Here is a 137486-nt window from a genome sequence, read left to right on the forward strand (position 1 = left end):
ATGTGTTTATTTCCATGCCCTTCTGTGCCCTTTAGTTCCATGAGTGTATCCTACCACATCCATCATTTGGTTTGCACTGATTTGTGCTGATTGTAGTTCTATATTGCCTTCATCACACAAATACATGAGAAATAAACTGCTAGTCTTGTCACATTTACCTCGAAAGCTTCATGTAAGAATGGTCACATTTGTTCAATTTGTACTGAATTTAATGAGCTACGAAATGTTGCCTTTGTCTAAACGCTCTGGCATGATTTAATGCATTTTTAGGTAGGTAGCCAGTTACTCATTTAGAAGATTTCATTTGGAGATCTTTCTGTATAGCCCACCAGCCTCCATGAAGTGGGTCCTCTCTATCTGCAGATAATCTGGAGTCTAATCTTCCCTCATCAGTTGGCTCAGCTAACCGAATATCATTCTCTCTAAAAGACAGCACACACACGTGCACAGATGCGCGTGGGATGCAGTGCCACGCACACATGCACACACATACACACACAAGCACACACAAAACCACACTTTGTCGCTGTAAACAACCCAAAGTACTGCAGCAAGCTGATCTTAGACAATGAGTGCAAGAGAATGTTATGGTGATATGCATGTTGTTTCATTTTAAATCACAAAGACTGCCCGTGGTGTGTAAACTTATTGATAGCAACAGGCCTCTCTGTGGCACAATGCCATGTTGATAGAATATACTGAGGAGTGAATTCCAATCTGAAGTTAACCATCATGTTGAATGCCTTCTTATAAACTCTTGCCTTGCTTTCCCACAGGACAAGCAGTTTCATTATGAAGTGCCGTGGTCTCCTTTTCTTCTTGTGGAGATAACCCCTGCGGGGAGTATCAACAGTTTGAGCTGTGTCTGATGCTTTCTTGTCCCTGTTTAAACACTGAAATAGTGTTGCGCCATATTGTTGTGCTGCTGTTTTCATCTGGTCTGGTTCACAATGTGGCTGCTTGGAAACTGCCACAGGATTGAAAGACCTCAGTGGAGAAAGGGGAAGATCAATTTCTGAGGGACACCCCCCCCCCCCGCCCCAACACACACAAACACACACACACACACACAGACGCACACACACCTCCAACCCTATCCCCCGCAGCTCCCTGACCCCTCCACCCCCTCCTCCCCCTCACTTCAACTAGCCATAATTATTTTGCAAAAGAGCTCCAGAAAAAGAACACGCAGAGTAATTTCTCTTGCCCAGTTATGAAAAGCTCATTAAAATAGGCCTGGAACAAACAAAGCTTTTCCTGTGAGGCCCCTTTTCAAATTCATTTCATAATTTCCCTCTGTTTTAATCATTTATATCAATTAATCATTCCTTGGTGGAAAAGACATTCTTTGCCATCTTCTGTGTTTTTTGTTCTACTGAGTGAGAGGCTTGATGAGAATGTCAAGAGAGTGTAGCTCAAATCAAGGTGGAGTTGCACCGGCTTTGCCAAAGGGAAATCAGCTTGATGCAGCACAATCTCTTTGGAGCTGCAGGAATAATTAAACAATTAAAGTCAAGAAAAAGATTATCTTTATACATCTGATGTCTTTCTAATGAAGCTAGGGGCAGCTCATAATAAAGCTGTTTTGTCATGTAAAACCACTCCACCCGCTGAATCTCAAACAAGTTTCCTCTGAGGCAACTTTTCTCCAATAGCAAGTTGTACTTGGCGACATCGCTGGACTTGTTCACCACTGACCAGTCTCAAGGTGCCACACTGCAGCACGGAGCCTTTAGGTCTTCCTGTGCTTTGCAAACTTCTGTGAGCGCACTTTACATCAAAACAGTCGAATAGAGGAGGGAGTCACTTCTCCAAGATATTTTTTTCTTTAATGCTTCAAAATCATATTACAATACATGTCAGCTCCAATTTATTTATTTATTCAATCAAACATGGTGTAATTTTAGAGGCACAATTGCTTGCCATTTATCTTATCCTTGATGTTTTACATTATGGTGAAAAAAACTAAAACTGCAGGATTAAATGACTTAAAGGATCCCAGCCAAATCAAGGTCTTACAGATTAGCCTTAATAGGTGTTGAAACCAATGACCTAAAGCTTAATGGGCTTGTAAAGGAGAGCCGCTGTCTTGCGATTTTTTTCAGTGACAGACGATGGCGCCACTACGCAGCCATTAGATGTTTCCCTGAGGTTGGACTGACCATCAGTAAACCAAGTAGTTACTGGATGTCAACTAATTAAACTCCCATCCGATGGGAGAGGAACGCAGTGGATGCTTGGATGCAGGCAAAGCTTCAGCTGGCGTGCAGAAACGCAATTTCCAAAAGCTGCTTTGATGTAGGAGAAATAAGAAATGTCCCATGTTATTATAGGGCATTCAGACGGGAGCTGGATTACACAGCAACCACTTATCGGAAATAAATAGTTTATATATAGACTTTTAAGGGACGTCAGAAAAGTTTCACAGCAAAACAGCCTCTTTTTGAGTATTGTAGAGGTATCAATCACAGGGGAAAATACATAAAAAATATGATAAGGTTGCACTATTCGTCATTGTGGATTTTTTTCTTATGACTTGGAATTTTCCGGTTGTTTAAAATCAACAATATCTTACAGCAAGCGACATTTGACACTCATTTCAAGTCCTCTCCGTTCCTCTTGGAGGTCTATGGTCCATCCCTGACCACTCAGCACCATTTCCATCCTTTTTCCTCGGCGTGTCCAAGTCAATTTCACTCCCCTCTGATTGGCTGGATTTGTTATTCCTCTTAAATGGTCCGCGCGGTGATTGGCTGCGGGGAGACTTACGTCAGGCACCTAAAAGGGGTTTTTACTGGAGGTTTCTTCCTGTCAGCGACACATGTAGAACAAGCAACTAACGGGACCAGAGACCAGACCAGAGGACAGTCAATTATAGTCTTATGCGTCGCTGGCAGCCTCGTTTTTTTTCCGCCACAACAGGCCGACTCAGTTCTCGGTTTGAGGAAATTACAGCATGCGTAGACTTGTAATTACGTCTTGCAATGGACTCCTTTTGTTCCAGCGAGAAAAGAGCACCAAAGCAACAGTAAAACGGGACCGATCCAGTGGAAATACTATCTGATAACTCCATTTGCCTGCACTTCGCTTATTGCCAGTGAATATCCGAGCTGAAGTCCCTCGCTGAGGCTCGCTGTTGCAGGGAGCTGGAGGCCGACTGTGCGCGCTAGTCTTTGCCTACCTGTAGTTTTTGGGACTGTTACAGCCTACCTGTGTGCCCAGTCTGCTCACATTCAAGTCACAACTTCCCAATCATTACACTCAAAAGGGACAAACGAGGTGGGTGCTCATTGTTTTTTTTGTTTTGTTTTGTTTTGTTTTTTCCCCAGCTATGTTGCATGGTGACTCATTAAAATGTATTCTAATTATAGATCGATTACACTGGAGGCGAGCGATTCACTGCCTACTTGATTCACCCAATTAGGCTTTTTAAAATTTTCTCTTGTTTTTAAAGAATGATATTTGATAGCCTGTGTTAATCGACATTATCCATCCGCTTTTTTTTTTTTTTTTTTTTTTTACACCAGTGTTCATGCATTTAGCCCACGATAAGACCGACGTGATACCACAGCGGCTCACTGGAAGTAATCTCCTATACTCCTGCTTTTATTTCCCATTAAAAAAAAAAAAAAAAAAAAAAGCAGCAGCAGCGGCTCCCCGACAGGATCTCTCAGCACTTGGCTGCCTGATATGTTTTTCTATTTCCACGACTTCATCTCTGTGCCCAAATTGCCTGCCCGTGTAATTACTTGAGTTAGCCCATTTAAGTTAAAAGCCACCCCCCCCCCTCCTTCCCCTCCTCTCCTCCCCCATCCTCCCCCTCCATACGCAAAAAAAAAAAAAAAAAAAAAAAAAAAACTCCTTTTCCCCGAATGAAACTTGACGATGGTCCGTCTTATTTATCTGGGGAGTCACTTTCAGGTCGGCTTTTTGATTCATCTCCTTTTAGATTTAATCAGCACTAAGGTACGCTGCAGCTTGTCCCTAAGAGCCATTAATGGGGTTACTGAATGCTTTTCTCTGTGCTGCCCCCCTCCACTCCTCCCCCTCCTCCTCCCTCACCCAACCTCACCCCCCTCCCTCCCCCAATTAGCCTACCTGCCTTTCAACAAAGATTTGGCTTAGCAAGGCATGTACCCTGCCTGACCAAATTGGAGAGGATTACATTTGAAAGAGCCCACATTAATTTTGTGGGTGAAACAAATGCCTGCATTGCATTAATAGATTATAACACTTAGCCTAAGACTGGGAGGCCTACAGCATTACAGCAGGCCTATAGTGTATCAAGGCTATCAGTCCTGTTAAGCCACATGAGGTAGGATGTTGTTAAATACTGAATATTGGTCTCTAGTTGCAAGACAGATTGTATTCGTGTGTTAAGTAAAGTCATTAATAGGCACGGTAAAGGCCTGCTAAGCAGCAAGTGGTGGTTAACACTGAACTGTTATGTCTTTTTAAGTGCTACAGTCATGCACAATTTCTTTTGTGTTTGCAATAACCATCACCTCACAGCTATCCAAAGTGCAACAGAGTGATGAACTGTGCGGTGAAGTATTGTGCTATTTAGAAATTCTTATAGGACAGCTCAACAAAAGCCTGCACTGCATAATTGTTCCTCCGGCCCCTCAGTGTTATCAGTTAACAGACATTCATCATGAGAGGTCCAGTGAAGCAACAGCGTGGGGATGAGACAGAGATCAAGGGCAGATTAGTCCATGCAATGACTCGCCGCTCTCTTGTAGCTGAACAGGACTCAGAACTGCTCCCTTAATGAGATCCGCTATTGTGCTGTTGAACAATTTGCCGTCTGAAGCCGCTCAAAGTCCTCGGTGATGCAACAAGGCGTTGGAGGGCATATCAAGAGGCCTGATATTTTCATTTTGTTAATTGATTAGTTTGCTGTTATCACCCTTGTTGTGTCGAGAGCCAACAGACAGCACTGTGACCCATTTAAGTCCTGACTCATCTGTGAAAAAGTGCTTTATGCAACTGATAAAAGTATGATCTCACATCTTCCAGAAGTGACATGCATCAAAATGATCGCCTCTGTGCATGTGTGTGTTTTTAGGGACAATGGTGAATCCCGGAGGCAGCACCCAGCCACCACCGGTGGGCGCAGGTTCTCTGTCCTGGAAGCGGTGTGCAGGGTGCGGGGGCAAAATCGCAGACCGTTTCCTCCTTTACACCATGGACAGCTACTGGCACAGCCGATGCCTCAAGTGCTCATGCTGCCAGGCCCAGCTGGGCGAAATAGGCACATCCTGCTACACAAAAAGCGGCATGATCCTCTGTAGAAATGACTATATCAGGTGAGAAAATGACCTTTTAATGCGTGCATGCATTATTTAGATGAGCTCTAATTTTCAGATGATTATCTCTGATTGTCTTTAATTATCTAAAGATTATCATTCCTCTTGCACTGCTACAACAGATTACTCATGTAGCATCTCATGAATTTTCCAGCAAAAAATGCATTTGTTAAAAATAACATTTGTTTTAAAAATCCTTGGAATTTTGTAAGACAAGGATATCAGATAAAGGAAGAATGAAACTCAAAACAGGACTTGATTACCAGAGATTTTTTACTGGTCATGCAATGATCTACAAGGTTGGATGTATTTCGAGGAAACATGTGTCTCAGATTGTACGAACATCATCAGGGCTCATTAAAATATCCTGGTTGAAGTCTCCCTGGACTATCCTGAAAGAGGTCAAACACGCTGGCATGTTGACAGAGCGCAAGGCAAAAGAGTCGCTCTGCAGACCATCTGCACGTCTGTTTGTCGTTCATGGTCAAGTGAAGGAGAGAAAAAGGGTCTTGCAGGATTTATGATTGCTCTATGAGATGATTCACAAAGCGTTTGGGTTACGTACGGATGTCCTTTTGTCACATGGGATTTTTTTTTTTTAATCACGTTTGGTAATTTTTCAATAACAAAAAGAGGCCATTTAATTAGCAAAAAGAGCCTTTTTAATATTCAACTAGATGTGCCAGACACCTAACTAGAGCTTATTGATGACACTCTCATTCTGGTAATGTAGAACAGTCCGATGAGGCAGCCTGGTCATTCAACAATTTGACCCTTGGAAGGACAAGGCACATCTTTTACTGAATATGACGTGCAAGCGAAGTTCAGCATACTTTCTTGTGATGCGTTAAGGAGGAGGTGCGGCGTTCATTTGAACCCTATTCGCCATTTCGTTTTTTGACAAAACTTAAGTTTACTGGCATATTTATTCAAAACATTTTGGCCTTCAGCTTTTATGTTTTAGTCTTTATAACTTTGCGTATTGTTTAACACACATTTGGGTTTGAGTACAGAAACAGGATACATTTTTTTACATGAAAAATCAGTAACTTAAAAGGTGCAGTTGTACTACAGTCACCTTACTAGGTGAACATGTACATGCAACACTGCTATTAAATCTGCACGGATAATTTGAAATCTAAAGTGTGCCTGTGCGCTCTCCACCCACCTCATAAAAAGGATGAGGAAGTCAATGGGGTACTTCATTCATAATGGGACTATAACCTAATTAAAATTGGAAGGGGGAATATGTGGGTACACCTTTCCACTTGTAATGAGAGCATGCTTGGTGGAAGAGCTAAAACGCATATTATAGAACCAGGAGATCTCTGTAGAGATAAGGATAGGAGGGGGAAAAACATCTGACAGTGAGTCTACACAATTAAATGCTTTAATTATAGTCCCCCTCCATTTCCTTTAGTCCTGATGGGTTTTATCTAATGAGATCTGGTCCCTGGCTTGTATCCGCTCCCAATGACGTGTCCGAAATGAATGAGAGCCACATTGCAAACAAAACATTTAATTAACCAAATTGGCTTTTGAGAGAGAGCAAGAGAGAAAGACAGATAGAGAAGAGGGATTATTGTGAAGGCCAGTTGCTGCTGTTTTTTTCCCCTTCATCTTAAAGAGGCAGGCTCATTTTTGTGCTAGGTTGCTAAACTGCCCGCACGACATAAATTTTGAGCTGCAGCTCCAAACTTGAATTAATACAAGTGATATGAAAATGCTCATCTGATTGATCAGGATGCCTGACTTGAAATGCATCACATCAACCCTAATGGGATGTATGCCTGGCCTGGGATGATACCCATCTCTCATCAATCAAGCAGGGATATTCACATGCCACAAACATCACAGGACAAACAGCGTCTCTGTTTTCATCCACTGCAGCCAGTGAAGCTTTCACCGGCTTTAACGTCAAAGTTAATGTCAGAGTTGCGCTCGCTGTTTAGGATCATGATGTTTTTAAGCTGGGGGTGGTATTATTTGTGTGGGCTGCTCGTGGAGGGAGAATTAATTTACATGTGGCTGCTGGATTCAGGGAAAATGCTGTCCCCTTAATTGAATAAGCCTAGGTAATTAAATGGCACTTTTCCAATAGAACGTGTGAGGTAAATCTAATAGTTGGTTATTTAATATCACTTTGAAGTCTGCCCACTCAAGCACTATGACAGCACAAGAGAATGTGAACTATTAGGCCAGGAAAAACCGGGATCTCAGAAATTAATTAAATCGCATGCAATTTAGGGGAAACGTTTATCTTGATTTGTCATAACAGAATTAATTCAAGGCCTTCAATTCACTTGGGGCCAGATCTGTTACTCTGAATTAACCAAGTGTAATTTGGCTGATCCCCCCCCACCCCCCACCCCCCACCCCCCCACACACACACACCTCCCCATCCCCCTCCACCCAAAACACACACACAAACACCCACACGCACAGACACACACACACACACACACATACACACAAACCCATACACCCTCCCTCATCCTCACAATCTCACTACCCCACCCCGGCCCCTCCACCTTTTCTCTAATGCAGCTCTTGCCATTATGCAAAGCCTCGCTTCAGTATCAATATGGCCTAGTGCTTTTAAGGTGCTTTGGCTGCTGATGTAGAGAGCCATTTTTAATGGACTGTGTTGCAGAAATCATTGTTGTGGGGTAATTTTACCCTGCTCAAAGGCCTTGGTGAATGAGGTCTGCATTTACCAGACAGCCTAACAGCAAGCCATGCTATATTTCACCTGGCAGTCAGTGCTGAAATTAAATCCAATAGTCATTGCCTATAGACAGCAGACAGCTCCACATTTTGTTGTTGTAGTTGCTGTTGTTATTGTTTTTAATCTAATGAAAGACATTGGTCGTTGTGTTTCAAAGTCAGATCCCCGATGCAGACAGGTAAAAACAAATAAATCAAGGCGGCATTCACCACGTTACTTGACAAAGCCATCCTCCAGTGTCTGATCGTACATGCAAAGGCTGGGAAACAATGTAAGGAGCGCTGATTTGGGGGAAGGAAAGGCTGAAACCAGATGTGTCATTGCAATTAAAGAGTCCCCTGGCCTTAATTATACTGACCCGGGTCTCTTCTTCACCCCAGCACAGCAGTTCAATGGAAAAAAAAAGGCCATTAAAGTCCAAGTTCAAACTGATAGCAACTTAATTGAGCACCTAAAGGCTTTGGCTCTTTAAATCAAATGCTGGTAGGAGTTATCCTCTGGTAAAATAATTAACCTGGTATGAGCACTGCACGGTGGTGAAAGGGAAGAGCTATGGTGGAAATCTCCTGTAGTCACTCTTTGTTTTCAACAGCTCTCAAAAACATTCACACTGGGGAAATGAGTGGGGGAATAAATTACATTGCACTCAGCTTTCCACACGTGCATCTGGAACATATTTTGAATGTGAGCAATCTTTGAATTTTGGGAAGTCCAAAACAGGCGGGGGAGGGTGGGTGGCAGGGGCGTGGCCTTTGATATCCACAAATGGCTTTGAGGGAGACGACATGCAATTGTTTGTGTTTTCTACGCAAATAGCATAAACACAATGGTCTTAAAACAAAAGGCTGTGTATTCATTTCCGCTATCATGTTTGTCCCAGCTAAAGCACAAAATTGGCAATGTTGTGACAACAGTCTCCAGTTAATTAGTTTCCGAAATTGAGTTTTGATGGAGCCCTTCCAATTGATGCCAAGACAAAATTTGCTTCTTCTTAGGCTTCCCTATTGAAAGCCATTTTCGTGTGCCTTTGCAGAGAGCGCTCCCTTGTTGTTCTGTCAATATATTTAACAACCGCATGCACTGTGTTTGGGATGGGAGAAACATTTATTCCCTCTCACTGTCTCACAGTTGTTTCACTTATTTTCAGTTTCGTGGCTCTGAATGAAATTGTCAAAACATTTTCATAAAATCAGAATATCAAAACATAAGAAAATGTTATTCTTACCCTCCCCCATTAATTCTTTTAGCCAAACAACTTTATCTGATTCACAGACACCAGTGTTAACCACTCCCCCTATCCCTTTCTTTCTCCATCCTTCTCTCCCTCTCTCCTCCTCTCTCCCGAGCATGTCAGATGCCGTGGTCTTATTTGATTGCTTAGGAAAAGTGCAGTGATAGAGCAAACACCCGGTGAGATATGATGACAAATGGGTCCAGATCCCAGTAAATTACTTTCTGCTCAAATCGAAATTTCATTCAGTTTGCTGCTCACCGAGATGAAGTAATCTAAATTGTGGACTCAGAAGGAAGATAGAAGGGAAGCTGGAGCAAGCATTTCATTATCAAGAGGCAGAGGGAAAGAGAGAGAGAGAAGGTTAGGGACGAAAGAGATGAGCAGAAGCAAATCTAAAGTGTTGACACCATGATTGAAAAGGTTAACCCATGCACATTATATATCAACCCGAGTAGCTACGGGTTTCTAATGGAAACACGGCACTGACAGAGCATTCACAGGAGTCCTAATGGCAAAAGCACTATGTCTCCGCCTAGATGTACAATCAAATCCTCTTAGGTCCTGATTGCTTATGTTCCAGGTTATTATTAGGTTGCAAAAAAATGTGCACCAAAAGTAATATGCAGTTTTGCTGCTGGATGCTCGGGGAGAGCAGAGTGCTGGATGTTTCATTTTGTTTCCCGGCATTGCTATGATTTTGTATTTCCTCATGAAGTTGGATTTTCTGTCTTTTCTTTTCTCATCGTTTTTCCTCCCCCCTCTCTCTGTGTCTTTTGTATTCCCTAAAGGTTAGGAATGAACCCGTTTTAGACAGGAGCTTGAGAATATTGAACTTGCCACTGAATATCAATTTTCATTCAGACACAAACTCAACAGCCAAACGTGTACATGAAAAACTCTATTTTACATGGTGATCCAATGCAGATGAATACAGCGGCTGTCCCCTCTCTCTCTCAGATTATTCGGGAACAGTGGAGCTTGCAGTGCTTGTGGTCAGTCCATTCCAGCCAGCGAATTGGTGATGAGGGCACAGGGCAACGTGTACCATCTTAAGGTAAACTCACCGACAACTTCCTATGAAACTCTTGAAAGCCAGACTGTTGCTCACATATCACACAGTACTGTCATTTACTGCACTTGTGCATCCAGGATCATCATGCCCTCCATGGCCAATAACGTAAATGTCAGAGCTAATTTGAAAGCCTTGCTGTTGAAGCAACGTGAACTGGAGGCTGTGTTATTTGCTGATGAAAGAAAAACCAAAGAAAGTAGTCGTGCTGAAAATGAGAACTACCAAGAAATGAGAAAAGAGAAAAACTTGTTTAACATCTCAGGGACATTTTAATTAACAGCCAAAATGAGTCTTATAATAATTAGTTTTAATTTTAATTGGGTGCACCTGTGTTTTCCACCTTAAACCACCATTCACACCTACGCACACACACTTATGCCAAATTCTGCTTCTGCATATGTGTGTATTTGCTCTGAGGTGTCATTACATAATGGGACTGAGTGCTGCCTTGTGGTCCAAGGCAGTGTGTGTGATCGGTTCTCCCTCCTCTCCCCCCCACAGTGTTTCACATGTTCCACCTGCCGGAACCGGCTCGTCCCCGGGGACCGGTTCCACTACATCAACGGCAGCCTGTTCTGCGAACACGACAGACCCACAGCACTCATCAACGGCCATTTGAGTTCACTGCAGACAAACCCACTACTGCCCGACCAGAAGGTAAGAGCCACTCGTCAGTGTGGAAAACCCTCCCTCCCTCCATCAGTGAAAAATGACTGGAGCTCTTTTCCCCGCCACTGGTGGAGAGCGCTCAGAAGTTCTTTGTGGTCTCATTTCAAAGTATTAAAAGGGTCAGATCATAACTTCAGAGAAAGGGACAGTCACGGAAAGCTTGTCATCAGTCAACGGGAGTTGTTAGCGGGAAAAAAACCCTGTAATTTCCACGCCAACATTTTTCATTCTGTTTATATTGATGTCATTGATTCATCTTTACTGCAAGGCATGCAATAGATATTAAATCTTACAGACCAGAGATGCATTTTAATTTTAGACAAGCGATAGATTTTTCCATCATTCTTGTTGGAGTATGTACACTCAGAAAATCTGTATTAAATGTCAACACAAAGCATTTGAAAATGACTTTTTTTGTACCGCCGTCCTCACTCAGTCTGTTACGAGCAGATAGATATTTGACGCATTCTGAATTTATTTGACACCCCAAACTAGATTTACAGTTGCACCGAGAATGACAATGTGCCTTGCTATTAATACAGATTTTTTTGAACATAGCTTTGACTACTCTATCAGCATGAATAGGATCACCTACTCGAAATTATTACTACAAAAATATGTATACATGGCCTGAGGTTGAACACAAACGCCAAGCTGCTGCTAGTATATCATGAAACCTGTCATCATGGCTTTCCCTGATTTGATCTTGATGCCTCCAGTGAAAGCAAAACAGAAGGCCTAATCATATACGAGGGATAACTTCATTCTTCAGGACAGCTTCATTCTGCCAGCAGGAGATATAATCATTTTGCCTCACAACAAGGAGCTTTATTGATACCTTGTGTGCACCCACAGCACAGAGAGATATAGAAGGTGTTTTTGAGTGTGTCAGAGTCTGACTGAAAGAGGAATTATATTGTTGGGAGCATGCATTTCACCTTGAGTGGTTTTGTGAGTGGAGGAGAGGTAGAACTCCATTAAGGCCACCCCACCCTCTCCCCACCACCACCACCCCTCACGTCACAGTCCTTTTAAGGGCTTGTCACTTTTACAAATCAGCTCTAAGAGCTCTAAGAGCACCTCACATTTAAATTGAAAGCCGTTGCATTATCTAGCTTAATTTTAAATGTCTGTTTAAGTCCTTACTCGCACCCCCATGTCTCTTGTACCATGGCTGGCGCAGTAAATATGAGGCCTCATTGTTTATTTATGCGCTAACATCAATTGTAGTGAAAACTGCTGAATTATTGATGCTAAAATGCAATCTGAATATTGGCCCTGGTGCTTTAATTATAGTGGAGAGAGAATTATTAAATAAACACAGACACCTCCCTCGGTGGAAACCGTCTCGGGATGCTTTTGTTATCTCTGCTGGTGAAATAAGTTGAATTATCTTGCTGGTGGAGCACTTTATTAGATAAAGATTTTCATTTCTGTTAGTTGTTTCAAAAAATTGTACATGGGCGCCCTCAAATAACATAGACTTACAGTAGGATAACTACTTGCGGTGAGAGGTTTCTCAAAATCAATATAGGCTGTGTATCTTCAGCTGCATAACATAAATTGAGCGTAAGAAACACAGACTGGTGTGGACCGGCGGCGTGCGAAGGAGATGGAGCGCTGGAGCTCAGTGGCAAATGAAAAGCAGCGTGGATAGAAAATGAAGCAGTCACCGCTCGTATGGAAACGCAGAGTTGTCTTTTGACCATTGTTTTGATTATGTGCGATTTCACAGTGACATAATTGGTGTTGTCTGCGTTCATGGCATAGGACATTTGATGCTCATTTATTAAGCTTTCTTCCCAGCTTCTTCCTAATCTCTTTGTTCAGGACAGACAAATTACCTTTCTCATATGGAGCTGCTTTGACCCAGGGGAATGAGACCCTCCCAGCGTCAGTCACTTTAATTAGCCCCCAAGTAGGAGTTTGCAATTACTAATAGACTGAAGCCCTCCTAGTGATTTGAGGGATGAAGGGAAAAGTAAATTGCCCCTTAGAATCATGAAAAAGGCAAAGAGAAAGGATGAAAAAGTTGGTCTGAGCGCTGGTGGAACCAAGACAGATAATTGTCTTTACTCCCTCTGCATGTTTCGGTTTCACAGGAACTTAACACCTCCTGCAGTTATGTTGGAGCATTGTTATAATTATACAAAAGAGAATCACTTTATGAATGTGCTTTTAAGTTAATGCAAAGTAAATGGGGCACCAGATGGTTTCAAAAGCCTTGCTGATCAATAAATTAAATGAGGGCTTTACTGGGGCTGGCAAAAAGTTGATGGAAATCTGAATCACACGCGGGAGGCATTTGAAACATTTTGAGGCGTTTTGCGAGGCAATGCTTTTTGAATGAGGGCTCTTTTGTTGTCAGTGTCATCTAACCTTTTGTTACTGCCCCCCCCCCAAAATTGCATCTTTTGATGTTCTACTTTTATCTTCCACTATTCAGGTGTGTTAGGCGGGAGCTGTGCAGGAAGCAGGATGTGTGCCTTCATTTTAGCCCTTACTCATTGTCACCCAAGACAACATGGATCAGCACCCCAGCCTTTTAGCTGTGCTCCCAGGCCCTCGCTCATCACCCAAGTTCCCAGGAAAACCTCTGCCATCTACCAATATCCTGATATTATTTCTGCAACCCATATCCAACGCTCAGCCTTCAATCTTTGGCTTTCCCCAAATATGGGTGGATACTTGCACTTAAAGCACCTGAACTGGGATACTGAGGACTCCATGACCTTGGAATGAAAGGAGACTGATCAGAATCCAGGGGACTCTTCAGGAAGACAAAAATTAAATAACACACGGAGGATGCTCTGGGTGAAGTGAGGGGAAAGAGAAAAAAAAAAGACAAATGAGGTTAAAGCGAGTGCAGGCTTTTTCAAAACCTGCATTCGTACATTTGTTTAAAGACATTTTGGGGAAAGCGGGACCTTTTAATTTTTCCTCTGTTCCTTTTCTATCCTCATTTCCCAACAACATAGTGTTTTCACTTTCTATATTTTAAGTGTTGTAAGGGGGAATGTTTTTTTTTTTTTTTTCCTGGTGGTATATATTGAAAACATGGGGTTTTAAAAAAAAAATCTGTGGCTTTTTGTGGAAAACAAATCATGAACACTCTTGATGTATTTGTAAAACTACCATGTATGTACAGTATGCATGTAAATGTCGTTGTCCAGGCGTGGCTACAGTACATTCTACCCTCTCCACATGGCCCAATCCTTCATTCCTCCTCCCCTGGAAACCTGAACCCATGGCAAACTAAAGAAAGATGCTCATAGTCAGTAATGTAGAGATCTTCACCAACATATAAATGCTGAATGAAAGAGAAATTTATTTGTGATATTTTCCGAGACATTTGCTCCAGTATGGTGTATTTAATTAATAAAAAAATATTGAAGATTTAAAAGCCTCCTTTTAAATTCCTGGTGTTCACCGTCACAGTTACACATCGAATCCCGACAGGCAGGACGCCAGCAAATGGGGTTTAAAATGTGTTAAATCTGGGTTTTTATGCAGTATTTAGTTATTACGAAAGCTCTGAAGCTCACACAACAAGAACTTTACATCCCCACAGCAAAGTAAGTGTTATGCTGTGGCCTCTTCCTTCTCTCCACCAATGAAACATTTCCAAAGTGTCTTTATGTACATCTTAATGCAACTTCCCATTTGCCTCTCAACTTCCTCTTTCATGCGCTAGTTTGATATCAGTATGTGACTTGTATCTGCACTAATATTCAAAATACTGAGGCGCTGCCATTCAATTTCCAGCCTGGCAATCATCAGTGCTCATGATGAGCGTCTAACTGAAAATGGATAAACATATATCCTCTCTTTCTGTTCAAATGACCGTTTGCTATTCATCACCCTAATGCCTGACAGAAATAGAAGAAAATGTCCCTTTGAAGATTCAATTACTGCACAGAGTGAGAGAGGTGTCTCTCTTTGGCAGGCACAAATTGAATGGGCTATTTGCAGAACAAATTGGTGTTTGAAGTCATTGCAAGACCTAATAGGTCTGAAGGAGGAACCCAGTAACGCTTGATGCCCTTATCTGCGGAGCCTGGGCCCCTCACAAGCCCGTTGGTGTCATTGAAATGATGTTGGTCTGTAGGATATGATTTTAACGCAAAAATCAACCCAAATAGAGGAGTAAATAGACCCACACAGTAAATAGACTTTTCATGTTTGAAAATTTAATTTCAACACCACAAAAGTCTTGCAAATCTGGAGAACCTGACCTGATTGGAAAACATTCATCAACAAGCTTTTTTTTTTTTTTAATTCCTCCCAGTCTCCCAAATAAAACCTTCAACACGGTGCTCCCCTAAACTTTTAGAAATGAGCTTTACAAGTATTTTCAAGCTGTAAACACTTTGTTGTTATTTAGATACAAAATGAAGTCATGTTTCCTTTAGATCTTACCCTCCACATCTATGTTCATACAAAAGATCACACATATTGTTATTGATAAATTATGAATATTGATAAGCTGATAACTGATAGAGGATGAACGCTGTAATATAGGAGGTTAGATACTCATTTTTCATTGACGTAAAAATATATTTAAGGCTAACCTCAGAGTGATTGAAGTAAATGCTCCTGTAACGGCAAACTAAAGCAAAATAAAGAAAAGGGATATTTCAGTTTTTGTAATGATTATATGCTAGTTGAATGCCAGTTCTTAAACATAATAAGTGCTAAAAAAAAAAAAAAAAATGTTTTTCTTCCTCAGCCAGTCCCTGCCTCCCGTACATGTGCCACAGAGTGGGAGCTGTCAAAGTGGACAGACCCCACTCCTACAGCACAGATGCGTTTTTTTTAAACTTCTAAAATACATCCTTTTTAGATGTTAGCAGAATGTTCTCGCTGTAAATGCACCAGAATGATATTGTCAGACTAATGTCTCAAGAGATAATTCCACTTTTTATTCAAATGGCGCTTTGGCTGGAGCATCCAGGAACCACTCACAAATGGAATTTACTTTCTTTGCTTTTAGCTTTGTAAACATCAACGAGATGTAGCCAGCACTAATACTGGCATAAATATCTGCAAAATGTTTCAGAACCATCATCCTCGTTAAGCTGAAGTGTTTTTGTTTGTTGAAGTTTCTTTTTTTTTTTTTTAGGATTATTTGACCATAAATTATGAAACATGTTTTGGTTCTTATTCAGGGAGTGAATATTGTTGGTGCTTGTCAGGCGATAAGTAGGAAAGCAGACCTCGCACTGCGGCTTCACCTGGTTCTTAGGCCCGGCTGACTCTCAGGCCAAAGATCCCTCTGAATATCACATTAAAAAAGGGAATTATCCTTTAAGTTGATTTTGGGTTTGATTTCCCTTTAAAGTGTCCTCGGTAATCCGCATCATAACAACACTATGCTGCGCTACAGTATGGTGGCCTTTTCCATTATGAAATCCGCTTGGTTCCATTAAGCTGTTTACACACACAGCACACACACACACACGCACACAGACACGTGCACACACATAAATATACATAAGCTGTACACATGCGCACACACTCTTGCGCAGACACACACTCCCAGACATCTGCCTTTTCAAACTCAAATTATTGAACAGCCTGAATTGCTCAGTTTCAGACTCACTTAAATTAGTTTTTTTTTCTTTTCTTTTTTTTTTTTTTCAAATACCATTTACACATAATCCATATGTGAGAATTTGCTTTGATGTGCCATACCAGAGTGAGGGCTAATGGATCTTACCCACAACAATGGAGCATACTTAAATGGCATGTCTGCCTGAGGGAAATCACTTTGCTTCAACTTGAGCTCCTTCTCTCCCTCACTGGGGACTCGGGTGATGCATCACAACTAGATTACTTATGAACAGTCACCTTATATTTATTTGTAATTAATTTATGTCCTCACTCTGCGGCAACTTTTTGATCATTATTTATCTCAGCGTGATAAAAAATAATTTGCTTGATTTTTGACAGAATAGATGCATCTTGTGTTATGCATGACAACCTCTGTAACCGAGCTAATGACTTTTTATTTGGAAATATCACTTTCTGCTCAACTCATTTCTTCTCTTTGTGGTTATTATGTCAAAAATAATACACACACACAATACCAGGCCCTTTCTGATAGTGACACCATGAGTCCACGCGCTTTTTACAGGTTTATTCATTTTACAACAAAGAGCAGAAGAAGCAGTCGTTTCTCCTCAAATGCTTCTTTTCCTCCGTTGTGACACAAGGCTCAGTGATTCCACAGGCGACATGAATTTACCATTACAGCAAGTACAGTGGAACTAAACTCTGCATTGTCATTAATAAGCTGCGAGCCAGCTGGCTTGGATCTTCAGGAAAAAAGGGGGAACTCTGGAAACTATTAGTCTCTCCATGTCAGCTTGAGCATGTACGACACACATACTGTGCACTGTTAAAGCCCAAAAGCAAGATCTGAAAATACATAAATACATATACATAGCAATAATGGGTCTACAAATATTACTGAATGATGATGAAAAATATCTCATTTCTCAGATTACACTGAAATGTTGTTAACAACTCATTTTCATTTGCAGCATATATTTAAAACTCACTTTAAGTCTCAACTATCAGTATTTGTACACAAGTGCAATTTTGAGGTAATGAAATATTGTACTTTTAACTGAGGTACATTTATCTGCTGGCTTCAGTTTCTAGTTAAAAGTTTTACAGCTGCAAATAGACCCAAGTGCCTGGATCACCCACAATAACAATTTTTACAGGCTAATCAATAATTGATCCTTTGAAGACAACCATTGCATGCATTTTTACTTAAGCAGAGAACTGCTGATACATTTACTTGGAACTTATAAATATAAAAAATAATTAGTTACTATTAATTGTTCAGTCTAATGCCAAACTAATTCACACAACGATGATTAAGCCTATCTTCCACCAAGAAACGCACTATTGCAGACATTGCACAGCTGGCGTCTGTGGCGACATTCCCTCTCTGGTGCACGGCTGAACTTCAGTGATGTGTTTTCCGTCAATCACACTTCACAGTATGGAACTGCATACTGACATTCTAGCATGGCTAATTTCCTTGACTCACTCTCTCTCTTTTTGTTCTCCTGTTTTCTTTGTTTGTAAAGACTGAAAAGCATTTCCCTTAGTGACCTGTAAGTATAATTTTCAGGCAGCATTTAACATACCACCACAAGAGGGCGACAAATCATGCAGAACTGATAAATTAAGTAAAATTTTGAATGCAGGGCTTCAAATGAAGTATGCTTCAATGTAGCTACTTTCACTTAAGGAAAGGGTATATTTTCCACCTGGGTATAAAAACGTCATGCTGCAAATTGAATAATGGAAATGGAATAAAGTCGAAAGGTGCTTGACACTCGCTCCTATACACTTCGCACCTGCAGTTGCTGATCTGTGCATGTCAAAAGAGGTGGCATTTATTTAAGTCTGCCATGACAAAACGTTGTCTCACCTAATAATTAGCGATTCTCACAGTCTCATAATTTCTCTTTGCAAAGGCAGTGTATAATCAATGCATAACAAATATATTTTAGTTACAACTAGACTGAGTTTGCGAAGCAGTATTGTGCAATGGGTGCAGAATTACGAATATTTGCCCAATCGCAACAAAACATGATCTCTCACCTCTTGTAATTCTTAGGTTGCTCTTGCCACACAGAAATACATTTTTTTAGTAACTTTGCTCCAGAATGGATTAAACATAAAACATTACGTGCTCAATGTGTAGTAGTTAAAACTACGTCCCTGATGCATGTAACAATCGCAGTTATGCATCATCTGCATATGATACATTGTACTGTGTCAGATGCAGACAGTATGAAACAAAAAAATGAACGTAACACCGCCACCTTTAGACACTCAGACGAATCACAGATTCGGTGTTCATGTGCTATTTTTTAAATAAAATAAAATAAAATAAAATAAAACAAAACAAACCACTATTAATAAATGAGCTTTTCAAGTTGAAGAATGGATTGCTAAGTGGAGGTTGGTGCTCCAGACAAAGGCTTTGAAGCTGACAAAAAAGGTTTGAGCCCACAGTGATGTCCTTTGTCTTTTGTGCATCAAAAACTGAGACCTGAGTATACGTAAGTAGGTAAGGGCTAATCCACCCAGACGCGACTTTCTATTAAAAAATAATGACCGATCATCCCGTTTACACGGCTTATAGAGCTGTGTCCATACAAACATCGTTAGTAAAAGCTATAAAATAAAATAAATAAAAAATAAAATTGGAGGAAGGCTGGTGCCGGCCTGTTTATTTTTCTAAGTTGCCAACTAGCCAAGGCATGCAGCTAGCTAGGAGAGGCACTCCACTTTTCTCCATCGGCAGTGTTTGGAGCCCCGTAATACTCAGAAGTTAACGGTGATAAAACCGGTTGAACCCGGTTCGGTGCTCAGGTTGTAGCTGGACAACAGCCCCTGAGAATTTTACACGACCCCGCTCCATTCGATGCCCTTCAAATGGAATTTGTTAAATATTTCACCAAAGGTTCAGACTGCTTGTACAATGAAAATGAAATATGATTAAGACAAGTGTGGAAAGAAAGCTACGTTATCCTAGTTGTCTATTCTTTGTTGTTTCCTCTGCAGTCACGAGTGTCGAATCTGCTTGGTTTATGTTAGTCCAGGGGATTTACTACAACTACAAAGACAGCTTAATAAATCCAGACTCTTTGTGTTAGCTGGCTGGACAAAATTAGATAAACTCAATCAGGTGTAATTGGTATCACAACGGAGGATATCAACTCGCGCGGCCGGCCTTGTATATCAGGCACTCCTCTGAAAGGGGCATTTTCTGAAAAGATGAGACTATAATGGTACCTTGGAAAATGAAGAGCCTTCCTCCACTTTTCACGTCACAGGGACAGAAAATAATCTTTGAAGGAGATGAGGAATTCAAACATATTTGCGGCTAAAAGCAACACTATCACTGCAGCCAAGGCCAGAGAAGAAAGCTAGCAGAGTACTGCAAATTGTGTGAATACTGAGTTAATATATTTCACTCTAACACTCAGTCCGCTCTCACTAATGCCCAGCGGTTTATTTATAATGTGACAACTGCATATTCTTGAGCGGCGGAAATGTAAACTTGATAGCTTACCGTGTTTTTTAAATACCGACAGCCTAACCAATCAAATCAAACTTTACACTCAGTCAAGTCACTGTTCTACAATTAAAGGCATGAGTGTGTTATGATTTATCAGATTATCATCATATCATGGGGGAATTGATATAATCAGTTGGTCAATCACAGTAAAAAGTCCACTTGGCTGTGTGTGTGTGTGTGTGTGTGTGTGTGTGTGTGTGTGTGTGTCTGTCTGTCTGTCTGTCTGTGTGTGTGTGTGTGTGTGTGTGTGTGTGTGTGTGTGTGAATGTGGTGTGTGGTTTCTCCTCCCTTGTCCTATTTTGTTACTGACAGTGCGCAGTGAATTGACAAAATCATGTGAAATTTACTTTACCTCAGCCTTGATTTGAAGTGGTTTTCAGGGAAATTATATTAAGCATTTATAATAAATACCCTGTAAGGATTATTCTAACATTATTGATGTTGCAGTCGCAGCGGTGTCAAGCCCACATGGAGGCGAGTTCAAAATTAAACATAAAAATATCATCTAAAGCGAGTAGTTTCTGTGCTTTCATCAGTCTTTTAATGTATGGCTTGTGGGCTGTGTAAAATTAAACCGCTCATATTGCCTGCAGTGAACAGAAAAAAAAAAATGAGAGGAGGAAATCTGGTGCGGACAAACCTCCACCAGTCCCTCAGATCACGTAAGTATTGTATTCCCCCTGCTGAGAATCCATATCTCTCAAAAATAACATGATCAGGAAAAGCCGGTGGTTCTTGCTGGTTTCTGAATGACCTTGTTTATGAGGAGACACCCTATCCATGCACCTGCTGCACGTTGACACATTTTACAGGACAGAAGGTGGTGTTCTTGTATTTTAAGCTGTAAACCTTATGCCTGATGAAGATTTAGCACTGAAACATTGCAAATAAATATATTAATGCAAGTTAGACAGTTTGCAGGAGTCTGTTTGGAACTTTTGATCCGATCGACCCGATGCACCTGAACATAACCTGCCTTCTAGCATGCTAACTATGCAGCATAAATTACCATGACAACCAAGCCAGTTTATATACAAGCCATCTTTGTGACACTCAACTCAGACTTAGAGCTGCAGTAAGTGAATTTTGACCAGTAGAGGATGATGAGAACTCAACCTCCATTTGTAAATAAAATGGGATCAGTCCTGCTTCTGCATTCATGGTAGCTTGGTTGAACAAAAACAAAAAGTTAAGGTGAAAAAATGCATTTTGCAATGGAAATGAGGGATACATTTCACTTTCCACTTATTGGATTACTTGGATTATTATTGTTTCAGACCTCCAAAAATGGTGTGAAGCTGCAGACTTTCAGTGACAAGGTAAACAACTACTCTGAATGAACTTTTTTTTCTCATGACTGATCTGAAATTTGGAAACGTTTATCTGCAGAATGTGCAGTTTCAGAGACACTTTGAATGAAATTGAGGAAGCGAGGAGGTGAAGTGGGCAGAGATCCATTCCAGGCTGGACTTTGACAACAAAAGAGGTGAAAACAGCAAAATGGCTGCGCCTAGTCACTTGGTATTGGTTGATATAATTAGGGGTACAGAAGCCTCCATAATGCACATATTTTCAGGATTGTTTATATGTTCTGAAATTGTTTAGTGCAGGTTTAAGTATAAAGTTAGCTGGCTGACCCTCTCCTCTGTTTAGTAGTTTTTAAAAAAGACACTTTTATGTCTCAGTCTTCTCTGCTGTCGAGTCTAATATCATATACACATTACATCTCATCGATCACACACCTGTCCAAGGACAGCAACTACGTAAGGATTTACAGCCTTATGTCACTAGCCAAATCAATTTCTCTATCAAAAATAGACTATTATTACTATTTAATCTAATGTATTTATGTCAAACACAATTAATTATATGAATGATATTATATTAATTAATTATAGTGGAGTGGGGGCTCGGGACCTGGAGAGGTTGAGCAGAGCGAGCGAACATGACTGAAATGTTGATGAGTGGAGACTCTGCTGCCATGCTCTGGCAAGGCTTGGCATAATGTTAGTGCCGTCACTGCTCCTCTGGGTTAGCATTAAAGGTGCACTACGTAAATTTACTATGGATTAATTTAAGCGAGGAGGTTTCCAAAAAAGTAGAATAAGCACATAATTTGATGGTTGAATCTATATAGCTGCCATTATGGGCCCAACTCCCTGATAATTACATGGTGATGCGACCTTGCACTGTTTCTGTGTTTCCAGGCTGTCCCCCTGCCTTTGTCAGGATCCCCATGCCTCCCTTTCACTTTCCAGTTGGACAAAGACAGGACAGAGACAAATCCCTATAGAAATTTCACATTTCTGTTTGGCCTAAAAGTGCATTCTATTCAGCTAATTGTTGCACCCCTCAGTAAAATCAAGGAGGACCTGAGAAAATAAGGCATCTCACCAATGCATTCCCACATTACTAAACCTATACTGATTAGCCCAAAGCTTGGTTTGTTTGTTTGCACAAAATTCACATGCAGTATCTCAGAAACCACTCATTTATTATTATTATTATTATTTACTTAGGTATTTTTATTAGATTTTGATCAAACTAGGAGAAAGTTTGCATCTCATCACTGCATTCCAGCTTTTTTGCTGATTGGCTCAATGATATGTCGAGTGATTTAAATGGTTGACTCTTCTGTCCTCCTAACACCTCATTTAGGAAAAAGCCATGATATGTGAGCACTCTCGGTGGTGATGCATGGTGGTATGTGGTCTGGAGGCCGGGGTGCAAGTTTCCTGTGACACCCAAAGGCCCTTACGATGGCCACAACGGTGTAAAATCTGGTTTGTAATTGTCTTGTTTCAGCCTACCAAGGAATCTGCAAACAACTTAAAATAGTGCCTCTGCTAGGGTGCTCAGTTACTCAGCTGGGTGTTCAATAACACGGAGAGGGACATGCAAATATTGGTGAGGCAATTAAGTGCAGCCCTGTTTGCCCTAAAGTAGTAGGTAACACTATCCTCTCCATTATGTATGCTGTGAACTCCAGTGCAAGGGGCACTGTTAAGGCATTGCTTTTTACTGTTAAAAGGGTTACCTTCCGACGACAAGAGGCTCACTTTACGTACAGATGTCCTTCATTGTCAAAATGCACTTGTAATGCAATGAGGGAAAAACAACAACCCCCCCCCCCCCCCAAAAACCCCCTCCGGACTCTCTTACACTTCTCTTCCTAAGCCCATTTTTAGTAAAAGTCGGAAACATTTATGGGATGCAGCATAGTTTCATCAAATAAACACATAAATGAATAAATAATCAGCTTTATTTCACATTTCCAAAATTAATTCTAACAAACCATATTGAGGATTTTGGTTAAATAGTGGTCCAGCATATCATCAAAATATTAGGAGCAGCTACTGCAAGTCTGAGATCTTGGTTCATTTTATCGGCAACAAATTGCAATCATTATTTAATTGAAAAAATTAGCGCAAAATGGATGGGAGCCACACACGGCATTAAAAGACATACTTATTTCCCGAGAGAATATTGAAAACAGCCATGAAGGCCTTTATCAGATGTAATTGAAAAAATAAGCGTAAATAGAGAAGGAATGAAACAGTCAACATTCATGTTATATTTAGCCCACACGTTTTACTGGTTGGACCCTTGAAAAGAATTCCTTGTTCCATTTTCCCCATTCTCCTCAAGAATGTAGTAACAATAATAATGCATTAAGAGGGCTGAGTACTCTAAACACTCAGCGCTTCCTCTCACAGTAAGTGCAGAACCAGTTTGCCTGCTGTTGAAAGCATCTTACACAGAGTCCTGTGGAGAGTGGAGAGCAACCCCCCCCCTCCTCCCCTCCTCACACACGCCCCCACACACTCAAACTGTCTCTGATTCTGGATAAGGAAATAAAAACACCCTCTTTGTTAGACTGTGAGTCTTATACTGCTTTCACTCGGTATCGTTATGACTGTAAATATGACTTTCCTGCTGGTGAGCACCGTTCAGCTCCTCTCCCTGGTCCTGTTTACTGCTCGGAAACTCAGGGTTTCCTACTACTGCATGATTTATTCCACTGCCACACAACGTCATCAACATGGAAGATTTTGACAATACTACTGGCTAGTTAGCTTTAGTGCCAGGGTTAGCTGGGACAGTTCTGCAACGATTTGAGCCAAAAGGTGAGCAGTGTTGCAAAGTCGCAAAGATGACTTGCCAAGCTGGACTTCTGATCTCTCCAGTACAGCGTGTTGAAAAACATATGTTCAGTTTTATGACAAACAATTGATTTGTGGTTTAAAGAAGCATGCATGATTAAAGTAGCATTGAATTGGGGTTTATGTAAAAGATAATCCACGACAAGGCAGTCTTATATAAAAAAAAAATAAAATAAATAATAATAATAATAATAATCCACACGGAGGCAAAGAACTTCTCAACATGAAGTGAAGGCTCTGCAGAGGTTATTATTTTTCAATAACCTCTGAATGCTTAAATTGACCAATCAGAATCAAGTATTCAACATAGCTTTGTAAGGGTGAGGTCTGACTGAATATATAGATGCTATTTTCCAGATGCTTCTGCACTATTTACTGCTTATTCGGATATACTGAAGGTATTAGAAAAATATGACACTGCAGTTGTATTTCCAGTTGGACGTCGACGTGAAAATGGTACTTAATTAAATACCATATGGCGTGAATGCAGCATGACTCTGTGTGCAGGCATTGTCCAGTGAGTCAGACGACCTCAAACCATGACATCATCATTTTCGCAGGACGTCAGCAGACAGTCCCATCTGAGTTCCACTTGTCTGCTGGAGCCATCAGCATGGTGCGGCTCTGCGCAGGGGGTTAAATCCCCCATAAGAACACCAAAAGGTCACCAAATGCTGTTGTTTATCAGCCTTTCTAAAATGAAATGTTGAGCAGGTATCCTGTACTTTGATTTCAGCTACCACATGCCTGCAGTACTTCTGACAGACAGCAAATATAATCCCAATGCTCATTTTGACAAATACTGTACAGAAAAAGTGGAAGTGTTGGAAGATCTGCTCCTTGCACATTACGTTTGCTTCAGTCTGGCTTCTTGACTAAATAAAAGAATGAAACACATGATGGATATCTCACTATTTTTCAGTAATGTTAGACTAGATAAGGCACTAAGCACAATAAGTAGGGAGAAACTTGAGGAATTTCACAATCTTCAAAGTTGGAACCATTAAAAAGCACTAAATCAAGTTGCCAGTCGTCTTAGTGAAGGTCTGTATGATTTGGCATTATCTCTGCAATTACAAGGAAGGGAGTAGGATCTGCTTAAGATCTCTCTGTCTACGCCCTCTCCTCCACAGACAAACACACACACACACACACACACACACAAAGACACACACACAAAGCCAGAGAGAGGGAAAAGACAGAAACAGAGAGAAAATACACCTGAGGGATCGTCTCTCTTTTTGATTTCATAACTGTACACTGCTTAATCCTACATTCTTTACTGCTGCCTCCCTGTAAAGTTTTACATCAACATTGCTTCAGTGCCACATAATAAAAAGGGTGTGGTGTGTGTGTGTGTGTGTGTGTATGTGTGACCAATAGTTCTGACTTTTTGCAGTCTTCTGTCGATTATTTTTGCCTAAGTGCTATGTTTTTCCTCAGTTGTCAGATTATTTAGATTCACCATTACCATAAGAAGAATATATATATATATATATATATATATTTGAAAAAAAAAAAAAAAAAAAAAAAAAAAACTGACAGTAATATTTCATTTCATCCTGCAGTCCATGACCTATACATGTAATTATAGGACCAGTTCAAACAGCCTCCAAAAGATCCGAAAGAATGTCCTACACCATCACTTCATCCCCTCAGAAATGATTTTTTTTTTAAAGCGTTACAGCTCACTGTTTCTTCATATGTCACAAAGATTCAGAATCTGTGACCTGAAACAGCCCGAGGAGAGCGACTTCACAGGCAGTTTCCTCGGGGACTAATGTGTTTTCGGAGCGGCGACCATCTTTTTCCCTGTTTAATGAGCTCAGTCATAAATAAATGCATGGCCTTAATTAGCCTGCGTGTGGTGGGGGCAATGGAATTAGTATGGAGCCGGGATGGAGGCTCCATGCCCGAGTTCTTCTGGAGATGGTGATCCGGGCGTGGGGAGGTGGCCTTTGAGCAGATGCTCTCCTTGCTCTTTGCTGGTGGAGGCTTCTCTGTCTCCCTCCTGTCACCTAAATCTATTAAGCTGCTTCTCACTGAGCTCTCCCAGCCTGGTTTAGGGCTTTAGATTGGACAATGAGCCAAACAAGAATTAGTTTGCAAAGATGGTTATGTGAGAATGATAAAATTCAGCTTTGACTTAAAGGCACTCAATGTAGTCCTCCTTGTAACACACTTGGTTTTGTTCTCACCGACCATAATAAATATGTCAAATGCACTTCTTAACTCAAAAGACTTTTTAAAGCCATATTTTGAATTCATAGTTTACATCGGTGTGTGTAATATGTCACCCACGTGCTCAGGGTGTGCCGTTTTGTGCCGAGTTTTCCACCACTAGTGCGCACAAGCTACATTTAACACCTAAGGTTCGATTCAAGATAACAGTTTTGACACATTAAGAGCTGTTTCTTTTATAAATATAGTCAAGTCTGAGCTTATTTTGCACGGCATAGTCCATTCACAGGCAAACTCAATGGGCTTCCAGTAACAGCAAAACTGTACAGAAGTGATTCAGTATTGCCATGGCTTTTAGCATTCTTCATTGGAGGAAAAAAAAGAAAAAAGGATGATGCCAATGTTAGCCGCAAGCTAACATCTTGGCTCTATCACACACACAATCAGCCAATTATACTTTCAGATTTTGCGTAGCTTGCAGAGCATTGATATTTACGACAGATGCAACAGACAACAACGCTGCTTGACACCTTTGTGCAACAATCTCTATAGACTGGCTACATGCTTGATGCGGACTGATGCAGTTGCCATGGCAATGACGCGGGCTTTTGCAAGCCACAAGATCGCAAACTTGCCGTAGCATGCGCACGAGGCCAGTGTTGTGCATGAACCCATTAAACGAACGCCGCTGAACGAGCTCATTTTTTTTTTCTACCAACGGTGAACTGAACGGCTCTTTTTGCGGCTAATGAATGTGAACACGAGCGCGTTAACTCTCACGAGAGTTAACGATGCTCACACACTGCTTCACGGCCCCCGAGGCCAAGGCAAACAAGCGGCATTCTGTTCTGAGTTAGCCACGGATCTTAACACCAATGCGGTGCTACCATTCCTCATTTCCAACAACACGAATCAAGCCACCCACATCTCACTATTCTCCATAGAATTGACAAAACCGTTCCCATCAGCGGCGCCAAACAAACTTTCAGCCGTCTGAGGCTCATTAGGAGGTATTTGCGCTCATGCGTGGATGAGGCCGGACTAGCATCCAGCCTCACTTTGCTGTACGTTTGACAAAACACTGACAAAGACAAAGCGATTGGCAGATTTGCCACCATGATGGAAAGGAGCATGACACTTTAAAAAACAGCTGTGATATTTACAAAGTTCGTCAACCTGTTTGGGTAGTTTAGTCGTATGGAGGATGGCGGCGTACAGGAAGCCTATGGCCTGCACTGAACTCCAGCAGGATGAGCAGGGACAACAACTGGAGAGGGAAACATCCATAATTAGTCTTTATTAACTTAATAATTTTGGTTATGAGATAATCAGTCAGAATGTTGAATTAATCTGTTTTTACTCCATGCTTATCGCATCGCAACACCGGTCTGCCTGTGGTGTTGCTGTCAACTTTATCCTGCTGTATGAAACACTGTTTAAGTGGTAAAACAAAGACTCACATTGTTTTTCTTTTATAGTAGTATACAGTAATTAATTTAGTTTGGGAAGTGGGCAGTGGCAATGAGTAGGGGCTGGGGATGGATGGAGGAGGTTCTGAAAAAGAATAGCTCATATCGGCTCATATAAAACAGAAAAACAACAACAACAACAACAACAACAACAACAACAAAAAACATCCACACACAAACAAAACGAACATGAACTAGTTAATTTTTAGGACTGTGATCTTCTAAAATTCCAAATTGCTAATTCATTTTAATCTGTGTGAACTGAACTTTGAGCGAGTTGTGGTGCAGGGTGAATATTGCTCTTCTGTGGCACTAAAGTCATTCATGAAAAAAAATATTTTATGTTGTGTTATATATAATTTGACAGTGTCTCTAAACATGGGAAATAAATGATAATACATATACCAGAACGCTGGATATAGGCAGCTCTGCATTCACAGAGATAGGGGTCTGGCCTTGTTGGTCGTGATCCTACTGCCCAGGGGCATTTCAAAGATAGTGCCAAGCATGCTGTCTCCTTTCATAATCCTAAGTGTCTCTTCCTCTGTGCTGTCATGCTTGTGGTTGGCAGTGCCTATTACTTTCAACAAGGAATGCTAACTAACAGTACTAGACATTTTTTAGGCTACCTGAAGGACAAACATTGCAGCGATCTCCCTTTGATGTGACAAAATATCTACTCAAGAGAAACAAGAATGTGGGACTAAATTTCAAAATGGTGAAGCATTTGTTCAAAAGGCTGTGTGCCAGCTTCGTCATGAGCTCACCACGCTTGCCTTTTAGGAAACACAAACACCAACTGCCAGCCCGATGCCTGGGTATCAGGTTGCGGTCACATCATGGCTCCTCCTGTCTGCAGGACAGTTTAAAGGTGAATCTAAAATCCATCTGAGACGCTGTCCGGAGTCTGCAGGTTGTGTGCCTTGCAATTCCACCACAGCAAAACGGTTTGTCATCAGTTGTTTACAGTAGGATGAGCTGTGTTTGTTTTTAGTATACACTGCACATGGCAACCCTGACCACATACCAGCATTTTTTAGAGTGTTCGATAGATAGGTACCTCATACGGATTTACCATTAAATCTCAGGACTGTGCTTTAAATACATTTTTGGATGCAGTGGGAATTATCAGGTAAGTCAGATTCATTTCAGCATTTCTGCTGAGGCAAATGGTTGTACTTATGTTGCCCGGGGCAGATTAGAAAGTTATTGCAATCCTTTGGAGATGGGCAAAAAAAATCATTATTGCCTGTACTACCCATTTAGACTCTGGGTTTTGGACATAAAAGAGGAACAATTTTATGCACAGTGGTCAGCCTCCTGTACTGTTTCATGCGGCCATCCATTTGTTCTTCTTTATAAAAATGTCTATGGTTTAGGGTTGAGAAATGCATTCTTGCATGTGAAATATATTTATATTTTTAACAAGTATTTTGTCAGCTACCACAGGCCCATCAGTGAGGTGAGTATCTCTTAGCCAAAAGATCAAGTGGGCTGCTGTTGTGAGAGACAGGCCCATTTACAGTGCTCAGGTGGTGACAGAAACATTACTGAAGTGGGTGAATGCCTGGTAGGGAGGTGGTGATTAATTCCGATCTCAGATTGCAGTCTAAGTTACAGTGCAACTATGAGAAGACTGGGGGCTCCTCCCCTCTGGCACTGGCCGTGACCCAAGCACAGACACTCTGATGACTAACCAGGCTCAATTTGATGAAAGCACAGAGGGGCCTATCAGCTCTCTTGACCAGCGCATCTGTTGTCCTGGACGTATCTGCTCTTGACCGTGTAAACAATTCTAGCTTACTACACTTTGCCGTCTCACAACAAATCAACATTTGTCCGAAACAATTTGTGGAGAGTGGTCCTAGATGAGGATTGTAAAACTACATTAGGAGCAGACATTAGTAATATTGCTGCTGCCGTTGGAGCCATATGTGTGGCAGACCACTGAGGTCACCTGACACTGAAGGTCACCTTTTTCAGTTCAAATTATTAAGTGCTTCCCCTCTAATCAGATGAGACGTCCCACATACTGCCCATGCACATAGCAACCAGTTTATTTATAGGCTCCAAACTGAAATGACCAGTTGGTTTAATTTAATAGTGAGCAATAGGATTATACATGGAAACAAATTACCTAAGTGGGGGTACTCGGTACCAAAATCTTTTAACAATGATGGAAACCACGGACATGATGTCTCCCAGTATTATTTCATTATTGGGTTTAGCCACTGCATCTGTCAGCTAGGCCTGGCTTCTGGATGGGCCCAGCTTGTGTCCAGACTGACGCACAGCTGCTAGCAGCTCACATAGACCCACACCCTGGCCATCCCACACTCTGGGGTCAAGAAGGGGAAGGGCAGCATCCTCATCCCACCAGCAACTACACATTCAGGCCCATTACCCAATTACAATTCAATTTCATAGCCTGTCCTGGTCAAAAGAAACAAGCCAGATGTAAAAGTATCAGATGTTGTGCTGTATACATGTCAGTAGGTATTAAATCCACAGCCTGTTTGTCCTACCAAGAGTTACTTTATCTACAAACAGTGTTGTCCGTTATTGCATCTGCCACATCCTCCAGATAGGGAGAACAACACAGATTCTGACGTTCAACCTCTTTAAACTTGAGTAAGCAAAGACATCATTTAATCTGATGGAGCACACAGGGCCCACATCAGCATATGAGCTAGAACTAGTCGAATGCTTAAAGATGTTGTAGTAAACCATTTCTCCTCTAAAAGAGTTGTGCTGGTGACAAGATTTTTTTTTATTATCAAGGAATGCAATTAGACTTCAGCCTTAATATCTCAGAGGCTGTCACATTCCCAAACTACTCTGCTATGCTTGCCAACTGCAATCAGAAATAACTCTGTCCCTTCAACTTAATGAAAAACAAGTACTTGGCTATAAACTTGTAGTCATCCTCTATCCAATCACATTGTCTTGAGTAATTAAAATGATTAGCTTAATTAGCTTAATTAACTAAATTTGACTACAGGACATGGCCATATGGTGAAGAAAAACAAAGATGGGAGCTAATTAAAGTTAAAATAATGCAGGTTTTAATTAACTCAACCCTTAGGCATCAACATTTTCAAATTTATCCAAGCTGATAATTAAAAAGTCCTCTTGCCCAAGCAACATTTCTTCTCTGAGCTAATTAAATCTGGAAATAAATTAGCAACATGACGCTCCAAATATTAATTCCTGCTAGAAGATGACTTCACTTTCTAATGAAATTAATTAGCTGCACTGGACCCTCAATCAGATGCCAGGCGCTGTCCGTGAGCATAGACCTCATGTAATCTAGCGCTGGGCTAAGGCCCTAGGGCAGAAATTTACAATTGTAATGAACACTCTTTAACTGTGTGCCTCTCTTAATATACCAAATGAACATGTAGATCTATTTATGCCAAGGGCTCCCTCATTTATAAAGGAGTGGTAAGACCAGCTAGTTAAAACTTTCTTTTTTCTGAAAGAATGTGTAGTGCAAGAGCACATAACCACATAGCTGCCAAAAGCAATGCCAAGACCAGCTTCACCAGTGTGTAAGGTTCCACAGGCTGTGCCTGTGTACGTGCCAGCCTATTACAGAAGACCCTCATGAATTCACCCCCCTACACTCTCTTGGCAGCTTCAGGGGATGACACTGTGGCAGGGGAAAATGCAGTAAAATGTATCTGCATGCATTTTCTAAGTACATCCTTATTGTCCCTATTGCCTGTGCATTTAATTTATATACTGGGGCAGTGCTGTAAAACAAACTTCATTATCGACCATTATGGGTCTGTTTAAATAGCGGTCTGCATTGGTCTGAGATATCTTACAAGTTTGCAGTAACATGACTGTACCACAGTTTAAGTGCTTTTACATATGTTTTACACAACCTTAATGTGTCGCATTGGACACAATAAATAATGGAAAAACAGCTCACATCTCTTATTTTCTATACCAACTGATTTCAGGATTATGGCTAGGAAAATAATATTAGAAAGAAATTTTAATTACCCTCCATGGGGAAACTGGCAAAAAATAAAGTTAAATCCTAGTGTGCAATGCCATTTCAACCAGACAGGCGGTGTTTATGATACTTTTGGGGGTAAAATGTATTACTGCAGTGAACTCCCTTTGTTTAGGCCAGAGTGAAAATGTAGCTGTGTTTTAATTTTGCATAGATAACATTCAGACACTTATCTCTTAATCTAGATATTACAATGCAAAACTGAAGAGGATGTATCGTGCGTCTCATCACAAAAGAGGGCGAACATCATTCAAGGCTGTCTTGAATACATTTATCTTAACAGATACTGTTGTTAATAACATCATGTAGAGCTGTCTACCAGTGAAAAAAATGCACTACCTGGGATGAATGCGTAGAATAATAGCCCTTGATCTGTGAATTTCTTTGTCAGCACACTGCTTTATTTTCAGTAATTAACTCAGTTCACTGTACAGGTCTCAGCTCAATGATAGCTGTTCAAACTTTCTATTGTAGGAGAGAATTTGTTCACTGAGAGTCAGACTGCCAGCTACATCAGCGGTCTGACACACAAACAGGGCTCGGAAATGTTTACTGTAGGTAGTAATGCTCTCCAGACGCTGCAGCACTTCCTGTCTCAGAGGCTTGTTACAGCCTGTTGGGGATGTTCAACATAAAGGGCAAATGTTCATTTTGCCATTGTGACAGAGGATGCTCTTGCCTTTGTGTAAGACCATGTTCTCCTAAAAAAAAAAAAAAAGAAAAAAAGAAAAAAAAAGTCTGCAATGTCTTTAAAATTGAGATAATTATGTTTACTGGGCATAAAGTGGCTTTCAGTCTGTGCAGACAACAAACTATGAAGTGGAAAAAGCTGGTCTTTTGATTTTGTCAGTTTTTCAATAATTAATGCTCTCCTCTGGCAATTTTGATCCGATATGTAAATAGTTTCTCATTCCATTATGCGGGGCACTGATGAATATGACAGCATTCCAAAAGATGACAGTCCAGCTCACAGAGTTGTGGGCAAACACTACAATACACTAATGATACTGGCCTTTAATGTTATCCCGTGTGAGACATTAGAGAATTTCAAATTAAAGGTACAGTTGGCTCAAGCGACAAAGTGGCCCTCATCTAAATGGAATACTCACATCAGTCAGGGCGCAGCGATGATGCACTAGAGCTGAGCTTAAAGCTAGTTATGGCTCACATCAAAGGAACATCATCATACCCAACAGCAACCCTTGCCATTTGGATAGCACAGAATCTGATCCCTTAGTTGCATTTTTCAAGCGATCTCTCCTCTAGCCTCCACATTTAAACACCATTAAAAAAGGAAAATATGTTTTCCACGCAAGCCCAGCCTTTGTTATGTTAGACTTGGCCTTGTTATCGTGATCAAAGTAAACAAGCGGCATACAGTATACGGTGGTGAATTCTTCGTTCTACTGCCGAGTTGTCAGACGAAATGGTCAAGAATGAGCGCGCAATTAGTGCTACAAAGAAAATGCCCAGACATCAACAAGGTGCTGCGATGACCTTTAAGACAAAGGATTATAAACACGGGGATCACTGAAAACGCTCTGAGGGTGTTCCTCATTTATTTCATGTTCAAGTGTTATTAATACGTTATGGTCTGAGGAATAATAAATCTCAATGTCCTTGTCTAATCATGACGCTGTGAGGCTGATTCTTCCCTTAGATGCCAATATCACAGAAAATTGGTCAAATCCATGTTCAGGTTTGAGAAAAAGGTTTCCTAATTTATGGTGATAAATAAAAAACATAAACGCCTCTGGTTTTAGTTTTTCTTCATTGATCTTTCAGTAGAGAAACTCATGCTAATGGCAGTAATGTCATTACGCTCCTAATTATCTTGCCATTGATTATTATACAAGGTTTTTTTTTTGCCCAGGCTTTGAGGAATCGTGATGAAACCTGGTTGAACGTTTATAAATGATGTAGTCGGCGATGAAGAAACCACACCAGTCTTGCTTGCTGACCCTATAAATATACTTTATGCTTTAATAACCACTGACAGCGCACGGAAGACATTTCTAGACCTTTTTGCAAATGTACCTGCAGAAAAACAAGCTGGTTTCTGAACAATAGTACATCAAGAGTCCCTTAAATGAGTCTTAACCTGTCTCCCGGCTGCACCTTTGTGACCTGCCTTAGACATGAAAGGTTAATCCATGACAGGGTTAAAATCCTATCTGGCCTTTCTGGTCACATATCGTCCCAATTACTTTAACAATCTCACGGTGAATGGGGAGAGAGAACGAAAGAGATGGGAGAGAAGGAAAATACAATAGATAAAAGTCTGTCTCAAAGTAAAAGATAAGTTCTTATCTTAATCTAATGACTCCACAGCCGTAATTTGTCAGACCTAGCTTGCCTGGGAGGAAAAAAAAAGAGAGTTTCTTGTACACAGTGTTAATAAGGGACATCTCTCAAGTCTTGGTGTCTGGAAGTAGTGCAGAAAGGATCATCCTTGGAACATTGGGTGGCAACAGCAAGATGTGTTTCATTCTGTGGATGTAGTTTGTTATTTCTGCTAACAGTTGCTAATTAGCACCTTATCACCCTCCAATAGCTCCATACTGTAGAGATGCCAAGTGCAGGGTATTTATAACGCAACTTCACCGACTGAGGAGATAAACAGCTCAAGGAGGCCAGTGGCCAGATCAAAAATTTTCGCCGGTCTTACAAGACTATTTAACGACACAATATTATACTGAACTGCATTTGGGTATAGGGGAAAACGTTCCCTTTTTGAATTAGATTTGTATGTAAAATCAATTCAAGTGTGAGCACAGAAGCATTGCTGTGAGTTATGAAACAGAATCACATTCAGTGAATTACACTTACACAACAGTTAGCATAATGTCAATGTGTTTTTATACGGTACATGTATGAGGTCTCCTGGTGAATATCCAAGGCCGTCATACACATAATGCTGCTTGCTTGATGTTTTTATCCAAAGCACCCCTGTCTTAGCACACTGTTGGTAATATGACTATATTCATTTTTAGCATGAATGGCCCCAGCTGGAATCAAACCACTAACTCTGGCTGTGCTGATGCCATGCTCTACCAACTGAGCTACACAGGCCCAGATTGACATAAATGACATAAAACATGCCTCTCTAGCCGCAATTTCTTTGATTAGACAAAGAAAATAGAACGTGAGCATTGTGCGAGAGCAAATCTCAGTAGATTAATTTGAAGTGTTCACTGAATTGTGATTCCTTTTAATTAATGATAGAATTAACTGCTTTGTTAATGCATTCCTAAAGGAAATGAGCTCCTGGCAAATTCGGCAGCGAACAAAAGGAGGACACATCTCTCCTGACATTTATACAACTCCAACTTTGCCAGTGTCAGGATGCAATGGATCATGCTGAATGAAATTGGTCCTCAAAGAACATTTTGTTGGACAGTTGGAAGACGTTTGAAACACTTGTTTGAAAAAACAAGAGGTAGTGCTCAAAACTCTTGCATGGGATCTGAAGGTGAACTGTATTACCACGGTGTTGTTAATGAAGTGTACCAGTTTTTTTTTTTTTTTTTTTTTTTTTTTGCATGTTTGGCATATCTGCATAATGTATAGACTTCACATTTCTCCTAGTCTGGCGTCGACGTTGTTAGCCACAGAATTAGAACATTATAAGGTGGGTGTTTCAACCCAGAATTCAGATTTGAAAACCGATGGATTTTTATTACACCCGCATGATTTGCAAATTTGCAAGTTTGTTACAGTGTAAAAGGTAGGGAAATTGTAGTAATTAGGCCATTCAAACTGCTGACTTTCCAGCTGGTTCGTTTCAGTTGAAAACCCTTGGAAGCCTGTGATTGGTCAGCGCACAAAAAAGCTGCTCATGTCATGAGTACTGTTCACAACTTTACTAGGAAGTTTTGTGAGATGGCATAAGGCACCTCTTCCAGAGCAGCTGTCCTCTGTATGTTTCCCACTGACTGGTGTGAATGCAGCCTAATAATGCTCTTGCTGATCTTGTATGGGCTGCACAAACAAATGGTGTTTTGGCTGTACATAAATTGTGTATGTTTAATACAGTATATGTAATATTAAATAATGCATCTAACCTTAATACATCTGATCGTCCCCACTTCTGTATCTGTGTTTTCAGGGTTTGGCCTCAGGTTGAAAGGCTTTGCGTTCATAACCAAGCCAAGTGCCTCTCCGTGCCAAACCTCTGCTCAACAAAACTCCGCCCTGGTGGCAAACGTCTTCAGCTGCTTTACTTCTGGGGATGTACTTTGACATCTGAATCAGTCTCCACTTAGTGGCTGTCCAGGGGGGAAAGACAAATTAATAAATAAAAAAATAATAATAATAAATCCATGGCAACACTATACACTACATAGACATTTAAATAGATGTGTTTCTGGTTTTAAGAATTCTGAATTTGTGAAAGGTGTTTCAGAGCACTCGCGCTGTTTGTGTAAGAAAACAGCACACATATTTCAAAACACTGTTAAACGCTTTATTTTTTTTTTCTTCAAAAGTGACCAATACCTTCCCTTTTACTACAGAAAAAAACTAAAATTGCACTGAGAAGTCATTGGAATAAACACTGTACATACTTTTACGTCTATTAAAAGACACTTGACAACAAGCAAACCATTACAGCAATATGCTTCATTTCCTTTTACTGCAAATAAACAGAGATCATTACAAATTGTCTTTCAGAGAAGCCCCCTAAGATATACAGGATTTTTCACAAAACTCATCAAAAATCTGTACAGATTCAATACTGCGTCACTGTAACATGGAGCGACAGGAGCATCAGTGCACTGTGCTCACTGTCAATGCCAATAACGAACGTGTTTTGACTGGACTTTGTATATCTGAGCATTTTCCTGTGACAGAGTACTTAGAGATGTTTATGTGTTCAGGCAAGACATCTGGACAGAAAATCATTACGATTTCAGGAATAGTCACACTGGAAGTGGAATTAAATGAGTATTACAAGCTACAACCCTGCAGCAGCTTTGGGCACATAACTTACTCTCTGTCCACTCCCATACTCAACGTAAATCCATCAAAGGCATGAGGAAAATAAGTCTAAGTCTGTGTGTACCTGAAAAGAACAATGTACCATATCTTTACATCCAGTCATCCCTGCCAGTCAGTGAATCCCTTTGGAATGCATCTTAAAGTGTCACTCACATTTTCAGTCTTGTATTGGTGAGAAAAAACATTTTGCAGAGGAGTTGATTCAGAGAGCAGTGGCGTGTTCATCGTTCCTATGCCATTGAGTATAATAAGATAGCACATGGGGAGCACACATTGACTATCTCCTGTGCTTTCTTAAAAGGGCAGGTACGCCCTGATGCCCAAAATTAAAATGACATTTAACAACAATCCTTCAGATGACTTGATACGTTCATATCGCCCACACTGAGATTTAGCCTCAGGTGCTTAAGTGAGGAAAACCCTTAAGCCTTCTCCCCAGCTGTTGGGCCAAGATTTCAGGGTTTCACAAAATCAAAGGTGGTTCACATTCACCTATCAGGCGCGGAGGTGCACGCAGGATATCACGTGATTAGGCAAATGTCACCTTGTGTGGAAAGTGCTACCCCCACCAACCCGCCAAAAAAACAAACAACAGCTGCATATTCTATTCGAGAATAGGGCAATGGGGCACCCGTACGAGCATAATATCACAGAGAAGGCGATTCCTTGCGCAGGCCTGTCGAGCATGATGTACGTAGTGGACCGGTATCTTCCCCACCAGAGCTCAGATTGTTTTGATATTTTTATTAACATGTCCTCAATCATAAATCACCCCAGCAACTGAGGCAGATCCCTCCTTTCTGTGCAGTATCAGATTACAGGTAGAAGACAAAGTTATCGGACACCTTGCCACGTGTCTTGTGTTTAAGCTACAGCACTTGTCCCCGTCTCCAGGCGTTAAAAAAAAAAAAAAGAAACACAAATTCAGTTTACATTCGTAACATAACAAAGGAGCGGAATACAATATACATACTATTATGTAAATGTTTCTCTCCCATATAGTCTCTGTGGTTCAAAAGTGACATTCTAACCCTCATCTGCCTTTTTTTTTTCAAAGCAGGAGACAAAACCAGTTGGACAGGCAGTAAGCACTTCTTGCAATGTCAGGATTTGATGTCATAACGCTTTAAATAACCTCCGAGGACATCATTTTCTGTTATTGTCCATCTTGTGATGTTATCTTCTCAAAGGGGACATATTAATACATTGTTTAAGCACAATACTGTGTCTATTTACATCACAATAACACTATATTCATATTTGATTTCTTTTTCTTGTCTTTTTTTCTTTTCTTTCTTTCTTTCTTTTTTTTTTTTTTTACTTTCAAGCAATTCAGTTTCCAAACTCAGGCAGAGCAGCTGAGCCGTTCTGCAGCCGCACACATTTTCATGTCACACTAACTTGCCAGTGTGCGCAAAACTGTCACACTCTCTTAAAGGCTGTGGATGCTATGTGTAATTCCTTTAACACAAGGCCATGCAGATATCCTTATCATTGTTGTAATGGCCTGCGCATGCCACCCTGCATCCTGGGAGCATACACAAGGCAGCTGGTAATTCATTTAATTTATTCAGCTCAAACAGTAGGGTATCAGACAGTACAGCTACTTTTGTGCCCATGTCTACGGCTAGAGTACGTCGCGGGGCACACAGCAGCCTTCGTCCTTCAGAAGTGATCTCATGGTCATGTGTGATTCTATCACCGGTCAGGAAAAAAAATCATTCATGACTTCCTATCTGTAGCGAGTGACTCTGCTTTCATGTAGATAAGAACAAATATCTGGCCACATGGAGAAAAGGAAACTCTTGATTAGTACCCTAGAGGTTTACAAGTCACTACAAGATTTCAGCTCCTGATCTTTTACATACTGTGGAATATGCTATAGTATTGACATATGGCACTCAATCCACATCGTCAGAGATTGCCATGTTTAATCGGCTAATATTTTTTCCTACTTTTAAATATGACCTCGATTGGGAGGCATTGTTTTTGCTCCCACCAGAGCAGAGGCTGCCTTTCTTGATTTAATATGTAAACACCATCTGTATTTTGTTTAATCCTCCTCAACAGGTAGCCAACTCTAAAGCAGATCCCATGTCACTCACAACCTAGGACATTTGGCACTCTGGCTCACTGATTCAAATCTGTGTTGGTGCTTCAAAGCAAATATCTTGTTCACGTGTGGTTTGAGCGCTGCGGGTGTGTTCACCTGGATCACAGTCAGCAGAGAGAATGAGCTTTATCTCTCCTGATGGATCTGGCCATTCATAATGGGGTGGACTCATCTAATGAGCTCTGATTAAACACAGATCTTGGCTCTAATTCAAGCTTTCATGAGTTCATAGCATGAATAACTTTGCATTTTTTTCAGTATTGTGATCATTTTCAAAACAAAATACACACCATCTTAATTTGGAGATGATATGTTTTTTTTTTTTTTTTTTTTAATATCCATCAATATGGTTCAATTTATAAATTCATATTGGAGATACAATATCTGTAATTATTGCTTTCACTGACAATTTCTAAAGCCAGTGCACTTGACTGTAACTTAAAATCAGTGTCATATCGTGGTGACGTGCTTGTCACTAATCCCACAATAAATTTATGTAATATATGGTAATTTAAATGAAACTGTCATCCATAGATTTTATTTTAGTGGCTGAAAGGACATCTTCTCTTGCTTTTCATATCTTCAGAAAGAATGAAAAATAACCGAGTGGGCTGGTTGCATAGATACACATAATCTTTGGTTTTTTTCTAAGCTTGACTGCAGACCACATGTCTTTAAAAAGGCCTTTATTTAGCCTGATCTGAATTTAACCAAATAAACCTTGAACCAAACCTCCGTAGAGGTAGGTCTGACTCAGATTAATACTGTTGCTTACTGTAACAGAATGGGCTATGGCAATGATAACAGTTTTTCTGATTTGGTCTAATTGTCTAATTTAATTTGATAATTTCGTCCACTTGGCCAGCACCTATTGCGCTCCTGCCTGGCCTTGGAGCATGCAAGATTTCTTCCTTTTTCCACTATTATGGCTGGGTTATTAGTGAGTTTTTTCTCGCCCATTGTGAGGGTTCAAGTCACAAGGTGCTCTCTAAAAAAACTATAAAAAAATTGAAAAAAAGATAATTACTTTACGAACATGATCAGAAGCCAGAGTTTATATATTTGTAAGTACAAAGATTAGATGTTTAGTGTGACTGAGGAAGAGGAGGATCAAGAAAACTGCTTATGTGACATACAGTCATACCTTACACTATCTGCTAGCGACGATGTCTTATTTAGCATCGTCTTGTCAGACCCACTGGTGAACACTGACTGAAAACATACCTCCCTCTCCAAATTAAAAAAGAAGACTTCTTGGAGAATTGTGTTGTTGCTGTCGCACAGAAAGTATGAGACAGGAGAAGGCAGGCTGTTCATTTGATTCCAGAGAGGCGTTTGTCTTGCAGGATAGCCTTGTAACCTTTTGGTCTGCCATTTGCACTGATGCCCCGTTGATGGGTATAGATGCAAGCGTACCCACAGGAGGGGTGCCCTCCCCATGTGCCCACCTGCCTCTCTTACCACAGTCTGCTGTACCATGTGGAGCCCCAGATGTAGCCCGCAGAATAATCCACACTCATACACTCATGAAAGTGTCCATCTGGCCCCGCACGCAAGTATTAAGCCCTGGAACCATACAGGCATGGGGACAATGGGCAGCCTCTCTGCAGTCCTGTTGTTGTGGCATTTACCAGATTCAGCAGTGTGAGACACCGCGGACGGCTGTACCTCTCCTCCACTGTCCCCTCCTCTCAGCCTGTGGAAAGGCCCGTGCTAAGGTGGCGCACAGCTGAGAATCACTTGGCTGTGACCGAGAGGTGAAACAGAGAGGGACTGAGCAGGATAAGCTGATTCCTAGCAAAGCAGAGCGGAGTGAGCAGGATCTTTTTACATTAGCTGCGCCTCGGGCACATGCAGATAACAATGAGGCTCTTGCTGGGTAGGAGAGGCACCAACATTACAGCCCTGTATCACAGCTGACAGTGTTTTTGCAGTCAAAATAAAAGACTATTATTATTGCACGGTTTTCCGGCGCACATCTGAATAATATCTCATTTATTTTACTTTACCTGCACGCAGTTAGATCAGCTTAGGCTCACTCGGTGTGATAAACAGATGGTGGCCTGTCTTTTTATTTGTTTTCACTTCCAACTATTTTGACAAGCTAACTGTTCATTGGAAAAGTGGTTTAATATAACATCATTCAACAGTCTGACATAATACTGATATAACACTTACGACACTTTCTTCTATTTGTACAATCATTTTTGACAAAAAATAACTATGATTATTATATCTAATATTTTTAATAGTTGTGCCTCACTTTGAAGCTTCAGAGCTATTTCTGAAGCAGCAGTGGGACAGACATTGCTCTCGCCCCCGTCGTCGTCACCACTTCACAGGCTATTCAATTAGCAGGAGAAGCATGGGAGATGGAGCCATAATGGAGCTGATGAGATGCACAAGGACAGGTGACACTAATCAGAGCGGCGCCCCATTGTCTCTGTGTGGGCATCATTAAGGAAAGAGCACAATTTCTGTTTTGTTTTGTTTTTTTTTCCTTTCTTTTTTTTTCTCCTTCTCGGCCTAAACACAGTCATGCAAACTGTGTGTATCCGCTCCCTCATCATCAGCTTGCATTATGTGAGAGTACATCCACTGAATAAAGCAAGAGTGCAAAAACTGGGCATAGTGGAAAACAAGAATATATGACACCTTGACAAAAAAAGGTTTTAAAGTGTAAGACTTCAAAAAATATCACATCAGCTTCTTCAGTGAATCCACTGATAAACTGATACATCTTGAATGGCTGTTAAACACATCTTAAACCCGGAGGATTTACTTTTCGCGCTGTATTCCATACACTCCTTTCAGAGGTTTGGAAAAAAGCTTAGACATCCACTCTTGACCACATCCACTTTCCTTTCCTCCACTTGACTGGGTGAGGCCACTGATGAAGCGTGACCTGCCACCGCTGAAGCAGCTTCAGACTGGTCCCAGTGGCCCAGGCTCATCCTGTCCTCTTCAAAGCCCCTGGCCTGCACTGTGAAGGAGCTCTGCTCAGCTTGTCGGTAACGAGTGCTGAGGTAGTGTGAGAGACACCTGAGAAAACACCAGGAAAGCAAGAACAGAGAGGGAAAGAAATACAGAGACTAAATGCTTCATCTCAGATATTTCTCTCAAGCAAGACCAATTATAGCGGAACACTGTGGCTCAACCCAAATAACTTTATTGGTATAATTCCATAAGCTCATTATTGAGTCATCCTCTTCCAATTAAATGAGTGTTTAGTGTATGTGGGAAACCGCTCTGGGATCCGGGGTACTGTTAGGTGTTCTTGGCCTTCAGATAAGATGTGACCATGTGCCCGTTTTCAGGACGGATCCAGCTAGGCCTCAGAATAATATCTAAGTGAGAAGTGTTTTGCAGTATTTACAAAATGTTCACAGTCTTAAAATGCAGATAAAATTCTTTCAATCTATCTAAGTGTTTGACCAGCTGACAACAATGTCGCAAAATTGAATGAATGAATTCATGGTTTCGTTACAGGCCAAAAGTTTACAATTATTTCTTATAACTTTCATCTAGTCATACTGTATATCTGGATAAAAAAACAATATAAATTAAAAAAATATCGAGCCAGTCTGCATTAGGGATGATAATGACTAATCAGTAAATTAGTCATTATCATCAAGAATTCAATATATTAATATTAATGACAACTGATAATTGATAGTCAATGTATTAAATAAATTAAAGCTATTTCCTGTACTTTTCATCTCATTTTCATCGATTTTTTTGGGGTCATCTCTATTGTTGCATTGATTCATACAGGCTAAGTTACAGCAGACAAGTATAATTTTGCATGCTCTTTTATTACTAAATATTTAAGTAAATTGTTTTTGTTTCCACATGTTTACTATATCAAATTTAAATAAAACACATTTTGTCTTTACATTCATAAGCAAAAATAGATATATCTATATATATTTTTTTATAACTGTTTAATTTTAATTCCTTATTATTATCATTATTTTTTTAAATTGGTGGTTAATGATACTGACTACTCCATTTGTGAAATTTTAAAATGAAATAGAAATATTTGTTGGATTTTAAAGTTTTGTATATCCATTAAGCTATAATATTAAATTAAACTGAAGGATTGGTTTGAGGAATCATATGTTTTTGTCTTGGAGAGCACATAGAGATCCTCTGATACTCCATGTTGGTGCATTCATTTATGGAAATGCAATGTTAGCTGTCCCCAGGTTTAAGTGACTGATTTAAGAACTCATCAAGACAATTTAACACAGATGTGGTTGGACAGCCAAATGTCGTCTTCATATCATTCTCTACAATCAAAAGGCACTTAATATCAAGACATACAGCATTCAGAGCTGCCTGGCAACCTGAGGGAGGAGCTGGGGAATCAAGACAGATGGTATTTTTTTTTTTTTCCACCTGTCATGCAAATACTTTAACTGATTGTATGCAGCTGGGCTATCAACGCCATTTATGATAAAATTGAATTCAATAGTTAATTGTGCATTTGACACTTCAACATTGTTAGATATTGTTTGTTGCAAGGTGTATAATACTGGACAGAAACCAAAAATCACTAGCCCAGCAGATTGATTGAATGCATAACCTTGGTCTGTGTAGTAATTGGCTGCTGAGGCAAATCAATGTTTCAGATCACAATTGAAGCATTTTCCTTGTTTACTACATCTATCATTTGTTCTTATCAAGTGTGATCAGAGCAATTTTCCTTCCCTTAATATAGGTTTGATGGGACAAAGAAAAGCTCAATTCTCTGAGAATTGGAAAACACATTTCTTGTGCTTCATGGTAACTAAACTGTCAACAGATAAGAGAGTCCATAGTATCAACTCCTGGGTAATTCATCTTACAATTGTCCCCTTGTATTTTCCTTTGTAACAGCTGGGAAATATGGTTTGAGGCCTTTGCTCAAATGTCAAGGCAAATGCTTCCCAAAAAAATGCTCACACAAGGAAAGATTTTAAGTAGCATGCAGAAACTAGAGTGTGCTCTTGGCACTCACTGCAAAGCCAATCCTGTGCTCTCCCCGTCCCAAATCTCTTTTAAGTAATTTGTATAGTGCTATGGAGCAGCTAAGATATGTTACTTCATAAAAGGACATTTATACCCTTGTGTACACTTATATCTGGCAAAAGGGCGATGAGCTACTCATCCTCAGGCAGCTCTGCAAACTGCTGTAGACAGTAGCGTGAGGTGAGAGAGCAGCGTAGGCCACTTTGTATCATGTCAGTGCTAGCAGTTAGACGCGATCTCCACAGTGTCCCTTGTCACCAATCACATCCTTTTAAACCACCCAGGGAGCTCGACACCCCCCTACACACACACACACACACACACACTCTCGCACACACTCCCTTATCTGTCAATGCTGCTTAAATAATGTAATTAATGACTTAATTAACATTTCCATAATCTATTTTAATAAATCTAACACGGCATAATGAGAGTTTCTAACCTCCAGGCAATGGCATATAAAAATTCACAGTGCAGAGCTGCATGGTCAGGGCACTGTCTCAGTGCTGCAACTCTTGCCATGACAGCAGAGGAAGGAGAGGGCGCATATTGTGTGACAGCATTCTGAAAGGGAGTTCAAGCCTAACAAATGTCATGTGACTTTATGAATGTGCCCAATAACAGAGCTGCAGCAGTAGGAGGAGGGCGCTGCGGAGAGGAAGATTATTTTGGAAGCTCCTGATCAAAATGCCCTTTTCCCCAACATTGAACTAAAGCCAGTGCACCATCGGCTGGAATGGAAAACGAGAGCGGGTGTAATTTAGAGAAGTTTGTCAGTAGGCTCTGACGAAGAACAAATCATACAGTGTTGAGCCCTGATCTAAGACTCTCCAGCATGGCTCCTTTTACATTAGATTTGGGCATTTGAGCTGCTTCTCTTATTCAGAGCAACTTACAAATTGCCAATTCTTTTTCCTCCTTCCGCTGTCATTCTGTTCTGCAGTTGGCTGCTGATTATTTAGATCAATGTTGGCTCATTCTCTGTGAAGTCGTATGACATGCATGTGATTATCAGCTATATAAATAAATGTACTTGAGAATCTAATGACACAATGTCTATTTAACAAGACGGTGGATCACTTTTCTTTTTAACTGAATAGGAAGACAAGGCACAGGATGAACAATGCTAGTTATGAGACAAAAGAGAATATGTTTGAGTCATACCATATATAAGACCAGCACTGCCTTGTGTAACAAGCAGATTAAATTCTCTTTATGGTTGGAAGATACTTTTAAAACGACATAAAAACATCAAATTTATCCAGAGCTTTAAAAGGGACTCTTGTATTGACCACTTTTCATGAACTAAACATGACTAATTCAAAGCAAACTAAACTCGTCTCAGAAGTGTTCAAGCCATGGCAACTGACAATAGCGTGAAGAAAAAAGTGATGACAGAGACAAAGACTGTCTTACTGCTTACAACACTGGACATCTGCCTTGCCCAATCACTGGCAGGGTAACAACATGCTTTAGCTACCCTGGCATTAGACTGGCGTTTCCACTTGTTCCCATTTCTTTAAGAGTCAGCGTAAAATAACAAATAAGCACACAATGTGACGCAAACACAATAACAGTAAAAAGGTCACTCTGTTTGCTTTTTTGTAAATCTCTGTCTCAAAGCACTATTGTGAAGATTACAGTGCCATGCATTCTGGAAAGCCAGTGAGAGACAACGGGTTGCTCCTTATGAGGGCTTGCACCCCTAGGGGCCAAGACTGACTGAGATGCACCCTGACATTGGGCAGCATGAGGCTGGCACATTCCAGGCAGTACAAGCACCATGGGGCATGGGTCAGTGAGGCCCACCAATCCCAATAACGGTACCCACCAACCTACTTATTGTACTAGGCGGCGGTAATATAAACATGAGATACAGCAAAACTGCTTAGTCGAGTTCGGTAACTCCAGTGTAACTAGTTAGATTTATGTCATTTTAATTAGTGTTTCATATAACCTTCTTAACATGAAGGATGGCTCCATTGTATCTATCAAAACTGGGGCTTTGAGGCTTCAAATGAACAGAGATACTGGAGAAAAAAAGGACACACCAACCGAAACTTGACTATTTCAACAGTATGCTACCTTTTCTAAAACTATATTATCACAGAAACATATTTGAACCTCTTTCAGCTCAAACAATGAGCAAATACCTGAAGCAAAGTATTGCCATAATGTACTTTTTCTCTAAAACTGTTGAATGCGTTGTAAACAAACCAATTTCCTGTCATAAAATTAAAGCTCATTACTAGCGTGCATAAGGGCTTAAACAACATAATGATGCAGAAGCACATTACCAGTGCAACCATATTATTAATTACCAGTTCACTAGCCACATTCCTTGCAAAAGCAGTTAATGGGAAAAGTTACGAGTCTTGTTGAGTTGATTACAAACAGCCCTCTCATTTCAGTTAAAACGAGTAAGAAAAGATAGATGTAGGGCACCTACTCTCGATTCTGCTGCTGGCACTGGCAGCAGTTTGGGATAATTGGAGGATTGCATCACTTTTGCCACTAACATCATGCTTTCCAATGAATTTGTTTGAATTACTTGGAAGGCAGCTTGTTTTAATAGCAGCATACAGTTGATTACAGTCAGTAAGGTGACTTTCAAAATGTAATCCATCACAGTGATTCTGTTCTTAAAATTATAATCAGTAATATAATCCACAATCCACTGGATTGCTCAAACTGAGTGGCATCATCTGATGTTATGAATGAATTTTCACTTTTTAAAAATGCTATTACCATTTTAAGTTTAAAATGTTATTTTCCATAATTTCACAAGCAAAAAATGCTTCAAAACAGAATTCTAAGTAATCCAATTTTACTAAAACATATCTGCAATCCAAGGGAGTTAGTGTGTTTTAGGTAATTGCAACGGATTACAATAACCTATTTTTTATAATCTTATTACTGTATTCACTCTGCATACCATATGTCACTCCCCGACCATAGAATTGATAATGTTTATGCCAGGAATCTAATGCATTATTTACAAGTTAGATGTTAATAAAAACAGGCTGTTCATTTACTAATGGTTTACTGTACCGTAGGCATTATTCCAATTAGAGATATCGAAATGGGAAAGAACACTGAGAGCGAACAAGAGAGGGGGCGGGGGCAATAACACGTTTTCAGAGATGATTATTTGCATGAGTTGAATACTCACATTTATAGTTTTAGATCTCATGCAAATACATCCAAGTACTATTTGTATTTTGCACACATGGGTGAAAACACATATAAGACATGAATGGAACCAGTAAAAAGTCTCTTCAAGTGCCCAAACAGGACAAATACACGGGTTCATGAATGTTATGGGGAGAAATACTCACTTAATCAGAAGAATCTCTGTGAGAAGGCCGAAACCAGCAGCTGCCACTTTAAAGGTGCTGGGAGGAGGAGGGTTGTTGAAGGCGGTCATCATGCAGTGAACAACATAAGGCACCAATCCCAGTAAAACAGCCACAGTGATCAGAACAAGCCATGTCTGCCACTGGTAGCTCACCGACCGCCATGGAGAGTTCTTCTGGAGCTGGTACTGGGTGAGAGAAACAAAACAAGCAACCCTCATATGACTTCTCCTCAAAGCCTGAATAGACATGATCACACTGCTAACATGTCTAACCTCAAGCAGCTCAATTCAGACATTACACAGACAAGATGGGTATAACAGTGCCATGAGATCTGGAACTGTCATTATACACTATTACTGGGGAGGAAAAGTAGAGCAGGACATGATTTCTATACATGGATATCCAAGTAATTGTAGTCTCATACTTCGTTGGGGAGTAAACAATGCCCCTATTGTTAGAACAAACAGAGTAATGCAGCCTCACACCTGTCCTGTATGCACTCCCATTTTTACCTCAAGCACGGCATTTCGCAAACTTTCACAAACATTTCACACCTCACCAGAGCGTATATAGACAGAAGACACTCACATATACAACACCCACACCACACGCACTGATCGAAGTAGGCAGACATGCATTTATTCGAATGGAAGAACAAGCCTACATAAAAACGACTGCCTAAAAACCCGGCCAAATATCGTCTAGTTCTGAAGACAAACCAAGGCATTTGAACAGCGTTTGATTAGCGTCTGGAATTCATCTGCAAATGCACACTTGCCTTGTCCTCTTTCATGGCTGCTATTCATTAATTAGATTCTTTGTGCAACTGAGCTATCCGCAATGTTTAAGGTTACATCAGGCCCCAGTAAGTGGCTGCCTGATAACAAAATGCATCCATCTTCATTACTCAGCCCTTTCTGTCTCGGCTTGCTCCTCCACAAGTAAGCTATGTCAGTAGGTTGTGGGCAAGTGATACAATTCATTGCATTCAGATCTTGAACTTTTGCCTCCTTTTATTTTAGTCGCTCTGATTAATTTAGAGGGAAACCTTTGGCTATTTGGTTGTAATTATTTTTTGTGCTGATTTTTTTTTTCCTTCTTGAGGTGGAACAGTGGTGAAGCCAAATGAAAATTAGTTTTTGAATGACAAACAAATTTAATGAAAGCACAGTACGGTGTCTAACCTGATCTAACCTGATCAAACATTACAGGCAGTTAAATATAAATACCAGTCTTGACTACTTATTAGGGGAGGCATGCAATGAATCATCATACTGGTACCACGCAAGTCAACTGGTTCCTTTTAAAAAAAGAGTCTGGCCTATTAAATGATATTGTGGGATGCATGCCAATCTTTACCATTAACCTAAACTAGTCATAGCTAAATAAATCTATTCAATTTATAATCTAGAAATTCAATCCCATCAAATAAAACCAATGTATTATATTCTAAATATATGCAATTGCATTTGCTTTGGTACTGCAAAACATCAATTTTCTTCTATGTTTGGACCAGTACAAAGTGCAGGAAAAAATTAATCGATGAACTTATTAGAACCTTTTTACTATAGAAAAGCACACATTCAGACAAATATTGTGGCAAACCAAAACACATGTTTTCAATCTTAGAGGAAATATGAATAGACCCAACTCCCAAGGTAACGACAGCCTTTGAGAGCTAACCTGTTGCCATTCAGTGAAGGATTTCTTTTGTTATTTTGGAATGGAAACTGATAACCCAGGCTATTAGACAGGAATTTGATGTGGTGGTCAGTCCTTGAGGTGTAGGTAACTGAAAGCAATTGCAAACATTTTGGTGACAATCCTGAAAAGACACATTTAATTGAAGCTGCTGGCGTAACATCCACCATTAGGCCCTCAGCTTTTAGTCATATCAAGGCCAAGCCTTTTTGATTCAGGTTAAAGGCTGCTAAAAACACTCATTGTATCCCCTCAGCCAAATTAATTATCGTTTAAAAGCTGAGTAAAGTAACCATAAGGAGACAAATCATTACATCTGTCCTGTCTGCACATGACTCCAAATGGGATCTAAGTTGTATAGTGTGTTGGACACATGGAAAAGGACCAGAGCATTTCAAAGGAAAAAAGAGACACAATGGTCCATTTATTCCCTGATTTAACAGACATTATATGAGGATCGCAGACTGTGGCTATGGTCTGGCAGACTGGCGAAGGGCTCTGTCCCATCAGAAATACTAACATTTGTTCTATAGTTACATAATCTAATCTTAAAAACTCAAACCTCAACATAAGATTTTACAAATCTAACCAATATACTGAGAAGCCAGCTACAACTTAGCAATTCAACATACACTACATTAACTACTGGTTAAAAATCACAGACAGCAGTGTGTTAATTACATCCTCATGTTTTATGACTATGACCTTTAAGCACTATACCAATCAATCAATACATGAGGGAAGCAGCCTATTGGGAATATTTAGAGCCACAGATTCTGAAAGTAGGGCACTATTTATCCAAACACAATCATTATTAATGAGTGGACAGTCAACCCAAATACATTTTCCACATATTTTCCACATTACGCCCTCCATCTCCCCTTTCCACAACTATATCTACTAACACATACCCATTGTCCAGTGATGAAATTATCAGTTATCCTTGTCCTCATAAAGCATATGGTCAGAAAATTTGAACAGCCCTTACATGACAGCATCCTTCCTTTTGGTCCAATGGTGAACACATATGGTCTACACATTGCTGAAGACAAACTGCAGACAGAATATTTTCAGAATCAGCGTAATCATAGGGGAGTTTTGCTTCCATCACAATATTTGAAAAGATACAGTATTATCAGTAAGATACAAGGACATTATTCTCTTGTGAATGAGAACCCCTGCTTTCTTAATACTGCATTCCTGTCCTCATCAGATGATTTGGAAGTTCCCACTTACAGGTTTGTGAAGCTAGACATGAAAGTCTAGCTTCACAAACCTGTGAACCTGTGACCATGTGAATTGCATTCATGTGTCAGAGGCAGAAACATTGTTAGCTTGGGCTAGCTATAGCAAACAAGTGTGGGTTTCTCACTGATTTATAATAAAAGCATAGCAAACACAAAGCGTCTGGAGATTGTATATTTCAAAAATGTCTTTACATTTAAATTTTTGTGACTTATTGAGGTATTGTCAGATTAAACTTTTTATCATTCACAGAAAACTGTGAATGATGCCAAGGGGTCCTCAGCAAAACGAGGAAAAGCACTAGACATTTTAACATTATGTTTTAATCTCAACACATTGAATGTATTTGACAATGTCCAAGTATGACACCTAGATATGTTTATTATTAGCACAAACCAGAGGCAAAATAACTTCAAGTAGGGTTCAGCACTTATTGAGAGTCAACCTGGGGGTCCAGAACATGAAAAAGTTTGAAAATCCCTAATCTAGGCTGTCACATGTTTTTAGGAATTATACTTTATATACCTGCTGTGGTGGAAAGCTCGGATGGTGTTAAAATAACTTAATAATTACTAACACGGGAGTGCCCCAGTAGCTCACGGGATAAGAGTGCATACCACTGGTTAAGGCTGAGTCCTGCTCGCAACGTCCTAAATTCAAATCCGACCTCAAGCCATTTGCTGCACGTCATCCCCTCTCTCTCCCCTACCCTTCCTGTCTCTTTCAATGGTGACTGTCAAATAAATTAGAGATTAAAAAAAAAAAAAGATCATTTTTAACATTATGAACCCTTATTTATGTGTTAGCTTTCCTAATTTCAGGTACAACACAAGTTAGCTGTGTGATGCGGTGATACCAAAGGGTTCCTGAGACAGGCTGCCGAGTGCATATTGCTTGTTTGCGAACAACAGGCATGAAGTTCTACTCAGAAAGGCCAGAGCAGAAAGTCTATTAACTTATTGAGATTAAAAGCCTGATGCCTGCACTCCCACCCAGCCCTCCATAGTCCCTTCCCCCAGCCTGTATCAAACCTCCAAAGGAGAAAGGTGATTGATGAGAGCCATCAGGCTGCTTGGAATCTCTTCTCTCATTAGACTCCTTATACATCCAAGCTGTTTCCACACTAAGAAGGGGATGGGAGGGTATAGGGGAAGGGAGTGAGGGGGTGTCCATCCTCAGACTTTCAAGGAGATAAGTACTTGCACTAAAATATTTACCTTGTACATTAATCTCTGGGAAATTAATTTGCCCCATTATACTTTCCCTGGAAGGAGAGAAAACAACTTTGTTTGATAGAGGTGTGCAGCTCCCACTCCCTAATCTTCATGCTCAGTTCTCTCTCTCTTCTCTCTCTCTCTCGTCTCTCTCCTCTCTCTCCTCTCTCTCTCTCGTGCTCTCTCTCTCTCTCTCTCTCTCTCTCCTCTCCTCTCCTCTCTCCCTCTCTCTCTCGTCTCTCCATCTCTCTCTTCTCTCCTCTCTCTCCTCTCTCTCTCTCTCCCTCTCTCTCTCTCTCTCTCTCTCTCTCTCTCTCTCTCTCTCTCTCTCTCCCCTCTTTCCCTCCTTTTTAGCCACTCATAAGACTGCTTGGGAATTAATGTCCCTGAGGGACCAGTATTTGGACAGCCATGGTGAGTCCTATCATCGACCACTGAAGCTCTCTTGAGGAGGGGTTAGCTGGAGTGGCAAAAGGAATGAAAAGAACATTTCATATGCATAACTCTAACACAGACGTGCTCAATCACACAATATGCAAGTGCGGCACATTATTATACACTAATTGCCAGCGGTTAGTATAATGTGTTTATAGGATCATTATAAACCAAGTGGTGTCTATTCCATTTAGATATATAACCTTCTTGTACCTGTCAGACAATAACTCTGATAACTTGCAGCAAGGTCCCAGATAAATAGCTTCCAAATCAATGCCTTTTTCAGAAAACCATTTGGTTTGTGCTACAACTGATTGCTCTAATCTTTTAGTTTGTACATTTTCAGTGTCAACTGATAATCATGTGTTTTTGAAAGTGACTTGAAGGGACCTAGATCTAATTTAGGCCAACAGAGTTATGCAATGTAAATTAAGAAAAAATTAGATGTGATGAGGAAAAAATGGAAACCATATTGGTGCATTTTTTGAAACTGTCAGTGAGGTTGTGTGTGTGTGTGTGTGTGTGTGTGATGGAGAGGGGGAGAGAGAGAGAGAGAGAGAGAGAGAGAGCATATTGTGTAGAAGAGTTTGTGTGTCAGAGGGGGAGAGGGGGAGAGAGATAAAAGGAGAGAAGGAAAGAGGGAGGTGAGAGAGTTTGTCTGTGAAGGGTGGGGTTTTGGTCATCTGCCATGGGATAAGATATCCTGACAAGGCAATCAGAGAGAAACAAATTCTACAGCCATACGGGTTCAACACTCTCGTTCTTCACCCTGATGAGCTTTTGAAAAATGGAGTGTAGTTGAAATTGGTTTTGTATGAGAGGCTTCAGATCTGTCTCTTATCAGGATTATTGCCACCTGTCTTCATTGGCTGCAAAGGTCTGTTAATTAATCTGCCTCTTCTTTTTAGTGGCCTGAGAGGACGGTCTCCAGGGTGAGAGCTGCCTCCCCTGCAAAGCACTGACGCGTCAACTGTAAAGGTTGACTGTACTATTTGCAAACATATACGCTCATTGCAGGTGCACCACATGTCAAATTTAGGATAAGGCTGCTGTGATGTGGAGCAATGGGCCTAATCATAAAGCATGATTAAAATGCCTCATCTGGTCCCTCCTTCCAAATTAAATCCACATAGTGTTCTGCAACTGAGTAAACCTCTTTAATTGGATAACTAATTCAATTCAGTTAATGAAAGTCCTGGGAACCTTTTTTGGGGGTGGGGTGGGGGTTGGAGGGGTGCAATATCTCTAGTGATCAATCAAGCTACAAACAGAGTCTTTCCTGAGTGATCACAAACGTCTGCAACAGTGAAATGGTTTAGCATACTGAATGTAAATCAATACACTTGCAAAATAGAAATATGTAAAGGAGTAATGCAAGCTTGTTATTAGTGATGGTAGCAAGCTCTATATAAATTTGGTGCCTAATAAAACATGTCAGTTGATATCAGTAAATGTATGTGGAAGCCTGACTACTGAAGAGTACCAGCCTGAGACAGAGCATTGATTAATCAGACATATATAGATGAATATGCCACTGGACATCCATGCCAAGCTTATCAGAGTAAAAGTGTTATTACACAACCATCTGTTGTGCTGCTGTAGATGAGCAGGAGGAACACACAGAGAGTAGATGGATATACCAGGCCAGGCTACGACAAGATCGGCGGCAGAAAACAACCTGAGCTTTTTTTTTTTTTTTTTTGCAAGACCTATGACAATCCCACAGGTACTTGCCATTGGCTTCAGCCCTGCAACGTGTCAAATTGATCAAGTGTCAGCAAGGATTGTCTGTTCCTGAGTGTCTGCACCTGTGCATTCCAGTAAGTGTTGAGATCACAGCAATTCTCCGAGTGAAGTTTGAACTTGGCCTGCCGTATGCAGCTTAGGCATACCCAGACTTGCCTGGCAGAAGGCAGCTTGTATTGTACACAGACTCCTGTCACTCTCTGGTGTTCCTGTGGAATGTAAACCAACTATGTCGCACCAGTGTGATGCTCTGCTGCTCCACTTTTTTGTGTTGCAGTGCAGGTGCAGTCTGAACACAATACAGTAGTCATGTGCCATGTTACAACCTGCAAACCATTCATGCACGGGACAATTACTACAATTTGCTGCATAGCGCATAAGCAATATAAGGGCTTTTTCTTTTTTTTTTCTTTTTTAATCACAAATCTCAAAACAAAGAAAATTCATAAACAGCAAAGCAGATAATATATGATACAAATCCGTCCAATGAATAGCAGGCCACAGTGCCCTTAATCAGCAGCAGTTTTACATATGTTTGATTAAAGTAAAAATGAGTTGTTTCTCCAAGGACATCTTTTCATGTGAAGAATACTTTTTCATTTAGCAGACGCTTATATTCATAACAGTGTTGTTGCCGCCCACAGGTATAATCAACCAGAAAATTAATAATCATTCTGCAGGACCACAATAAATCATTATGCTTTGGACAATTAATAATGGAGGCGAAGAGAGGAGCTGTTATTACAATAGTTGTGATGCATATCATCAAGATTTAAATTTAACATTTAACAATGAATTTCACATACCAGCGCCCATTAAATTTGGTATTAAAATATATACTGTAGACTTAGAGTAAATTTGGTAGAGACAGGATTTAATCCTGTCGCAGCCCAGACTGATGATCACTGGCACAGAAAGCATATTATTTAGCATAGGTTGGATATATTATGCTTACTGGTAGGGAGGGCACATTAACAACCCACAGACTGATCTTTTGTTTCAAAGTATCTTAAATAAATTAATCATTGATTGCAAGGCCTCTACAGATATAGGTTCAACTTATGAAAAAATCAGAAATCTAGAAATTCTGTCTGTGTAAGTATTTTTATTTTCTGTCACATAGTTTTGTCACAACTTCACTGAGGTAAGTGAGCAGTTTTCAAAAAAAGTTGTGCAATTTAGCATTTAGCGCTGTTTCATTAGCATGGGGAATGTGCCTGATGTTCATGAAACATTTTAGCAAACAGGCACCTGAATACAACTTGAATACAACTAACCTGGTCGAGCACAGCAATATGTTTCAGTGAATCTATTCTAAGTCAGTCCTGTGCAATTTTCAGGAATATGATATCCAAGGAGAAGCAACACAAAGACTGAACCTATTTTCACTTATGATGTCCTCCTTCTTCAGCCATTTTGCAGTCAAAATTTCTTTGAGAATGATATATTAAGGCAAATATTCTATATGTAGAGGCTTTAATGGTACACTCGCAGATTTCATGGAGCTGTTGTCAAAATGCAGAGACTTCGGGAGAGGTGGGATGTCTGTAAACCGACTTTGCGCAAGTCACTGACTCACATCGTGTCTCGCGTTTAGGCCGGTGTGTGCTAGCCATTTAAAGTTAACATACACTTTTCTTCTCCAATAAAGTTTAGCTAAACTATGATGTTTTGTAGCATTTACAGTGATATGACAGAGTTATATCAAATAAAATGTTTTTTTTCCACTATGCTGAAGTGCTCATGCAACACACCAGGATGCACAGATACCAATGTTCACAATTTTTTCAGTAATTTCTGCTTTCAGGCTACAGCCCCAACAGGTCTGCACAGTGAGGTGCACTTTACAGCCTCGCTGACTTATCACTACAGCAAACAACTGTAATTGCGATTTAATTCTGTCGCAGCCTAATGGACACAGCAAACAGTAAATGTCCGTTCTACTCCATTCAAGTTCTGTGGTCATACCAGTATCATCTAGCATATTGTTATACTTGGAGAAAGAAGGAAAGAAAAGTTTTGGTTATGAAATCACTCTGACTCAGCTTGGTGATATGTGGGGGTCTTGTCTCTGCTGAGGTACTGAATCCCTGACAAATACACACAGTAACTTTTGAAAAAGGCGCTATCTTCTTTTCTAAACAAACCTTACACAGACCAAAGCTTGAGTTAAGAATACTCAAAAACTCAAAACCTCTCAAAAGCTGCACCACGGCAGACTAAACTACCCTGGTAACCCAGCTGTAAAGATGCCTAACACACTGCAAGGCTAACTAGCTACTCTCAGCTTTGTTGTCAAGCCTTGGTGCACAACAGTCAAAAAGCAGGACAGTTAACTCAGTGAGTGGACATGAACTTTCTTCAGCACAGCTGTAAGTGACATAGTCAGAAAGAAGAGGAAGGAGAGGCTGGAGAAAAGGGATCACTTCAACATACCAGTCCCTGGCTGACTCACAGTTTGGTGAATCACAAAGCAATCTCTGGCTATGAACGCATTCACTTAGGAGGCAGCTTGATGATCCCAAGCCGGTGATTTATTCATCTAACGCACGTTGCAAGGCAGTAAGAATTTGTCAAGTTAGAATCCTAATTAAAACTGTTAATCACAGATTCCTGTTTGTTCAGCACTCGAGTGAAATGAAAAATGTGATCAAATTATTCATTGCTCCCTTTCAGACAGGTAAGTCAGCAGCGCCTATGGCATCAATGTGCAGAACAACTATAGCAAGTTTCAGGAGGGGTTTTTGAAAATTTTAAGCCCTGACCTTTTCATTTATGTTGTACAGATACAAAATTTAATTTGACATGAACAATTTTAACAACCTGATGAATTTGGGTTCATCCATTTATTCATATCGGCATAACTTGATGTATCTAGAAAATGGGCTGCAGGCAGTGAAAGGTATGCAGTGGATCCCATCCAAGTGCACGCTCAGAACCTACAGGCAATTTGCTGATCCTACTAGACAAGAGTGAACCTTGTAGCAAGACTACACTCATCCACCATCTTTCTTACTCCTGACCATGCTGTCTGATTCTGGGCAGTGTAAACAGCAGTTTGATCTACTGAAATGCTGAAATTTAAAATGTCTGACAGCCATGCTTTTGTATTCTTTAATAATAATAATAATAATAATATATATATATACATATATATATATATATATATATATATATATATATATTTTTTTTTTTTTTTATCATAACCATTGGATTTCAACTGTAGCAGAACCCTCCTTTTAAGTGTGTTTACATGCAGGCTGCAGTCAGAATCAAAAAATAATGCTGTGAGAATAGATAAACGTCATGCTCTAAATACAATATCATACCGTTTGTTTTGCTTGGCTCTGACCGAGACATGCACAGTACTCCAGATCAAACCAAGACACATCCCTCAAGGGTCAAGGAAACACCCTTTTCTTCCTTCAGTATTAGTAGAGGAAAGAGAGACCAGGGTGCCTCAGGGGGTCACAAATGGTTGTACCACTTCCCGCTGGGAGCACCCTATTAAAAACAATGTGGAAACCAGCAGGCAGTCGATCTAAAGACCACTTGTGGACCCCTTTGATGTAGCTGTCTGGTAGAACTTGGACAAAATGGAAGACATATTGTGTTAGACATTTTTATCAAGATATTCTCCACAATATGGATACAGCATATGGATTAATGCTGAGGGAAAAATAATCTGCAACTTTCAGCTCTCACCATAACTCAGAATACAGCTTAATTTCTTGCACTTAAATAAATACTACCAATGCAAACAAAACATATACAGCTTCATATATGAACACTCATGCTTAGCTGTCATGTAGTGCCAGTCTCTAGACCAAGAGCTCAGTCAATCAATAAGAGATTGGATGTCCTGTTAAGTCCACTGGGAAGAAAAAAACACATCCACCACTGGAGCAACAATGGCACCGCAGGGGGTCCGATGCTTCGACTCAGCGCTGGCCGTAAAGGACAAGGTGGTAAAAGGGTAAGGAAATGAAATGCTTTCGCTGCAGTCAAATGCTGTTCTACATTGGAAACGATGTAGACACTGCTCTTGGAGGTATTTGGCAAATTATTCTGTTTGTGGCAAAAACTGTTCTGAATCTGGACACAAAAAAGATATTACATATTTTAAATCTTTTTCCGTAAGACATTGAATATACATTGGTAATGCCCTTTCAATAATGCAATCAAATACTGACTTAAATTTAATCATATTACTCACAACAGCTCACCTTTTTTTTCCCCAAAGTCATACATTAGGCGGGCTTTAAACAGCTGAAACCTATGACTTACACCAGACAGAAGGCAGAGAATTAAATCCTACCAGCTCCCTGATAAATTACACAGTTGGCTCCAAGACACCATACAATAATACAAATCTCAGAGTATCACAATAGAAGAAAGTTCTAATGCTCTACTCTGTTGTCAGGCCTTTTCTGTAACCAAAATGTGACTTGTTTTCAGGATTATGTGCTCTGACTCTATAATCAGCAGAGGATGAGCTACTCATTGTCTGGAATTGAGCAACATAGCTAAGGGGATGGAAATACAGTAAAAGTCTGCTTTTATGTCTGAGCAGGTGTAAGCAGGCCCAATCATGATTCATTATCTGCCTAATGGGCAAAAAGATGAGCCTCAATCACAGCTAATGAGAAAATGTTACATGATCTGCAAAACAAATCCATTCATTTGTATCCTCGTGTCATCAGGGCTCTGGACATGGGAGTGAGCTTAGATTTTTCTGGAAGCATGGACGTGAGTGTGGGTGCTCATCTCTCCATAATGATCTATTTTTTTTTATTATCTATTTTCTGAGCTTAATCATCTAACGACCAATAAAATACATCCCAAATTTAAATTGCAGATACGCTGGGACATTTGTGCAACATGATTTCTCTCTTCAGCATTCTGCATACGTTTTATATTTGTTTCACATCAATCACAGGATGTTGAAGCGAGTGAGTCGCTGGGCTGATGATGTGTTATTCCACTGCAAGTGATCTATAACAAGATAACACACTTTACCATATCCAGTTATGGTCATCCACGGTATGAATTGTGAAAACCTGACAGCAAGTAGCTACAAGTTGGGTTTGTTGTCAGCTTGCCAGGTGCAGCTATGATTGCAAGCTTTTGTATCACATAAATCCACCGTTAGTCAAAAATGTGCAGTTTGTGCCAGGCTTGATGACTAATGGTTATAATGATCTTCCTACCTGCCAGATAATTAGTAACATAAGATATACCAAAGAAGGCATATCGGACAACTGACTAATAAACTGGCTACAGTGTGTCCCACAGTTTCTCCCCACACGTTGCAAAACTGGTGAACAATCCAGGCTGTTAAAAAATATCAACCTGTTTAAACATGTTTATGTCTCACTGTGTCACCTTATTTTAAAGAACTGGCTTTGGCTTGGCCATTTCTGTTGTGCAGAGATCTTCCTGAACCTGGATACTGTATTCAGTACAGGACAAATAATGTGTTATAAATAAATATAGGGTATTAAGGTGTTTTAATAGAATGCTCACAATTGTGGAGAAAACGTCTGTTAGTGTCTGTCATACACACACAGACACACAAACACACACACAGACCCCCAAAGGTGCAACAGACAAAGAAAGATTTGTTTGTTTGTGTGCCTTTACTACTCAAGGTCTTATTATCATTGTATTACTAGTATTTTTTTATTCTGAATTCATTTTTTTTTATTTTACTCTTTATTTATTCATTCATTTTTAAAATTTGTACAGATTTTTTTCATTTTATTTAGCTCTTTTATGATTTGTGTTATTTTCATTTTGTATTGGGTTACCTCACCTTGAATCTAACTCTGTGTATGAAATCTGCTTTATGAATTAAACTACCTTGCCTTGACTTGCTGACATGCAATTGTTTCGATAATGAGTATTTATAATAGTAACAACACTAATATTAAATATTGTGGCAACTAGCCACGCATTAGTGGGGTCCATGGAGCACAACAAAACTTTACAAATGCCTTAACATACAATTATGAGTATTAAAAAACTGTGAGAGAGACTCAATCAGGCTATAAATGATGATGTGTACAATTTGATGGCTATGGAGAAATTAAAGGAAAAAAAAAGAAGAAGTTACTACTGTGAGGTTGACCTGAAAGGAGTGACCAAATGTGGTCAGTCACATTCTGAGACGCATCATAAATACATAAGTTTGGTTGCTAACATCAACATTTACGAAGAATACCTCACCTCCTGTTTACATACGTCTGACATCAACAGCATTTATGCACCATGTCCACACGGTTTGTATTTTGGAAAGACCACAAAACTCAAAGTGTTGAGATTGGATCAACTGTGGGGAAAATAGAAAAAAAACTGGTCTTGCATAAAACCTAAAATTGCAGAACAACTGCCATGGTGGGAGTGAAAACTTATATATGCAACAAATTCAGCTTGTGCCAAAGAATCTGAGGAGAAAAAAGTTTTTGATTCTAGACATTACAGTAGCCACTAAGTGGCCAAAATGTAAAGTCGCTGATTCTAACACTACCATCTAGTGTTGCAGGGCTTCTGTTAAAAAAATGTGGGAGGAAAAAAAAAAAACAAATCACATTGCTCACTTACTTTATATGTGCTTCCTTGTTCTCTCAGGGCTGCCTCACATTTTCTCTCCCCTATCTGTTGTGTTGGCTGTTGTCTGCAATGTCTTCTGCACTCTCATATATGTAATAATAACAGTAGAATAAATACCATAGAAATATGAATACTGCAAACGTTTAGTGCCTGCTTGAGCACAAAAGGTGCAGTGCATTCTCCCCTTGTCATAATGTAACCAGGGAAACTCCTGTAGCTAAGCTGATTTAAACGGCCTTGCAGGCGGGGGAGCTGCGGGCACAGGACACCTGCTGGGATGACCGTACCCGGGAACTTCAGCTGATCAGTATCAGTATGATCAGCATCTGATATAAGGTAGGCAGGGTTATGGATTATGGCAGGAAGTGAGAAAAAATTGGGTATTTTTTATGTTTGACTTGACATTAGCTAGCTAAGCAGTTACCTGACTATAAACATTCTACTCTAGAAAAACTGATTTCAGGGAGGAGGACAAAGGTCAGATTACAGACAAACGAATGGTGAATCAGGATGGGAATTGATATTTTTTGGGATAACTTTTTCTCAGCATTCCAGCAAAAACATTGCCGTGATTTGCTGATTTTGAGCATACTGAACACCATTTGTAGGTATCAGGGAGCTGTTGTCAAAATGTGTGAGATTCCCTAAAGAGGTGGTATGTCTGTAACTTCCATAATGAAATGTAAAAACATAATGAGTTTAAAAAACAAAACAAAAACTTAACACTCTTCAAATTATGCTAAATAAGACATTATGTTAATCTGTTCCTTCCTTCGCAGTTCACTTGTTGCTGCTGTGTATCCCTGTGCACTTCAGTCACTGGTCAGGACAGCACAAGAGGGCATGCCATCACGCCATACTGTTTGCTAAAACGCTAAGCGTTTTAGATTTTGAAACTACAGCCTGTGCTGTATGAAGTCAGTAGGCTAAGAAAAGTCTATAAGTAGTGTAGCCTTCCTGCAATTAAATTGAAATAGTTCAAGTATTTAATCCTTGGAATGATTCTAAGTGGAAGATGTAGCTGGACATGGGATACATTCATAAATTATTCTAAGCAGCTGTCACTCAAGTCCTCTTCATCTGTGGTAAATATCTGCCTAGTCTTTAGACAGCCTCGGGCATGTATTCTTCCATGTGACAGCTCCTGTAGGTGAGTGGGCCCCGCTCTAAAAGCCCATCCAGGCATGGATGCTTAGCATTGGTGACCTTTAATTTCATTCAGACTGTGTACAAATGACTTCAGCATAGCCCTCTTAGAAAAAAGCCTGTGAAAGAAAGTCTTTGCTAGATTGTAGCCACTCTGGGTTTCGGCACACTGGCATTATCTACTCCCTAGCTTTAATGACTTCCCGCCGAGAAGAGCCACGGTGAGAGCCTTGGCAGTCAGACTAAGAATAGCATTAGACACAAGGTTATCTGGGCATTACACTCACTGTAACATGCAATTAACTCTACTCCTCCATTTTCATTACACAATTATTCATTAATGTCAATTTAATTTTATGCATTGTTCTACATGACCAAAGCCTGATTACGGGGCCCTTGCACTCCAATATCCCAAGTTAACTGGTGCCAGCCTCACTTGCAGGCCGACTAATTGCAATTTAGCCCTAGACAGCACCTCCCTCTTTAGGCCCTCCTTAATGGAGCAACTGATTCACAGACAGGTAACGATTGGAAAGACAAAGTGCTTCTCTCTCTGAATGGAAAACAAATGCACTGCTGCTAAGCTGTTTTCTTTGTGATAGCGCTAGGGGCAGCCCTTTGTATTCAGAGAGGGACAAGAGGTAATATGTTTCCTTAAATCCTATTTGTCTTCCAATTCTATCTTCATACAGAAATAAGAAGGCCCTATTAAGTTACACAGGAATGTCTTCACAGTGGGGACAATGGAAACCAGACAAATATTTGTATGTGCCATGTCAAGACTAAAGGTAATGTATGTAAGATCAAATGTTAAATCTAGATCTCATGCAAACTTAAATCTTGCCTACGATCTTTTCAGTAATTCAAAGATATGGGAGAAGGATGAACTGTATTTATTAAGATGGTTTGTTGATGTCCCCTGTATTCAGTTCAATGCATTTTCTATCACAAAACATTTCCCCAATAGCTGGAGCCCCTCCTTTATAATCATTCAGACTCAGTCAATTCTAGGTGAGGACAGGCATGTGTTGCAAAAGGAGTGTATGGTTCTGCTAATATACTTCTGAAACTGCAATGCATAGTGTGCATTCACAAAGTGCACACCTGGCTGGGAGCAGAGTTCAGCCAAATTCCACACAGCTACAAAGTGCAAACTTTGGCTGTGAACTAGTACCTCTGTCAATGACTGAGACCCGGTCCACACTGAGCCGGCTACATCTGAAAATGCAATGCATTATTTTCCTTCAGCCTTGAGCCGTCTTTTTTTTAACGTTCCAAGGTGTGCAAATCTGAAAATACCAGCCTGGTGTTTTTGCATGGATGGGGAAAACTGAGCTTTCTGAGAACTGAGAAGGATGACATAAGATTGTCTCATGATCTAGCAAATGCTTCCCCACTGTAGAGTGGAATTTGAACGATGCCCATATGCTCAAATGGGAATACTTCAATAATTCAAATATGGGAATTTGTGCATTTTCAGGTGTTTCAGTGTGGATAGCAAGCTTTTAGAAAAAGGTCTGACAAAATTAGTGCTGTGTAGTGTGGATGGAACGCCAAACGGCTTTCTGAGATTTACCTGGCTTAGCATGGGCATGGCCTGAATTAAAGCATGAACCTGGTATCCAGCTGTGACTAACTTTAATGCTGTTTCTGTGTCACAGGAGGCCTCAGAGCTGTAAAGACGAGTTCTGTCTGTGTTTTGATGTACATTTTGGGGGAGGGGTCTTATAGCTTTAAAATGTTGCAAGCTTTCACTGGCAAACCATAGCTCTTTCTGTTAGAAAAATAAATAACAAGCAATGTAATGCACTTTTCAGACCAACTCCATCTGGTACTCAGTCCTCAGCCTCAAGTATGTAAGATGGCAGAATAACCTTTTCCCTACCTTGTGTACACTGATTCAGAAAAGTCAACTCTGATTACATTTTAAGTGAGTGCTTTACTGTAGTTGAAAAGTGAATTGTACTGAATCCACTGTAACAAATTTATATATATATATATATATATATATATATATATATATATATATATATATATATATATATATAAATTCACATATATCAGACACATTCATAATCATTTTTGGTGAATGCACACACCCTCTCCCTGCACTGACCTTTCAGTTTCACCCATCTGATGGTAATCAGGTGCTGCAATCCCAGTTTTTATGAAGGTATTAAAACAACAACAGTTTTTGGCTTTTCCTGTCATCATACCTCAATACTGTGCTCAGCATCATCTTCAGTAGTAGCATCTTTTTGTGCTAATGCCATATTTTAGGGCAGAAACTCTTCACACTCCTCTGTCACAGGAACTTAAGGACATTTTGCCTCATGCAATAATGGTAAAAAATTACAAACCATGAAGGACTACACTTTTTATACACCTGGCATGGAGTACATGATTAAAGAGTGCAAATTTGAGTGTCACCCCAGGCCAGTTGGACCTGTCTTTCATGCACTGATTCACATCAAAGATTCTCAGGCAAGAATCCTTAAGGCATAAGTGTTCAAAGCACTCCTCTCTTTGTAAATTCTATTTTATGCTTGTTGTCTATATTATGCTCCAGAATAACCATACAAATTCCATGCATAATTGGCAGGGTAAAGACATTTTAATTCCTAAGAATTATATTTCATGCACAAAACAAGAAAATGTAATGATAAAATAATGATTAATCTACTTTATTGTTGATTGACCATTGAAAAAGGCTGCTCTTTTATTCTTCTATTCCACAGTCTTAGTAAGCAGGAGGGCAGTAATTATTGTTCATTTTCAGACTGGGAATAATCATGGCCTTCAAAAGAAAATTAGATAATAAGCATCAAATATGAAAGGAAGGAAACAGAGAGCCAACTAGAGTCTTCATTTAGAATAAAAGATGTGATTAGCATGGCTAAAGGTTACACACATTTTTTTTTTTTTTAAACATTTTTAACCCTCATATCAGTGTATGTTGACAATTGAGCATTAGTGGGGAAACATAAGTATCAGTAAACAAGGCCCCAGATGTTAATGTGAGACTGAACTCAGCACTGCACTCAATTCTTCAGTTTGAGGGTTGAGATGGGTGCGCTGATTGTCCACTGAGAGTTGTTTACATTTCTTCAAAAGCCCCATTTAGTTTCCACTGACAAGGTGGAATAAGTGACTTGGCCAAGATGGATGGAGGCACCTGTCCTAATGGTGGCTCAAACTGTGCCCACTAGTGCACGATACATTGATAAATTGACAACAGTTGGGACATGCTCTGCTAGCAGGGAGAATGAGGCTACTAGGACATCCAACTGCTCACCATGTTTCCATGTCAACGCAACGGAACCTCACAATGTGAAAGTCCCCAAACAGCTGCAACAGCGAAATAAGCATTCAGAGGGGTATTTGACGATTAATGTTTGATCTTCATCACTGCCAAAGAGTAAAGATAAGATATTTGTCTCAGCATTGGCAAATACAAAGGTTTTGCAAGTCATCTTTTTAAGGATTTGTGAAGCATCTGTGGGAAAGGACCCTAAGGTTCCAATTTCATGATAAATGAGAGTAGAAGCCCTCATTATTCTGTGTGATGAAAGGAAAGGTCAAAGGGCAAGGTACAGCTGAAACCTACTAGGTGTAGATTCATGGTTAAACCACACTTTATCCAATAGCTCCACATGAATACGTTTAGCTGTGAGGCAGTGCCCTGACAACATCATCAGCAACAAAACAAAAAAGGCAACAGAGTAATGCAGAAGTTTAATATTTCATGGTTAAAACAACTCTGGATACAGTAATCCTCATGGCCTAAGACTTCATCATGAATGAAATGAGATGTTACCACAATAAGACTCTATTCAACCAGTAATGATGTCACAAATTGGGCAAAACGAACCATCACAATATTTCTGAAAGAATACCTTGATATCAATTTAGTGATGATATTGTAGGGATGACTATTGGTGTTTTCAAAAAATACAATGGCACAGTGAGATTTTTTGTAAACAGTCATTAGCAATGTAGATATGATGAGCGAGAGGCAAATAACAGAGAAGCTAGAAAAGTCTATTAAGTTCAGATAATTGCAAGCCTGTAATGCAAACTTTAAAACCAGAAAAAAGTAAACACCTATATCACAATATTACAATATCCTTGTTTCAGAAGTTCCAGGAAGCTACAAAATATGGATTGCTGACTGTCTCTTTAACTCATACAATATGTAATCAGCGTCAGTTCAGTTTACCTCAACTGAGACTCATAAAGCTTCCCTTGGCATGTTTCCTGCTGTCTGTTTTGCCTTAGTGTGTTTTGGGGTCCATAACAATCAGCAACATTCTAATTAGTTTTGGCACTCAAAACTTGCTCTGAAGGAGAAAAGACCAATTTGAGGCTTTTAAAATGCCTTAACCTTCTTTTTAAAGAGCCAATTAGGCAGGATATCTACCCATGAAGCCTAGCATTATACCATATCTGTCACTTCACCACGGAGAAACCAATTTTATACAATTACTGTGGGTGCATTGTATCTTATATTTGAAAGTCAAAACTCTATTATTGTCTTTGAGAGTTTCTCTATCTGAATCTCCAATAAGTGTGAATACATTTGTGCATACATCGGCTCCCATGACCTATCAACAATGCAAATTAAATGTTAAAGCGTGTTAAATGAAAAACATAGACGCAGAGCCTTGCATCGCTCTTTGATATGTTTCCAATAGGATATCCCTTAGCAGATTGTGGCAGGTCATGTTGCACTGAGAAAAAGCAGGAAAACTTAGCAGGTCACTTGCCCTTCAGCCTCAGAATGGACACAGCAACTTCAGCAACTCCTAGATGAAGTTATTTTGAGAGCCGGTCCCTGCAATTATCTCACATCTGCAATAGTTTACCTGGGTTACTCTGACGATTACTCAGACTCCTCAGGCCTTATTGAGATCAAATCCAGATGTCTCTGTTTGTTCACAGCTAAAAGAGCTCAATAGGGAGAAGCATATGACTTTCATCACCACTCACTCAGTTATCCACATAGGCTTTATTAGGTGTAATCTGCACTGTCTGAAGACCTTGGATGAAACAAAACTGTGCTCTACACAAAATCTATGCATATTTCTTTAAGTGCAAAGTGTTATTGCAAAGTGCCAAGTGTTAATGCCTACCTCTATCACATGCTCAACATCAGGGGCTCTCAGTTCACAGGGTTGTAAGATTCAGATGGCGGTAGGGGTAACAATATGATTTATTACCGTGATGAAATATATTACTGATATACACATATTTTACAAAGCTTATACTGATTGTGGTTTTTATCTTGTGAAAAGTAACATCTCATTTTTAATCCATATATCCATTCGATCCATGTAATATGTCAATATTATATCAATATTGAGATGAGACTAGATATCATCTGGGATTTTAGATAAAGGCCTAGGTGGGCCTTTATCTATTCTATGCATGCACTTCACTATTGTACAGCCATATGCCATATACTGTTATCATATTCTGATGTGGCACTGTGTTACTGAACCTGATCAGCCACCTAAGTTTTTGGCAATAAAGAAATATGACTGAAAAGATCTGCATGCCAGGAGAAAAACACATTATATGCATGAGTAAGGTATCTCAACTTGGTAGAACAGCACCGAATCAATCAAATGCCCAAACTAGATTAAAGGCGATTGCCTCAATTGCCTGTCTAAGTGATAGCTGCTGGGGCAAAAGGTGGGAAGCTCAGGGCCAGACGAAAACATCTAAAATCTGATCTATTTTCTTGTTTGGAAGTGATCTGCGTTCCTACATACCTACTTGTGATTTAAATCAGGGTCATTAGCTGTGATGTGTTGGAGGATGTAGAAATTGGGGCATTAATCCTGAGGAAAAAGTTACCTGCCGTTGAGGAGGTGTGATCAGAATGGAATAAAATAGGACTGAATGAAAAATGTGACGAGTCCATGTTACTAGTCATTATCTTACACAGCTTTTGCACATCATTCCTAAACCATTCAGGCTGAAAAATCTGTCCTGGCAAGACTTATTTCTTAAACCAAAGATATATTTTGTAAATTCTCTTTATATTCTAAGCCTAGACTTTTTCAAGAGGCAAAATGGCAATGACAAATATGAAAATGCTAAAAGTACAAGTATTTGTTTTAATAGAGATGAACTCAATTTTTGAAAAGCACGACCTGAAGGTCAGGCGCACTTTGCCTCTCATGTGCACTGTTCATACAGTAATACCACGTCGCCCTCGGCCTCTCTGTAGTAGATGTGGGGTCGTAGAAGTGGGTGCACTGAGGCAGACATGCTGTTGGAATACAACAGTGAGCATGTTATTGGACAACGGAGGCTAATCTTCCTCTGACAAGCCTGACCCTGATTCATTTAAATCAATGTTGTAAGAATGCTCCCAGGCACAATTCCTTTTAATTTACTGTATTATTTAAAGACAAGGGGAAAACTACATCAGGCATCTCAGTAACCAGTTCCTGACAACTAAACGATTAGTCTAATTAGATTATGTGTTTTCATTCTCTTACTTCTTACCTTGTATACCGCCTGCGACTACAACTTTTATCTCACACTATTTCTAGTGCTGAACAACATAAAGCCTTTGCCGTTTTCACTCTAGCTGCTACAAAGGGGATTTAGATATTTTGACTGGAGAACCAGCAGCTGGTGGCAAAGGTATTTTTAAGACAGCTTTCTTAAATGCCTTTGTTGGGAATTGGCATGTATAATAAAAATGCCTGAGAGGTTTAAAGCACCTTGTACATGTATACTGCATAGCTGTTACTTGCATAGTAACATCTTACTTCTACAAGCTACATTTTATAGGCTATTTCTACCAATGATTCAGTACTGTAGACTGGCAAAAGTAAACTCACTGAAGGTAGATTTCTATGTGCATAAAAAGGGATTTCTCACACCAAACATAGACTGTCCCCCCACCCAAAAAAAAAAAAAAAAAAAGAGAGATTACTTAAGCTAAGCCCAATGTTATTTCAGCTTTGCTCTGCCATTTGCATATTCCATGGCTATAAGATAGGAGGATTCACCTTTTACACATTCACAGATGGGATCATCAGGGATCAACTGATGCATCAATGTATTTTGATTTTCCTTTTTTCCGGCATTAAGTAGCTTTTGATAAAGTCTTAATTTCCTTACTACATCATTATTAGCTTTTGATACCAATGTGCCATCTGGCAAATGTTAAAGCACAAGGAGATAAGAATTCATAATGAATATGGTTGACTCTATGACAGATTGTAATAAAAGAGAGGGGCTGTGACAATTATCGCAGAGACAGAGCGTGAGGGCATTTGACAATGTGGCAGGCCTGCACTTGCTAATTGCAAATCTGCAAGTACATTTTCACTATCTCACCGACCATCAGAATTCCTTTGTGTGCCATCTCATTTTGTTATTTTTTTTCTTTTCTGAAACTACACTCTCCTGAAGGATAGTCAGATTGTGTTTAATTTATGTATGCATTTTATATAGCAGCAGTAACATTGAGCACAGTGATATGTAACAGAAGACCTAAACCAGTTGAGAACACTTTCCCACCTACACATGGTGAGAATGAATCCAAATCATTCTATTTCACAGCAGTGTCAACTCCTCCCCAGCACCACCTGTCATCAGGATATTTTGCAGCAATATCAGAGGAAACACTTTGAGATTGTGAGAGCTGTGTGCTTTCATCAGTGTCCCTTAATTAAATCTACCTTTCCCCAGGCTCTATCATGATCTTTGCAAATAAAATAGAAAGTAAGCACACCTAATTAAAGAAGCTGCTGGTAAAACACAGCCATACCAGGTTCTGTCTCTGTGTCAGAGGCTGGCATATCTGCAGTGGCTCTGCAATGCATTGCAATTCCTCTCCACCTCACAGTCAGTACAGGCTAAAATCATGTGTCATTAGTAAATTACACAGGTGCCAGAAAGTGTTTATCATCTTAAGTATGAAAAGCTTCATAATAACCTAAGGAGGTGCTTCTAAAACTGTCCTATCTTTTAAGCTAAATGAACACGCCACACTGATATGAGATTATCCAGCTTTAGAGTAGACACTGTTGCCCCGAGGCCTGGAGCCAGTTTATGATGCACAATTTTCCCTAATCTTTTTGCAACCCCAACAAGCACAAGCACAGGAGCAAAAATAAGAAGAGGGAGAAAAACTTATAAAGGTGGTTTGTTTTTGTTGTTAAACCTTTTTTTAGGCAGGCAGATTGACTGACAACACATTCTTGTTTACAGCAATGGCTTCTTATTTACAGAGAAGGTAACTGCAGGCAGGAGGAGGGTTCACACCTGTGACAACCACAGACTTGCACTAGTTCCTTCCCTCTAGCCTTTCTGGAAGGGCTAGGGGTTTAGTGCCTCACCCAAAGGCAGTTTAAAGGTAGTTGCTAAGCGAGAAAAGAGCTTCTCATCCACATTTCAGATTTCACTTTCAGATGTTCATGGCCAGATTAAGTTGGGATTCAGATCTTTTGGTCCTGACCATGCCTCTCTTGCCATTAGGCTACACTGCCAGCTGTTAAAAACAACAACAAAAAGTGCATTGATTCTGCCAGGACACCAATACTTTTCAGGACCTGCTGAAAAAATAAGCCAATTCACAAATGGGAATCTGAATAACTCTTTGCCCTTTGAAAATTTTCATTTGCTATCTCATTGAGTCAGAAATGAATATTGAGCTAATATTCTCTCTAGCCTTTCTGTCTAATGTTACAACAATGAACTCTACTGAAAATCAATGGAACACATGATTAAAATAGTTTGACATTATGTCTCTTAGTTTTTCATCATTACTCATGCCACAATGCAGATGTCAGCATCTATTATTGCCAGTTTGAAAACACTGGAGCCTGGATCTCCAAAATGCTCACGCAAGTGCTAATGTGTTTGTACTTGTCAAAAAGGAAGATTTGGGCTTTCTAACCGGATGCACATGCATTTTCTATTTCTAAAATATAGAAGGAACTAGGGCAAAGACGTTTACGCTTTTAACCTAATTAGTATGTATTCTGGTGGGTGTCAGATGTGAGGTGCAAAAATGTAAGAGTAGATTAACTAAATGACTCCATCCATCTAAGATCATGTCTTTAGAAAACTTGTTGGCTTAGCAGTCTATAATTTATTCTTTAGTCATAAAGGGTTGGGTGCACATTTCACTGAGGGACAGTAAGGAGCACAAACACTGTCAGACTAGGAGGCTGCCATATTTAGTCAAGATTAAAGGGGAAAAAAGAAGGAAAGGGTGAGTGTGAGAGTACTCAGGATGACTTTTTCAGGTCCCCTATCTGATTCATAGCTCATGATACCACTGCAAAATACATCTCTTGAGGTGTAAATGTTCAAACAAAAATATATGTCCACAAACTTGGTGTCATATTTATCAGTGGATCTCTATTCAATATATTCAAGCAAAACCATACGATTCAAGACAAAAGCAGGACTGTCAGCTGGGTGGAACAACAGTATCTGAGGTGACCTTAAATGTGCTTGTCACTCTGTTTATTTCTGTTTAAGTTAAAATGCAAGTATGTGTCTGCAACATGCACCAGACTTCCCCGATATTGCCATAAATGTTAAACTGCTGTATTACTTTGATTCATGAGGTGTTTCATTAACATATAGTAGATACAGCTGGCATTTAGGAACATCTAAACTAAGCAGGAGGATGGCTGAAACAGTGACGTCACATTTGGTGCAAACTTGATTAATACATTAAAAGTGATTCATAACTGATAAATGGACAGTATGTTCTAGGTGAAATACAATCATGTGCAAAAAAGAGGGGATACTTGATGAAAAGTACTATGGTTAACTGTTTGAACAGTAATGGCTCAAGTGACTAAATGACTAGTCTCAGACTGAAAAAAAAAAAAAATAAATAAATAAACAATTATAACAAAATATTTTCTTGTGGGGAAACTGCACCTACAGTTTGACTCTGTGTTGCCTGTAAGTGTTTGTCAGTCTAGTGCACCACTACTTGCAAGAACTACAGTGTGTGACTGTCTGACTTGTGTCTCTCCAGGAGTTATAGGAGTTAATGAGAGCAGCTTGACAATGTGAGACTACCTGGAGCCTTAGGGCCTGTCGGGGAGTAAGTAAACCATTAGCCTTAGCCCCAGGGCAAACAGCTCCCAAAAAGTGAAGAGTTCTCCACCATCATTTTATTACTAAGTCTCTATGCAAAGGGTGAGATTTTGGTGTTATTTACTGAAGACAGGGAGAAGCCGCTTTGTCGTGCCACTGTCATCTTAGACAGTGTGCTTCTAATGCTCTGTACTGCTGGAAACCTGAAGCCCAGGTTGGACAAAACAAGTCAGACACATAATGCGAAATTCGGCGCTGACATACAGTAATCCCTGCAATGAACACATGCACGGGCTTTTTCGAAAGGCAATGCTGCAGTGAGAGTTGATATAGACAAGAGTAATGGGTCCCACACCTGTAACATGACTCTGTCTTTAGAGCGAGGCCTGAGGAGCAGTGGGTGCGCCCATCCTCACTTCTCCCAGTTGGACACCAATATTGTCTGCAGCTCATTGTCTTTCTGTGATGGGTCAAAATGATAAATCCTCTTACCTCTCAAGTTTTGCAAATAGCCACAGAAAAAGGATAGCCCTGGGAGCATATTTTTGGCATCACATAAATAAAAAATGGGAAAAAAGAAAGAAATGATGCTCGTGAAAAAATTATTTAGTTTGCAGGCCTGCTGTCTTTTGGGGATGTTCGAGTGTAGGCACGTGACCCACTTTGGAGACTGTTAAAGTTAAGAAATTCCAAAACAGTAATATTTCACTTAACATTCTCTTCTAATGAGACTTGAAAAAGTGCAATTTGCTCAATCAAGCAGGAGTTTATGTAGGTTAAGGTTGTATTAAACTCACCAAATCCTAAATCTATACAGGTTAAGAACAAAAGTGGAGCACCACACTTAAATCTTTTTACTAACTTCCAATTATTCTAAACCATGTGGAGCAACTCAAAACATTTAGGTGATTTATTACATTAGTGGCTAGCAGTAGACACAAGTACAAAGGAAGATTGTCTGAAGATTACAGTGATGAAATGGTAAAATTTATTATCTTGACAGCTGGATATTCCAATTTCTTTGCCGCTGAGCCATGTAGATTTTCCAGAGTGCAAACATGCTTAAGTACTTCTTCAGAGTCAATTAAATCAGATACTGGTTAAATTACCATTTTTATTAACCTACAGGTTAGCATTTTTGTAATTTTAAATCACTATTGGAAAGACTATTAGAACAGCTTTCCTATGAAGACAGAACCAAGGGTCATTTAGAGAGCAGCAGAATTAATCACACAATGTCACTTCAAATCTACCTTTCAATTCACTTTAAACCCCACTCTGTGATTTACATGTGCATAGAGACTTATCTATACTCGGTAGTTGGTTAAAGGAGAGATTAAGAGTAGTGATGGGCTACACCTACCCAAAGCCCTAGAAAACTTGAGCACCACACCTTGGCAAAAAAAAAAAAAGATTATCAAATGAAAGTTGTGTAGTATTACAGTCGGCTTATAGTGGGCCAATTAAATGTCCAGAGTTCAAACACTCTCAATATTACTCTGGAAATCACTTTCCATTTCCCTGTACCTGTAGAATCTCCTGTTCCTCCTACACTCTGTGTGAGTCAGCCTATGGACTGTGGACAGTAAATAATACGCCAAGAGAACATTAACCTTTAGTTGTGGTATAAGGATGGCACCTCAATTAACAAGAGTAAATAATCCTTGTGATTACTTCTGGCCAGCCTTTATCTCGTACATAACCTAATTAAATGGACCATCCAAACATAAAACCATAGCTAATCGAAAGCTTTGATGAAGCATTGCAATGTGGCTGTGGGATTTTAAAACATACACACCCCCGCATGGATGCATGTGCATGTGTGCACACGCATACATATACAGTGTCATGCGCACCCACACCACACCCACACTAACTTGTACCCAGCTTGAACGGTTTTAATGAGCAGTTCTTGTATTGGGAAGATGTATCTGCACAGTTTAGTTAATTAAATGTACAGCGGTTTATTTATTTTTCTATTGTGAATGTAAAATTAAAAACACAATCATGAAAGCATGTTTTTACAGTGAATTAATAGTTCGATGCACTGATCAAGAAAATGTTGACTGTTTGAGGTTTTTTTTGTTTTGTTTTGTTTTGTTTTTAATTAGCAGAAATTCAGTAGGTAGTCGGCATTTCTGATTTTTAGTTGAATTACTTAAACAAGACCCTAACATAACTGACTCCATGCAGATGGGATAAGTTATATGACTGTGAAGGATGCCTCACTCCCTGCGTAACTACTTACATGTGACCGAGGGTGATCACTGTGTGCAATTGATTTGCTCTTAGCAGACCCGATTAATTAGGCTTGCAGACAGTACCATAATAAGTAATAAGTCCTTGTCATTTATTAAAGGTAGTCATAATTAAAAGAGATCACGTTGTGTGGATTATGAAAAAACGAGATAAAAAAACAAAAAACAAAATAACAACATTATTCACATGTAATATAAAGCTCTATTCTGGGCACCTGCATAGCATTAATTAAAGGTGAAATGTGTAGAATTTATAAACATCAATATATCAGCATCAAATTGGTGCAAATACAAATACTGTAAACAAATGAGACCATGGTCAAGACCACTGGTAGCCTCAGCCTCACTTTTGTTGCATAAGTGCTCCCACAAATTCTGATCACATTTCCCATAAATCCCATTGATTCCTGTAACAAAGAAGTTGCAGTAGGAGTTCCGGGCATTACACCATATTTATCTCCTTTTCCATTTTACTTTAAGGGAAAACATATCGAAGGCAAGTTTTCCATTGGTTTATCACTTGTTCCACCATCTGAAATTGCGTGAAACTGAAAGTTGTAGCTCCATTTGTGCAGGAAGAACAGCGGCCTCTTCCTGTTCTCAGCTGTAAAACAATGCAGCACAAATCCCGCAATATCCAACCCAGGGGCGCACACTGTAAAGTGCAGTGTAGAGGTTGTTCACAGCTTGTCTTCTCAGTAATGATCTGGTTTGTTTACTTCAATTACAGCAATGCCTCAAAATTGATGATTTATTGACGATAAAATGCTGTGCCTGGCATCTTGAAGCTGACGGACGGGTTAATTTTCAGGCTTGCCAGAGCCCACATGATGTTTGCAGCGCAGACATACGTAACTGCCTGCATAAAGCAATTGTCAAAACTATGGAGTAAAAAAACACTGTCAGAGAAAATTAGCTGGAATTAGTGGGAATTAACTGAATTTTGTGTTTTTGCTTTGTTTGACCAACAGTAACCTTTCACCTATGTAGTTTTCCATTAATCAACATTTTCCTTATAGTGAACCTTGCTAATGCGGATCAGTATTTTCATTATAAGACACCCCACAGCCATTACACACTGTATCTTTGGGTTCCAAATTGAGCTGTGAATTTTGAGAGAATCTGACACCCCTGCCCGGGGGTTACAACAGAATGCTAACGAGGCCACAGCGACATTTCCATCACCATACAGTCAGTTGCACCATATATCAGCCCTACTCCGAACATCTTCCTGCAAAGCAGGGAGTCAGTGACAATTCCAGACATAACACTTTTTTAGTATCTCTCACATACCCATGGTATAATGAATGAGGCCATTTAAACAGGATTTACGATACCTTTAAAACGTGATTGCTTAGAATTTGAGAATTATTCATAAGACTAAAGCATAATTTGTCATACAGCAAGTGCTGTTTTCGTGTGAATAAATGGTTTCTTTGTAGTTTTTCAAATGAACTCCTTTTCATCCACTCTTAAAATAAGCCATTTCTATGCATATATGTCCATGCAAAGGCTTTAATTAAAGGAAATGTGGCTCAGGTGACAACTCACAATCAAGTTTTCCTCATAATGCATTGTGCTACCACAGAGCTGAAGAAATGGAAATGGATGCAGATGATTAACAATACATACACGTATTGTATTACACTGCAACTTTGTTGAAACAAAGAGTTTGCTGTTTACAGCACTGGAAAGGCCATGGTTTCATAATATCAAGGAATGTATGTTTTTTTAGAAGCTGCTAAAAAGGTAACAATTGTCTGACTTTTTCTCTGAACTCAACAGTAAATCAGCCAGAATTTCAACCACTGTCTTGTTAAGGAATCAAGTTACATTCCCACCATGAGAGAGGAAAATGCATCCCATCCTTGTTACAAAGATTATTTGTGTTCACTTCCTGAGGCAGCGTGACCATGCTTTGTGTGCGATGCCCAGATCATCTCTCAATTACACAAGGATCCTGAGGCAGAGGGTGGGGACCCAAGTGAAGGACCAGTTATGTCCCTGTGACACACACACACACACACACACACACACACTCCTATAGCTCTGAGGCATGGCTTACCATAACCACAGCCAAGAATGAGGCCTCTCAGGATAGATTTACACACAAATAAAACCAGTCTTATCTTGGCCCACATGTGAACGAGAACTGATTACACGGTCTACATTTCAATGCTCAGATTAAACAGAGTCCATTTCCTATGCCCTATTTAAACCAATTCCAAACTGCAAACACAATGAAAACAAAACTGATATTATTACCGTGAGTCCTCAAGCAAGTTGAAGTGTCCATTAAGAAACTGCTGTGAAAGACCTGGTGCACATTTTACAGTGTTGAATGCTACAAGAGATTTTTCTTAAACAAAGATTTCAATGTTTTAAAATTAGAAGCATTCGCAGTTAATGTTACCCTTTTGAAAATGCAAGCAAATGAAATAAAATATTGCATATTTTCTTGTTATGGCTTTTGTACTTTATGGAATGTGCTAAAATGAGGGTACAGTGATAAATTTATCTAGATAAGCCTCAAAGCAAAACACAAAACAAAACAAAAATAGAAAAAATACTGCCATGCTTTGAATTCCCCATTTCACTTGCCTTTGTGATAATTACCATTATCCCACAAATTGTATAATAATATTATGCCACTTCACTTACATCATTATTACCTCATTTGCCACACACCATGGACTTCCCAGTGTTTATGTGCTTGATGTATTTACATTTAATGTTACTCATTTAACTGGCGTTTGCATCTAAAGTGACTTCCAGTGAGTATAAAAGGAGAATAAGCTTCAGTTCCTAAATCACAAAATTACAACCAAGTAACGGTAAAGACGGCAAGCGTCAGCTGCTCAGACAGAATTGCTAAGAAAAGGATAAACTGAGGGCTAAGAAATGTAGAATAATTTTCTGAGTGCATCTTAAATTAGGAGGAGAGAAGACATGATTCACTGAGGAGAAGGTGGTGCACAGTATTTCCTGAATGTATTTAGTGTGTGTTAAGATGTGTTTTCTGTCCTCTACAGAAAATGACAAGTGACTGTTGTGCTTTGTGTATCCTCAGAAAAGATGTATGTAGTTTTTCCATGAAAATTTGAAAATAACAAAAAAAAATCCCCATATTCAAAGATAAGTAACTTGCCATTAATGATTTGTTATCAGTAAAAGAAAATAAATCCAAATCCATCAAAGAAAAATTCCACCCAGCGAACCAACAAGAATTCATAAACTGAATAAATCTTGCCCTGAGACTGTAGGCAGGTCAACCGAACCAGACAGATGAGCCTTAATTTAGAAAGTTATTTTCATTAAAAATGTTCTAGATAAATCTGCATAGCTTGATGCCATCTTTCCTCTATATATAACCAACATATGTTGATAATCATTTTTAAACACAGACAGGCACAGGCTGTATTTTTCTTCCACTTGTTCACTGAAATATTCTCTGACACACCGGCCAGTGATACATTTTCCTACTGAAAACAAGATTATATTTTCATTTCAGACTAGTGTACTTACAACTGCCCGGCTTTAGAGTGGTCATAAAAGCATGCTGAGATATGGTTTGATGATAGCACGCAGAGCTAGAAATGTTGTATACATATCGTTTTATGGTGCTTCTGCTTGCTATGGGTTGACCTATATCTTAAGATGTTTGATATCTGTTTAAGAATTTAAAGATATCAGCAAGGGAGGAAAAACAAAAATGATTATAGCATGATTTTTCATTTGCTTGGCCTGTTTCCAAGTAAATTCTAAATGTTACATATGTTTCATGTGTTTGAGATGGTATTCAAATGAACACCGTCTTTCAAAATTTCCCTGCATGCAGTGCTCTCCCTTCTTGTTTTTGATGGCTCATTCCTTGAGCACTCTGCTAAGAAGGGTAGAAAATGTGAATTCCAACTAAGCTACTTAACCACAATGAATTAAGGCCTAACATTTGAAAATTTGATACTGAAATTACTGTCATTATGGTGCATTATGTCTCTGCATAATGACTGCTTTGGCACTATTTGAAGACAATGGCAGATTTTGCAGTAAAAAGCGTAGTTAGAGGTAAAGTTGATTTTTATAGCCGTTGATAATATTAGAACTTCAAACCTTTATCTCCATGGCCATGACCTTGTTCATATCCTCTTCCATCTAAATACTAATGCCTCCACAATTTTTTCTCTTTTTCTGGACTCTGAGTGAGCCATACACACAGTAATGAACTTCTCAATCAGAAAAAATGCTCTTTAGGATTACTGTTACTTGCATTCTACTTGTGTTTTAATCAACAAAATTAAATGCTAAAATGACCTTATATGGGGTGTTTCAATCTTGATTTAACACTAATTGTTGATTTGTGATCTTTAAGAAGAAAGCAGAGCATTAGACAGCTTATGCCATGTTCAACAAATTGGGGAATACATATGTTTCCACCATAGTGTGTACACAGATTTTTTTGTGTTTTTAGAGTTTTGTAGATCTGGCCCCTGGTATGTTTTTGTTGATTTTACCAAGTTTGCACCAAAAGGGATGTTGATAAAGAGATGAACTGCAGGTTAAGAGGGAGGAGCACAGAGCAACTGTGACCACATTTTAGGAGCATCTGTATTGTCAAACTACCAAAACAGACAGGGAGGTAAGGAGGACTGTCCCGGGTCTTTTTAAAATGTTTCCAAGGTTGCAAACATTATGGTGACCAACTGGAGCTGTTATTAATTCTCCATCAGTTTCAGTTTGGATGCCTGAAAGTCAATTAAATGAGAATTTAATTGAATCAGCCTCAGGAACCTCCCAAACAGGAACTCAAATGAATTCTGCTTGGGGACGGATGGCAGGAAAAGGGGGGAGGGCATCGAGGTTAAATAAAAGGAGTGAAATTACCAGAGTCTAAGTCTTGGCTGGGAATAATGGCTGTAGACTGACCCCGCTATTGATGTAAATTAAATCTTGTTTGCGACCTTATCCAACCAAACCAGCTGCCATGGTTTTTGTTATTTGTCTGGTAACCTTGCGACTCTCCATTCTTAAACTGACAGAAGCCTCAGCCCAAAAGTTTTGCACAGAATTTGCACCCAACACAAACCCTGCTTTTATATCTGTGGAAGCCCATAAGCATTTTGTAGCAAGGAGAAACATATAGGTCTATTTTAATAAAACGCTCTGCATTTTAGGAAATAAATTATCATGCTACATTCATCACGGGGATTAAAATAAATAAATATATAAACGGTCATACACTGGCATGTCTGTCTTGAAGGGATATGCGGAGCAACCAAATTGCTAACTAAAGCGTGTTCAGTGTTGCAGTGAAGTGGTCCAAAATTTTCTAAATTCTACAACCAAGCAGTGCACACTAACACACACACACACACACACACACACACACACACACTTGTTTCACCTCAAGGCCAAGTTCCATTGTCCTGGGAAAGCCATGAGGAGGCATTCCTTTCATGTGTCATCTCCTGTCATAGCACTGTCCTGACAGAGGCTTAGTGACATATGAGAGGCCTAGGCAGAATGTCCTGCTTTTAGTCAAATGAAGAGTCTGGCAGCTGCTGCATTCATCAAAATCAAAGGATAAGCTGCTTTCCATGTAAAATCAAGTGATGATTAACATTTTTTATTTCAAAGAGGGGGATGGGAATGTAAACGTTAGCACCTTTAAGGAGACACTTGAGAGACACGGGGCGGGGAAGGTTCAGAAATGGTGCAGAATTGTGTCAGAAGATTTTAAGTGGGATGAACGTGCTGTATAAACTAAGCTCTCAAGTTGGAGTCTTTCCTCTGTCTGGACTGACTTTTCGTATTGTGGCTACAATTGTCCACTTCTTTTCTATAAAACAAAAAACAACAACAACAACAAAACAGTTCATTCTAGTTAAAATCTCTTACAAGTACATTAAAAGACTTTTTTTCCCCCCAAACAAAGAAATGTAGCAGAGATGTGGGCACACTAACTGTAATTAAAGCCTGGCTTGGTAAAGGGCAATTTTGTTGTTTGCAATGGAGTTTCTTTGAAAACGAATTTGAGCTTTTGGATTGACCTTGGAAGACATGAAAACAGAAACAAAAAGAGCTGGTTTGCTGTCATTCATACAATCAAAAAATATAAACATGCAAAACATATATTCTATGTGTGCATCTATGTAACCTGCTGTGTGTATTTGATAATCAGAGTATGCATCCACATCCAAATTTATAGTCTTCACTCCAAAATCATGACGCAGTTCCTAGATTTGACTGGACTAGTGCTTTTGTCTATGAAAGTGGGTCTGATTCTGACTTATGTTATGCTGTCACCCATCTCTCGTCTCTCTTTTCTGTTTCAGAAAAGTTGTTTGAATTGTGAAAAACATTACATCAGATCTCAAACATGTCACAGCACCAATTCTGAGTCTCAAAATACTTGGCAAGGGATGTTTTGCACATGTTCTATTTTGTGTACACGCCAACAGTGATACTACTTTGACTCGGTGCCACGACCATGCTGCCTCGAAATCAGCAAGATCCGGATTCATATAAATAGTCTGAAATTGACATTGTTCGCCCCTGATGTTACAATGCAAACATAAAAGTGTAAACCCTCCACTCTCGTATCAATACACATCAGCAGACATGTCATTTTGCTCCTGGTGGTTGCTGCATTTGTGCATATGGCAGCTGAATTTCTATCTGTGCTACCATTTTTAGCTGGCATGCAAACTAAACAAATTGACACACTGGCAGCTGTGATATTTCTGGTCTTGTGAATTTACAAGAGGTGTAGCATTTCATCTTGCTATACTTTTTACAAATAGACCAAATAAATAAATAAAAAATAGTGCGCCTCCTACTTCATAATTTATTATTGCATGGGCAATGTAGTGTCAAAAAAAGAAGAAGAAAAAATCAGGCTTTTCCTTGACAGCTACAGTAACAGAGAGCACAACTGTGGCATTCACTAACACATCTAAATGCATAGTGGGACTTTACAGCAAACCATACACTAGCACAGAATGATGCCTTGCGCTTTCCTGTCTTGCAGTGAAATTAAAATTCCTGACAGGGAACTAAAAGCAACACGTCTTAACTATGTGGTCCTGCTTAAAACAGTCTATCTAGTCTAGTCTAAAAACACTATCTATAATAGACAGATAGATAGATTTCATATGTTCTTTTTTGGTTATTTTTCTTTTTTATGCACATAGTGTGTAATGTCTCTGTTATAAGGGTTCTTCTATAGGTATCAGGTGAAGAACCTCTTCAGATATGAAGTATTACTCTTTTCTTTTCTTTTTTATTATTAAGAATGTACCATTAAACACGCAGTCTGTCCTCCCAACTTCTGTTCTATGGTCAGACAAGGGCTAATCAGGGCCAAAGAAGGGAGTTGTGAATCTCTTCCTCTTTCACCACTCCCCACCAGTGCCCACTCCACTGGACTCCAATCAATGGGAGCAGAGGCCATTAAGGCAGCTCTGGCCCTCCTTTTCTTTATAATTACACCCTCCTGGATTGACCGAACACCAGCTAGCCCTCTGCTATTTGCAGTAATTAGTCCAGAATGTGAGCTGTCAACATGCAAAAATCGTGCCAGTAGGCCTACAATACCACAACCACCCCCACTGAGTACAACAACAAGCACCTAGCCTTGGCCACTGGAATGCATTAACTTTCTCCTCTCTTTTTTCCCTCGGCGACTCATGTCAAATCCAGGTCCCTCAGAACAAAATCTTAATAATTAACTGGCAAATTTTAACATGATTGCTTGTGACACACCTACTCTGGTAATTATTGCTTTGAGGCCATGTGCTAATGAAATTAATGCATTCATTGCCCCAACAAATTAGCATAACTCATACAAATGGCCCACATTTGAGACCCCATTGCAAAAGGGGAAAACAACCAACAAAAAAAGCAGCATCAACAAAAATGTTACAAAATTAAATGGCTGGCACATTGAATCAGAGAGTGCATGATGAACATTGCTAGGAGTTTTTCGAAGTCTTAATGGCTAAAGCCTCTTAATTTTAACCAAGGGTTATTGCTGTAATGCATTACAACATGATAGCAGTGCAGGACCAAATGATTATCACTATCATCATTACAGTCATTGCTGATCTACATATACATCTCTCAGTGGACAAATATTAAATGGCTATGCCATTGCAGACATTAAAATGTTATTATACTGATGCATTAACTTAACAGAGTTCATATCAATATACAGTAGAAGCTTCCCAACAATCATTCTCTAAATGGCACAGCTGCCACTTGCAGCATTCACCAGCCCTGCCACTAACCCCTGTTCATGGCTGTTTGGTCTCTCAGTGGGATGTCTCTCAGACATTTACTGCTCTACATTAATAATTAATGACAATGCCAGTGGTACAATGGACAAAGACAAGTGAACAGTAAATTGGAGGTGCAGCAAAAGTGCAAGAAATGTCCCCTTATAGGTAAAAGGAGAGCACAGATAGTTGCAACACCCTAAAAAATGTGTTTGCCTCTAGCCAAATACGGTCAGAAAAACTGGAGTAAAAAATGAAAATGACTTGCATTTAAACAATAGTGAGCTGCATTATTATAGTCAGGTGAAAGTCTGCAGGCTTGGATGGCAGCTCACAGAGGAATTTTCAAGTTGACATTTAACAAAACAACTTATCATGAAATATTATTTAGGGACATGACTTGGCGCAATAAATCGGTAGACCGGAGCTCACAAACATAATTGATCTTATTAACCCTGGTCCAGAAAATCTGTTATTGATACCATAAGATCTTTTGATCTGAAAATATGGGTCCTCTAAAGTATCCCTATCTCCCTATTAGCATTGTACTCTTAGCTGTGTATATGACCTCTAAAAAAATAATAATAATCCCTCTCAGAGCTGATTTTACATCTTAAAATGCTGAATTGCCAAATAGGCTGTCACAAGACTTACATTTTTTTCATAGAATGGGTCCCTCCCATACATACAGATAGGAACAGAAAACAACAAGGACCAAATTTTCAATAAAGCTCTGTAGAGCAAACTATGAATAAAACACTCTGTCGCCAGCTTGTGATGCTTTGACCTACTGTGCAAGCATGAATACATACAGCACATCAACAGCACACTTCCTAATCTGAGACGGTTAGTAATGTGCCCACCTTATCTAGCATGCGACCCCATCTGCGATGACACATCAGCTCCACCATTTCATACGAATAAACTCACAAACAGAAGACACAATGTGTTGACAGAAAATTTGCATTGGGGATGTACCACAGGAAAGCGTGATTAATTTCTGCTCATGAAATGAATACAGATTTTGTCATTACATGGCTTGTATCCTTTGCCAAATATTATAATGTTTCTCTTTTTCCACAGTGTGAGTGTTCTGGTACAATAATAAGGAATAAAAGACAGCTTAGAGCTCATAACCAACAAGACTGCTGGCAAATCAGCTAAATCAAAGGGAGAAACAAAGAGCTGATTGCTCATTAGTATTATGGATCTGCTCTGTTTAAATCTGTTTTGTGAGCTGCAGCCTCTGTTTAATGACTTAAATGGTATTTGTTTAAATGCTGCGTACCTACAACTCACAAAGTCGGATTAAAAGAATGAGACATCATCAAATATTTCATTGAATTCTCACATTGCAACCCCCACGACACATACACACACACACACACACACACACACACACACACACAGATAACAAATGCACTTACCTTGGCTTTGCACACAATGCACCGCAGCCTGTTTTCACTTCCATGTCCCTGTTTAAAAGACAGACACTGTCAGGCTTGTTCTCTAATTTAATAATGAGTTATCAAAATAACATTTCCAGCACTGAAAGTATTAAAATGACACATGTGCATGGCAAATCACTTGTTTGCTTGTTTGTGTTTTGATTGATACAGTAATTATATTTGTTTGGAAAATATTATTGTTGCAAAGACAGCATTTTTAACCCAAAGGCACAAGAAGTACACGTATGCTAATTAAGTGCAGACATTTTCTTATTGTAATTAGTATTTAGGCATATGTCAATAGACATTATTTTGTTACTCCCACTAAATGTAACACTTTGCAAAATGTAATATTCCTCTAAATGTAACTTGATAGCATTGCAGATGAAATGAAATAACGTGTTGGCAATAATCTTCAAACTGGTGTTAACTAACTGAAGATGCAAATGGAAAGAAAAGCATTTGTACAAACACAATTGCCAAATCCACTACTAATATGCATGGCATGTAGGAGCACATTTTGATAGATGTTAATGGCATATAATTATAGAACACTGCTATTAGGCAATGTGATTTTATAAAGAGGACCATTGCCCCTGGCACTGTGGCCTGATTGCTGTGAGTGTTTGGCTAATGAATGTAAAGCAAGTCTGTTTGCAATGATGAGAATTATCAACCCATGAGAGAGAGGGCGGGGGAGCTTAACTCACTATTTAAACCACTCGCAATTAAAGGGAGATATACGCATGCACACTCAGTCAAGGGCACACTCACTGACATGAACACACACACACCACAGACTGTGCAACCTCACACACATATTACACAGAAACCTTTTGTATTGTATAACAACATATTAAATCATCCACTGCATTGTACCTGACTGATTTTCAATTTATGCTTTCGTCTTTTCCTACTTTGGTCAATGCGACATTCTTAAGTTTGTTGTTGAAAGAATACTATATTTAGCTAGGTAGCTGTTAGCATATTCAAAGCTTGTCTGCATCTGTCTTACCACTGTCCTCCATCTTTTCTTTTCTTTTTTTTTCTTTTTTGTGCTCTGACTACTTTGAGGTTTATTTCAAATGGATGGGATTACATATTCTGGAGAGCAATTTTTTACAGAATATCATTTCCATTAACTTCAATAGAGTGAAACCAGATGGAGTCTGTATAGAAATGAAAAACATATTTATCTGTTGGGATAGTGGAGGGAGAGTGATTGCAATGGCTTAACGTAGGCTTTTGGAAAGTAATGGTATACACTGCTGTCCTTGCTCTGTATTTTCTCAAGCCCGTGATTTAAAAAGCCGTCGGTGGGCAGGGTAGTGAGACACACCAGGCCTGGACTGGTATGGTACAAGCCATACAGTCCTCCCATGCCCTTGTACTTTGTGCTGTGAGGGGTTTCACCCCTCTAGGAATGCACTCCCTATAATGAGGGTCAGAGGTCAAAGTGCTGCTGCGCCTGGAGGCCGGGATCTCCTAGGCACACTCAGTCACTGACTCTGTCCCTATATTTAAATCCTGCCTCAGGACATGTTTTTCAAAGGGCATCTCTTAACTAGTTCCTGGTTACTAATTAGTTTTGTGCCTTGCTATTTGTCTTTGGGAACCTGAATGGGGAGGGGACACAAATGAGGCGGGCTAAAAAAAGATAGCGTATGGTTTGCCTCAGTGCAGATGATAATCATTATTCGGATAGTCCTCTCCTGCATACAGCTGCTGAAGTATGTATCAACAGTTGTGGGAATGAGTGCCAGTGCTGTTTTGTGTGTTTGAATTCAGCCTGCCTGCTGTTTAGTCACAACATCTGTGTGATACTGTTGTGGGTGAAATTAAATAAGGACATGGAATTTGCCCCCCCTCCCTTTTTTCTTTCTTTCTTTTCTTTTCTTTTTTTTGGTTCAAGCTGCTTTTAGGAGTGGTAACGGCGCATGCTATCACTCCCAGCTGGCTGGCTCTCACAAGTCACATCGTTATTGGATTACATTTTCTGGCTTCATAAAATGCGGTTAAGAGGCACTTTAGACATACGTGCATGACCTGCTTTCTAGAGATGGCTATCAGAGCAAAAGTGACAGGTCAATTGCTGATTTCTGTTCCGTAAAAAGGGAAAGGGGCTCCCTACCCTCAGCACTCTGAAAGGTCGTGCACTCACACACACACACACACACACACACAAACACAACTTAAGTAGTGTTGTAGCATACATCAGCACAAACTCTCAGTAGAGAGGGGCATTTCTGTGTGTGTGTGCATGTGTGTGTGCTCACTTATGCATGTGTGTCTGTATATAATTGTATAGTGGGAAGACACACACTTAATGGAAGTGGCTCTTCACTCTGTCAGCTGGGTGGTGCAGATGAAAGGTCTCCTGTAGCATGCTGTCTACCACTTGTGGAATATTCAAAGAGATCAAGAGTGGATGTCGCTAGAGGAAACATTTAAATAGTAGACAAACATTTTAACTTCAAGCGACTGCCTATCCTTATGTGTGAAAGATACATAGAAAATACACAGTGATGCAGGTTGCAACACATCATAGATCTAAGCATTATTATTGAGAGACAGAAAAAAAAAAAGAAATGAATGCTTGTGATGGCTCTGGATTCTTGGCGCGGCTGATGTAATTAGTTGACTGTTCATACCTCAGATGGAGGTAAGCAGTCTAAAAGGTAATAAGTACAAATTCTGTATAGTCCCATGGCACATACATGCTGATGACATAGAGATCAAATTAATTTTCAGTTTATTTGAATACGAAATCAGCTCTCTGGCTCCCAAGTTAATCAGCTACTTGGCTTACTCTTTAACGATAGCAACTGAAGCGCAAACTTGGCTTATAGCGTATTGCACGGTATAATACAAGCACTGCTTATACAACAATGTGATTTATTATAAAATTCCAGAGAATGTGCTTTTCGAAATGAGAGGAACGTTCATTTTTTCCATAATGTGAGGGTTACAATGCCCTTTGAGACTGTAACTGTGATTATGGGCTACGCAATTAAACTTGATTTGACTTATTTAGCAATGAATCACTATACTAAAACAGGCCATGCAAGCTAATGAGCTGAAGAAACCATAAATATGTTTTCCTCACATGTGATATTATGGTAAATCATGTGCATCGGTGAAGATGTTTTTTTTTTTTTTTTTTTTGAGAAATATGTGAACAATTTGAAATTTTTTCAGTAACATTCATTTTTCCTCAAAACAAACTCTCACTTCCTGTAATTTTTCTACATACTGCTCAGTGAAGAAGGGACATCATATGTAGAAAATTAGCTGGATCACAATTAGTAATAGAAAGCCGCCGTGTCTCCACTGGACTACACAGAGTTCTTTTATTTCCCATCGATTATGCTGTTTTTTTTTTATTGTCAACAGATTCTAACACAGTAGTGGTTCAACCCATACCCAGTTCATGAGAGCTTTTTGATGTTCTCAATAGCGTGTGTCATGTATGCGGCTTTGCAAGGGAAAATTCTCTGCCACACAGGAAGTGATGCATTTACAACTCTTGCAGCGATAACAGCAGTTTATTTGGAAGAAAGAGAAGAAGAACTGCAGAGTTAGTTAGTTATGAGCAGAGATGACCAAATTGGCTGAGCAGACGAAGTATAAAAACTAATGCCAACCTGAAACTCAAACTTAATTCATAGAAAATCAAAGGAAAAAGATGTTAGAGTGCTGGAGTATATTGTTTGACGGTAAAGTGATTTCTGGGAAGAGCAGAGCAGAAACACCTCTGCAGTAAACACAATGAGCACCAAATTGTTTAAAAATACATATTTTTACTATTCTGAAAAAAAGTACCTTGTGGCCTGTCCCTGTCCCTGATGGCTATAAGGCAAACCATATAAGAAAAACTTGCATCAGTTACTCTGATTACCTGATTTTCTGTCCTGTGACTCAAGCGTTTTCACTATCACTGTGTGTTAAAAGGACATTTTAAAGGAATTCCCTGACACTACTGAATTTTGGTCTTCTGTTTCTCTCCCCGAGACACTTACACTCACATCATGGAAAATTAAAGGCCAAAACTTTCCCTCAGCTGATCTAACTTCAGCTGTATCAGCATTGTTCGCCTCTCTCAGTCAAATCAGCGGGTACTGCTAGCCACAAGCTAGGTTGTTAGCTAATATCAAACACAAGTGAATGGCAAAACACAAGCTAACAACTACCAGTGTTAATAGGCTATTTTCTACAGTACAGTAAACCAGAGGTGATAGCTTGCTTTTCACATTGTGGAAAACTGTTTTAGCATCGTTATTTAGAGTATCCTAACATGTGATATGTGTAGGTGCCAGACTGAAGTTTAAAATATCAGAGTGTCCCACAGAGATGCAGGTCCTCACCCTCTGGATCCACGTGGACAGACACAGCTGATGGGCTAGCAGAGTCTTGCAGTCACAGAAATTCCTCAGTGGCTCACTAGGTACAAGCTCGACGTCTCTGCAAATAAAGCACTCTGGGACATCTGTGGAGGATACAGGACAGAGGTTATAAACTTCCAGCTGTCGTCCAGTTCCTGACTGCCATTACATCGATGGAAAAATCAATTACAGATCATTTTACCTCTGGTGAGCTCATTGTTAACTGAGTATGTATTTATCATCGCTGTTATGACCATGAAGAACACACTGCTGTATTTTGTTTAGGGACGTTTTAGAAATACCCTGGTCACTTGGACGATATAAAGTTCTCCAAGAGCATGAGAATTTCTTCATTTTTGTTCACGGCAAAGTGAAATTTCGGATTTTTTTTTTTTTTTGGATTATTTTTTCGGCATTTTCTGCTTTATTTGACAATCACAGTGAAGATAGACAGGAAATGCAGGGAGAGAAAGGGGATGACATGCAGCAAAGGACCTGAGGTCGGATTCAAACCTCGGTCGCTGCGATTGAGAATAAGCCCTGGTACATGGTACGCGCTCTTTACCGGTGAGCCACCGGTGTGTCCGAAATTTCAGATATACAGAAACTGGCAGATTGACAGGTGGTGAAAATAATACATATGGTAAAAAAATAAAAAATATAATATTGTAGAGGTAAAAGTGACAAGGAAATCCTTAATACAGCTATCTTTCTGAGACTGTCTTTGACTGTAAGCTTATTCTTTATTAGGTTTAATTTCTCTTTTATTAGGTCATTCATTAACCATGTACTAAAAAATTATTTGATTAATGTATAAAATGAATGGCGAGGACTTGACCCTTGCTCGAATTAATGATTACCATGTCAGTTTCTCATTTTGTCACTTCAAACTGATAGGATCAATTTTCATTCAAACATGTATAAATCCACTTACAGATGCTGCTGCAAAAGATTAAAAATATTTCCCACAGATACCATAAACAGGTAAAACTATTTCACCTTCCTTCCCAAAACTTTCCGCCAGCCAAGATCTGCTTTGTTGTGAATATTAGTAAAACTGCACAGGGTCAATGGGCACACTGGCGCCCCCAAATGGCAGTGAGTGGTATCTGTCTGAATGTTGACTTTTGGTGCTCAGATATCATGTCATTTTTAAACTGCACCACTCCGCACGAAGGTGAAGGTGACCAAGAAAACCTTTTCCGCAGAAAATAGCATGGCACTACACATTCCTCACTGTTGCACTGCAAATTCATGATCTTGGCTGAAAAGATGTTTATTTTTATATAAAAATCTTACCTAGTGCACCTTTTAAAAACCTTGAGTCCTTAACCTTAACCATAAAACTTGTTGTTTTTTAAGGCTAAGAGCTAACATTTTTCAGTTACGCTAAGACTCATATTTTGTGTAACACAGTAGTTTTGTATTTTTTTTTTAAGTGCACCAAAGACTGCGCCAATAGGTCTATAATGAAAAGGCCCTGCGACCTAAAATTTTATGTTAATTTTTCTTCATGGGTCAAGGCAATGTAGAAGACATATCCAACTAAACTGAATAAACAAACAGCACTCAAAATAATTTAGTACATGCCATCACACCATCCATTAGATGGAAGGCAAGGAAACCACACTGTGATCGCAAATGGGCAAATGTGACAAATCTGTTTTAAAAAGACTAAAGTGTAGGCTTCACGACTGCTTCATGTCATCCAAGTTCTTAAAATCAAAGGCAAGTACATCCTTAAAGACGACCCGTAAAATCCCCACAGAAAAGCCCATTCCGCTTTCTGATCACTCGTTAAGCACCTGATCTGCCCAAGTCTGAATGCAGAGAGCTTTCTGTGAGTATCTCCGGTCTTAGCTCAGGAACTTGTGTGCATGACTTAAGTCAGCCGGTTCTGAACTGCAACAAAATCAGCAATTCCATAATTTATAAGACATGTCATTTAAGGCTGTGCTGATGTATGATATCACTGCACACTGATGAAAAGCTGTCAGTGCTTACGTGACTTTTTCCACCTGGCAGTGTTAAGGAGCATGCCACACACTGCCTCCATTTCCCCCACATCATATCACTGAATAGGAGGATGAGAGCAATGCTCAGTTCAGTCAACACAGAAGAGGAAACAAGGCACAAGTGACACACAGACAACCCTGCAGCTGTCGCACAGATCCCAAGCGGCAGTGAACAAAATTTTGGAATTTTGACACATCTTAAGTCACTAAAAAGTGTGATTGGCTCATTTAGCCTACATTTTTCATTTTAGTCCTGGCAAAAAAAAAAAAAATGTTTATCTAAAAACAAAGCGTTCTAGGTCAAGGACACAAACCATTGTAGGTGTTTCATTGGGCAATGTGTCTGTGTGTAAATGTTGGTTACACATTAGTTCTTTCACCGTCCAGGAAATAGGACATTGACAGAAAAAAAAAATCTTAAAAACAAACAAACAAAAAGAAAATGTTGGACATCAAACAGCTCTAATGACATTCTTTCCTGACAAAGCAGTTACCATAAACAACAAGCCATTAAAAGCATATTCTCTATGTACCCCCTCCATAGCATTCAATCATAGATGCTTATGATCCAGAATATAACACATTTTTCTTTGGTGGAAATTTCCATTCTAGGTTTTTTACTCAATATAAGCTCAATAGGATATACAGAATAGGTTTTATATATGTGATTGACTGGTGATAAGAGCCGGGAGTTAAAAAATAAACGGTGATAATAACACATTGATTGCTTGGTACCTTCACAACTCACTATTACTGCTTCAAACCAAATGTTGAACTGATGCCTAACATCTTGTAGTATAATGATCCATTCTAATTCAATTATGAGGGGACATAAAAGGTGAACAATAGAAAACATCATGTGCTAGCTGCCAGACATCTGGTCTTGGCCCAAGGCTGATGTTACCTACAAGACCCATTCACAGTTTATGCTTCTTTGTGCTGCAACCAGCATTTTTGATTTAGCAGCAAATTTAACCCGCATCCTCCTCAGCGATGATTCTCAAACAGGGGCTTTGAAGCAAAATGTTGGACAGTAGCTGGAAGCCAGCTTGGCTGGTTTCATACCAGAAAAACAGTGGAAGACAGCAGTGAAGGCTAGCTGTCATCTGTATGCTTGTCTGAATTGGGGATAAACTGCTGCTTCAGAAACTCCTGTCTCTGTTGGGCCTCTCATTGAACTGGATTGCTGCAGGTGGATATCTATCTTCAGATGAAAAATCCTTTAATCAAAGGGTGGGCTTTTAATGTAACCCGTCAGAATCTGTGTAAGCAGATTTTATTACTGACCAGGCATATACCTCAACTTGCATTAATATCTCTAAGACAAGCTGTGAAATGGGGAAACTAGAGCAACTTTTTTTTTTCTGGCACTCATCTTGGTTAAGTCAGTAGTCTGGCATTTTCAGATAAAAGTGTCATGTCTGGCTGGTGCATGCCTTACCTCCCTGTTACTGACACCAGCCACCTGGCCATGTGCAAAGTCTGTGTTAATGGAAATCATTCTGGTGAGACACTTTCCAAATCCCACTGTGTGTCTAAATTCATAGATTTCCTCTGTCTCTGTGTATCTTCCTCTTCGTCTGCCTGTCTGACAATATATCTGGTTTAGCTGGTTTTCAGTCATCGTCAAAATAACTTTTCAATCTATCTGTAAGAAGGAGTTTTCAGAAAATAATGGAGCCATGCAGACATACCTATAGAATTTGACAGCATGGTTCACACACAGTTTGCGTGTGTCTTCAGTCTGACCAAAAATATTTCCAAAGTTACTATGATGGCAAGTTCACCAATTATACCCACAAGTCCTTTTTAACATTTCATTCCTCAGAATCTGTGCTGCATTTACGATCGTTATGGCAAGCCCCGAGGCACTTCTGTGACTAAATAGCAGATACACTGCTGCTGAGAAAATAACAAGAAAACAACAACATAGAGACGTAAACATGCAGCCTGTCAGTTGTAGCCAAGCTAAGACGTCTACGTGATCTGTGATTCCTGTGATTAACTGTCAGCAGTGTCAGTGTTCAACAACACTGCACATGAAGAAGGTGAGCACTAGACTAACTGGCTGGCTGAAGTCACTCTCTCCACATTTTACAGCAAGCAAAACTTGCCCTGCATATCAGCTCCAAGACTGCCTCATCCTCAGAGGGTCATGATTTACAAAAAACAAAGTTTGCCATCTGTAGGCACTGATTTGCTATCATGGAGGACAACGTACCAATATGAACTCTGTCAAGGCCTTTGTTTATACGACTTGACCGTCTGAAAATAGCTTTACTATTATAGTCACTGATGTTTTTAATTCACCGCTACACAGTATAATGGAGACAAATAATATGAAAAATTCAGACAGATGGATGCAGGCACAGATAGCCTTAATCTCATTTGAAAAACAATTGAACAGTGTCTCAACTGCAGCAAACATTTACCCATTACAACATATGAACTGCTGAATTACTGCCTATCTGTGTCTGTCAGAGCACAATAGCAGCTAAACTGAGGAGAATGTCATCTGAACAGTATGCTGATGACTGTGAAATACTATACAGTGCGCTGTACAGTAAACGAATATTGAAAATGCCAGATTGAGATAATTTAATTGTCCGTTACATTGCTAACGACCTCATTAACAAAAGAATGATGGGAAATCAGCATGGTCTGGGAGAGGAATTGCCTGTGTGACAGCCATCTGGCTACAATGGGGGGTGGGGTTGAGTGGGGGTTGGGGGACTGGTAAGCTAACACCATGGCCATCACAACTTTCAAGCACAGGCCTAGAGCACCTCTAGATGGAAGCATGCATCATTGTGTGCTACTGACCAAGACAAAGTCACACTATCCCTGATTTATAGATAGACAGACAGATAGATAGATATATAGGTAGATATATACAGATATGTGTATATGTATCTCTCTCTGTATAGATAGATAGATATAGAGACATAGAGATATGGAGATAGATATACACTCAGTGGCCACTTTATTAGGTAGACCTGCCATCAAGTTTACTTTCATGATGGAGGTGATCATTCAGTTCTATGTTTGGCATTGAGCATTGAGTGGTGCTGTTGTACTGGACTGCATTTTAATGAGAGGTATTTCCACTATTCTGTCCCTCATGTATTTAATAGGGAAGAAAAAAATCAGAAACCTCTAAATATAATGTGGTCTAGTACAAGACCTCTGCAAACTACAACCTCAATGATAAATATATAATTAAATTTTGTTTGTTGTTTTGCTGTAATGTGGACAAAATCACTGAATGTATGAAATATTAGGGACATCCTCCTGATAGCAGGTTGCCCATCTCAAAGCTTGAAGTCCCTCTCTAAATCATCTGCTGCTGTTTGTCTACAGCGACTCCTTTGTGTTTGGTATAGAATTAGGGGACTCCATAAGGTATAATCACTTTTACCTGGTTTACACTCCATGGTCATCATGAAAAAGAGTAAATGTCTTAAATTTTGTTTATAGTCAGTGTAGTTACACATTCCTGTTGTCACACTTGTTTATGAGAGTGGAGCTAGTCTCGAGCACTGTGATACAACAGTGTTGGTGCTTCTGTTTATGTATGAACAGACCCATTTAACCAAGTCTAAGGTGTAATCTGTGCTCCCCATGAAATGGCAAGTAACAACTTGTAACACATCAAGGCGTAATACATACCTGCTAATATAATTTCGCATGATTCTGCTGAGATGTTACTGGACAGTGCATGATACTTATTGTCCATAATTTCACTGTTTTTGCTGTGGTTCCGTGACGATTTCTTCCATCTACGTCTGAGCTGTTCCAGATGCCAGAGGTTTCCTGAACTTCCCCCTTTACATTCCTCTGTTTTCTTGTCGGAGTTATATGAACATTTAGAGACAAATGAACATGTCAAAACCTACATTTACAAGGTCTGCACTTCCTGCAACTCCACTCACTCGTCAGATGATCTGTCTGTGTTTTTATTTTTGAGGAAGTAGTAAAAGCAGGCAGCCAATCACAGCAGCACTCTTTGGCATGTCAGAACAGGAAGACAAATGAAGAAAAGAAGTTACCAGTACTCGCTGTGCACTGTGTATCAGCACTGCCAAGCTTAAAATAGACATGGAGTAGGCAAATGATAATAGTAAATTGTCAGGAACATTGACTCTATTCAGTGTTAAGTTTGTTCAATACCAAACAAGGAAATGTGCTTATGTTGAAGGGGAAAGTTTAGCAGGAGGCTGGCAGAGCTTTCAGAGTGAAGGAGGAGCACAGACTGGAGGAGGGCTCTGCTTGGTAAGACATCACTGCTACAACAACATTGTGTTGCAACAAACCATCATGCACAGTCTGTTTGGAAATGACTCTGGCAGATCTGGGAATTTCCCCGCACACATTTGCAGTTAAGGTTCTCACAGAGAAAACAGCAATGGCTTGACGTAGTTATTTGTTCCGTTTGGTATCCTACGCTTATGAATCACCTAGAGCTGTTTCCTGCCTTAGCACTCCAGGAAAACTGTCTCACTGAAAATGAAAAACATTCTAAAACCACCAGATTTCACGGTTTCAATCACTAGCACACTGGTGTTGTTGTTTTGTTTTTACAGATATAAGCTGGAAGAGCTCCATACCTCCACACCTTCTCAAACAATGTACTCATCTAAGGGGAAAAAAATGAAAGAGAGAAAAAAAATCCCTACCCTAGTGAAAGATGTGCTGAGGGGATGGGATGGGTCTTCACTCTGCCTAATTAAATGGCAAGTCTCATACTATTCATGAAGAGCACTTATTAAAACAAGCATCCACATCCATTCCACTAGATAAATGACTTTACACCAAGTGCCATGAAGCCCATTAAATTGCTTCTTTAGAGATGGATCAGGTCCAAACACACAATCAAAGGATTTGACTGGGATTATCTCAGATTAGAAACACTCAGGGACAAATGAGGAGATGACAGGATATCATACATTGAAAGGATGAATTAGCAGTCACATACCAGACCAAATTTGTGATGGTTGTTAGCGAATAAAGAGAGGGGAAAAGATGGAGTGCTAAAAAGCAAGGAACAGCTCTTTAGTTTTTAGTAACCCCAAATGATACATGGCCAATGTAAACCACAGTAAAAGCTTTTCCCTCTCCCTCTAAAATCTTCTGCCATGTAAATAATGTCCACATCAGTAAGAGAATCAAGAACCACAGAGAAAGAAATGGACACACAAGCGCCTTGCAAGAGATTAAGATGTTAGTTTATGAACTCATGGTGTTACTTTGAAAAACATGTGTTTAATAACTTTTCTCTCTGTTTCATTTTACAACACACTGTAAAATGCCCTTTTTTTTTTTTTTTTTAAAAAAAGCAAGTTCACTATCACATCTTGCATAAATATTGTTAAAGTTGGATGGTTGCACTTTAATAATTGTCTTAGGGAAGTCATTTTAGTTGTGGATAAATGCACATGATATGAAAGACTGTACAACAATACTGAAAGTGTGTGCGGGTCTTGCTGTCACTCAACAACTCCATCCCACTAAAGTGGAACCATAAGAATAGCACATCATCTTGGAATGCACATATTACTATTGAAATCACTCTGCTGGCTATGGTGTTATTTGTTTTGATGCAAAAAATGAACACTAAAGGGGTTTTATTTTGACACTCAGTGTATCAGTCAAACTCACAACTGAACATGGGAAACTGAAAAGTACTTTCTGGATGAATGCAATCCACACAGATGGGTGACGCAATAATGGATGGGAACAAAATTATTAATTATTGTGAGTAGCTAGGCCTTCGGCAATTCCCTTGGAAAGTGATGCTCTGCAGAATTTGCAATATGCTCTTATTTTTAGCCAAAGATATCAGAATTGTGAACTTACTTTCAAAATCAAAAGTAAAAGAGGCCTTGCTTTCTTACACACTACTGTTAGATATTTCAGTTCCGCTGTAATTTGAATATTTAAAAGTAAAGCAGGCCTAGTGCTGATAAAACACTTTTCAGGAGGATAAATAATGTAGGCAGTGGTTAATGTTAGCATGTGCTTCTTTGCATATTTTAAAACGAATGAGGACCTTCATTCTATCGCATTAAAGTCAGGCTTTCGCTTTCTCCCAGACAGCAATAAAAGGTATTCTAGAGGGTTTGCACGCTTAAAAAATGTGACCTGTGAACTCAGTATAATCGTCTGTGTCTTATGCTCACTTGTCAGGCTCTGTTCACTTTGTACTTACCACTGGGCACAGGAAAGCAATACCATACCTGTGTTTCCTGCTGAAAATGGAGATATTCAAATAATCTATCCTCTCATCTCACACACTGAACCACGTGACTCACTGGTTGTCTTTGTGTTAGATTTGATCTGCACATCTCCACTGAAGCTGTCACAGGTTCACTCAACTTATTCTCTCAATTTAGACAGTGTAATTTATCATAAATAATGATTACAGACTCCAGCACGATTGGTTGTGGTAACCCAGCATCAAGTGTTTTCAAAAACACCAGATTATCTCCCACACTTCACACTTTACAGTCAGGGCTCAGCACATATTAGGAAGCATGCAATTAATTGACAAATAAATATCTTACATAAAGCTGCCTTCAGGATAAAACAAACCTCCTGGCAGAGAAGCAGACTTCATCATGACCCCCACCAACCACCACCATCACCATAACTGAATGCCTTTGATCACGGCACTTGACAAAGCTTTAAGACATCAGCTGCATTTGAGTCAGGGAGTATTCGTCATTGGCTGCAATAACTTTTTCTCTGTCATCCAGTTTTACTGCCTTAACAGATAAATCTGACAATCTGAGTGTGAATGAGGGTGTTTCACAGGCATAACACACATGATCCCACTCCATATCTAACACCCTCTCATAAACAATAAGCTTCTGAATTTATTTTGGTCTCATCTCCCTCTATTAGCAAGATACATTCTCACATTTCCTATTGATGATAACATGGGTGGCACCAAAAAAAGCACTGAAGTGAATAAATTTTGAGTTTTCTCATACAATGCAACGCTGCTCGCTACCAAAAAAAAAAAAAAAAGAAGAAAAGAAAAAAGAAAAAAAGAAAACGGAAACATTTTTTTGTCACTTTTTGCAAAGTTCCAAAGGCAAGGTCAGATGTTCAAGGTTGAAACACAGTTTAGATGTTAGGAATTGACCATGTAAAAGCTTCAGGAGGTAGAACGTTTTCACTCCATTAGAGAAGGGACAAGCGTAATTATGAAAATGAGATAAGGGAGAATCAAAATGACCTGATTGAAAAAAGAGAAAAAGTCCTCCAGTGCAGAACTTGGTTTGATTGATTTTGAGCAGATGAGCCCAGGGCTCCACTGTTGGCAGCCCAGGGTTCATGCTGTAATGATAGCTTTATAATTAAGATTAAAGACCACAGAGCACAGACAAGACACTCAAGTGGTGTTGGGGGCTACTGCGATGACACTGGGAATAATTGGAGAGAAGTATCTACAATCCCTAACTCCCCAAAGAGTGGTAGAATATGGGTATCACTATATGCAAATGGAGAATGTGACTGACAATTGGGATGAGATTGAAGTATCAACACTAAAAAAATTCTTTCAGACTTCCTTGATAAATCGAAATTTCAATGTCACTTCAATGACTAAAAAAAGGAATAGCTTGATTTATGTATTACTGTAGTGTATAATTTAAAAAGTGAAGCAAAAGGCATGTGTTAAACAGCAGATTATATGTGATTATGATGATTCACTCTTTACATGGTGCAGATTGGAGAGCCATCTGGGCATCAGTTATGACTGAGACAGACTGACTTCTGTTACTAATGAGTTGGACAGCATGAAAAGAACAACCACATTCTCGATGATTTTCTTCTTTTATGGTGTTGGAGAAAAAAAAAAAAACAGCAAGCGCTCCTTGTCAATGAAATGGACTACTGTCGACATTTTGCAAGGAAATCATGCAAACATGGCAAAGCAAGAAAATCACCCCACGTGTAACATCTTTTGTTCAGCAGCACTGTAAAGACAGTCAGATGTCGTTTTTTTAGTGTTTTACTGCAGTCTGTCAAGGTCCATGTTCAAAGTGGCCATCATCTCTCACCTCCACTGACATCTCCTATCTGATGATGGTGAAGTCAAGTCGCTTAGATGACTAATAATCATATCAAAGGTGCCGTGTCATGCAGCAGATTTAAATAAGAGGGTTTGGGGGAGCATTTGCATGCATCTGTATGCCTGGGCTAAGAGGCTAATGTCATAAAGTACGGTGCAGACATGATTTAATGTAATCTGTCATGTCATATGCTAATCTTCAGTCCTCTCGGTAATGTACAACATGTTAGCGGGGAAAGATTTCAAGGGGCACCAAGTCAAAGGTGTTACACTGAGCAGTCCATTTTCTCAGAGACGCAGCTTATGAATTTTGTTTGATCAAATGAAAGTGATATTTGGCAATAGAAAAAAAAAATATAAACGTGTTAATATGGTCATGCCTATTCATGGACATTCAACTGCATCAGTTCCTCCTTCAAGCAATCTTTCTCTAATTCTTAACCCTCTCCCTTTTTCTCTCGCTCTCTCCCTTAGCTGTATACCACATCACCATACAGAGCCAGCGGCAAGTAAATGCATGAGTAGTGATGTCTATTTTGCCTGTTTTTTTTTTTTTTTTAATCTTGTTTATGTAGTTACTATAATTATTGTCACTCTAATATTGAGGTTAGAGATGAGGCAGTCATAATATTTATGTACAAAATAGATAACACGCCAAAAAAGCAGTATGAAGAAAAATTATTTTTGACAAACTTCAGCAGTTAGTCTGACTTAGACTTTTAAAGCAGTATACATAGTATATTCCTATAAAAGATAAAAGCAACTTGGTGGGCAACAATTTATGATTATTAAAAAAAAAAGCTTTTTGCAATTGGCTAAACTGCTTTCTGAGAGGCTTTGCCTTTCATGATTCTGTTATTGCACAACACTTTCTCACTGCAAAGTCAAACAGAACAGCAGATTTATCTGAGAGCTTACTCAGGAAGGTGGAAGCTGTCGCCCACTACCCCTTAACATTCACATGTATGCTTTCTCAGCCTTTAATGGCAGTGAGAAAGCTGCATTTAGGCCTTGCTTTTCTGGAGGGAATAATAGAATGCTCATTAAATCCTTTAGTAGAAGTGTAAAAAAACAAGACAGGACACATGATGCAAAGAGGTCTGTGATGTGTGCTGAGGTTAAGTGTACAGTACGTTGGTTTCAGGCCATTATCGTTACCTTTATTTTTGTAGTCATTATCATCAAAGAGACAGTTCCTTGACTTGTATCAATTAGTAACAAGCTGTGCAGCTGTGATGCATAGGTCAGCCTGCAACATGAAGCACCCATCCTTTTTAGCCATAATTTAGGATGGCAATGCAAGTAATGAGCGCAGATTGGGTCATTCCAGTTCAAATTAGACATATTTTTTGCAAGCCACACCAATTACATACACTTAAAGAAACCCTGACAGCATGTTTGTCAATGATCCTGTTAAGTCAGCCTTGCTACTGGCTTAGGGCAATTTCTCAGCCTCACTACTGAAGGATATATAGCTTGTTCGGCTGCACCTATAGCCCATTTGTTGCCTCATTAACTGGATTCAGGGTTATCTGTCAGCTTTGCTACCAAGTGCTGCTCGGGTTGTTTTGATGTGGCTAGCCTAACCCTAACCCCAACCTTAGCCGAGCAAAATGCCCCCATCACCATCTTGAGGACTGCACAGGCAAAATCTGAGCCAAGGAGAAGAAAGCACACTAATCAAACAAAATGAATCAAGTCACTGTCAGGGAAAATAAATGTGGTCATTGAGTTGATGGCATTTTGTGTGTCAAGGGTGTGTTTTTTGGTGTTTTTTCCCTTAAGTTTTCAATGTGGCAAACACAGAGTGCTAATCTAGCACTTTTAGCTGTAGCAAGAGGTTTTGGCTGACAGGTGTCAGTCAAGCACCTAACCATAAAGTTGAATAAAGGAATATGATTTCATTTATTTAGGAATTTGCAGAGGACAAAAGACATTTTAGATTTGTCTGCCTAACTAAATCTACAAGTTATTGCACAGATCATCCCTTGTAAAATGTACCTCTAGCAAACAGTACATTATAGTAGCTATAGCTCAGTATCCTTTTTAGCTGCAGGCAAAGCATTTCATCACATAATTATGCTGCATTTTGACGTAGCCCCTCAGAGAGGTGAGTAATATCTGCAGTGGTGACTTGAAAATACCATATAAGGTGTCCTTTTTGCTTTTGACTGAGCACATCATATGGTTTCATACTAGGATTAGAACAGTAGATGCCTCACTGATATGGCTGTTTACCATGTTCATACTGTGTGATACACTGTCATACCTGTGATTTCAATTTTTTTTTTTTTTTAAACAGTGAAACATATATAAAGCAATGAATTACAACACTGCACTTGCACCTTCTAACTAAGCTGCTACATTTGTCAGTTTATCATAGTTGTCTTTGACCTTTTCAAGATAGGGGTAACATTCTCTTTTTGTACAAAGTTCAATTTTCACACACTTTTATCATCGACTTGCCATACACATGGTGGGGGAGATGAAGAAAATTTGGTCACAAGTGGCACCGCTGCCAAAATACCAAAGAATGAAAAATAAATTCAATGGAGGAAAATGTCAGGTACGAAGCTGTGAAAGGGACTTTGGAGGTCTGACAAGACACAATTACAGACCGGCCCCCCACTGAGGACTGGGATGTGGTATTTCAAGTTGGTGGTCTCTCAAGCAAGCCCACAGCAGTAAGGCACGCCCCTCTTTGATCTGCTTGGAGGGGGTGTCTGATGCATCCCTCTTTCACGGCTAATATAGTGTTTGAATGAATGTCAGGACAAAGTCCACAAAGGGCCAGCCTCTGAATCTGAATCAACAGAAGTATTCAAATATGTAAACCTGCATAATTGTGAGCCTGATGGCAGCCACTGATCATCTCCATTAAATTCTACTGACATTGTAATTGTTTTATTTATTTATTTATATTTTTTTTTAGGGTTGCAGTACAGGATTCACTGCTGCAGAACAAGAGCAAAATCATCAACAATGCATCTTACAAGATTGTGAAGCTCTATGTTGTGCAGTGTGAGAAGTATTCATATTCCCAGAACTATGGCTGAGGCTATACTGGCCCTTCAAAGCCTCCTAAAAATATATATTCTACATATATGTATCCCTATATATACATACGCTCAACTAACCTTTCCAATTATTCATACCCTGAGGATAGCCTAATAAATTGCCTGTTGTAATTAAAATGATTAAGTGAGAAATGCAAAATGGTAATTTATCCTTATATGTCAGAGTTAAGTAAACCTGGGTATAAAACCAGCCTAATTAGCTGTCAGAAAATGTTACATCTGAATAGAATGGGGAAGGGTTCCAAACTCAACAAGAATGGACAGTACCAACAGTAACGTGTGAACAGGTAGTTACAGAGGATGAGGCAGAGGGCAGCCAGGGCCTGAACGTCAGAAAAGCGGGCTTGAGGGTGGGCCAGTTCATTCCCCCCAGCCTGCAGGAAAATATGGGTGGGGGAGGGGAGGAGGATGAAAGCACAGTGCTCTCCCCTCGCTCAACACGCACGGCTGACGTGCCATTGAGCAAGGCACTGAATCTTCAAACAGCTGCTCCAGTGGAGCTGCTCAGTGGCCACTAGTGAAGACTGTGGTTGTACTGGGCAGCTCCCAGATGTAAATGTGTGAAACTGTGTGCACATGCAGCAGGGTGCTGAGGAAGCCACACAGACCCATGGTGTACTTGTGTACCTCCTACTGAACATCACATCTAATGCTGTTTGCACACTACATACTACCAACTTAGCTCAACTCTACTCTACTAGAGTGTGCTAGAGTGTTTTATTTTCCAAAAATAAACAAGACCAACTCAAAATGGCTGCTTCACATTAATAATATTAATATAATATAATGTGAGTGTAACTAAGAAATTCACTGTTTTTTTTGTTTGTTTTTTTTTTTTACATGGTTAGATTATCATCCTATCATCAACTATGATCCAACTTTGACCAGTGTCACTGTGTCATTTCTGGTCCAGGTTCATCAACACTGATGGACTGCAGCCTGGACAACAGCGCCACATTTTTGCTACATGTACTGCTCATGCATCCCACTAAACGTCCCTGCAGGTTGTACATGAGTGAGTAAGTGAGTGAGTGAGTGACCATGATTTGCCATGCATAGCCAACAGCAGCAGTACTGCGCGCCATGGGAAAAAGAGCATCTGTGCTCACTGTACTACCCTGGTAAATAAAAAAAATATATATTGCAGGTTTGCCGGAGGACTATGTTTATATGATGCTTTCTTTCACCTCTCTTTGACATAGTTTTTTATGTTTTCTTGGTTTAACTGAACTTTAACTAGCATCACAGAAACAAAATCTATTTGTTAGATACTTCCAGAGGCACACAGAGCATAGGAGGTCTTTTAGGGCCTTTAACTCTATGAAGATAATCTCGCTTGTTTTATAACTTGTAGATTTTGTTTGTTTACATCTTGCACCAAATTCCAATTTACACATCACGGAGTCATAATTGGTCTCACATCAATTTTAAATGGATGATAACTTTGAAATCAGTCTTCATGTTTGTCCAACATCTCAACCATCATATCAGATCCCACCCTGACACAGAAAACATGATCTGTTCAGCAGTTCATGAACACTTCTCATTTAATTCTTTTGAAGGAGACCATCTTGTACTTGGTCCCATCTCAGTCTAGCTGGCAGGCCTCTTTGCAGTTGAGGCCTGCCTCTCTTGTCATGTCTACTGTCTTTGATATGAAGTAACATCCTGACTCCAACAAACCAGATGTCGCAGACAATGCACAGCCCACAGAGACATGTACAATAACCTTTCCCAGCATCGCCTATCCCTGCACAAGTCTGTCACATGGTCAACAGCATTGCATGTGACACTACACTCAGGGGCAGATTTCCTCCAAATATGATTTGAGATGATTGAAAGCTTTTTGATTTAGAAGTGTATTCTCTTAAGCTAAGTGCTCTCAGAGACCATCAAGGAAATTTAATTGCCTCACTTAGAGAAAAAAGCAGGTTTTCTGACCCAAATGATATCAGATCTTAACGTCTCAATAGAAACACATGGAATTGGATGGTCAACCGGGCGCCTAATGTCATTGGGAAATGCAATTTTCTGATGGCATTTCCTAACTCTGTCTCACCGAAAGCACAAGATTGATCAAAATCTTAATGAGCCATTTTCAGAAGTGGACTTTGGTAAATTATGGAGCCAAACAACCATGAATGTTGACCTTATGAAAGGAAAGTTTCTATATTTGAAAAATGGTCAGACTGACATAACTGCCCATATGCTCTGCTACAAAGACAAAATACTTCAGAAAAAAAGTTGGTTTGATAAAGAATGACAATATAAACTATATAAATTGTCCACTACCCACACACACACACGCACACACAGACCAATGTCTAGAATGTGACCTGTTTTCTCTCTTTTCCTGGTCATATTAACCCTGTTTTATGTAATATCACAGGCTTAGTCTACAGGAACTGATCCCAGCTCACTTGTCTTATCCCTCCATCTGGGTTGTCTCTGACTTCATGCTTGATTACATCTATCTGAACCGTGTACACAAATTTCCCACAGAACCTTTTTGCTACCCGGCATGATGCAATGGGCAGGTTGGCGGGCAGCCTGCTCTGCTGGGTAGTCATGGTCACAGGTAATGCCAAACTGAGGGGGATCATCGCTATCTCTGCAAATAAAATGAGTATACTGTCTCGGTTAAGTGTCCACTGAGTCTTTGGAATGAGTCATAACACTAAGAGAAATCTGTGAGGAACTTACAGATTCTTGTGTAAACAAGAAAAGGATATTTTCAAGCAGATGGGCATTATTATGCTGAATATGGGCCAAGGGCACAGCTCCTATCTCTAGCTCTTTCCATCAGGCCATACATTCAAGTTGTTGATACTCAACTAAAAGCAAAGAGTCTCTTTCATTCCAACAAACCACTCAACACTCTCAGAGCCATTAAACCATCTTCAACCTGGCTTGGCTCCAGCAAACAGGGAATGATATTGGTATGGCAATGTTAGCTAATGCAGTCCTGAACCATTTACAAAGGCTCTGTTGCGTTCATTTTCGACTGTAAGTATTCACTCTTTGTTGTCTGTCACTCACCATCATTCTGAGCATTAGCTGACATTAAATGTTTCTGATTTGGGATAACAACTTGAACCTGTGACTGTTTAACCAACTTTGACAGGGACTATTGATGATTATCTCTTTTTCTAGCATTTCTGTCTTGTGTGATTATTTTGGGGTCAAAGGAATCTGTATGAAGATAGTTACCATGAACATCAGTAAGGGACAGTAATAAAGTACATTTATTTGAGTTCTGTTCTTAAGTACATTTCAAAGACAAATACTGTACCTTGGTTCCACTACATCTCTATGAAGGTTGTCCTTGTTATTTTTAAGCATAGCTTTAAAGTCAGTACTTCTTTTTTTTTTTTATTATTATTTCTAAAATGTGGTTGAGCGCATGCTGTGTTCCTCACAGGAGAAAAAAAAAAAACACAGTGCCCCCTCTCAACTGGGTTTAATGTAAAAGCGATAATATGCCATCCAGGTCTTTGAAAAAGACATCCGCTTTCAAAGTAAAATGCTTCCGTTTCACTCTGTTAGTGAACGTAAACGGCTAACCCAGCAGTGGTGAGTATATTTATGTAGCAAAGTGGTTCTACAAACAAGTCAGTGCATTCATTAGGTGGTTTCAGAGAGTTACAATGTTCCATAAATGCATCGTGAAAGCAATACAGCAATACATTTTTTTTTTTTACTAAAGTATTCAAAAGTACTCCAGTGCTGTAACTCAAGGTAATTCAGGTAATCGGATTTTGTATTTTGCCCACCACTGATGAAAATGCATGTTGGAGCACTGTGGCTCAGATCTGTGCACTCGCAACTTTTCTTGTTTGTCAGTCTGAATGAAGGCGTTAGCTAAGTACCTTAAAATGTAAACTGTAAACACAGACAGGGGCCTAAATTGTGCATGTGTTCAAGAGGGAGCAAAGCCTTAATGCTCGGCCTGGCAGCAAACACAACAAGATGGTTTGTTACTGCTTATTGTGCTGCCACTAGTAAAGGTAGGCAGTGAAGTGTGGAGAAAGCAGGCTTTTAGCTAGATATTATGGGAATTTTGGGGAGTGCTTACCCACTCTGAACTCTTATATTCTAGGCGCAGCGGCTTTATATTTAATGCCTGGCGTAGAGTGAATGTTGTTAGAAGAGGACAATGAGACTGTCTATTGCAAACTCGCCCTTTAGTGACTGTGTGCCTGGCCAGTGAAGGTCAAAGGTGCTATGCAGCTATACAAATGCTGTGTTCTGGCAGTAAACAGTGTTGGCACACATCTGCTTACATTACTGACTCCAGGACGCCACTGCCAACATACTGTAAGAGCTGCCTCATTGTTAGCCCAGAATCACAATACTGTAAAATTCCTACCAGAACTCTACTACCAATACTGTTAAGCCAAACTTCTGTTACTCAACAGTAACAGAACAGGGGTACGTGGGCTGTTTTACTGTTCTGACATCTCAGGCCTTTTTGCCAAGTCACTGCAAAGTAAAGCTGAATGACTTTTTAGCCTAAAGATAGGAGCATAACGTGCAAAAATATATTGCAAAATCCACATCAATAAAATAAAATAAAATAAAATAAAATAAAATAAAATAAAATAAAATAAAATAAAATAAAAACAGTCAGAGACAAAAACCACATCAACATAGCTGCAAGTTTTTATCATGCTTTGTTCTGGAGATATTGTCCAAAATGTCAGTTTTGACCTTTGGACAATGTTGACCTTGACCTCTGACCTACATAATTCAAAATTTCATCAGCTCATCCTTTATTCATTAGCAGTCCCTCGATGAAGATTCATCCAAATCTGTTTCGGAGTTATCTTGCTAAGAGACAGACAATAACAAACAAATAAATAAGCAAACACACAGACATAACCTCCATCCACCCTCAGTAACAGAGGTATTCAAATAAAATAAAATAAAATAAAATAAAGATCCCCAGAGAACAATCTTATGACCCTGGAATTTACATATGTACAACACTGTTTTCTCAAGGTTTGAGTGCACAACAACAACCTTCCTGTAGCTAAAATCGATAACCTGTTCAGGCTGTTCTCATGAAACGGTTCGTAGGAATTCCTACGAAAAATAATGCACAAATTTCCGTGCATTTTCCTACGAATTTCCAGCAGCACGAGCGATCAGCGCGCCTGCGCGAGCCCCGAAGCGAGAGCCTTAAGAAAAATGGCGGACATTCCTTTTATTCTCAGTGGAAAATGCAATATTTTAAGAGAGCTTATGCATTCAAATGCGTTTTGATAACATTTCTAGCGGGAAATGTGCATTTTATTTCCAAAATCTTCGTTCAGTTAGTGTATATAATGTTTACTTTGTTAGTTATTACGAAGATTCTTTCAGGTTTCTATCGTTGCTATGGCTGTTGCTATGGACGCTGCTACCACTGTCGCTGATGTAGCTTCCGCTCGCCGTGGAAATCTGGGGAGGGAGGCGTGGGGTTAACCTGCTCTCACAGGTATCCGTGAAATGAGCATGACCTCCTAATAACGCATTGCGTGCTCCTCGCATGTAACCTGTTTTAATAATTTCTATGGTTTTAATTCCGTGTGATCACCACACAAAGTGTTCACTGGAAGTCGGCGATATTCCGTGACGTCACGCTGTGGGCGGTAGTTCATAGATCCCGGAAGTGCAAATTTAATCGATATTCCGGAAAAAGGTCTGATTATTAGCCATAACGTTGTAACCATCCAAGGCAGACTTACCACGAGCTATGAGGATGTGTAACGATGGCATGTGCTTCAGCCGAGTCCACAAGTCCCGTATAATATCAACTTTATTTTAAGAAAACACGTTTTATTTGCGATGTCATATCACGGAGAAGCACTACATTACCCATAATCCTAGTGTTTATCAGCGACGTGTCTGATTTTACTTTCATCAATAAAGTCAATAAAGTGTAATAAAGTGCATGAAAGTTGATAATATGCTGATATGTTACGCCATTGAACACAACCCTTTCAGTCAGCGAAACAGAGCGGGTGGAAAAACCGCGGAAACACGTCAAAATAGCACTAACGATTTATATAGTCTATATATATATATTTTTTTTTTTTTTCATAACACATCTTTACTCGTGGTATAAACATAGGCTACATGTTAAGGTTATGCTTTTGCTGTTGAAAAACTACCGTATGTATGGTTTTTAAACCTAAATTCACAATGTTTATCCTAACCTGGAAGAGGGGTACCAGAACTACAATTCGTGCAGAGTTGCAACACACAGAGGTGTCCTGCGCCATAGATTTTGTAGTTCTAATATGTTATGTCTATTATGTGATGTTGTGATCACTAATTTTTCAATCTTTATTATAGTTTTTGGGTGTGGGAAGAACGCCTGTTTGGTCAGATTTTATTTTTTTTTTGCTTAAGATAGTGAAATCATGTTTTTTCCATGTTTTGACACTAGTCAGTGGCGCCCCCTATTGGTTTGCCATCGGGCATGATAGTAGAGGTCAAGAGCTTTCCAAAAATGTTGACCCCATGTCTGTGCCATTTTTTGTTGCTGCACTGTAAGCCTTTAAAGTCCAGCTGCTGGATGGTTACAACGTTATGGCTAATAATCAGACCTTTTTCCGGAATATCGATTAAATTTGCACTTCCGGGATCTATGAACTACCACCCACAGCGTGACGTCACGGAATATCGCCGACTTCCAGTGAATGAAAGTTGATGAAAGTAAAATCAGACACGTCGCTGATAAACACTAGGATTATGGGTAATGTAGTGCTTCTCCGTGATATGACATCGCAAATAAAACGTGTTTTCTTAAAATAAAGTTGATATTATACGGGACTTGTGGACTCGGCTGAAGCACATGCCATCGTTACACATCCTCATAGCTCGTGGTAAGTCTGCCTTGGATGGTTACAACGTTATGGCTAATAATCAGACCTTTTTCCGGAATATCGATTAAATTTGCACTTCCGGGATCTATGAACTACCGCCCACAGCGTGACGTCACGGAATATCGCCGACTTCCAGTGAACACTTTGTGTGGTGATCACACGGAATTAAAACCATAGAAATTATTAAAACAGGTTACATGCGAGGAGCACGCAATGCGTTATTAGGAGGTCATGCTCATTTCACGGATACCTGTGAGAGCAGGTTAACCCCACGCCTCCCTCCCCAGATTTCCACGGCGAGCGGAAGCTACATCAGCGACAGTGGTAGCAGCGTCCATAGCAACAGCCATAGCAACGATAGAAACCTGAAAGAATCTTCGTAATAACTAACAAAGTAAACATTATATACACTAACTGAACGAAGATTTTGGAAATAAAATGCACATTTCCCGCTAGAAATGTTATCAAAACGCATTTGAATGCATAAGCTCTCTTAAAATATTGCATTTTCCACTGAGAATAAAAGGAATGTCCGCCATTTTTCTTAAGGCTCTCGCTTCGGGGCTCGCGCAGGCGCGCTGATCGCTCGTGCTGCTGGAAATTCGTAGGAAAATGCACGGAAATTTGTGCATTATTTTTCGTACGATATCATACGAACCGTTTCATGAGAACAGCCTGAACAGGTTATCGATTTTAGCTACAGGAAGGTTGTTGTTGTGCACTCAAACCTTGAGAAAACAGTGTTGTACATATGTAAATTCCAGGGTCATAAGATTGTTCTCTGGGGATCTTTATTTTATTTTATTTTATTTTATTTGAATACCTCTGTTACTGAGGGTGGATGGAGGTTATGTCTGTGTGTTTGCTTATTTATTTGTTTGTTATTGTCTGTCTCTTAGCAAGATAACTCCGAAACAGATTTGGATGAATCTTCATCGAGGGACTGCTAATGAATAAAGGATGAGCTGATGAAATTTTGAATTATGTAGGTCAGAGGTCAAGGTCAACATTGTCCAAAGGTCAAAACTGACATTTTGGACAATATCTCCAGAACAAAGCATGATAAAAACTTGCAGCTATGTTGATGTGGTTTTTGTCTCTGACTGTTTTTATTTTATTTTATTTTATTTTATTTTATTTTATTTTATTTTATTTTATTTTATTGATGTGGATTTTGCAATATATTTTTGCACGTTATGCTCCTATCTTTAGGCTAAAAAGTCATTCAGCTTTACTTTGCAGTGACTTGGCAAAAAGGCCTGAGATGTCAGAACAGTAAAACAGCCCACGTACCCCTGTTCTGTTACTGTTGAGTAACAGAAGTTTGGCTTAACAGTATTGGTAGTAGAGTTCTGGTAGGAATTTTACAGTATTGTGATTCTGGGCTAACAATGAGGCAGCTCTTACAGTATGTTGGCAGTGGCGTCCTGGAGTCAGTAATGTAAGCAGATGTGTGCCAACACTGTTTACTGCCAGAACACAGCATTTGTATAGCTGCATAGCACCTTTGACCTTCACTGGCCAGGCACACAGTCACTAAAGTGCGAGTTTGCAATAGACAGTCTCATTGTCCTCTTCTAACAACATTCACTCTACGCCAGGCATTAAATATAAAGCCGCTGCGCCTAGAATATAAGAGTTGAGAGAATAAAAGGAATGTCCGCCATTTTTCTTAAGGCTCTCGCTTCGGGGCTCGCGCAGGCGCGCTGATCGCTCGTGCTGCTGGAAATTCGTAGGAAAATGCACGGAAATTTGTGCATTATTTTTCGTACGATATCATACGAACCGTTTCATGAGAATACGTTGACCTGTTGATGCCATAAAATACCGCTTTGTGAAGCTGCTGTAATCTAGGGTGAGTTTTCAGAAATATGGAAAGCCTACAATTTCCAGTTCAGGGCTGTTAACAATGTCAAGTAAAGTTCACTTTAGTTCAGAGGATGAGCAAAACATTCTCGGCTGACACACTAACAGAGGAAATAAGGAATGTAACAGAATTAGAAAGGATCAGCTGGGAACCACACAATGTCGAGTGATGTGATTTTTCTTTGCTTTTTAAAAATGGCATCTTTCAAGACCTTAACTAGCAGCTTAAATGTCAAAATGCAAAGACAAAAGCAGCCTTGATACAGAGAAAAATGTCTTTATAAGGACATTAAAATGTTGTCAAAATAAAATAACATGAAAAAAAACCACTAGTGATGTCTTTTGAGGCTCTAAACAGCTAGTTACGGGTTCCTTTGTATATTAACTCCCAGAAGCCGAGCCTCTATTGAATATAACTGAAAACATTTGTCTATAACAGATCTGAAACTTTAAGAATGATGAAATGCAAAAAGCTGCAAAAACTTGTGTTACATCAATACAACCACATTTGGCTTGAGAGACAAACAGACCAAATTAAGACTTTTTATGTCAGCTTTAAACTACAGACCTCTGGCTTTACCCACATGGCCATGGGTTTTAGTAAATTCCAGCAAAGTAGCTAAATTTGCCAGCTCACCTGCTCAGAGCACACTTCTGGGCTCTCACTTCAAATGATGGCATGTCCCTTTTTAATATTTGCTTAGTCCCAAAGAAAATATTGGTAATGTTTGAGGGGAAAAAAATAACAAAAGACATCTGAAAAAGGCTCAAAAAGTATTTAAACAAGTGCCAATAAAACAAAATACAATACTTTACTTAATTTAAGTTTATTTGACAATTAAAATGTATTTTATTCATAAACTGTGAAACACTGATCTCATTTGTTTGCAAGTTATTTCCATGTATGCATTATGGTGTTTACAGACTTCCCTGTTGATGTAGATAAGTAACAAAGTGCAATCTTCTCAGGCTCATCACAGACTTTCCTTGAGGCTTTGAAACAAGATCCATTTAGATTGTATGGCAGAGGAAAGGAATATGGCCTATAATATCTATAACAGCTTTGTAGATAATGATCAGCTGAAGAGGTCTTAGAAAAATAGCTTGAATCAGAATGCTGATTAGGATCCAAATTTGGGGGGGGGGGATAAAAACTTAAATCAATTTTATGATAGCTTGTGTTTCATACACCGCCCAACTTAGAATTATTTTGTCATTTTGTTATATTCTATGACTAGAAATGTTTTTTTTTTTTTTTTTTTTTTTTTTTTTTACTGTCATACAGTCGCTACTACATATTTTGGTGCAAAAAATATTTAAATACTGGAATTTGGGAAATGTTGAAAAGGCGGCAAAAGGGTGCGACAACAATGTGTATTAGTGCTAAAATGTGAAAGTTTTAGTGTGTCATCAAAAAAAGGTGATGAAGTTGATTAAGTACCCAGAGCTCCTCTCTCTCTCTCTCTCTCTCTCTCTCCCTCTGTGTGTTTGTGTGTGTGTGTGTGATGTGTGCACACATTCTCATCCAGGTTCTGCAACTGAGTTTGTAGCCCAGTGAACTAAGAAACAACCAACAAAACCCACACAGACATGCTACATTTGCATAATAAGGAAAGCACAGTAATAACAAAATAACAGATAATAAGCTATATTGTTTCATCTTTTTTTTTTTTTTTTTTTTTTATTTGAGTTGTACCAAATTACAGTTTGAGATAATCTGATTCATTTAAGGTGGCATCTGCCCTGCAGCTGTTTGATCCCAGTCTTTATACTATATAATGAATCTTCTTTTACATATAATTAAAATGTTTATTAATACACAACATTTGAAAAAGTGATGGATGACTGTGCCACATGCAGCCCTACAGAAAACAGCAGGCAGAAAACAGCAGGCTGAACTTCTGAGATCAAATATCCAAAAGGCCTCCTTTTCAAATTGAATCAGTGTGTCCATCTCTTTGACTGAACCGGTGTATAGTTTTGTGGCATGTCTTGGCTGCTAGATTTGCTGTGTTTTTGAATGTGATTTTCTTGGGGAACAATCAATGTACATCACACCACATGGAAACAGTATCATTCATGTACATTTTTATACTGTTTTATTTATTTATTTTAACAAATTATAAAACGTTTGATATTCATATTGTATTCATTCATAAGATTCACATCCAATTTAAAATTACCATCAGGATCTTTACCAGTAACGTTAATGTTCATTCCACTATCTTATATTTTCCTGGTTGATTTCATTGTTTTTATTATTTTATTTTATTTTATTTCATTTTATTTATTGTATTTTATGTTAGTGTTTTTTTTTTTTGTTTGTTTTTTTTAAATACAGGATTTTGTTTCAAAAACCCTGATGAAAACATCAGGGCAACATGAGTTTCACTACTCTCTTTGTTCACAGTGCTGCAACTATTGCTGAGATTTCCTCTACCCCGGAGGTACTTACCCATGCCATACGCTTTGTCAGAGGGGAAAACTGTGCCAGAGTACATGCTAACTACTAATTAAGGAGCTGGAACAGGTGACACCGCCTCTGACATGGGTTTCATTCATGTTGTTTTTCAATGGGACCCAGTTTCAAATTCTGACATCTAAGTCAAGACAAAGAGTGACCACCCCCAGCATGTTTTTTTCAGCTATCCCAGGACTGTAAGGCCAATGATAGTGTTTGTTTGCGATATAGTAATGAACTTGAGTGATTCACTAAAACCAAGCTGCTGCTGTCACACTGTGACAGCGGAGCTCACAGCTGCCTGGGAAATAAGATAAACTATTAGCAGATGAAACAGAGCTATCAGTTCCATCTCACTTGAATCAGAAACTTGTTTGCCTCTGCACAACCTTCAGGAAATACACAGGGGCTCGGTTGGTACCATGAAATGAGGCCCAGACACCGAGTGCAATTAAGCCCTGCATGGCATGGGCAGCCATTATGTATGAAATCAAATTACCTTCATTAACCTGCCAAGTTGGCTGAAGGCGTCACTACACATTGGTTCTTTCTCCTCCCTTAGTGAGGAAGATGAATGACAAACCAAAAGAGGTGTAGCATGCTGATATCCCTGTGGACTTTTAATACAACATCCCCTTCCAAAATTTTCTAATGCATTCATACTCATGCAAACCATTTTTTTCTCTGCCTTGACCACGTATGTTTAAATGTTGCAAAATGAAATGCGTGGGTTGAAAACAATATTGCACGGTATGAGATAATTAGCTCTCCTGGCTTGACAAATGGGCCAATACCTATGTGCATACATGTTTTAGAGCACTGCATATGGTGCCTTCATTAATAGGCATTGTGCTGCATCTTTAGTTGTAATACATATAAATATTTATTGCCATAATATTTAATGTGTGAACAATAGTCCCATAGAATAAAATATACTGCTAAATTGCAACATACTGAAAAAAGGTAAGTAAAGGTGCGGGATAAAAGGGGAATTTAAGGCCCTTTCCCAGTCTGACACAGGAAGGATAATTTTTCTTTCAGTGACATAAAAACTATTCTTAAAAAGCACACTGATTTTTCATTGCTGACCTGTGTTTCCACTATAAAGATCTGAAAGCCAAACATTTTGTTGAATTTGAACTATTAAAAGGGAAAATTCTCCTTTTCAGATTTTTTTTTTTCTCTTAGCTGAAAAGACAAATCAAGCTAAAAACAAAATGCAAACCTGCCTAGTTGTGTGCACAATCACACGGCCTTGTGTAAAAAGGCCAGCAGAGGCACCAGGGGGAACTGATATTTGTGGTGACTGGCTATCAGAGCCAGCATCAGAGGTAAGTGATTCTATTTAGATAGATAATAAATATGCGGTCATGGGGAACCTATATCCAAAACCCACATAATGAGTTTCCGCTGTGGCTGGAGGAGGTTACAGATCAGTCTTACAATATTTACAGCAGTTTGGTTCCCTTCATCTTTCTTAGCACTAATTTCATTTCTTCATCATTACGAACACCATATTTTAATGAGAAAGGGTGTTTCTAGTCTAAACGTCCTCTCAATTCTTGTGATTATCAATCACACAGAAGCTTTTAGGCTAGATGCACATGGGTATCACATGGTGAAATCAGTCTTGAATTCCACTTTAGCTGCTGCCCTGACAGACTGGCGAATCAGCTTGAATCCTGCTTTGACTGATGGTCATTTAACAGTTCTGGGACGACTACATAGCAGTGGAGTTAAATTTCCCAAAACCTGCCAACTGTCTGCAATATTATGCCTCTTTAAATTGAATAAGTCGCAACATTAATAGAAAGACCAAGTTTAGGTTTACAAAAAGACTGAAAGCATAATACAACTGGAACCTTAGTCTTTTATGTTGTGTCAGGAGAGGTGAAATTTATGAGACATAAATCAAGAAAAGAATATGTCTGATTCAATCTGCACCAGCACACCAATTTATGCAAATCCCCTCAAAATGATGGACGCAATGATAACTAATATACTACATTATGCATGAAAGAAAATTCGTTACTCTAATCAAATCAAATCAATACAGCACAATAACATTATGGGCACAAAATACATTAACCTCAGAGCACCCTGGTAACTCAGTGGTCAGAGGCGCATACCTTGTAAGTGCAATGTCCTCACTGCCCCTGTCCATATTCCTGTGTCGCTGCACAAAAAAGAAAAAACATGTACATTTCTGTAGGTGATATATTTTTCAACTATGGCTTAAAATTGGGCCATTTTTACAAGGAACAATGCATAATATTTAGTCAGGAGGACTGGGAAATGATCTACAGTAGTTTAAATCACAAGTTAAAGCAAAAACAGTGGAATCCTCATTTAAGGCTGAAGACCTGCAAATGAACACTGCACAGGAAATCAGAGCTACAAGGGGAAATATTTTGTTTCTTTACAGGAATACATTTTTTTTTCAAAAATCACATTGATCTCTCTGGGAAGAGCTGCAGTAACTGCAGGCAGCCACAAGGCTCTTCTTTCATGGATCATTTGCCAAAATGTTTGAATTCAGTCCTGGAACATCTAAGCTCAGTTTGTATATCTGTGAGTTACTGTGCGTGTGTGTCTGCATGTGTGTGTGTGTCTGACCACTTACATAATTCAAGTTTTTAGACTCTGTGAATGTATTTGAGTCTGTGTTCCTGTATGTTTTGTGCATGTGCATCAAAATAAAAACATAGATTTGTAAATAATAAAAACATGACACATACCATTTCATCTCACCCCATATCACTTCTCAAATCAAGGCTTTTAGTAATTTGCCAGACATAATAAGTAAAGGAATCCTAGGTAGTATGTCATTGATTTCCCCTAATAGAGAAGTGCACTACAGTCAATTTCATTTTCCCTTCATCTCATTCATTTAGCGGACCATAATTCTATTTATGAATGGAAATCCTATTCAAAAGACTAGAAAAAAATCAGCCAGTGTGTGCTGGATTGTTGGAAAAGAAACAAAATGAGGTGTCTAACCTAAAGTGACATTTACAAATTACCTGTTAATTTCAACCGGGTTGAGGGATGATACGACTGAATTACATTGACAGGAGGGTAACCAAGGAATGAAAGCCAAGTCTGTAGTGGCCAAATAAGTAACCTACATACACTTAGAGAGAAAAGGGGGTTATTCTATAGGAAGACCTTAACTATTTTTCTTTATAGGTCTTTTAATGGGCAGTCTTATTTTAACTATGTGGAACCGGCACAGTCATACTCTGTCCACACCCACTACAGAGGCTGTGCCGCCCTGCAGTCCACTATTGCTCCTATTGAGTGGAAGCTGGATGATGAATAGTAACAATCAGTCTTGTTTTAGAGGCCTGTGCTCAGGAGGATACTAGCCATCCAGAGAGAGTGTAAGCGAATGTACAGGTATCAAAGTGCAAGGTGAAGTGCCGGGACTTACAAGAGTGTCACCTTGCATCCATCCCTACCTCTGCCTGTTAAAAAGTAGCTCCCAGTGGTGAGACAAAATGCACAAAAACTGGGGTCCCTCACCATTTCCCATCACCCTCCCACATGCCCCAAGCAAACATTAGGGAAGAGAAAACAGTGCCAAGTGGAAACGGGTGACATTTGAATTGAATACCTCAGTAATGGATGCCATCTCCCTGTAACCTCCATTTAGCTTGCAGAGCCATAACAGCACAAAATCAAGACAAGATCCCTCAGGTCAATGGAAACAGAGGACGTTGGTTAATGATGCCTACTGCTATGAAAGCATCATACTAGATAGAAGAGGAAGGATAAAAGCCTCTGTACCTATTAGCAGTGAATGGGCATTTCCAATTGTTCTCCTGGAACCTAGATTTACAGTGATATTTCACTACGGTTAGTTTTCAATGGCTTTACATCCCTGCAAATGCTACTACAAGTATTTAGCAACATCAGCAGCCCCTTTTCTCTGTTGTTAACATTACCATTTTTTCCAGTTTTGCAGGTCCTAAACCACTTTGGTTCACTGGCCTGAAATAATAGTTTTCAAGTTTAAACCAACTACAACATTTAGGAAATCAATTAAAAGAATACTACAATATTTTGGGATAAATACCCGTTTTCTGACTTACGTAGTCTGAGACAAGATGTTTGATACCATTTTCACCTCTGTACATTCAGTGGTTCAGTACCTATGGGTAGCATTTGATGTTAGCTTAGCATGAAGACTTGAAGTCTATAGGAGTCATTAGCCTGGCTCTGTCATAGTGAAAAAATAAACCTTACAGTAACTGCAAAGCTGTCTAATTTACACAACATATAATGTGTTTTTGAAGTTGATGTCTTGGAATTAAAAAAAATTTTAGTAGAAGTTAATTTGTGCTGGATGTTCCTATAGCTTGAGCAGTGCGCAGATCACTGTAATACACGGAGGGATAAATGTGTTCAGCAGTTACAGTTCCATCATCTAACATCTCCTATAAAACTATTCTTATTTTTTAAAGAAAAATCTAAATGTTGGAGTATTCATTTTAGTATTTTTCTGTCTGACAGAGGTTTTTATGGGATGGTCTACAACCATTTTTATATTATCTCCACTTACAGCAACAGTTTTGCTCAGGCATTATGCACAGTTACACCAAGACATAGTTTGACTCAAACCATTACTGTTCTGGACTGTAAAGTATATATTTGTCTATTATTTGGAACTGTATATTCTTTTGAAATGTTTGGAATCATGGTTAGTTTATACTTCACAACTACTATTTTAGCTCCGGCTCCAAAAATGAATGTCAGTGTATTAAGTCTCCGGCGACCAGTGGGAATGACAATGCTTACAGTGGACAACTAATGCAGATGTCTTAACTGATGTAGATGGTGCGTGCACAGGTGCATTTACATGGGATTAAGGCTACTGAAAACTATGTATGTTATACCAAAGTCAACTACCCCTTTCAAACTGCAGAGATTAACCATAGATCGTATAAAAGAACGGAATTTCTCAATTCTATATGGTTTGTCTCCCTCTTGTGGCAGTAAATTGAATTGTGCGTGAAAAGTACACCTCTGAGATGCTTTCAATCTTCACGTGTAAAGAAAAAAATGTGAAAAAAAGACTTTCTGAGAGATTGGTAGAACTTTCAGACAAGGTAATTAGCCATGCTATTCGATATACAATTCCAGGAGAAACTGTGAAATGTGGGTGGCATAAACTGTGCCACTGAAGGTCAACTGTGCACCGGAGTGGGAATGTCGCCACAAACACAATCTTTGCAATGTACACATGTAGTAAATTTTAATTGGTGGGTGATAAGCAATCATCATTGTGTGAACTTGTATGGAATTAGATAGAATTAAATGAGCATGTACTTATATGTAAAATTTCATACTATAGCTCTAACCATAATTAAACTATACCATCCCGATAATATCTCTATTGTTGTGAAGAAACTTCTTGCACAGGTTACCCTCATTATTTTCCTTCTTTGTAGGAGGTGATGCAAAATAAAGAAAGAATGAGAAAGAAAGAGACGTGGGGGGGCATAGAGAGAGGGGGAAAGAGACAGAGAGAGAGAGAGAGAGAGAGAGGGAGCGATAAGGTCAATTAGGACTGTGTGCTGATTTGCCTTAAAAAGGTCACGAGTCTTCACAGCAATCTCACTATTGTACAATAGCTGGGATACACTGGGGCTGGCAAGTCCTTAACAATCTCTCCTCTCATGGCATAGAGCACTAGACTCCACCCTGACCTCTTTAGAAAGGCATGCCCAGCTTCTCCCTCACTCTTGTCTAACTGGGGAAACTAATGAGTGTGAAGCTGTGGGTAAAACCTAATGGGGCTCAGTAGTTTTTGCTCCAGGCAGACTGCTGAAAATGAACATTTAACCACAGCTAAAGTAATTGAAAAAATGACAAGCGGTACATACAGGCCATTGCCCCACGCAAACACACAGACTTCAAATTATTCTGATTATTGCCACCTCTGGATTAGTACTGCCTCTCTAAACTGTCGCTTACTGTACCAACCAGCATCAGAGGAACCATTAGAATACATAGCAAAGAACCAGAGATGTAGTAGTAACGTCAATTATAATGAGACTTTTAGCTCCAAGTCATGCCAGCTGTATGATTAAATGCAGAAGCAATATATTGATGGTACATGGACACAAGCACACATAATCACCAGCGTTTGGAAGCCGCCGCACAGCAATGTTAACTTTCTCCATGGAACCTTCTCAGGAATTACATACCCCTCTCTCTCTTTGGAAATAAACAAAATGTAATGTCACTGTGAGTTTTTCTGAGCTTAGCTTTGCTCACAGCTCCACCTGCTTGTCATTTATTGATACTGACACTCATGTCTTTTGAAAGTCAAAATGAATTGTACAGTGTGTGATATCACCTATGGCCCCCATTACACATGCCTCATGTAGGTCATATTTCACCATCATGAAGGAGACAGTAGACAGAGTACTTGCACCGGGAGTAAATTGTTTACTGCAAGACTCACAAACACATGGTATATGAGGTGTTTACATCGAGAGGGGGATTAGATGTGTCATTAAATATTCTGTTGCAACAGAACTAGAACTATTCTGTTGCTACAGACTAGGTTTTAATAGATAAATACCAAACTAAAATGAAGAATATTTTGGTGTGTTACAACTAGGCCCCTATCAAACCTGCACTGAACACAGTTAGAGCACCAGTATAAATACTTTCAGGGGAGGCAATATGCATGTGTTCCAGTTTAAACCCAAACATAATGCACTTAAACTCATATCACAAAGAGGCACTATTGCAACATTTCTGCTATATGCATGCCAGCAACTGCATTTACCTGAGCAATGGCATAGACAAAATGTCATGATGCACAAGCAAGGTAAGAGCCATGAGTTACACTATATGGACAAAAGTATAGGGGCACATCTCTTAATGATTGAATTCGGGTGTTTCATCCCTTGCCACATATGTATAAAATCGAGCACCGAGCCATGCAATCTGCTTTTACAGACATTTGAGAAGGAATGTGTCATTCTAAAGAGGTCACAGAATTCCAGCGTGGTACTATAATAGTAATGTAACTGGATGCCACAAGTCAGTTTGTGAAATTTCTCCCCCCCTAGATATTTGACAATCAACTGTAAATAGTATTATTGCAAACTGGTTACGTTTAGGAACCATAGCCGTTCAGCCACCAAGTGGCAGACCACATAAAATTACAGAGCAAAGTTGCAGAGGGCTGAGGCACATAGTGCATAAAAGAGACCAACGCTCTGCTGACTCAATAATTGCAGAGCTCCAAACTTCCTCTGGCATTAACAGCACAAAAACTGCACTGAGAGCTTCATGGCATGGGTTTCCATGGCTGAGCAGCCGCATGCAAGCCTTACATCACTAAGCACAATGCCAAGTGTCAGATGAGTGGTGTAAAGCACACCGCCACTGGACTCTGGAGTGGCGGAAGTGATGAATTGCGCTTCTCTATCTGGCGTTCTGATGGACATGTCTGGGTTTGGTGAATGCCATGAGAACATTACCTGCCTGGCTGTATTGTGCTGACTGTAAAGTTTGGTGGAGGAAGGATAATACTATGGGCTTGTTTTTCTAGGGTTGGCCTCGGCCCCTCAGTTCCAGTGAAGGGAAACCTGGGGGTGGGGGTGGCAACTCCATATTAATGCCTATGGATTTAGAATGAGATGTCATAAAAGCTCCTCTAGGTGTAATGTGTAGGTGGACCAATACTTTTGCCCATATAGTATATTTACAATTGGCTCTTTAGTGATTTGAAGTAAGTGGAAGTGAATTTAGGCTCAGTTAACAGTCAGCCTCTTTCGCCTTTTTCAAATTGCTTTGGGCTTTTTTTTTTTTTTTTTTTTTTTTTTTTGCATTTAAGTCAAAGGGAAGCAGGCTAAAAGTAGACGGAATGGGTCCACTTTGGAAAAACTGCACCTGGCAACTTTTCAAATAATAAGGAGTATTTTTGAAAGATGAGACAAGATTGACTTTCAGGAGGAAAATTTGTGACATGGACCAATCATACGAAGGAGACAAGCTTTCAAAGTAGATAGCTGATTGTTAACAAAAACAACAACAACAACCAGAATGAAACTGGAGAAAACTGCAATAGAAAAGTTGGCGGGTGCACACTGCCTGTGCTGTAATTTCTGGTGTCGGACAGTTGTATTTAAGTAAATTAGTAGTAGTACATTATTATTTTTATTTATTTATTTTTTATTATTGCCAACTAAAATAATAGTTCATAGTTGTATGAATCTGGCCATTCTGATTTTGATTTATTTTAATAATGATGAGTTATTACTCAAAATTGTAAATTCTGTGACATCAAGAGTTAGACAATTTTATTTTTTGTGGATTTTGACATTTTATTTTTCATCTTCTCTATCTTTTTCCAAAATCTGACTCTGAAACTATCAAGAATAAACAGTGATTATGATAAATAAATTGCAGTCATTTATATAAGCTATAACTCTGACAGCTGAAGCAAATGAGTCAAAGTCAAATATGCTTTAATATTGCAAAAATGTTTACTTTTTACAGGTTTTTTACCCCTCTGTATTGTTGTAAAATACTGTGCCCTAGAATGTGCATACAGAATGTTATTTTAAATAACTAAGGCCACTGAAATATTTTAAACAGTTAGAGAACAGAGGTATGTGTGTACTAAAGCATATTATTTGAATGCCAAAGGAGGTACTGGTGTACTAAATTTAGAATACAAAACAAGAGTGATCATATTAAAATTATCTCAGATATTGAGCAAATTGAACACGAGGGCTGAATTTGTAATCCATCACACCAGTTAAACCCTATCTGAAAGGTCCAATGGTTATTCCATTTATGAATGTTATGCTTGATGGATGATGGCAATTAAGAAAATTGAATCTCCAAAGAGTTCTCAGAATACTTCACCCACACTTAAACACTTAAAAATATTTAGGTAGTATTTTGCACAGAGTGCAGTCTTTGAGTAGATTTACTTTATAATTTGAAGAATAAATTCATTGCAGTTATGCAGGAATTATTATTGTAATCTCAGTCATTTTTTAAACATTGTGCAACTTAAATGAAGCAAATTTGTCTCCTAAACTCAGATATCAGTCACCCAAGGGTTCCTTTAAAGCTGTTTGCACAGAACTAGATTAGCAATTACCAGCAGTTAATGGAGCCTCACATTTTACACCTTGTTCCAATGAAAACAGCAATTCTGCTGAACACGTTTCCCATCTCAGACAAAAGGCCCCTGTTCTTCTTCCTGCCATGTTGAAACCTAAGCATGTAGGCGGCTGCCATGGGCCGTTTGGAGCTTTTCCTGTCCGTAGCCACTAGTGATACATGCTCTTGGCATTGTTTTGATCCACACTCGCTTACATACTCACCTAAGTCCTGAATTCAAAATCACTCACACTCATAGTCATAAGTTGTAATCTGAGCCCAATTCCAGCCCAACTGATTGAGAGGTGACTTCACAAAAAAAGCAAACTATGCCTTGCACTTATGTTTGTATCCTTGGCCTGAAAAATAGAGCCAATAAAAATAAAACTAGAGAAACCAAACCTCGACTCAGACCGTATGGTTGTCATCCATAGCACCACCATCAGGCCAACATTGCAATAAAAGTTTTGATTTTATTATGTCTTCCAAGAAAGCTGTGCAGGGGTTATGTTTTCTCATCCATTTGTTTGTTTGTCTGGATTTCTCAAAAAGTTTAGAATTTATTTGAAGTGATTAATGGACTGAGAACAGACCTTCTTGTACAAGCTAACTAAGGGTTGGCTACATAAATTTAGCCAAACTAAATTAATGTAGCACTTTTTAAAACAAACAGTTACAAAGTGCTTCAACATGTGGAGACAAAAAAACAAAGGAAAACAAAAGCATAAAGTAAAAAAAAAAAAAAAAAAAAAAAATACAAAGCACACACACAGGGAAGACATATAGATACTAAGTCAATCCAAAGATCTTGAATAGAGAACCATGGAGATCTACAAAAATGAAACTTAAGAGGACGCTTAAAACAGTCTAGGGATTCAGCGAACAAATTGGCTGGGGCAGATTATTCCAGAGAGTTGGGGCTAAACGGGGACATGGCAGGGGGCATGGCCTCTCACTAAAAGGCATACAACATCTGAGCAGATTCATATAGAGGCATCTGTCTCTGTGCACTGCTTGTTGGCATCAACATCCTATCAGACTTGAACTCACCTTTCTGACACTTACTCGCATTGTTCTCTTCTAACTAAATCCTTGCTTGTGTTGTATTACCTCTCAGATGTATGCTGCTTCGGATAAACACATCTGCTAAATGAAACTGTAATACTCAAACAGTAACTGTCAAACTTTCAAATGAGCGGGTACCACTGCCACCTCCACTGTTTACCATGTCAACCCAATGGCAGCCCTGCCACCAAGGGAGCTGTGTGGCTCTGTGGCAGCGGAGAGGCAGGACGACAGATGGCGGCTGCCGCTCTTCGGTATTTGCAAGGTTCTATGCCACTATCGCCAGAGTTGATGGTTGTTCAACTTTTCTAGCTTGTTGCTCAGAGTTTCCATGGTAACCATAGGAATGTCAGCAGGGGGAAAAATAGAGCAGCTTATATTACTAGCCTCAGTAGCCAAGGTGGCCTGAACTGTGGCAGAAGTGTTACCTCCTTTTCAAACTCTACAAGATAGGCACTCATGTCCAGTAGAGACGGCAGAAAGCTACATGGCCTGTCTGTTTGCCGTCTGCCTGCTTGGTTTGTTCGCTTACTACGTGATTGGCCAATGCAGCGTGACGTTGGTTTGTGTTACAGTAAAAGCTGATTCTGGCTCAGCTTTTTTACCAAAAACCGCTGCATTTTTTTCTGAACCCCATGTGGCATGCACTGCTGTCGCCAAAACACACTCATTAAAATGAATGAGATTTTTTGCATTTTTGTCGCAATGCCTGATACTGTCTGAATGCGGCCTAATACCAACTAGCTTATGCGGTGTGAATGTTTGCTTTTATGCTCAATTGTGTATGTATGTATTTAGTAATAGATGACAAAATTTATAGCCTGCAGAGTAGCAGTACTTACCGCCACAGTATTACAGTTTAATATCTTGAGCTATGGTTCTTTATTTGTACTAAGATTAGTGAGTTAGCTAATCGGAGGTAGTTGAAGGCACAGCCAAATCAAACAAACGTTAAAAACAGTGTTAATGCAGTCCAAATAGAAAAGCTCCTATAAAACTCCTGGCAGCCAGAAGATGGAACAGCTGCATTTCCAGGAGCTGAAAGCCATCATTCCCCAGCTTCTGGGATCAGACTGCACACACAGACCGCTGATAGACTGCTGTTCAGTGGGCTAAAATGATCAGATTAACACATTGTAGGCAATGTTGCCTCTGCCCGCCTTTTGTGCTGGTGCATGTAGACATGAACACGCATGCTAGGAATGTGACACAGCAGAGTAGAAGAGTTTCCATGATTCAAGCTGCAGTGGCAGTCCAGCTTCAACCAGGCTTGTTACTTTGGTTTCTGTCCATAACCAGACAGCAGAATTCTGCACAACCTGCAGCCATATAACTGGAGACAGGAAAACAAGGCATTGAAGTGGCCAAGGCAATGTCATTAAAAAGGAATGTATTAGATTCTCTCTGGTGTTTCAGGAAGAAAAACAGACAAGTCAAAGATAATGTAAAAAGTCATGTCTTGGTAAAAGTGAAATGTTAGGATTGGCTTTTAAATATATTGCGCAAATAAGGCTTAGAGCAAGGCAGATGTACAGGATGTAGGTTTGGACCAGAGGCCCCTGACATCAGTTAGACATCTTATTTAACTTCAAGTCAAAGGTCCCAGTGTGCCCAGCTGAGAGCAGGTATTCTGCCCCTAGCAGATGAAATGGGCAGGTTGTACTTTATGTTGTGCGATACATAGTATGCTGACCCAAGGGAATCCCTCTTTTATGAAATACAAAGCTACAAATACTGAGTTGATTTGGTCTAACAATAGGTGGGGAAAAGGGAAAATCCACAACAATGTATTTAGGACTACACATTATATTACTATGCTGGGATAAAAAGCGAACCAAATATTTGGTTACAGGTGTGTGATTAGCCATCTTTCTGTCATTGTATGTATTATACTGTACACATACATGCTTCGTTATGGAGTCCAGTAAATCGCATGTGTGTCAGTGGATAATGTGTATAGATGTTGGTATGTAATACATACTTATGAGTTTTTAGGCTACCTTAAACTGCTATTTACAACTTTATTGGCCTTTACAGAGCTGGAGGGTCTGATTTTATTCATGCTGTTTGGTCTTTGTTTATTATTATTTCTATGATTTCATATATCTGTGAGTGTTCTTACCCTGTTCAGTCCAGTGTTCAGTGAGACTGAGCTGGGCATTTTAATGCAAGACACTGAAATAAATTCAAATCAATCAATCATGTAATAACCCTAAACCTAGCCAGTGTATTGGGAGTTTTTGGTTGAACTATGACAGACAGCTGAGAATAGTTGGCATATTTATATCAGGAGATGCACACACTGATTAATAATGTATAGCCAAGAGGTAACATACAGCTCTGAAAAAAAATATTAAGAGACCACCCCATATTTTTGGAATATGTGTGTTTTTCTATGGCAGTGGTTACCAAACGTCTTTTCAAGGCACTTCAGCCTTTTTTGAATTCTTGTGCCCGAAGTGGGGGAAAGTCAGCCAGAAAAGCATGAGGGAATAGCAGAAAGCATGCCAGACATATGAAATTACAATTAAATGTAGTCAATACTTCATAAACTGAGATTTTACACACCCATGAACCCAGTGAAAGAGATTTTTTTTCTGTATCTCACCTGAGACACACATACTGAACATCTTACATCTCATTTTACTGGCCATGCAAGCAAGTCACAGTGCTCCCAGGCGCCTCGCTGGAGCAACCCGGCAACTGTAGATTAGTAGAAAAGCCTTTTTTTCCCCTCCATACAGAATGTACAGTACATATTTAATTAACTGCCACATTTTCTGTATTGTGAATATTTTAACTAGAGTCTGTATAAAGTAGCTAACTGCTATTTGTGAGAAATTCTGACACCCGTGAAGGCAGCATGTCATTTAGTTGTGATGCACCTCACTCCTTTTTGCTTTACTAGCTTTGGCATTTATGCTGTACCTGGGCTGTTGTAAAAACTACATTCATTTTAATAAGGTTCGGCTCAAACTAGAAACAAAGTTCAAGACCACATCCATGTGTGCTGCATTGTTATCTCCAACCCTGTAAGTCAAAATACTCACCAAAATTTAAAATTGATCTGCTTTGTGGGGTACTGCAGCCAACTTGTAGTTCTTTATTGGCAACTGCATTTTGTCACTCACTATTTATTAAAATAAATGTAAAACATCATACAGACTGGAGTATTTTCCTCATCTGTTACCATAATATTGAGCTGTCATAATTTCTGTTTATTTAGTTTACCTGTAGTTGCATTTTGGGTCATATAATCAAATAACTGTAGCTGCTGCTCCTTCATATCAGTGCAGCTGACATGTTGAAATTCTAGTGGCAGCAGGTAACGCTTGCTGTGTTAATGGACAACGCATGCACCCTGGAGCAGCCACACAACACAGTATGTGTGTTCCAGGTGTCGCTGAATTTTTTTCCTGAGCTATAAATGAAGAAAACCTCACGGCCCAAGAATAGGGCTTTCAGGCACACCACATATAATCACTGTAGGACAAGGAAGATTTTCATCAGGACTGTTTTGTTGACCCAGCTCATCAATGTATCAATTAGAACAGCATCTTCTATCTATCTATCTAAAATGAAGGAGAGAGGAGGAGACAACATAAAAATTCCATTGGTCTGTTTTCCTTCCTGGTTGTTAGTTTATAAAGTCAATAACTCAGCTGTGCTGCTGCAGTTGGTAACAAATAAGCTTTGACAGCTGTGTTGGTTTTAATGTTGCTACGGTTACAAGTCAGGTAGAGGATAAATTTAGAACAGTGATTAAACTTGATCTGAACTACATGTGTAATACACGATTTTAACGCACACCTGCTGGCCAATCAGAGAAGAGTATTCACTCAGATCATGGTGTAATGCTAGATAATGACTTTGCTCTCTATCAATGACTCAGGTTAGCTAGCACAGTCAGTCAACTTAGGAAAAGACAGGCAGGCTAGTTAGATCCTGGTTTCAACAACATCAATCTGTTCTGCTGCAGTTTAAACTGTGCTGACTGTTATTTTGTTCATCTTGCAGAGGGAGGAGCTGCACACAGTCACACACACAGCCAGCTTAAGTGATAAAAATGCATTTGTACAAAAAAACACTTGGTGTTAGTGATCGCTTTCACTTAATTTCATTTATTTATTCATTTAATTATTTTTGTAAGTATGTATGTTACAGAGTTGATGTTTACTTTTCATGTTAGTTATGTTTGGTTATTTTGGTTCTTTCATATACATATACCGCTGGAAAAACAACCACCACGATGATGCCGCTACATAGCATCATCACAGTTGCACTAACCACGCCAAAGGATTGCAGGAACATCTGTATAAAGGGAAACAATTCAAAGCTACTAGACTATAACCTGCCAGTTGTATGCTGCAGTAAATCAAATTTTGTCCAAATACATTTTGAGATCAGTGTAGGCCATTTTTAGTTAGAGAAATTTAAATATCACTGACTATGCATCTTGCGCTTACTGTATGTAGCCTATCTACACACACCCACTTAGGTCATTTATACTGAACATAACATGCAGAGTTAGCTTTATTAATTTGAGACCTTGTAATACAATTCATTAAATTCCAATTTGGTGAAATGCGGAGAACACGCAGCAATCTACAACTGTTCATTTAAACTGGTTGTGTAGACATGAATTCAAATTAATAACGCAGAAAATTGATATTACTTCTCATTACTCCGTTTCCAATATTGACTTTCTTTCTTGAGCAGTTTCCCTCTTTTGCCTCCCCTCCCAGTTCTATTGTGACTTTTCCCTTGAACATTGTGGGGTTTTTATTTCCAAAGGATTTAGCTGCTGTTAGCCTGATGTTCATGCTGTAATGACAGAAAATGCTCCCTATACAGGGCACCTCCACAAATTTGCTGCAACCAAAATTGTTTTAACATTTTTTGAGGAATCTTGTACAGCAGAGTTACCAAGGTGGTGAGGGGTCTGACTGGGTGGTGGGGCAACAACACATGTGATGATGATTTATTCAAACACTGTTTGAAATCTGAACAGTGGCTCCTCCCTCTGTCATTGCCTTAATGTTGTAAGGTCCTCATTCATAACTGTCAAGAACCTTCTCATCTGTATCCCAGCTTATTTGGTCGAAAATCACACATAAAATGTATTTTCCACTGCGGAGAGGAAAGAAGGGGGCACTAATCTTATTTCTTTTGACACTTCCCTATAATGATTTTTGGAGGGGAGACAGTGGAGGATAATCCGTGGATGGATATGAGCCTATTCCACGTCCTCAAGTCTGTTAAAAACGGGAGACGCAGGTTGACTTTCAGATGTACCCTCGAGCTCCTGGATCTGTTGAGGCACATGGGGGAAGGGGGTGGAGAAGAGGTAGAAGACACTAACAAGACTATGCAATATTAATGAGGTGTAGAGACATGAGATATGCAAGGCAAATCGGCCGCTGTATATGATTGCAAAATAAAAACATACAGTACATGAGGATGAGGGGTTGACTGTGATAAACTCTACGCTGCCATTATTTGCCAAAGTAAGTAATTAACCAATTACAAAGGGAAAAGGAGACAGCATAGCATGCATGTAGATTGAAGATGCCAAGATGCAGGTTTACGCAGTTTTGGAATTATTATTTTACATGGGCATAGAATAATTGGTTTTGATGAGGGAATACCAGATAACCAGAGGAAAGTCATAGCAGTGAGGTTTGGGTAATTTTTGGAATGCAGCATCTCGGGGCTGAGCAGTGGCTGGGCCTGCACAGGTCTTGGAAATATGCAGATGCAGGTGCTGGGGCCATTTAATGGGGTAGGAAGCCCTGCTCAAAAAAGGGACAGGGCAGCATATTTTTTCTCGCACCTGGTAGAGGACTGTGTATATTTCTCACACAGATAATTGCCTATGCTGTACAGATAATATGTTTTCATTTGCAAAATCAGGTTTTTAAGTGATTTTGAGGTAACCTACTTTCCAGTGGCCTTAACATTTACTCAGTCTCTAGACCCTGAGGGGCATAAAAATGACTGTCAGGTACAAAGTAGAACTACTCATTGAGTGTCTGTGAAGAGTCCTCCAGGTTATGGTTGTCCAAGCAGAGTTGAATCAAGGGCAACTGGACTTGTCATGGAAATCTTGACGGTCTTTCATCCTAGACTCAGGTGAGTATACTGGCACTGAAACGGTTGTCATAACAGGGAGGAGCGCTAACAAACCAGTGGTATCAATGACCTGGATTACATACCCAAAAACTTAAATATCTGACTCCCCACCAGTTTGTCAGAACTGAAGGATCTTCTTGGATAAGAAGTGAAAAGTCTTCAAGAATCTACCCTCGATTCAACTCTCCTTTGATACTTGAGTGCGCGTTGCTGTGGGGCACTTTTGGGTGCACACAGTGCCACAAAAGCATATAGCTTAGTTTTTTGCTGCCCTTTTAGCAGCCAGTGTAAGTCACCTATAAGTCAGATTAAGCAACATTAATAAATTAGGTTAGATATAATTTTACTTAAATTAGTTTATGAATGCCATTTATGAATATAAACAACAGACAAAAAGTCTGCCGTTTACCCATCAATTGACTCAAGATAGTCAATTGATGGATAAGTTTGTGCTTTACATGTGCAGCCAGAGCACTGGCAGATATCTCCAGTGTAAAGCAGTTAATTCCTAACATCAGCCCTGACAACATTTAATACTTATTTCTAGTATATTTTACTAGTGTTGTCAAGATACAAGGGGGACCAAGGCTCTACATTTCAATCTACCTAATAGCAATGTCATGATTTGACTATATGGCACTATATGGCATATTCAATATAAGGAAAAAAATCACTGACAATTAAAATTTTGCAAGCATGTGCTCCAAAGGGAGTCAATAGGATTAAGTAGCCACTACTTGCATAGGACACTATTACCTGAAAATTATCGAATTGTGACTGCCTATAATTTTTAATTTCTCACTTTTTTATTCTAGGAAGTACCTCTCAACTCTTCAAAACAATCTATACTTTCTATGAATATTTTTAGGGAATGTGTTGAAAAATAAAGCATTGCTACACTGCTGCATGTGAGTGAGAGAGACACTCCCAGTGGGAGAAATGAGACCATCTGCCCCTCTGCAGGTGATTGTCCCAGGAAAGAGGATGGTGTTGAGCTGAGACAGCGAAAGAGAGCAGCAGGGTAAACTGTCCTGCTATGAGCCTGCTGCACCAGGCAAAACCCCATTATAGGCCCACCACCTTGCAGTTGGCACTTGTTCCTTCAAATCCACTGTTGTTTCTGGATCATCACAGTGATAGTTTTCACTTACAGCTGACCACATCCTTAACCACGAGCGCATTGCTTTCATTGTTGAATGACACCCTGCTGGGTCTCTCACTTGGGGTGACACTATGGCCAGGGATTTGTACCTGGCTCAGAAACGCAAGAGAGCCACATGCTAGGACTGTTGCATTACACAGGAGAATAATTCTGAACAATGATGTGGCTAGTAAACTGCCTTAAAAATTCAGATGTCTACCCAAGAATCTCATAAAAAGAAATTTTGTTTTTACAGTATTATAAATAATTTTGTTTCTGGTACTGTAGACACATTTAACACTATGCTGGTGGTACTGTCTCTGCCAGTTCCTCTGACCCATATCTATTTGTTTTTGACATTGCACACTATTAAGAGATTAGCTCTGCAATAGCGTATCCTGTTGAAATTTCTGTAGTGTATGGGTGGCTCTCTGGCCTCTATTTTTATGGCGGTGCATGGTGCACTGTACACGCATGTAGGCTTTGCACCAGCTGAGAGGTGTATTGGATGCACATAGGCTTTTTCCTTACCTGTGCCAGTTTGGTATGTTGGTGACTCACAGTGAATTTGACAACACCACAGTGGGAGGAGAGGCACAGTAAGGGGTGTGTCAGTAACAATCAAGCAACACAGTGCAATTTTGGTGTCAAGGGTGGCCAGAATTTGCAGCTGTTAAGGCCAGATTAGAGGTGCATAGTGCAAGACGTGTGTGCTCATATTTTTGTGGTTTCACCAAGCAATAAACGCATCTATAGATCCTATTCCAACTCTTTTTGTGGATAGGTTGAGCAACTTGTCTTTGATATAAATCCCACAAGCAGGAAAAAAATGTTACAACATTTTTTTATTCATTCTAACTATATGCATGTCCCTCCAGTTCGCCACCAACCTGTTTTTCTTTTCGCCCAACTTCCGTCAACCATTTCATCCGATATCAAAATTTGATCAGAATAAGACATATCAGGGCTACTCCTCACGGTGGTTGCCTAACTTTTTCAGTCAGGTGCACAAACATATAATTTAGGTGCTCTCAAAATTTTTCACTGCACCTTTTGGTACCGCATTAAAATATGATTAATACATCATAAGCCTTTACCTTTTTTGTCAGTTCCCATGCACTTTGGTAATTTCTTAACACATCATATAAATTATTATAATCAGCATTTAAGGGAAGGAAAAGAGGTGATTTGATTGGTCATGAATGATGGCAACTCCAGTTACACCTACTGATAATCCATTCCTCCTAATCTTATCCCGTTTCCAACTGTGCTGCATGCCATCCCACAAAAACAGGAAACACTGTCTCTCCACCCTATGTGCCTTGTTCCTTGACTGTGCCCTGTCTCTGGACCCTGCCTGAATGAAGAGTGAATTTGTATCAATATCTGCCTCTGTTAATGCTTTGAGGAGGGGAGGATGAGAGTAAGACTTCCTTGACTGTAATGTTCCATAATGATTTTGTATCTGTGTGCTTCTGGCTCCTAGCCCAAAGGCGCTGATTTGGTTCCCCAAAAATCTTGTGTTATTTGGCGATAAAGGTAAAAACTGATCCAATTAGATGGCACTCAGAAGAGCGCATGCCTTTGCCAACACTCTGCAATTGTCAAGACATGTCAGTTCCACATGTCAGATTTTCGCCAAAAGGTAATCATTTTTCCATGCCTGATTACCAACTTGTTTCACATCAAGAGATGCACCCACTTTTGTCTGTACATGGAATGGGACATTAGACATGCCTGTTCAAATTCAAGCCACTTTCCTCAGTTTAGTCAATTACACCACATGGCCAAATCAGCACTACATTTGCTCAGTGGCTATTAGGGGTACATTCTACCATGGCACCAGAATTTGGGAGAGTGGTTATGTCTAAAGCACAAAAGGGCACTCTTGTGCTCCCATGTTGATCGATTGGACCAATAATGGAGGATTTGCATATGAATCATATGAATTTAGAGGGTTTATGTTTTTTTGTTTTTTTCAGAAGCCATATCCAATGCCAGACCCCCTTTTGACAAACTGGTATGAAAAGTTCAGTTCTTTCTTGACTGGTGAATACCTTCCTTCCTGAAAATCCATTCATAATAGTTGAGATATTCTGCCAAGACTCAAGCAGATGAAATTGGTCAAAAATTAACCTCTGTTCAACTTTGCTGGTTGAGATAAAAAATAAAAATAAATAAATAAATAAATAAAAAAAAAAAAAAAAAAAAAAAAAAAAAGATAAAATTCTGTAGTCACATAATGTAATAAAATCCCTATGATTCAAAGTACCATTCAGAGGAAGTGTAGAGTCATCCTTTAAGTATGGTGCATAAATAAAAAACAAAAAAACATTAGGACCAGTTCTTACTATTTTTCACACACAGTATGTTGGTCCATTTTTAGAAGTTACTGGTCATACTATTCCTTACAAACTGATTGTTTTCCTGTAATGTGGATGATCACACTCAAAATATAGCACAACTTTCATGAATTTGACCATATTTACTCAGAATACCTCATATAAACCAATCTGTTACACCATAATGTGAATAAAACGAATTTCCTAATTAATATCCGTGACTTAATATCCCTCACTTACATGAAAGAATGATCTGTACTTTCTTTAAAGAAATATCTCGCAGAGCCATTTGAGCAGAGCTTGTAACCAGAAAATTTCCCACAAACTTTTTTTTTTTCTTTTTTTTTTTTAAATCAAAGGGACACCTGCAAAACTGCCAAAGTAAGCACCACAAAATGACAAAAAAAGGTTTGATACAAATAACTACAGATTACGTTTTTAGATTATGTTTTAGACTTTGTAAGCCCACAAATCTGTTAAAATTTTCTTTGATAATGGTTAAGACATATGGTATGTGAGAATAACAGGAGAGGAATATCAAAGTGTGTGAAAGCATGTGTGCATGTTACAATGACACAGTCACTGGAACTGGAATGTGGATATGGCTACAGAAGTTTGCTCTGACCAGGCAATATAATGCACGCTGGTCACATTCACTTGTAAAGGAACCACATAGAGATAGATTAACTACTAAAAATTAAAATGAACAATGTATTTAGGCCATATTTTGGAGTGAAAGCTGTGAGAATCTGCATGTTGATTTTAAACATTCGATTTAGAAACTATAAAAGTCAGTTAATGTTGGTGTACTATAATTACTCACCACTGCAGATGTTCATTTGTATTTGATGATTTGTGGGTCTTAACCTCAAGCCTAAAAAGAAGCTAAATGCTTCTTTGTTTGTTGTGGTCTGGTGCTCTCTGGAATCCCTGAAAAACTGGCATCCCTGTAGCAGATTTAGAAGCAATGTTTTTTGCTGTTTATTTAAATGTGGTCTGCAAAACCTTCTAAACAGATTCATGTGCAAGTGTTTGGGTCCATTTGTACCACAACTACTCACAACTTCAGTGTGTCCCTATCCAACAAAAACAGTCTGCTGCATGAAGTGTGGTGTCTCATTTTGTTGCACAATACGGTAATGTACAAACATGAGCCGTTGTTTTTTTATTTATTTATTTTTAAATTTTTTGATAAAACAAAGCTATTCTTTCTCTACTCCAACACACCCAACTATCCCCAGCCAGCACTCCTCTGTCCAACTCTCAAGTTTCTACTGTTGTCTTCCTGCAATAGCTCACCTCATGTGAGATTTCAGAGCGAGACTTGTCCTTGAGCTACACTTCTGTTAAAGTGGTGCACATGTCTGTCTCTTTAGGGATCCTTTCCATTGTCACACACTCACTATAACAATCTGAGCTTGTCACTGGTAAAAACAAGCACTTTTATTGGACGTAATTTGACGTGTGAACATGCCCCATCTGATTACACTGCAGCCAAAGGTTCTTATGCACACCTGAATGATGGGTGCTGGGAGAGTGGCAGAAATTTGCAAATAAAGTTTACACTCCTGCACACCATTTTCACTATAACATTTATACAATGTTTTGATGCATTGACCTTCCTCATGCATGAGGAATAAATATTAAGTTTTAAAATATATAGTATTATCTTAATTGTGTTATTATTAAGTATTCTTTTAACTGTATTGTGTTCTCTAGATAGAGATGATCTCATCATTCTTCATGTTACTACTAAGTCACATGCACAATTATTGACACTGGACATGTAAAGCACATGTCATCAAAATGCACTCCAATTCCAGACATTGGCTTGTGACCAAATTCTAAATGCGGGGTTGATTTTACAGTTGCAAACAATTCTGGATTGTGACATATATTTGGCTATACTGCTCACATCCCATTACATCTAAGAACTGATCCAGAGTGAGTAAATTATTGAACATCCATAAATCCATTATTCCACATCCACAAAATGAGGCAGTAAGGTTATATGGTGACTCATCTGAACTTGAATGTTCCTGCATAGTCTGAAGGACCATTTGTAACACTCTTACAGACACAGTGTATGAAACTCTGTACATGCTAGCCTGGGAAAAACTTGCATTTGTTAAATGCATCAAAGAGCTAAAAAAAAAAAAAAAAAAAAAAAAAAAGGGTTAAGGTATCTGGAATCTGGGAAATGGGGCACAGTTGAAAATGTGATTGGATACACAGATTAAATTAAGAACACTAGAAGGCTAATGTTTAATATTCATTAATGTCCCCAAGTTATCTAATCAAAAGAATGCTTTAATTGTGAAGAGCTTTAATTAGAGGAGTTTTATCTGTGACCTAACTGTACTGGGTCCTGTTTCCTGAGAGTTTTGCCCTTCAATTATTCATGGAGTCATTTGATTTATTTGCATACTGTAGTATGCATACTTTTATGGATTTACTATTGTGATTTTGGTTGTAATTAAGCTGAAGAATAGTCACATATAGTCACCGTGAACTGCTGCTTTCACATTTATCTGCTAGACACATAGGCATAAATTTCAGTGGGATTGGGCAGACACGTCCACCCCCCAGTGTTGAGATGGAGGGTGGGGGGTGAGGGATCATCTCCTCCAATGATAGTATGACATGCATGTAAAAAGATAACTGTCATTATTTGAACTATGATCAATTGGTTTGTTAATGAACAACAATAATAGAAAATAATAAAAAGTGCCAGAATGAAAACAATTCATGCTTTGAACTTTGACTTTCATATTACAGTTGATGTAATTTGTGCTTTCCTGTCATTCATCATGACTTCCATCAATGACATTCAACAGTCCTATGCGAAAGCCATCCAAAAACATCCATCCAAAACATGCACAGTCTTCTTACTGGGACGGCAAGCACATGCATAAAGATCTTTCTGATTTGAGGAAGCTCTGTCTCACTCCAGTGCACTTGGCTCAACAAACTACTGCTCCATTTCCAAATGCTAATTATGCAAATTAGTTATCTAAGGTAATGCGAAATTAAACAGCCCTTAGCAAATTAGACAGTACAATACTGTGGATGAAAGACAGTACAATTAACATCTTATTTGAAAAGAAATGTACAGGTAATTTGGATCAAAGGAATGAGAGCTCAGAGATAACCTTGTTGTGCTTTCATATTTACATATACTGGTTGGATACACAACTCCAAATTTGCCCTGAGGAAAGTAATTCAGCTAACATCTGTGTCCTAGCAAACTTTGCTGATATGGAGAATTATAGCAATTTGACATGCTGCTGTTGTAGCCCAAGAAGCATAAGACGTTATCATCAGTTTACACCAGGACAAAGCTGGACGAGCTCATCATACTAAAAATAAAAGGTCATCCAATACCAGGTTAAATCAATCTCACAATCTGTCCAAAGAAGAAACAATTAGAATACATTCGGCCAACATTATCATCTGAAAGATAATCTCTGGCTATCACTATCTTATAAAACAGTGACTTTTTTTCTAAGAAAAAATGTGCAACTGTAAGGTCAAGTAAAATTAGTTAAGTTTGTTCAAAGTGAAGAAGAGAAAGCACATTTATCTGTAGACTAATCTCAATTATACTAATGGAATATGGAATGCTAGAGCGCAATGTGGTCTTCTTCTCTTTTTTGACTAGCTGGACAAACTGTACAAATGTTTGAAATGCTAAAGCAAATGTCTCTGCTGCCACACTTTCACATTTGCTTGTCCTTCATTTCTTACTCTCCCTTCATGTGATGGTCCCAAGCCCTCACCCTCTCAAAAACAAAAAAACATTTTTTTCTGTACTTGTTATGAGCTACCATTCCCCTTTGTACCATTATTAGCACTAACAAATCTAATTCTAATATGATGCTTTTTAAGAACCTTGCTCCAGACTTCTCTGATAACAAGCAACACAGCTCTCAAAATAGAAATCATCAAATAATGTCTTGATTGCATCATAATGCTATTAGGAGATGAGCATGCTTTTGGTAAATGGAACATGAATCTACAAAACAACAAACAAAATGCATATCATCCATTGATGGAAACATCTGTGAATCATTATGCAAACTTATACTAATTCTTTAGAGTTCGATTCATTAAGGAGTATTGTTAGTTGCAGTGGCTGAACCCTTATTATCATGCATTTAGGAAATGAGGCAGATAGAAAAGGCATAAGAGCCCAATCAATAGCTCTTTTCATTTTGCCTTAATGGGCCCTTCTTTTTTTTCCCTCATGGACTAAAAAAAAGAACACAGGGGAGGTTGGTGTTACAACCATAAAATGTAATTTCTCTGCAGGAAAAAAAAAAAAAACAACATAATAATGCCTCCTATCCCCTTTCTGCATATTCTTATAACATTTTGCAAAATTGAGTATGGATTTAACATCAAAAGCTTTCATGAATTTTTCAAATGAGATATTAAAGTCAATATTTCAAGTAGGGGATATTTCAATTCAGGGGCTTACATGATAGGGGCTGTGCACTAAGATGAGCCTGCTTGCAGGCATTCTACAGTTTTGCCAGAAAATTAGCTTGCTGGAAAAATCAAACCTAGATTTTGATGTGAAACATGGCATGAAATACAGAGATGTAAAAATCTTCTGAACTTCTACATTTGTATGTAACTGCACTACAGCACAGCTTCAGTAATCATGCTCTAGGAAGAAGCAAGCATAATAAACCAATCCATGGTCTCAGGTTTTTCGTTGAAAGACCCCCCCCACCCCACCCACCACCCCCCGCCCCCAACCCACACACACACACACACACACACACCCTAGTAAAATATCATTATACGATCTAACAAAAGATTTTTGTGTGATATTTAGCCACGGAATTGCACTGAAATGTACAACAGAATGTGAGGCACTGTTGGCCTATAAGACATGCTTATCCAATATGCTCTGTTCTATGTTCTAGACAGATCATGTATCAGGAAATATTAAATATGTATTCAGGCATAATGTGGAAAGGCCTATGAAAATGCTACAATTTCTAATTTGCAGTTAAAGCAATTTTAGTCACATAAATCAACAAGGAATTTCCAAAAGTTATGCAAGAGCAGCAGAGCATATGGTTGAGCAGACTGTCCAGAGAACAGAGGTGTAGATAAACAAGGTTTAACTATAACACGTCAGAGAATTATGCAGACTTTATGGAACCCAGTGCGGTTTGAGTCACAGGACCGAATCTCCTGACTAACAATGTTGATTATTTAGATTCTTGTATTAGAATATGTTCACTGTGTGTGTTAAGAAATACTGTAATGATGCCTCCCAACAGACAGGACCCACATACT

General features: G+C 39.3%; 2 protein-coding genes across 2 annotated transcripts; one reads left to right on the forward strand and one right to left on the reverse strand.

The window, feature by feature from the left end:
• The first annotated feature begins 2828 nt into the window (after positions 1-2828).
• lmo4b (LIM domain only 4b) lies at positions 2829-14415 on the forward strand. The gene is made up of 5 exons (XM_030050394.1): positions 2829-3279; positions 5069-5309; positions 10229-10325; positions 10845-11000; positions 13459-14415. Exons 2-5 carry the CDS (start codon positions 5074-5076, stop codon positions 13465-13467), a joined length of 498 nt encoding a protein of 165 aa, XP_029906254.1. The 5' UTR covers positions 2829-3279; positions 5069-5073; the 3' UTR covers positions 13468-14415.
• A 23820-nt stretch (positions 14416-38235) lies between these two features.
• Positions 38236-93922, reverse strand: LOC115358303 (uncharacterized). The gene is made up of 5 exons (XM_030050216.1): positions 93672-93922; positions 87970-88091; positions 83585-83632; positions 47421-47626; positions 38236-42111 (listed from the first exon to the last, which is right to left on the reverse strand). The coding sequence occupies exons 1-5, from the start codon at positions 93736-93738 to the stop codon at positions 41880-41882; spliced, it is 675 nt and encodes a 224-aa protein (XP_029906076.1). The 5' UTR covers positions 93739-93922; the 3' UTR covers positions 38236-41879.
• Between the last annotated feature and the right edge of the window lie 43564 nt (positions 93923-137486).

The sequence above is a fragment of the Myripristis murdjan genome, chromosome 4, assembly GCF_902150065.1.
Source record: "Myripristis murdjan chromosome 4, fMyrMur1.1, whole genome shotgun sequence".
NCBI classification, from domain to species: domain Eukaryota; kingdom Metazoa; phylum Chordata; class Actinopteri; order Holocentriformes; family Holocentridae; genus Myripristis; species Myripristis murdjan.

What these genes read in the sequence shown, in the direction of transcription:
- lmo4b (XM_030050394.1), top strand. Translation starts at nt 5,074, where the DNA reads ATGGTGAATCCCGGAGGCAGCACCCAGCCACCACCGGTGGGCGCAGGT. An exon ending in TGTAGAAATGACTATATCAG is followed by an intron (nt 5,310 to 10,228) that starts GTGAGAAAATGA and finishes TCTCTCTCTCAG; the next exon opens with ATTATTCGGGAACAGTGGAG. An exon ending in GCAACGTGTACCATCTTAAG is followed by an intron (nt 10,326 to 10,844) that starts GTAAACTCACCG and finishes TCCCCCCCACAG; the next exon opens with TGTTTCACATGTTCCACCTG.
- LOC115358303 (XM_030050216.1), bottom strand. Translation starts at nt 93,738, where the DNA reads ATGGACAATAAGTATCATGCACTGTCCAGTAACATCTCAGCAGAATCA. An exon ending in ATGCGAAATTATATTAGCAG is followed by an intron (nt 88,092 to 93,671) that starts GTATGTATTACG and finishes TATCCTCCACAG; the next exon opens with ATGTCCCAGAGTGCTTTATT. An exon ending in TGTCCACGTGGATCCAGAGG is followed by an intron (nt 83,633 to 87,969) that starts GTGAGGACCTGC and finishes TCTTTTAAACAG; the next exon opens with GGACATGGAAGTGAAAACAG.